At 40.5% G+C, this 144,179-nt stretch overlaps 2 protein-coding genes across 2 annotated transcripts; one reads left to right on the top strand and one right to left on the bottom strand.

The window, feature by feature from the left end:
* Nucleotides 1-44,988: 44,988 nt before the first annotated feature.
* Nucleotides 44,989-100,776, bottom strand: SEPTIN10 (septin 10). The gene is made up of 11 exons (XM_023733636.1): nucleotides 100,740-100,776; nucleotides 75,889-75,954; nucleotides 72,310-72,430; nucleotides 71,706-71,901; nucleotides 64,796-64,982; nucleotides 59,539-59,700; nucleotides 56,904-57,000; nucleotides 54,573-54,741; nucleotides 53,010-53,142; nucleotides 47,237-47,418; nucleotides 44,989-45,409 (listed from the first exon to the last, which is right to left on the bottom strand). The coding sequence occupies exons 1-11, from the start codon at nucleotides 100,767-100,769 to the stop codon at nucleotides 45,394-45,396; spliced, it is 1,359 nt and encodes a 452-aa protein (XP_023589404.1). The 5' UTR covers nucleotides 100,770-100,776; the 3' UTR covers nucleotides 44,989-45,393.
* Nucleotides 100,777-101,584: 808 nt separating this feature from the next.
* On the top strand, nucleotides 101,585-104,328 carry SOWAHC (sosondowah ankyrin repeat domain family member C). The gene is made up of 2 exons (XM_004369391.2): nucleotides 101,585-102,006; nucleotides 102,130-104,328. Exons 1-2 carry the CDS (start codon nucleotides 101,730-101,732, stop codon nucleotides 103,473-103,475), a joined length of 1,623 nt encoding a protein of 540 aa, XP_004369448.2. The 5' UTR covers nucleotides 101,585-101,729; the 3' UTR covers nucleotides 103,476-104,328.
* Nucleotides 104,329-144,179: the final 39,851 nt, after the last annotated feature.

Below are 144,179 nucleotides of genomic sequence, written 5' to 3'. Positions count from 1 at the left end.
GAGTCTCATTTTAGAAAATCAAAAAGGCAAACTTGAATAAAAATGGGATGTTGCCAGTGAGGTGAGCGTGGAGGATCAATATGCTAAAGTCTTCCTACCAATTAATGTCCTTTATTGACCTGCAAATCCCACTACCCTTGGTCTACAACTACATTCTCAGTTGAATGCTTTGTTTGGTTTTCTTTAATTGACCTCATTAGAATCCTTAAATGAAATACCTAACAAATAATCTTCAAGATGCAATAAATGAATAAATATATGGACATTTGTATTACTTTTCTAGTTTTGATCAATAGAGCATGAATCTGTTTCGAACCCTACAGAAGAACTATCTGCATATAAGTCTTGTTTCTTCTGCTGAACAGTAAGCCTCTCGAGGGAATGGAGCATTAGGCACACTTTCATTTGTAGCTTTACACATGATCTTCGCTGCCATTGAGCACTGTGCTAAGCACTTTACATGATTATCTCATTTAATTTTACAAGCTGCCTACACTTAACTACTATTAACACACCATTTTACCAATAGAAAAGCAGAGTTTAGGGAGGTTAGGAAACTTTCCCAAGGTTTCACAGCCAATAAGTGGCCAAACTAAGAGCCAAACCACCCCACTCCACCTTCTCCAGAGCCTATGCTATTAGGTCTCACACACACACACACACTTTGCATACCCTAAATTCTCAACAAATATACATTAAACTGATAATCTGCTAATCCTAACAAAGAAGTTATCTGCTTCAAGAATTATTGCCTTACAATTTCTGATGGACATTCTCTTGATTAACATTCTTGACGTTAGGTGCCTTCGAGTCAAATTTTGACTCAGAGTGATCCCATGTGACAGAGCATAGGGTTTTCTAGACTGTAATCTTCATGTGCCTCTTCAAGTCCTCTTCACTTGAAGCACTTACTGATGAAGATCAAAGACTACAGCCTCAGTATGGATTACGCTTCAACATAAAGAAAACAAAAACCCTCACATCTGGACCGATAAGCAACATCATGATAAACAGAGAAAATACTGAAGTTGTCAAGGATTTCATTTTACTTGGATCCACAATCAATGCCCACAGAAGCAGCAGTCAAGAAACCAAACAACATATTGCACTGGGCAAATAGGCTGCAAAAAGACCCCTTAGTATTGTCTTAGTCATCTAGTGCTGCTATAACAGAAATACCACAAGTGGATGGCTTTAACAAGAAAAATTTATTTTCTCACAGTCTAGTAGGCTACAAGTCCAAATTCAGGGCGTCAGCTCCAGGAGAAAGCTTTCTCTCTGTCAACTTTGGAGGAAAGTCCTTGTGACGCATCAGTCTTCCCTTGGTCTGGGAGCATCTCAGCACAGCAATCTCAGGTCCACAGAATGCGCTCTGTTCCTGACACTGTTTTCTTGGTGGTATGAGTTTCCCCTGTGTCTCTGCTCACTTCTTTATTTTATATCTCAGAACAGATTGGCTTAAGACACTATCCAATCTTGTATACCTCATCAGTATAACTGCCACCAATCCATCTTATTACATCATAGTGATAGAGTTTACAACACATAAGGAAATCACATCAGATTACAAAATGGTACACAATCATACAATACTGGGAATCATGACCCAGTCAAGTCAACATATATTTTTGGGGGACACAATTCTATTCATGACAAGTATTAAAAAGCAAAGATGTCTCTTTGAGGACTAAGGTGAGCCTCACCCAAGTCATGGTATTTTTAATCACCTCATACGCATGCAAAAGCTGGACGATGAATAAGAAAGACTGAAGAAGAATAAGGAAGACCCTTGAACTGTGGCATTGATGAAGAATATTAAATGTACCATGGACTGCCAGAAGAGTGAGCAAATCTGTCTTGGAAGAAGTGCAGCCAGAATACTCCTTAGAAGCGAGGATGGTGAGTCTTCATCTCACGTACTTTGGACATGTTAGCAGGAGGGACGAGTCCCTGGAGAAGGACATCATGCCATCATGCTTGGTAAAGTAGAGGGTCAGCAAAAAAGAAGACCCTCAATGAGATGGATTGACACAGTGGTTGCAACAGTGGGCTCAAACATAGCAATGATTGTGAGGATGGCCCAGGACTGGACAGAGTTTTGTTCTATTGTACATAGGGTCACTATGAGTCCGAATCGATTAGACAGCACCTAACAACAACAATAATAATCCTTATAGGAGCACGATCACCAGGTCTTTCTCCCTTGGAGTGGCTGGGTGGGTTCGAACCACCACTCTTTCAGTTAGCAACGGAACGCTTAAACATTGTACCACCAGGGCTCCTTATGATTAACATTAGCCAATGGAATTGTATGCAAAGCAAATATGCCTACACTGAATCAAATATTTCAACTGAACTTTGCTAGAGTTTCAAAAATGCTTTCTCCCAGAAAATGTTTTGGACTCCATACATATTTATTACTGCATGAGTCATCCAAACTTTTATTTCCGGAGCATTCACCCATATATTGTTCTCTACTAGACCCCTCAAGACCATCACCCATCTGTCAGTTTGTCCCACTGCGGTAGCCTATGTGTTGCTGTGATGCTGGCTAACCAAACTGCTGGCGATTCAAACACACCAGCAGCTTCCTGGGGGTAAAGACCTTGTGAACTGTTCCGGTAAAGATTACAGCCTAGAAAAAAACCCTATAGGACAGTTCTACTTGGTCCTATAAGGTTGCTATGAGTCAGAATTGACACGATGGCAGTGGGTTTGGTTTTTTTTTAATGGCTTAAGGAGGGGCCCTGGTGGCACAGTGGTTAAAGCATTTAGCTGCTAACTGAAGGGTCGGCAGTTTGAACATACCAGCTACTCCGCTTGGGAAAAAGATGTGGCAGTCTGCTTCTGTAAAGATTTACAGCCTTGGAAACCCTATGGGGCAGTTCTACTTTGTCCTATAGGGTCGTTGTCAGTTGGAGTCGACTCTACAGCAGTGAGTAATGGCTTAAAGCCCCTTTTGAAAAACCAGTTTCCACTGACCTGAAGGGACAGAGAAAGATAACTGGTATGTACGGAATTCCTCCCATGTGTCTGGGGCTTTTAATATATAATACTAATTATGTAACAAAACAGGAAATTTTGATTTCCAGACCCATTCCTCTCAGGAAGAATTCCTTATAAGTTTAGAAGAAATTCTTTGGTAAGTTGCTTGGAATGGGGGGGCACTGAGGTACAGAAACCCCAAAGGATATCATCATGTAACAGTAGTCAGTTGCCAGACTGCTCTCCCATTGACTGCACAGCATTTGTTTCAATAAGAACAGGACGAGTAGGATTTGCATGCTTGGGGCAGAGCTGAATTGCTTGCACAGGAAAGGAGTGGGGAGCTAGTTGGGAGAGAGCTGGTACTCGTATTATAAAGAAATAAGTATGGACTATCTTTATCTTCTTGCCTAAGATAGTCACAAATTATCCCTGCCGTATATTCAACATAGTCAAGGAAACATCTCTGCTTTTTTACTTCTTGTGGAGGATGAAATATTTCTAAACAAGATGAAAAAGGTCAGAAAAGAAATACCTTCCGAAGGGATAGGGGTTAATTAAAATCTGTATCAAATGGAAAAACATGGGCCAGGAAAAGACACATGCTTCCACCCTGGAAGTTATAAAGCCATTGGAGCCCTGGTGACACAGTGATTAAGAGCTCAGCTGCTAACCAAAAGGTCGGCAGTTTGCGTTCACCAGCTGCTCCTTGGAAACCCTATGGAGCAGTTCTACTCTGTCCTATAGGGTCCCTATGAATCAGAATCAACTCAATGACAACAGACTTGTTTTCTCATTTTTTTTTTTTTTTTTGGTATATAGCCATTGCCCTGAGAACCTGGCCCTCTGAGGCAGGGCAAGCACAGCCACCCACAACTTAGAATGCTTAGGCACCGGCAGGTTTGTGGAACCCAGCTGTTGACATCAGAGAGCTGACGTTGTGGGTCTCTTCTGTCTGCTGCAGATTCCAGGAAGTGAGGCAGGTGAGTTGGGTTCCTCTTTCCTCTGATGAGGTCCTGCCTTAGCCCAGCCTGTTTCCCAGCAATGAAGAAGGAGCTGTCTTGTCCATCAGATGCCTGCTGGACCCTTGCCTGGTTCATTCTGCTACCCAACTCCAGCCACCCTGGATACAGCTCTGAGGGGAAGCAGGTCCTGTCAGGACCCATCAAACCATCCCCCATGCCCACATGGGCTGACTGTCGCAGAGCGCTGTAATGGAGAAACCTGGAACCTATCGTGAAAGCCCTTCAAGTACTGTGCAGTAGGTAGCAGTGGAGGTAACTGCGGAGGGTGAAGGGTGTGTCATCCCTCCTTTCAGGCCGAATGGAGGCTATGTAAGAAGAGAAAAGGGTCGTGGAAAGTGAGCAGCTGGCCGGGCAGAAGGACAAAGAGTAGAGTTTGCTTTTCTGGACCAGGAGAGCAATGAGTCCCTGCAAGGAAGATACTGCAACTCATCCAGGCAAGGAAGAACATGCTTGGCAGTCCGCTTACTGACCCAATCAAGAAGCTTAAAGTTGAATTTTGAGAGGGAAACAGAGGCCTGGATGGAATTCATTACGAATTTCAGCATGGCAGGTTTGGAATCAGACGATCCCAGGTGCAAACCCTGACTCCATGCCTTCTAACCTGGACATTACATAATTTCTCTGAGTCTTACTTTTCTCATCTTTAAAAGAGGGAAAGCCATACCTACCATCCTTCCTTGTGAAGATGCTTGGAGAGAACGTGGGTAACGAGTCTTGCACCAGAGAGATGGCATCAAATACTACCATTCGTATAATCTCCCAGTGGACACGTACTGAGGACCAATTAGGATACGGACAGCGAGGAACCACTGCAGGCTTTTTGGCTGAGGAGGGAGCTGAACAGGTCTGGGTCTTACAGAACGTACTCTGGAGGCAAGCGCAGGACGGAATGAAGGAGGCAGAGATAAATGAGGAGGCTGCAGTGGTCTCCAGGGCAGGGGTATGAGGATCTGAAGGGGGCGGTAGGGCCAGGGCCAGCTCCTTGCTTGGTGTTCCCATCATTCTGAGAGGCTCCCAGCTGTCATTTTATTCACCCAGCATTTTTCCCCGCACCATTATCATTTCTGGGTCCGTATCTCCGTGGACCAAGAAGTCTCTAAGGGCAGGGCAGGGGTTGCGTTTATTCATCTTCCTTTCTCGGCACTGCCTTCATGCCTCTGCCTGTCACAGAGCAGGTATCAATAAAACTACACACTCTGGGAAAGGCCTGGTGTGGCCAGCTAACTTCAGGGCAGAGTAGCAGGCAGCCAGAGAGGAGAAAGCACTGGAATCAGACCCATCCACTGGGGACAGGGCAGCTGTGCCTGGGAGAAACCCATTCAGATACAAAGCATGATTTTCTAGAGGAGGGTACGGCAAGTGGAAACTCCCCAGGTGGTTGAGCACGGCTGGCAGGTGTGCTCCAGAGCTCAGGGGCAGCCTGTAGTCTTGGGGAGATCCAGGGCAAGTCCCAATTCTAGGGATTAATGCATAGGGCCTGGGACCCTGGAAACCACACAGGGATCCTGCTGGAAGTGCCGAATGGGGATCTTGTCTTTAGAAACAAGGCAAAGAATTGCTTGCTGCATGACTGGTGGTGGGAACAAGCACTGTTTATTGAACCCCTGCCACGTGCTCAGTCCTCGCAACAAGGCTGCAAGACATGGACCCAGGCCAGGCCAGAACATATGCATCATTCCTGCCTTCAGTCTGGATTGGGAATGCAGGACAGAGCAGGGTAGGCTAAGGAGGCTAGGAAAGAGAGAGGGTCTGATCCTGCTGATTCAGCTCTGTATACAGTGGTGGATGGAGCAGGCATAGTGGGCAGCCTACAGCCCAGAACCACCACAAAAGGGGACTAGGAGCAGTAGAAATAGGAGAAGACTAAAAGCTCCTCAAGGAAACACACTAAGTACAATTTTCAGGGTGGGGTGGGCACGTTTAACAGACTTGTATCTAGACTATATGAAGAATTCTCAAAATTCAACAGCAAGAAAACCCAAAACAATCCAATTAGAAAATGAGCAAAAGATATGAAGAGACGTTTTACTGAAGAGGACATATAGATGGCTAATAAACACATGAGAAGATGTTCAACATCATCACCCATCAGAGAAAGTCTGATTAAAACCACAGTATTACTGCATACTTACCAGAACAGCTAGAATAAAAAATAGTGATAACACCAAATGCTGGTGAGACACGAAGAAACTGGATCGCTCATACATTGCTGGTGGGAATGTCAAATGGCACATCAACTCTGGAAAACAATATGACAATTTCTTATGAAACTAAACCCAGACCACGTGTCCCAGTGACTGCACTCTCGGACATTTATCCCAGAGAAATGAAAACTTATGTTCACACAGAAACCAGTACACTATGTTCATGGCAGCTTTATTCATAATAGCCAAAAACTGCAAACAACCTATATTTCCTTCAATGGGTGAATGGTTAGGCAAACTGTGGTACGTCCTCACCGTGGAATACCACTTGGCAATAAGAAGGAACAAACTGTTGATACATACAACCTGAATGAATCTCCAGAGAATGGTGCTGAGTGATAAAAGTCAGTCCCAAAAAGTTACACATGGTAAGATTCTGTTATATAATGTTCTTGAGATGATGAAATTACAGAGATGGAGAACAGATCAGTAGCTGGATGGGAGAGTGGGGAAAGGAGGTAGGTGGCTATGGTTAAAAAGGGTAGCATGGAGGGTCCTTGTGATGGAACTGTGCTGCATCTTGACTGTAGTGATGGTCGCTGCCATGAGATGGATTGCTTTTGTGTGGCCTTTCTTGCCATGGTCTTGTAACTTCGCCCAAATGATGGGGTGGGACTATGCAAATAGGGTAATTGTGGCCCACCAAGGGGATTGGTCAGGTTTGCCATCCCACTGGGCTTGAAATGAGCCATCCAAAAGGCAGGAAAAGGAGAGAGGATCCCACCAACACCAAGGAAGGAGAAACCAGCAGCAGAGACCTGCAGGAGACAGCACAGTAGGCTTCCCATGGAGCAAAGAAAGCTGAGTGCCTTTGAGCAGGAGGCTTGCTAGTGGAGTAGGGTCCCTCCACGTACTTGGCGTTGCTAGGTTTGCCGACCGAAGGAGCTAGAGCTGAACACCTTCAGGCCGAGGCTTATTGGTAGAGTCGGGTACCTCCAGGCACTCATCGGCCAAGCTAAATAGTTTTGTAACTCTTGCCCAAGCAGGGCAGAGGCCGAGGGCCAGGGAAAGGCCTGCCTGCGAGCATGGCTGGGAAGAGGCTATCCTGATGGAAGACCTGTATCCTGAGCATTCCTCAACCTGAATTGTAACCTGCTTACTTCCCTAATAAACTGTATAATCATGAGTATTGTCTGTTAGTTCTGTGTAGCCATTGCAATGAATTATTGAACTCAGAAGAGAGGGATTGCTGGTGTCAGAATTGGTAAAGATGGTGGAGAGAGGAGGTATGTGTGATCTTCACCTCATAGGAATCTGCCTTGGGCTGTTGATCTCGATTCTCCTTCCCCCTTGAGAAATTAGAGGAGGTAAGATACTGCCCCCACACCATTTTTACAGTCAAGCAAATCTACATTTGTGATAAAATTGCAAAGAACTAACTGCACACATACACATTCATAAATAAATGCATGTAAACTGGTGTAATCTGAATAAAGTCGATGGATTGTATCAATATCAATTTCCTGGCTGAGATATTGTACTACAGTTTTGCAGGATGTTGCCATTGAGGAAAACTGGGTGAAGGATCTTTCTCTATTATTTCTTACAATTGCATGTGAATCTACAATTATCTCAAAGCAAAAACTTTAAAATGGCAGGGGATGGTTTAGCACAAAGTGATGAAAAAATGGGGGGATAAGAATTCTGCTTAAGAATTATGAATGATGTTAAAGATGACAGATAGGAGGTAGGTAGATGTTCTCAGCAACTCACCCCCAAGTTTGTCTTGTCTTCTCCATCCAGAAGAATGACCTTCAGATGAGAGGGGACAGTCAGAGAGGGGCAAGGGAGAGAGGTGCTGAGGCTTGTGGCTCCCGGGATGTGACCCCAGACCGGTGCTCCCCTTGTCAATGGGTCAACACAGACCAGGGTCTCCTCCTCATTCGGGCAGGGTTAGAAACTAAATTACAGCATCACACGCAGAGGAATTAGAGCTGCAGGGTCCTGAATTCAGGATTTCTCAGTCAATCAATTTATAACGAGAGATGTAACATCCAAGGGGAAAAGACTTCTCTTTCAGTCATTCAACATTCAAACATTTGTCTCTCCCCAACTGAAAAGCTTCAGAGGAAATGAAAATATAAGAAGTAAGTTTGCTTTGAGAGCAGATTAGAGCATCAGATGTTAGTGGATGATCTTCTGGCTAAGTCTTTCAAGGTCTTTGTGTCCACCACAGGCAAGGAACTCAGTCCGGTGGGCCAGAGCTCTCTGCTCAACCGCTCTCTGCTCAGCATTCTATGCTCCCTGCTGACTCTCTCAGGGAAACAGTCCCCTAGAGGTGTCCATATGAAATCTAGATTCTCAGGCCCCTCCCCCAGGGAGTCTGATCCCTATGTCTGGGGTAAAGGAGTCTATATTCTTAATAAGCACTCCCAGGGGATTCTTACGATCATACAAAGTTGGGAAACACGGATATGGTGGAACAAAACCAGACTTAGGAGCCAGGGAGGCTTACACCCATATAATAATCATAATAGTTAACACGTACGTAGTCCTCTGTTGTCCTGAGCACTATTGAGGGTGCTTTATGTATATTAACTCTTAATCCTCACAACAACTATCAGGAGTAGGTCCAGATAGTATTCTCATTGTATAGATGAGGACACTGAGACACGGAGTCACCTGATAGGAAAACGGCAGAGGTGGGATTCAAAACGTAGGCCATCTGACTTCACACCTCTATCATCACTGTGCCAGTGGTTCTCAAGGTGCCCCTAGACCAGCAGCATCACCCGGGATCATGTTAAGAAATGCAAAGTCTAGGGACCCACTCCAGACCTACCGCATCAGGAACTCTGGGAATGGGGCCCAGCAATCTGTTTCAACAAGCCCCCCAGATGGTTCTGATATCCACTAAAGTTTGAGGACCACTGTACTATACTGCACTGCCTCAGATGAGTTACTTGAGCCCTCGGAGCCTCAGTTTCCTGCTCCGAAAAATGGAGATACTAATGCCTGTGAATGCTGCTGTGAAGACTTTAAGTTGGTGCATGTAGAACACAGGGCACTGTGTTTACAGTAAATGTCCATTCCTGCATCTCTGCTTTTCTTCATATCTGATGCAAATCAGTAAATAAGTTTAAGGGCTCTTAGTTATCATAGTCACATTCTTTGCATGCCTCTTTGGTTAACCCTTCCTTCACCTCCTGGGAAACTTTTTCTGATGACCTCCATGCTCCTACCTGGCAGAGTTTGAGGTTCTCTCCTCTTTGTCCCTAATGTCCGGTGAGAATTATTGTATCATGTTTATTATTGTTCTTTTTTTTTTTTTCACAGCTGTCTTGTCCATTAGACTCAGCTCCTAGCAGGCAGGCTTTTCTATTTGTCATCGCAATGCTGGACATGGAGGAAGCATTATTCATGAAGCACCTTCCATATGTCAAGTACGGTTCTGGGGACATGACAGTCAAGTCACACCACACTCACCTGCTTTCTTATGGGCCAGCTATACTGTCTCAGTTTCCCCAGTATGACTGAGAACATGGCCTGGGAAGTACAAGATTTCCTTAGTCACTTTATTAGAAGCAGTCTAGCAAGGGAAATGAGAGCTGCCTTGTAAGGCTGTTGCCCACCGAAATAGATAATAATAATGAGTCAGCGTCTGTTGTGCTGAGTCAGCATTGGTTGCATGCTTACTGTATGTCAGGCATTGCTCTAATGATTTAACTCTTTTACTTAAGTCTAATCTATTCTACTTCATCACCCATGGAAGCAGCAGTCAAGAAGTCAGATGACGTATTGTGTTGGGCAAATCTGCTGCAAATGACCTCTTTAACGTGTTAAGAAAAAAAACAAGGATGTCACTTTGAGGACTGAGGTGCACCTGACCGAAGCCATGGTATTTTCAATCGCTTTATATGCATATGAAAGCTGGACAATGAATAAGGAAGACCGAAGAAGAATTGATGCCTTTGAATTATGGAGTTGTTGAAGAATATTGAATATACCATGGATTGCCAAGACAAATCTGTCTTGGAAGAAGTACAGCCAGAATGCTTCTTAGAAGCAAGGATGGCGAGAATTTGTCTCATATACTTTGGACGTGTAATTAGGAGGGACCAGTCCCTGGAGAAGGACATCATGCTTCATAAAGTGGAGGCTCAGGAAAAAAGAGGAAGACCCTCAACAAAATGGATTGACGCAGTAGCTGCAACAATAGGCTCAAGCATAGCCAAGATTGTGAGGATGGTGCAGGACCCGGCAGTGTTTCATTCTGTTGTACACAGAGTCTCTATGAGTTGGAATCCACTCAAAGGCATCTAATAACAACAACAATCTATGCTACAGAAGTTCCTGAGTGGCACAAACAGTTAAGCACTCGACTACCAGCTGAAAGGTTGGAGATTCCAATCTACCCAGAGGCACCTCAGAAGGCAGGCCTGGTGATCTGCTTCTGAAAGTTCACAGCCTTGAAAACCTTCTGGAGCAGTTCTACTCTACACACATGGGTTGACTAGAAGACAACTAACAACAACAACAGCAGCAATCCAATCTATTCCATTTGTTTCCATTCCTTCTATCTGGGACCTGATGTGTTTGGTAATCAGAACAAATCCCCAGCTGGAAGAGTCACTTAGAGACACCCTTTCAAACCGAAAGGAGACTTGCATTCAGAGGAACTATGGTGGTGTCCGCTTAAACGACCCACGCAGTCTATCTCCTTGGGGGCTCCTACTGTTGACACTTAAATTACAGATTTAATCAACTCATTAGCTAAGTACCTCTTATTAGTACCTGTTATAAGTGGGTGTTAATTGAAGCTGGGGTCTTTGAAGCTTACATTTCTGCAGGGACAGGGGAATGAGACATCCTTGCAGCTGCCACTTATGCCTGTTGATCAGCCTGGCCTCAAGATACACACATCTAACGACAGCCATTGACTTAGCAACTGCTTAGTGAGGGGACAGCCGTTACTCCGAGATGGCCGCATTTCACTTTGCAACGTTTAAAGTTTTGACGGAAATTTTCTTCAAACTGTAATTTAAAAAAAGAAACTGCTGAATGAACATATGCAAATTGAGGTGGAATCTCCTAACAGCTGAGATCAGTAAAAAGTTAGCAAAGGAAGTTTTGAGGGCGGTATTTTGTTTCACAGATGATTTGTATCCATGGTTCTCAACCCAGCTACATATCAGCATCCCTGCGGGAAAAAAGACCAGTGTCCAGCCCCATGCCAATTTCTGGCGCAATTGGCCTGGGATCAGGCCCAGGCATCAGTGTTTTCTAAAAGCTTCCCCAGTGACTCTAATGTTGTTGCTGTGCCGTCAAGATGATTCCAACTCACAGCGACCCTGTAGGACAGAGTAGAGCTGCCCCATAGGGTTTCCAAGGCTGTAATCTTATGGGAGCAGACTGCCACAGCTTTCTCCCACGGAGAGGCTGGTGGGTTCCAACAGCTAACCTTTCAGTTAGCAGCCAAGCAATTAACCATTGCACCAAACAGCAATTCGGCCGTTGCTGGTGCCTGACTTCCACTGAATGAGAAGGACTGAGAGAAGCAATACTTTAAAAATAAACGTTTATTTAGACAAAGCCGTATAAAGTCAAGTTCCAGTTATAAACTGTAGATTGCCTAATTTAGAGTAAGTGCTAAAAGGAAAAAATATAGACATATGTTTAAGTAGTCTGCCACTAAATTTACGGCGCTAATTGGCCTCTACCTCGAAAAACTTTTGCTTGTTTAACATTCTCCTACCTATGAACTTCCCTGGGTCATTGCCACGACTTCTGGTCCCATCTTCAGCTTCTATTTTTAACAAAGCTTTATTGGGCACCTCCTGTATTGCATAGCACTGGGGACACATTGCTATGGAAAATGCCATCTGTGCCTGTCTTAGTCAGCTAGTGCTGCTGTAACAGAAATACCACAAGTGAATGTCTTTAACAAACAGAAATTTATTCTCCCACAGTTTAGGAGGCTAGAAGTCCGAATTCAGAGTGCCAGCTCCTGGGGCAGGCTTTCTCTCTCTGTCGGCTCTGCGGGGAGGTCCTTGTCATCAATCTTCTCCTGGTCGAGGAGCTTCTCAGCACAGGGACCCCAGGTCCAAAGTGCACGCTCCCCTCCTTGTTCTTCATTCTTGATGGTAGGAGGTCCCTCTGTCTCTCTGCTCGCTTCTGTCTTTATTTCTCAAAAAAGATTGACTCAAGATACAACCTAATTTTGTAGATTGAGTACTGCCTCATTAACATAACTGCCTCTAATCCTGCCTTATTAACATCATAGAGGTAGGATTTACAACACATAGGAAAATCACATCAGATGACAAAATGGTGGACAATCACACAGTACTGGGAATCATGGCCTAGGCAACTTGACACACGTTTTTTGCGGACACAATTCAATCCCTGACAATGCCCTTACAGCACTTGGGATCTGGTACCCTCTCATCCTCTGAGCACTGTCTGCTAAGTTAGTGCTAAGTTAGATGATTCTTCTGCCATCTGGCGCTTCAAACCCCGCTCCTCCTCCAAGTGGCACACCTCGCCCCCTCTAAAAGGGGACAGATCCTTGTATGTTGTATATCGTGACCCTTCTGAAGGCACCCAGGGCAGCAAGCCACCCAGAGTCTTGTGACCTGCCTTCTGAAAGACTTAGTGCATGGATAGCACTACGGGCTGGGTTTCCAAAACACTAGATGGGGTCTTTGAGCAGAGACCTGAGACAGGGAGGCTCAGGGTGGTGACATGCTGTTACGGGTTGAATTGTGTCCCCAAAAAGATATGTTGAAGCCCTAACACCTAGTATCTGTGAATGTGACCTTGTTTGGAAATGGAGTCTTTGAAGATTTTACCAGTTAACGTGAGGTCATACTGGAGTATTGTGGGCCCTGATCCTATATGACTGGTATCCTCATAAAAGACTACACAGAGACAGACGGAAGACAGCCACGTGATGATGAAGTTATGCTGCAGCTGCAAGCCTAGGAACACCTGGCTGGGCCTACCAGAAGCTGAAAGACATGAGAAAGAATCTTCCCCTAGAGCCTACAGAGAAAGTATGACCTGGCTGACACCCTGAATTCGGACTTTGGTCTCCAGAACTGCAAAACAATAAATCTCTGTTCTTACAAGCCACCCAGTTTGTGGTATTTTGTTACAGCAGCCCTGGAAACTAATACACAAGCCAAGTTTGAGCCAACCAAGATGGCTGCCGTGTCACACAGGGAAGCCGCTGACGGGGTCTGCCAGTGAATCTCAGCAGTGTGACCTGTTAAGGAATGGCTTTGGAGTTTGGCAAAATGTACCGAGAGACTTGAGATTTCATACCCTTTGGTTCTTTAGTGACTCTGACCAAGAAAATACTAATCAGAGATGGGAACAAAACATTATGTCAAAGGAGATTTGCTGAAGCATTATTTAAAACGATGAAAAATTGATGAGGAACTAAATGGGCAACCACGGGAAATTGTTTAATTCGTCTATGATATGCCGGAGTATCAGGCAGCTGCTAAACACAGAGTCTATGGGACTATGCTCAAGAAATAATATTAATTGAACACGAAGGATGTAAAAGTGTAAACCCTGTGGTGTGTGTGTAGAAAACTTACGCTTATAGGAAAAACAACTGGAAGACATACATGAAAATATTTACTCTGAGTTAGGGGATTACACGTGATTTTCTTTCCTTTGCCAAATTTTCTACAGTGTATACTTATATAATTTAAAAACCCTTAATAATTTTAAAAAGAAAAGTCCTGTTTATCTAGTATGATGGTAATAAATACGGCTGGCTAGACTTGCCTAGGAGCCCTGGTGGCACAGTGGTTAAAGCGCTTGGCTGTGAACCAGAAGGTTGGTGGTTCAAACCCACCAGCCACTCCGCAGGAGAAAGACGTGGCAATCTGCTTCAGTAAACATTACGGCCGTGGAAACCCTATGGGGCAGTTCTCTGTCCTAGAGGGTCACTATGAGTCAGGATTGACTCAATGGCAGTGGGTTTAGACTTGCTCATTCAGAAATCCCAGCATTCTAGTCCCTGATGGTCAAATATTCAACACAGCATACAAAAATGCGACTGGAGTAGAGGTCACGCCTCTTGCTCTCCTCTGGACTGGACTTGCTGATAGTTTGCTAGCCAGTAATTCGCACTGGGAAACCCTTTTGGTAACTGCAGCAACGTGGCAATGTGATTTTATTTATTGATATACCGGAGCTGAGGTGCAAAGGAGTGTGGTAGATTATTACAGTAAACGGCTCCCAAAGAAACACACCCTGCTGTGTCCATGCCATTTTGTGGCCCCTCCCACCCCGACCCTGGGTTTGGTCATATAACTCACTTTGACTAACAGGACATCGGCAGATAGGTGGAAAAGTATTTGCAGTTTGGGGTTTGGCCTCTCTTGCTGCTGGGAACTCTGCTGCCACCTTGTGAGGAAGCCTGGCTAACCTGCTGGGGACACAGGCCCAGCCAACAGCCAGACCAACCGCCAGATGTGTGAGCGAGGCCATCTTAGGCCTCTGTCCTCAGTGGGGATGCCAGAGGACGACAGCCACCTGAGTGACCCCAGGTGCGACCAGCAGAACTGCCTAGCTGAGTCTAGCCCAAACTCCAGAATCATCCAAGCCAAAATAAATGGCTGTTTTAAGCCACGGAGTTTTGAGGTGGTTTGCTATGAACTACAGTGAAACCTGTGAGAGCCAGAACGCGACAGGACCACCTTGTTTTTCCGGGTCTCGCAGGTTTTCCGCCTTTGACAGGGTGCAGTCTTAACCACTTTTCTATTGCTTATTTTAGTGGAAAGTATCTGAGTTTTCCTTCCTTGACAGGCTTCCGTCTTACCCAGGTTTCAGCTTTCGTAGGCTTTACTGTAGTGGATAACTGAATTGGGGAGCTTGGTTTGGCCCCAAATTTTGCCAGTTATTGGTGTAGATATGAGGCTTGTCTTCACTGAGTCACATTTTCCTCAACCATATGGTGGGGACAACACTTCACAGGATGGGGACATGATGTATGTGAAAGTATTTTGTATGATGAGAAGCAGTAAACAGTGACTCGTGGTGTTGGTTTCTCATTATTCTCTGCCAAATGAGAGCTTCTCCTTTCCAGACACTTCTTCCAGCAAAGCTGCACTCATTTTTGGAATTCTTGGCTTGCCTTCATTGCCTCTAGCATTTTCTTTGAAATCTCTTCAATGTTGACTCTTCTCTGTCCTTTGAGGTTGGATTTATTTTTGGAAATGGCCGAAAGTCAGCAGGAGCTAAGTCTTGAAACCAAGATTACTGGTAAATCTGAATAAAATTATTCATAAACAAGGCAGAAACATAAATTAATGAGACCTATGCTGTGTTCTTTAACACTCTTTGAAGTGAATTCCCTGAGAAAATCCCAGAAATGTTTTAAGCCGTGGCTGCATCACTGGAATATTTGTATTGCTTCCTTTGAATCTATGAACTTAGAGACGTTCTGGTTGATTTCCTAAAATTATAGTGCTCTGCTGTACACACATAAAATCAATAACAAGAACTAATATTTATAGAGTGCTTATACGTTCCAGCCGTTGTGTTAATGTTTTGACACACATTACTTCATTTAATCCTTACAGCACAGGGGAAATAGGAACCCTGCCCAAGGACACACAGGTAGTTAAGGAGGGGAGCCAATCTGTGGATTCAGGCTTTGCTCAGTGAACCACGCGACCAGCAATATCGTAAGTATGCCATTGAAGGGTTGGGCCAGAAACAAAGAAACAACATTTTGGCAGGAGAGGCAGCGAGTGGTTACCAACGCCAAGTCTGGGCCAGACTGTCCCCACTAATTCCTGATGCCGCCACTTGCTAGCTGTGGGAGCTGGACAAGTACTTAACAGCTCAGTTCCACCGCTGCTCAGGTCTAGAATGGGCACCTACTGGCTTCGGCCTCATAGGGTAGGCAGTGGTGGTTGAGTGGTAGAATTCTCACCTTCCATGCAGGAGGAAAAAAACCAAACCCATTGCCGTCAAGTCGATTCCAACTCATAGCAACCCGATATATAGGACAGAGTAGAACTGCCCCATAGGCTTTCCAAGGAGCGGCTGGTGGATTCAAACTGCCAGCCTTTGGGTTAGCAGCTGTAGCTCTTAACCACTACACCACCAGGGCTCCATGTAGGAGACCCAGGTTCAATTCCTGGCCAATATAGCTCTTGCATAGCTACCACCCATCTGTCAGTGGAAGCTTGTGTGTTGCTGTGATGCCGAACAGGTTTCAATGGAGCTTCCAGACTAAGACTAACTAGGAAGGCCTGTTGATCTACTTCCAAAAATCAGCCAGTGAAAACCTTATGGATCACAACCATCTGATCATGGGGGTGTCACAGGATCAGGCAGCATTTTGTTCTGTTGTGGGGTCACCATGAGTCAGGGGCCAATTCAATGGCAGCTAAGAACAACAAACCTCATAGGATCATTCTAAAGATTTAATGAGTCAATAGTTGTAAGATGCCCGGCACATAGTAAACAGTATATAACCCCCCACAAAAAAAAAGTCAAACCTGCTTCTGTCAAATCAATTCTGACTCATAGCGACCCCATAGGACAGTGTAGAACTGCCCCAGAGAGTTTTCAAGGAGCAGCTGGTGGATTTGAACTGCTAACCTTTTGGTTAGCAGCCAAGCTCTTTAACCACTATGCCACCAGGGCTCCAGTATATACATAGTTGCTAAATAAATTAAGTACAAGTAACAGCTTGTATCTGCATAGCATATCCACCAGAGGAGAACCATCTGTGCACGGGGCCTCAGTTGGTACTGTCTGTGTCCCTGTAGGACTGAGGATATAGGGTGCCATGTCTGCCCAGGAGCAACAGGCAGTTCAGTGGACGAGGTCCCTTCCTAAGCCAAGCCCCCCACCCCACTTTGTAGTCTCACAAGACGATTAAGCTATACAGAGGGGCCCACACAGAGATGCTTGGGCTGCCCCTCACCTCTGTCCACATTCCGTTTGGTGAGTGGGCCCTTCTAGCTGGAGATCCCATTCTGTGCATTTTACCTTCAAGTTCTGCTATGGTGGCTACCCCACTTGTCCCCTGTTGTTCCTGCCACCTCCCAGGAGACATTTTCTACCAGGATATTGAAGAACCCTCAACTCTATAGAAGAGTGCAACAGTGCAATAGATGGTCCAAGTCCCTGCAAGCTTTTGTCAGGTGAAGCATTGCTGGCAAACTGCCACCTCCTCCTCCTGAGGGCCCTGGTACTCTTTGTGCCTCCTATGTCAGCAATACTCTGACCCAAACACTCACCATTGGAGGGCACTTCCCTTTGTTGTTGCTCCCAACATCTTGGGCCAACCAGACAAATCCCAGGTCTTCATCAAGCAGGCTTTCCAGGCACCCCACAGCCATTCTGAGTCTTCCAGCTGGGACAGTTCTCCCAGGGTCTTCCTGGTGAGGTCTATTATGGGCGTTGTCAGAGCAGACATGTGAAGGGCTAACTCCCAGAGAACCCCTAGAGTTGAAGGACTTCCGTGGATCTCCATGGGCTGCCTCCCACTCCAGTATCGTTGGTACCATTTTTCTTGCACCATGTGAATATCATGGCAAGATAGGATAGGGTCCAATGATTACCGGGAGACTGAATGTCCTTCTCTACTAACTTGTCACTGTCCACCTAGATGATGGCCTCAATTACTTACTGGATTTGGCATCTGTCCCGTCCCCACCCCTGCGTTGTCTTGGACTATTCAAAGAAATGCCTTCTTATGACTACAAAGTGAAATCATTGGACCTTATCCTATCCTGCCATGATATTCAAGAAAAATGGTACCAACGATACTGGAGTGGAAGGCAGCCCATGGAGATCCACGGAAGTCCTTCAACTCGAGAGGTTCTCTGGGAGTTAGCCCTTCACATGTCTGCTCTGACAACCCCCATAATAGACCTCCCAGGAAAATAAAGGAGTGTGTTAGGCTCCCAGGAAAAGTCAAAGCCTTCCAGCAGCCAAAAACGCTACTTGTCCATCCGAGTCTTTGCCTTCCTCCCTTAGCCCACCTCACCCAGCCCAGCCCTCCACTTTCAAAACTAAGTATTTTCAACGCCCAATTTTCTTTTCTGAAGGCAGTGCATTTGAACTATGTATTCATTTTCTAGGACAGCTGTAATAAAAGACCACAAACTGGATGACGAGAAAGAAACTTACTGTCTCATAGTTTCAGAGGCTGGAAGTCCAAATCAGGGTATCAACCACGTTGATTCCTTCTGTGGACTCTGAGAGAGGAACTATTGCATGCCACTCTCCAGGCCTCTTCTGGTGGCTCCTGGCAATCCTTGGCTTGCAGCTGCAGCTTCACGTAGCTTCTTTCATCTGTCTCTGTGTCTCCTCTCCTTTTGCATAAGACACCAGTCATACAGGATTAGGATCCACCCTACTCAGTATAACCTCACATTAACCCAAGTGATAACATCTTCAAAGATGCTATCTCCAAACAAGGTCACATTCATAGGTATCAGGGGTTAGGACTTCGACCTATCTTTTGGTGGGGGGGGCACAACTCAATTCTTAACAAGCTGGGCCTGGAAAAGCAACGAGTATATCGGGGTGAAGAAGCTGCAGCCCCAGAACCCGTTAAGATTACTAAAGGAGTACAGTCTTTGGATTTCGAGGGCACCTGGTCTTCGGCATTCCAAAGGATGAAAACGCCCCACGATGACTTCTTGGTCACTTGTCAAGGTAGCTCAGGACAACTTGCTTAGGGCCCATTAGTCATAACATGCCAGCGAGAAAGGTTATGGTGATTTATTGGCTATTACTCTTACCTTACTATGAAAAACGAATTCTGTTTTTAAAACATAAAAGCTTTTCCTACTCATCCATCTTACCCATTTGGTGTACCTGCTGGTGCCATGGATGGCAATTTGGATGTCCTGGTTGCTGGCTTCAGTTTCCCTTTTCTGCTCAGTTACTTGGGGTCTCGCGTTTCCTACCACCTGTCATCTGAAGCAGATGGAGGGATCATTTTCTTTTTGCTGCTATTGCTAATTCTCCTGCTTGAGGGCATTTTTCCAGCTTAATCAGAAGCCTCAGCATTAATAGCCTCTGAAATGAGCCGCACTCGGCAGCCGAGTGTGTGGGGAGGAGTCGCCACTGCCTGGGCCTCTCCTGGCGTTTCGGGACTCGGGCCTGGGGCTTGTCTCAAGACCCTTCTCACAGATATGTTGGGCGCGGGAGAACCCAGCAGTGATGAGCGCCCCCGAGCCCCAGCACCCAGGAGCCAGCATTGCCAATTAAGATCGGAGCCTCTGGCAGGCACCGAAAGTCCTCTGGAAAACTGAGCACAGTTAGTACTAAATTAAATTTTGTTACATCTTTTTACAGATTAGATTTCCCTTCTTTCCTTCCTCACAGGGCTTCATCTGTCATCCCGAGATTCAAATTCGCGGACAGTCTAGTTGCCATCACGTCGATTCTGACTCATGGTGCCCTCATGTGTGTCAAAGTAGAACTATGCTCCATAGGGATTTTAGTGGCTGATTTTTCAAAGTAACACACCAGGCCTTTCTTCTGAGGTGCCTCCAGGTGAACTTGAACCTCCAACCTTTCAGTTAGCAGCCGAGCTCTTAATTCTTTACATACCCAGGGACTTCAAATTTGAGGCACAGCCTTTCTTTTTCTTGAGCTGCTCCTACTGGCTTTGGGGCCTTGGCAAGCTATGCAGCCTCTTTGAACTGCTTTTATCTCGTCTTTAAATGAAATAATAATCCCTACTTTTGGAGTTGCAAGGATTACAGAAAATGCGAGGAGTGCGTCTGACATGGGAGCTGGCACAGAGCGACTCAATAGATGGGAGCTCTCATCGTTAGTCTTTTCTGCCTGCAGTTCCCCAAACGCATCCTTCTCTCTCACCTCTGCCTGGAACCCACATCTCAGCCCTCACTGCTCTCTGGCTTCTTAGCCTGGTGAATTCCTACTCAACCCTCTGGTCTCCATTAAGACGTCACTTCTTCTAGGAAGCCCTCCCTGAGGGCCTATGTGCTCCCAGAACCATTGCTGTCTGCCCCACCCTAGGGAGCATGCTCTGTGGTTTGCGCATTTGCTTTCTGTGAATGATTGGATGCTGTACAAGTAAAGCAACTGTGCCTCAGGATTCATTAGTTGTTTCTCCAGAACTTACTATAGTGTCTGTTACAGATTGACTTGTGTCCCCCCCAAAATATGTTTTGGAATCCTAACCCATCCACCTGCGGCTGCGATCCTGTCTGGAAATCAGGTGTTCTTTGTTATGTTAATGATGCCATAGCAGTATAGGGTGTGTCCTAAACCTAATCATGGCTGAGTTATGAAAAGCAAATCAGACACAGAGATGGGCACACACCGGGGAAGACAGACACCATGTGAGGATCACCAAGAACCGAGGAACATCCAGGGCTACTGACAAGGAAGGAATCAACAAGGCTGAGACCCTGAATTTGGACTTCTGGCTTCCTGAACTGCCTGTTCCTTGTGGTATTTGTGTTACAGCAGCATCACGAAGCTAAGACAGTGTCTAATCAGTATAGTGCTTGGCACAAAGTTGGCACTCAATAAATTCTAGCTGAATAATTAAATGGCTTAATTTGGCTTATAGAAATACCCAACTTTTATAACAACTGTCTATAGATGTTGGATCACCCTTGAAAAAGTGATCCAACCAAATGCGGAGATTATTGGACAATATTATTAATATCACCCTCAAGTAAAATTTTGCTGAAGATCATTCAAAGGTGGCTGCAGCAGTACATCAACAGGAAACTGCCAGAAATTCAAACTGGATTCAGAAGAGGACATGGAACCAAGGATACTATTGCAGATGTCAGATGGATCCTGGCTGAAAGCAGAGAATACCAGAAAGATGCTTACCTGTGTTTTGTTGACTATGCAAAGTCATTCGACTGTGTAGATCATAACAAATTACGAAGAATAGGAATTCCAGAACACTTGATTGTGCTCATGCAGAACCTGTACATTGATCAAGAGGCAGTTGTTCAAACAGAACAAGGGGATACTGTGTGGTGCAAAGTCAGGAAAGATGTGTGCAGGGTTGTATCCTTTCACCGTTCTTATTCAGTCTGTATGCTGAACAAATAATCTGAGAAGCTGGACTATATGAAGAAGAATGTGGCATCAGGATTGGAGGAAGACTCATTAACAACCTGCAACATGCAGACGATACAATCTTACTTGCTGAAAATGAAGAGGACTTGAAGCACTTACTGATGAAGTTCAAAGACTACAGCCTTCAGTATGGATTACACCTCAACATAAAGAAAATAAAAATCTTCATGACTGGACCAATAATCAGCTTCATGATAAATGGATAAAAGACTGAAGTTGTCAAGGATTTCATTTTACTTGGATCCACAATCAACACCCATGGAATAAGCAGTCAAGAAATCAAATGATGCATTGCATTGGGCAAATATGCTGTAAAAGACCTCTTTAAAGTGTTGAAATGCAAAGATGTCACCTTGAAGACTAAGGTGGACCTGACCCAAGCCATGGTGTTTTCAATCACTTTATACGCATACAAAAGCTAGACAATGAATAAGGAAGACTTAAGAAGAATTGATGCCCTTGAATTATGGTGTTGGCAAAGAATATTAAATATACCATGGACTGCCAAAAGAATGAACAAATCTGTCTTGGAAGAAGTACAGCCAGAATGCTCCTTAGAAGCAAAGATGGCGAGACTATGTCTCACATACTTTGGACATGTTATCAGGGGGGATCAGTCCCTGGAGAAGGACATCATGCTTGGTAAACTAGAGGGTCAGCAAAAATGAGGAAGACCCTCAATGAGATGAATTGACACAGTGGCTGCAACAATGGATTCAAGCATGACAAGGATTGTGAGCATGGCGCTGGACGGGGCCGTTTCATTCTGTTGTCCATAGGATAGCTATGAGTCGGAACCAACTCGACCGCACCTAACAACAACAATAACATCCATAGAGGGCACCCTGACACACACACGTGTATGTTTACATATACACGCAACACCACACACAGTCTCACATACATTAGGTTCACTTGAGTAACTTTAATACAGCTCATTGACATTTATTGATCAGCTTCCATGCTCCAGGCACTATGCCAGGTCCTGGAGATAAAAACTTGAAGACAGCATGTTCCTCCACTATGCTTCCACACATGGAAAATCAGACATGTGCACAAGTAAGGCTTACGCTAGGCAGAACTTATTAACTTTGTGGCAGGGTAGGGTGGGCTGCCTTCCTCCTGGATGTGGGGAAAGAGTTTGGGTAAGATAAAGAGATAGGCATGTTGAGTGCATTTCAACATATTCAACACATACTGTGACAAGATCATGAGAGAAAAATGGAGGAACCATCACCAATTGGAGGAGACTAAAGAGACATGACAACCAAGTGCAATGTGGTACCCTGAGTTGGATCCTAGCCAAGAAAAGGGGCATTAGTGAGATGATTGGCAAAATTTGAATAAAGTCTGCAGATTAGTCAATAGTATCGTATCGATGTTAATTTTCTGGTTTAGATCATTGTACCATGATCACATAAGATGTTCACATTAGGGGAACCTGGGTGAAAGGTATAGACACCTACTCCTCACTTATCGACTACCTCATTACCTGACATTTCACATTTATGACAACAGTAAAAAATCTACTATCTGGCTATTTTGCACATTAACAATGTACGTCGGGCAGTAACAAACGCTGAGGTGCGAGGCGAGAGTAACACTGTGATGGTTAGGGTAATGTGTCATCTTGGCTTGGCCATGATTCTCAGTGGTTTGGTAGTGATGTAATGATGTAATTTGGCAGTTATGGAATGATGTAATATGGCAGTCATGGAATGATGTGCTTATCCTCCATTTTTGCATAATGCTGATTTGCACATAATGACCTGGTCTTTGGAACCTAACCATGTCAACAAGTGAGGAGTGGGTGTAATAAGTCTGTACTATTGCAACTTTTTCATAAGACTAAAATTATCTCAAAGTAAAAAGTTGAAATAAAATTTAAAAAACACATCAACTTATTAAGTTTGCTTCATAGTGGATTCCCTTTGAAGGACCTCAAATAAGTAAGGTGTTCTTTGTTATGTTGATGACTTCACAGTCACCCAGGACTGAATCCCACTGTCTTAGTTTCTTTGTGTGGCTGTAACAGAAATACCACAAGTGGGTGGATTTAAAGAGCAGAGATTTATTTTCTCACAGTTCAGGAGGCTAAAATTCTGAATTTAGGACACCGGTTCTAGGGGAAGGCACTCTCTGTCAGCTTTGGGGGAAGATCTTTGTCTCCTTCAGCTTCTGTAGCCCTGGAGCTCCTTGGTTTCTTGCCGATTCCCATGCGGCATCTATCTTCTGTTTGTGCTTGCTTGTCGCTGTGTCTGTGCTGCTCTTTCTATCACTCAGAAGTGATTAGGTTTAGGACACACCCTACACTTATATGGCCTCATTAACATAACAAAAAACCCTATGTCCAAATAGGATTTTTGTCATTCTCCAAATCCACAGGTATAGGGGTCAGGACTCCAACACATATTTTGGGGGGACACAATCCACAACACCCACCTCTCCAGCCCCGTGAGGAGAACAGAGGAGGGGAGAGAGACCAAGGGGACAGTGGGGTGAGAACAAGGGAGGGAGAGCAGAGAGGGAGTCCTCCCTGAAGCCCACCCAACACAGCTCGGGCTGGACTGAAGGGCAGCTTGATGAGAAAAGCAAAGATGCGTTTGGGCCCCCTCTGGGCTCTGAGTGTAAGCAGCACCATCTCCATGCCTTCCAGCCAGTGGATGGCCAAGCACACTGTAGGGGTTCAAAGACTAATGGGGGAGCAGGGATGGAACTGAGTTGGGAACTGTGGGGGTATGGGGGTGTCAAGAGAGCCTTTGTAGAGGAGGTCACACTTGAGATGGAAGAAGAGGAGTTAGCGGGTGGAGCGGGGAGGGTAGAGGGAGTGACATGAGGCAAGCACAGAGGTGAGAAATCCATGGTGCCTTAGAGGAAAAGGAAGTCATCCCGTTAGTGGAGGTCCAGGTGTGTGCTAGAGGCATGGAGGGAGTTCAGGAAAGGCTGACAGGACCGGGATCAGGAGGCTCTGAATGCCACCAGGAGCATTCCGTCTTGGAGAAGCCATGGAAGATATTTAAACAAGGGAGAAGCTGATCACCACCCAGGAAAGTTCATCAGTCTCAGAGGGAAGGATGGAGCTGTGATTGGAGCATTGTCTGTGATCAGACTTGGTCGGGGCTGGGCCTCCGCAGGGCATCTGGAATTGTCAGCTTTGCTGACACTGTGTCATCAGCTAATATTTTTCGTTAAGCGGTACGTCAGACAGATGTCCTACCCCTCCCTCCATCCCTCCTTCCATCCCATATACACACTCCATCCTGAACTCCCCCTCTATCTCCCTCCCCAACCCCAACTGCCGAGCAAGAACCAGAGAAAGTGGGGATGTCTGGTTTGCAAACCACTCATGAAAAACATGAAGGCTGAGAGTTTAATAAATATGAACACCGAGAGTTGAAAAGTTTGACTTTCTTAGGTTATGTCAAAATGGCCATATGTCAAAGTGGTTATGTTAAGAGCCCAACCAGTATATCTAGTGTCCTCCTGGGAAGACAGGAGTCAGACTGGGAAGTCCTGGTTAGCCAAGCTAAGACTTGATCCTACCACCAACCAAGAGGTTTTTAGCCTGGAAGGGACAGGATTAAGTCTGTGGTTTAGGAAGGTAGTTCTGGCCACTCTGAGGAAGCTGGATAAGAAGGAGAAGAGAATAGGGCAGGGAGGCCTGTTAGGAAGCTGCTGCAATAGGCAGGACCAGAGATACAGGGAAGAAAGGTAAGGGGGTGATTGGGAGGATGCAGTGCTGACACACTGTGCAGACAGAACGGAGCTGAAAACTGAAAAAATGTCTTTCAGCTGGTGAATGGATAAACCGTGGTATATCCGTACAGTGGAATACTTCTCAGCAATTAAAAGGAACAAGCTAATGATACACACAACAGGAATGAATTTCAAAAGCATTATGTCAAATAAAAGAGTCCAGACATAAGGGTACATGCTGTATTATAGTCCATTTATATGAAACTCCAGAAAAGGCAAAACTACAGTGACCAGTGGTGGCGTGGGGCCTGGGGTGGGAGAAGAGGCTCATCTGCAAAGGAGCACCAGGGAAGTTTGGGCCTTGGCAATACTCTGTGTCATGACTGTGGTGGTAGTTACGCCACTTTTTACGTTTGTCAAAAATCACCAAATTGTATATTAAAATTGGGGAATTTTGTTGTATATAAATTATACTTTAATAAAGCTGAAAAAGGCGAGTCTTCTGAGTATAGAATTGGTAAAGGAACATGGGAGTTGGAGTAGCAGAGTGGTCAAGAGTTTGGGCTCAGAGGTGGCCACTTGGACTCAAAGCCCAGCTCTATCACCTTCTAGCTATATAAAAACCAAACCAAACTCACTGCTGTGGAGTCGATTGCGACTCATAACGACCCTATGGGACAGAGTAGAACTGCCCCATATGGCCTTGGGCAAGTTACTCAACTTCTCCAGCTTTAGTTTCCTCATCTAAATCATGGGGATAATAAGAATACTGATCTCACAGCGCAGCTGGAAGATTAAGGGACAACACATGTAAAGCTCTTGGCATAAGGACCAGTACATACAAAGCCCTCGACATTAAGAAATTCCAGAACCTCTTTGTCATTGTTTGCAGCTGTGTCATTTATAAACGTGCCCCAGCCTCTTTTTAATTCAGGTCTATCTGCTTCTAGTATCATCTTTTGGGGTGGCACCGAGGTCAAAATCCTCCCCTTTTCCCAATCCCCCACTACCTAGCTTAAGACATCCACATATTATTTTTCTCTGAGGCTCCAAGTCTTCTTTGATTATGGACATTCAGTTGCCTGCCTCATCACAAGGGCCCCTTCTTCTGTCAGAGTGACCTTTGTCACAGTGTCTTACCAGGGCAGGAGGTGTGGGTGCCCAGGAGGGGGAAGAAATGGAAAGGCAGTGATATCACCTCCAAGCAGGTGCAGAGTTGAATAAAGACTGGGAGCCTCAGGGCCCCTGTGGAGGGAGGTCCTTTCCAAGCACAGTTTGTCCAGCAGCTGGAGGGGCCCCAGCCACCAACTGGGAGCCAAGAGGCTCATTATAGGGGTTCAGGAAAGAGAGGGAGAGAGAGGGAAGAAGGGTGAGGGAGACCCGCCCCTCCCTGGAAGACATTTTATTCCTTTTAAAAATGAAGCTAAGTAAAAGCACAAAAACCTAAAACTACATGCTGTTAAAGTAATGGAGCAATTATCTCTGTCTCATCCAAGGTCCTTTTCAGGAACCCCCGACCCTGCTGCCACCCCATCTCCACTTCACAGAGAAAGTGGGAGCCTTACATGGGCACTCACTCCAAACTTCCAAAGTCTCCCGTTTCCCTTCTGTTTGCCCATTTTCCTGTCCACTTGCTCAACAAATATTCACTGACACTGTGCCAGTGAGCAAGACAGACGAGGTCCCTGCCCTCACGGAGCTTATATTCTAGAAAGACAACAACCAAGTAAACACAGACGCCCAAGGAAACTCCAAGAGCGCGAGCTGCCAAGAAGCACATGGAACCAGGAGAGAGGAGCCTGAGTAAGGCGTGGACACTTCCAGCTGAGTGTTCCTGAGAGGCCTCACTGCAGAAGGAGCTGGCGCTCCAGTTGAGACCAGAATGCAGCCTGTCACACTCACAGGAGGATGGGGGAGGGCAGGTGAGGCAGAGGCAGGAGCAATATCGCTGAAGGGGGGGAGAGGCGAACAAGGTCATAGAGGAAGGGGGGGGGTCACATTGTGCAGGGAGGCGTTGAGCAGAGGAATGTTGTGATCTGAATTATGTGCGTAAAAGGTCACTCTGGCTGCTGTGTGGAAAATGGATTATAGGAGGGCGGAAGTGGAAGAGATGCCAATGACATGGAAGAGATGTCCCTTTCCCTGGGCCCATTTTGCCTCCTGATCCTGGACTTGTCCTGCCTCTCCTCTCAGGGACTTTGACTTCTCCGTCATCCCCACTCTCTTCTCTGCCCTCTTCTCCGTATCTCCAAGTCCATCCCATTAACATCTTAAAAAACAGAAAAAGAACCCTCCCTCAATCTCTTTCTGTTCTCCCAGCCATTGCCTGTGGTAGACTGATTATAGACTGGCCACAGTCCCTTACTCCTCCCTGCCTGTGCCTGTGTCCCTTGCAATGTGACTTTCCAGCTCCTCCCATCAAGAGGTGGGATCTATTTCCTACTGCGTGAATCGGGGCTGCCTGTGACTTGCTTTGCAGAATGCACAGAATGCAGCAGAAGCGACGGTGTGCCATCCCAAGCCTGGGCCCGGAGAAGCCGTGCAAGTTCCATTTTCTCTCTTGGATGCCTGCCTCCACCCAGAGAAGGAGCTCAGGCTAACCTGGCAGAGGCTGAGACCACATGGGGCAGAGATCTGCCATCCAGCCAAGGCCTCGTATGTTAGCTAGCCCCCAGCTGAGGGCTGACCCACCCGCTGACTACAGACACGCGTGAGCCCAGCCAAGCTCCAGCAAGCCAGGCCTAGATCAGCAGAACTGCGTGGCCAAACTGCAATCTAGTAAGAAGTAATAAAATGTTGTTATTTTAAGCTACTATGTTTTGGAGTGATTTGTTATTCAGTAATAGCGATCTACAACTGCAATGCTCCTTAGAATAGAGGATGGTGAGACTTCGACTCACTTACTTTGGACTCGTCATCTGAAAGACCAATCTCTAGAAAAGGCTATCATGTTAAAGGATCAGTGAAAACAAGTGAAACCCTCAATGAGATGGATTGACATGGTGGCTGCAACAATGGGCTCAAACATATCAAAGATTATGCAGATAGCACAGGACCAGACTACTTTTTGTTCTGTTATACATGGGCTTGCCATGAGTCAGAGCCAATTCGAGGACAATTAACAACAAGAGTGAACTGGTAATACTGCCTGTCCCTCTCCTCCCCTTCATAGCCATCCTTCTTGGAAAACTTGCTTGGCTGTCCCCACCTCCCAATCTATCTTCAATCCACCACAATCTAACTTCTGCCCACCCCACCCTCCACTAAGACGTTCTTGCTGAAGTGACTAGTGACTTTATTGCTGAGAAGCAGAAGGTCTACTTAGCCTTCCTGCAGTCCTGGCAGCATTTCACACTGGGATGGTGTCATCCTTGCAAACACCCCCTTTTCTTCTCTGATCCTGCCCCTACCTCCAGGATGCCACACTCTCCTGATTTCCCACCACCTCTCTGGCCGTCCCTTCCCTGTCTCCTTTGCAGGCTCTTCTTCCCTGGCCTGTCCCTTAAATGTTGCTGCTCCTCTGGGTTCTGGGTGAGGCACTTTTCTTTTCTTTCTACATGTCTTACCTGGGGGACCTCAAACACTCCTAGGCCTCAAGTCCCACCTGCACACCTCTCTCTGTCTCCAACGTAGACCTCTCTCCTGAGATCCAGGCCCAGAGAGCTGGCTGCCTTCTAGACGTCTATGTGATTGGCCATGCATCTCCACCTCATTCCCCAAATCTGCTCCTTCTCCTGGCTTCCTTTTCTTAGCTCATGGCATCACTCTCTGCCCAGGTGACCAAGCCAGAAATCTAAGGAGTTGTCCTGGATGCCCTCCTATCCCTAACTCTCATATCCTACCAAATGAGTCCTACAAGTCCATCTTTCAATTCTCTCTAATATGTCTACTTCTTTCTCCCGCCTCTGGGCCTAGGCCATCGTCATTATCATCACAGGAGCGTGTCAGCAGCCCCAGCTGGTTCCCCATCTCTGGTCTTACTGCTTCCCCATCTACTCTTCGCACTGCAGCCAGGAGACTTTTTCCCTAAAATGCACATCTGGTTAAGTCACTCTCTTAATAAAACTCTTCAGTGGATTACCATTACCCTTAGGATAACATCCAAACCCTTAACATGACCTAAAAGGTCTTTTCTGACCCAGCCACTGCTTACATCCCCACCTCTTCCAGATCGAGCAATGGGGCCTTATTCTCTCTTGTGGCTCGTCCTTTGCACCCACTCTTGACTCTACCTGCAGCACATTCCCCTGTTCTCTTCTGGCTAATCCAGCATCCTTAAGGTCTCAACATAGATGTCAATTCCTCTGGAGACTCCTGTGATTCCTCCAACTCCAGATTGGCCATGCCATTTATATGCTTCAATAGCATCCTATACTCCCCTACCACAGCCCTCGTCATGAACTCTGATTGCGTATAGAGCTGTGTGCTCGTACAGCATACCACCGCTCACTGAATCGATAAATGAATTAGTAGGATAAGCTTTACAAAACATTCTTCAAAGCCTCATGGAGAAGGAAAAATAATTGCAAGACCCATATTCCTATGTGTGCCAGATTCTAAAAAACAAAAAAAAAATGAGGTATGATAAGCCTTTTACAACAAACACATACACACACGCATAAACATGGCAGTTCAATTTCTAGGCTATCAGAAACCACACAGGAGAAGTGGAGGGATAAATGTACTAGGAATTAAGGATGAGGTAATTACTGTTGTTGGGCATTAAATTTAACTCTGAGCTCCCCAGTAGCCAAAGCAAAAAATGAAAATGTAGGATGAGGGAAGCTATACAGTTCTCATTGGCTGAGAAGGCATAACTGATTATTAGCAGAAACAAGCTGCTTATGCAGATCAAATGACAGGAACAAGATTATTCAAGGAATACGATTGCCACGTGAACAATTACGAACTTCTTGGAAAGTAATATTACTACAAATCTATGCTTGCCAATAATCTGTAAATTTGACTGACTTCTCACCAAACATAACAAGACAGTTTGAGCTTCCTGCTTGTGGATGGTCAGAACTTGAGCCAGCTTAGTCATGCAGAACTTAGCCAATGCACTAAAATCAGAAGCAACTTAATGAGGAGAGATTTTATCTCAGTGTTTTGGATCTTGTTAAGGATTGCTCTGTGGCCTAAGATGTGGTCTATTCTGGACAACGTTCCGTGTGCATTGGAAAAGAATGTACACTTTGCAGCTGTTGGGTGTAGTGTTCTGTATATGTCTGTGAGGTCAAGTTGGCTGATAGTGACCTTTAGGTGTTGTGTATCTTTGTTGAGTTTCTTTCTAGATGTTTTGTCCTTTACTGAGAGTGGTGTGTTGAAGTCTCCTACTATTATTGTGGAACTGTCAATTTCTCTTTTCGGTGCTGTTAGAGTTTGTTTTATGTATCTTGGAGCCCTGTCATTGGGTGCAAATATATTTATTATGGTTATGTCTTCATGATGGATTGTCCCCTTAATCATTATATAGTGTCCTTCTTTGTCTTTTGTGGTGGATTTTGTTTTAAAGCCTATTTTATCTGAGATTAGTATTGTCATTCCTGCTCTTTTTTGGTAGCTGTTTGCTTAATATATTTTTTTCCATCCTTCGATTTTTAATAAATTTACATCTTTGTTTCTAAGGTGTGTCTCTTGTAGACAGCATATTGATGGGTCCTGTTTCTGTCACTGTCCGTCTCTTTATGGGTGCATTTAGGCCATTTACATTCAGTACAATTTCAGTGGGGAGAGATTTTAAAGAAAATAATCAAAAGTCATTCATGTCAGAGAGAGTGACTCCACTTCCTCACAAATAACATCCTATGCTTCTTTTGAGAGAAAGAGAGAGATGGACAGAGACTTAAACACAGCAAATACAGTACTTATCTCTTTTTCACAGGGGCATGGAGAGAGGTCTTGGTGGTAATCCTTACTTTAAAATGGAGATTTGGAGGCCCCTGGGAAAAAAGTGATTTGTGTGTCCATTCACAAGAGCCAGTTTTGTCTTTTAGGCTGTCCACTAACAGTGGATCCAGAACCTGGGCCAGGCAAGGTGGGGCTTGAGCTGCTGTCACCTTCCTCCAAGCAGCAGCAGGTAGCATGCCCTCCCTTGCCTTACCCAATAGGGTGTAACTCGATCAGCTCAGGGAGCAAGCAGGCTGAGAAGACCAAGGTGCAATGACGCTGGCTCCTTGAAGATCATGCCTCTTAAAGGAAAGAGCTCAGTTTGGCCACCTTATATCTGAAGACTATATAAAATAATTGAAAAACAATCAAATGCCCTGGCTATTTCATATCTTGTGTACTTATTGCTAAATAATAGATGTACTGTGCCAGCTATCAATTTATTGCCTCTCAACTTCAAATTCATCTTCATTGCCTGCTTTTCAACAATGGAGCTGGGCCTTTTAAATATATTTCCTTTGCCAGCTGGCACCTGTGACGTTTCATCAGTAGAGAGAGGTGGAGAAAGGGGTTTTCTTTCCAGGTTCCAGTGTCCTCTCAGCAGCTCCTCAGCACGAGCACATTTTTCCCAGCATCCTGCTCCTGCAGTGCATGGTGGTCAGCAGCGTCCAACGGCCAGCATCTTCCTCCGGTACTCTCCTCAGGCAGTTTCGTAGCGGAGCACCCTTGGTGAGACATCTACCTGTGAACAGCTTTCCCCAGAATCCTAGAGGGTAAATTTCTGGCAAGTTCCAGAGGGTGGATTTCCAGCAAGTTCCACTGGCACAGCATGACAGCAACATCTCTGCCATCCAGCGAGTGTGGCCACGCTCTCTCCAACCAGGTATGGATCTCAACTCTGCGGTCGGCACAGTGGTGGAGCTGTATCTCAGCCCAAAGGGCAGTGGCTGCTCCTTATATCTGCCGTTCCTATATTCTTTAGAGTTCTCTTTACTTCTTACTAGTCGATCTTCTTTACTTCAATCTGATTGTAGCTAATAATTTTATGTATTGAATTTTCCCTGTTTAAATTACTGTGTGGTTTCTTTCTCCTGCCTGGGCTCTGATTGATACATATAACACCTGCTAGAAACACTATTTTTCTCCAGTGATTAAAAATAAGCTTGTATAGAGCACATGAACACAAATTGTAGATACCAGTAGATTGTTTTCCGTTCATTCAGAAGACTTAGGTGAATAAGAACTGTGTGCTAGACCCTGGAACTACAGAGATAAATAAGATGTGGACCCTGACCTTAAGGGTTTTGTGGTTTAACGGGAAAACTAAGCACATAAACTGACAATAAGACATCTGAGCACTCTAATGTAGGAATAGATGTTGTGGGAGCTACAAGAAGGGAATCCTGAAAACATCGCAGGCCTTTTACTCCGCTAGCTTGGCTTTTCTGTACTCCCCTCCTCTCTTCCATCCCTACCCTCCCTCCTCAACCTTCCAAATTCTCAGCAGTACCATAGTTAGACCTCCAGCCCTAGGTGCCACACTCTATAGGGTCCTGCTCTGGGTCACTTCCAGCTGTACCCTCTGCACTGGGTGAGGAGATCTCATTTGCTCATCTAATTTAAAGGACAGAAGGAGTAGGCAATAATCTGACCATCTTAATGCAATAGAGAAAACTATCCAGATCAGTCATTTATCTAAATGTAGAGATTATTTTTATAATTACCCGTTGCTGTCAAGTCAATTCCAACTCATAGAGACCCTACCAGGCAGAGTAGAACTGTCCCATAGGGTTTCTTAGATTGTAATCTTTATGGAAGCAGACTGCCACATCTTTCTCCCGTGGAGCAACTGGTTGGTTTGAACTGCCGACCTTTTGGTTAGCAGTTGAGCACTTAACCACCGCACCACCAGGGCTCCATTTTTATTATTAGTATGTCATTACCACTCCTCTGTCAGTTTATCATACTGTGGTGGCTTGCATATTGCTATGGTGCTGGAGGCTATGCCACCAGTGTTTCAAATACCAGCAGGGTCATCCATGGTGGACAGGTTTCAGCAGAGCTTCCAGACTAAGAGAGACTAGGAAGGAAAAAAAAAAAAATCCCATTGCCATCTAGTTGATTCTGATTCATAGCGACCCTATAGAACAGAGTAGAACTGCCCCATAGGGTTTCCAAGGAGTGGCTGGTGGATTCGAACTGCTGATCTTTTGATTAGTGGCCATAGCTCTTAACCACTGCGCCACCAGGGCTACACTAGGAGGAAAGGCCTGGTGATCTACTTCTGAAAATTAGCCAACAAAAACCCTGAGGATCACAACAGAATATCATAGTGCTCGAAGATGAGCCCCCTAGGTTGAAAGGCACGCAAAATACAGTGGCCGCAACAATGGACTCAAGCGTACCAGTGACTGTGAAGATGGCCCAGGACCAGGCAATTTCCGTTCTGCTGTACATGGGGTGGCCATGATTTGAAGCCAACTCAACGGCAACTAACAACATGTCAATATTTTTGCTTATGAAAATTAGGCACCACTTAAGGTCCTACGCGGTACTTAGATGTAAAGAAAGTAACCAAGCATCTAATCTTTATCTAAACGATACATTTATGAACAAGACCAAAGGTTTTCCTTAAGTCAGTCATCTCTGGGAATATTCCACTATGCTGTATAACACTCTTCAAGTATTTTCTGGGCAGTTTGAAATGATCCTCACCCGCCTTTAACTGACATTACCTTCTTTGATGCTGGGTAAGCCTTACATTTGTTCACAAATTTGCACAAAAGCATCGATGCTCATCAAGGAAACAGCTATCTTAGTAACATAAGACGTACAGCCACGTATGATTTAATGTGATTACTTAGCAGCATCTGCTGGTGGAAATCATAAACACCCTGGATTTGAAAAGGAAATCACTTTGGTTGTGGCAAACTATGTATTTTCATTAGGAAAAGTCTAGCTCCACAGAAAGGTTCTATTTTTTGTTTGTTTTGTTTTATTAAATAGGAAGAAAAAATATTAAAATGATTCATTTTTCAAGAAGTAACCATTTTTAAAATCAATATACCAATTTACACCAACATATATGCTTCTGCAAACATCACAAAAGTTGAAGAAACATTTTATTTTGCTGTGGGATGTAAGCCTAAAATGCATACACATGTGTATGAATTTAAAACTGTTAAAACTGATATCAAGACATTGATTTATCCTTTTTTGTTACTGTGCTATTCTTTGTATTTTTATAATAAATATTAGAGACTTTTTTTCCCTGTTGGAAAAGACAGTTAAGTTTTCTTTGCATCTGTTAGTCAAGAACAGCGAGACACCTGTGTTCTACGGAAGAAACGTGTATGTGGAGCTCCACGGGATGTAACAATAAAGTAGGAGGAGCCTGAGGAGGTTGTCCGTGGGGAAAGATCATCAACGTGATAACATGGGTGTGAGGTAATGTCTGTATTCCAATAATATTCTCCACTCAATGTCCCATTCATATATGAATTTTCTTCACAGAATAATTTTTAAAACATTAAAAAAAGAAAATGAGCTCTTAGCAAATATCAACAAGTGAGAACTAGATGACACAGCATTATATGAACAGTGAATTCACTTAACTCATGCCTAACCTGTACGGAAAAACAGCCTTAACCATGATCAAATTAGATGACTTGCAAGGCTCTGGGAGGTGCCTGCAACATTTCCCCTGCCTTCTGATATTCCTGAACTCCCACCATTCAAACTCGTTTGAGTCTTGAAGATTTTTCATTCTTTAAACATCTTTTTTTTTTTTTAATTTTGTTTTGTTGTTGAGAATATACACAGCAAGACATACACCAATTCAACAGTTTTTATATAGACCATTTAGTGACATTAATTACATTCTTGGAGCTGTGCAACCATTCTCACCCTCCTTTTCTGAGTTATTCCTCCCCCATTAACATAAATTCACGGCCCGATAAGGTTCCTATCTAAACTTTCCAGTTGCTGTTGTCAGTTTGAACCCATACAGGTAGTTCTGAAATGAGCATAATGCTCAAGGAAGACGTTTTTTTACTAGTTAAGCTAAACTATTGTTTGGTTTTAAGAAGATTTCAGGGGATATCGTTGGTTTAAGGTTTAAAGACTATCTGAGGGCAATAGTTTCAGGGGTTCATCTAGCGTCCTTGCTCCAGGAGGTCTGGAATCCATGATAATTGAAATTCTGTTCTGCATTTTCCCCCTTTTGATCAAGATTCTTCTATAGAATCTCTGATCAAAATGTTCAGTAATGGTGGCCAGGCACCATCTAGTACTTCTGGTCTCATGGCAAACGAGGCAGTTGTTCACGGAGGCAATTAGCCACACATTCCATATCCTCCTTGTATTCCTGACTTGCCTTCTTCCTCTGTTGCTCCAGGCAAGTAGACCAACTGTTGTGCCTTGGATGGCCACTTGCAAGCTTTTAAGACCCGAGCCACTACACAATGAACTAGGAAGTAGAACAGAAGCACTAAACATGTTATTAAGCCAATAACTGGGATGTCTTGTATCTATCAATTCAACTTTTTACAGGTTTACAACTTATTGATGGCAATTACAATAACTGGCTGTGCAACCTCACCCTTAATCAACGCAATTTTTTCATCACCATTAACCCCGTTTACCCCCTCTCTTCCACTCCTGGTAACCACTAATAAACTTTGTGCTCTATAGATTTTCCTTTTCTTGTCATTATGTATAAGTGAGGCTATACAATATTTGTGCTTTTGTGACTGACTTATTTACTCAACGTGTCTTCCAGCTCCATCCATATTGTAGCATGTACCAAGACTTCATTTTTCCTACTGGCTGAGTAGTATTCCATTGTATGTACGTACCATTCATCTGTTGATAGGCATTTAGATTGTTTCCACCTTTTGGCTATTGTGAATAATTCTGCAATGAACATTGTTATACAAGTCTCTTTTGAGTCTCTGCTTTCAAATCTTTTGGGTATATACCTATGAGTGGAATTGCTGGGTCATATGATAGTTCTAGTTTTAGTTTTTTGAGGAACTGCCACACTATTTTCCAAAATAGCTGTACCGTTTTACATTCCCACCAGCAATGGGTAAGCGTTGCAATTTCTCCACATCCTTGCTAACATTTGTTGTTTTCTGGTTTTTTTTCTTACCCATCCTAGTGGGAGTGCTAAGCATCTCTTTTTAAAGCTAATATCTTTTCCTATGTGGGGTAATACCTTACACTGAAATTAACAACTCCTCAATGAGAAATTGGGAATGAGGTATACAGGGACAAGCCCTGGGGGAAAATACACAGAACTGGTAAGGGGAAGACAGGTTGCCCTCTGTCTCTTATTTTGTCCAACCTAAAGGACATTATAACCTCTGTTTCCAGATGCCTAAAGAAGAGGCGGGAGGGCAGTGGTGGTTCAGTGGTAGAATCTTGCCTTCCATGTGGAAGACCCAGGTTCGATTCCTGGCCAATGCACTTCATGTTCAGCCATCAGTCATGTCAGTGGAGTCTTGCGTGTTGCTATGATGCTGAACAGGTTTCAGCGGAGCTTCCAGACTAAGATAGACTAGGAAGGTCTGGTGATCTGCTTCTGAATACCAGCCAGTGAAAACCATATGGATCACAATGGTCCAATCCACAACCAATCATGGGGATGGTGCAGGACCAGGCAGCATGTTGCTCCATTGTGCATGGGGTTGCCATGAGTCAGAGGCCAACTCTACGGCAGCTAACAATGACTAAGAGGATTTCCCCTCAGCTCACTTCTTCCTTGAAACATTTGACGAACAGGTCTGTGTCAATATGTAAAACCGGCAAAGCCAAGTTTTATGTACAGTCACCTACACTGTTCACTTGGAAAAACTTAGAAGAGTCTAGACAAGCAGCAGAAATGCCTGGTTTCCTTGGCCTGGCATGGGTAGCATTACAGTAGGAGACAGGCAAGTCCAGATTCCAGTTTCAGCTCTGCCACTGTCACTTCAGTTCATTCACTTCTCTAGGCCTCCACTTCCTGACCTGTGCAATGGTGATGCTGCCTGCCCATCTACTTCCTTGGGTTCAAATAAGAACATAGGTATTAGAGTAGTCAGAAAATAACACAATACTTTAAAAGCAACTGAAAAATGTGGTGTACCAGAAGAAAGAACCATATTTAACCTAATGCTATTGAAATGGTTAGGACCAGCAGCTACTTTTTTCTTAACTGACTGAAGCTGGGTAATATAGGTGCGTCAGTAGTGGATACAATTAGCAAAGACAACTAGAGATTAACTAGTTTTTCTGGTAGTGCCAATGAATTAGCGTTAAAACCAAACCCTCTGCCGTCAAGTCTATTCTGACTCATAGCAACCCTATAGGACAGACTAGTACTGCCCCATAGGGTTTCCGAGGAGCGGCTGGTGGATTCAAATTGTTGACCTTCTGGTTAGCAACTAATCACCTAACCACTGTGCCACCAAGGCTCCTGAATTAGCCAAATGCATGTATTTCTTGTTATCTTTGTGCTTTCCTATTTCTTTAAATTCCTTGTGATATTAATAGCCAACATCCTTTGAGCACTTAAATATGAACTCTGCCGTGTGCTCGCATTAAATCAGGTCATGTGCAAATAAGATACTGTTGGGGGGTAGGATTACTTCTCCTCCATTTCTGATGTTCCTTTTATGACATCAGAGTTAATTAGTATACCTCCTGGAGTCTCTCCATCCCCTTCCTTAATATTTCCCAGGGGAGGTGTTATGGATTGTCTACCAAAACTGTGTTGTAAATCCTAACCTCTGTGCCTATGGCTATAATCCCATTTGGGAATGGGTTGCCTTTGTTATGTTAATGAGGCATGATTAATGTAGGGTGTATCTTGAGTCAATCTCTTTTGAGATATAAAAGATATTAAACAAGTGAGCAGAGCACAGATGGGGGAATAGAGATGCTGAGGCACATGGAGACCTCCAAGGAACCACGAAGCAGAAGCTGAAGAGACAAGGACCTTCTTCCAGAGCCAACAAGAAAGCCTTCCCCTAGAGCCGATGCTCTGAATCCACACTTCCAGCTTCCCAAACTGACAAAATAAATTTCTGTGGCAACTTTGGGAAGAATGATCTGGACATGGTCAGCTAAGCAAGATACTGCTTTGTCTTGGATGTAAGTTGCCTATAATGAGCAGGTTTCTGCTCCTGGGGCAGGTCCTGCCCCCCTTTTACTGGGGTAGGGGTTGTCCTGTGGGAGAGGCCTGTACCCACCTAGCATTGCCTGTGAGCTTGGCTTCAGTTAACAAGTTCATTTGGCTCTCATACTAAGCTATGCTCTAAAGCTTAGCCTTTATTAGCAACAAAGATACTATTTTGGCCTCCAGCTGATCCTTTCATTTTTCAGTTCTTTCAGAAGTCCTTTCTGTTGGATAGATTTCTAGGAATGGGATTGTTGGGTTGTATGGCATGGTAGGCAGTTGAGAGGTCCCTAAAGATGTCTACATCCTAGTCTCCAGAACAGTGAATATATTAGGTTACATGGCAAAGTGGAATTAAGATTGCAGATGGAATTAAAGTGCTAATCAGCAAATAAGGGGCCCTGGTGGCACAGTGGTTAAGTGCTCAGCTGCTAACTGAAATGCCATCGGTTAGAACCCACCAGATGCTCCACAGGAGAAAGATGTGGCAGTCGGCTTCCTTAAAGATTACAGCCTTGGAAACCCTATGGGGGTAGTTCTACTCTGTCCTATAGCATCACTGTGAGTCGGAATAGACTCGACAGCAACGGGTCATCAGCAAATAGGGAAATTATTCTGGATTATACAAGTGACTCCAATGTTATCACAAGTGTCCTTAAAAGTTGAAGAAGGAGGTAGAGAGGGGTTAGAATGTGATGTGACAGGATTCAACCCACCATTACTGGCTTTGAAGATTAAGGAAGAGGGCCACAAGCCAGGAACACAGGCAGCCTCCAGAAGCTGGAAAAAGCAAGGAAATGGATTCTCCCCCAGAGCTCCAGAAAAGAATGCAGCTCTGCCAACACTATGATTTTAGCCCAGTGAGACCCATGTTGGACTTGACTTCCAAAAGTGTAAGATAACGGTGTTGTTTTAAGTCATTTGTTGTTGTTAGCTGCCGTTCAATCAGCCCTGACTCAGCGACCCCACGCCCAATGGAACACAACGCTGCCCAGCCCTGCACCATCCCCAGAATAGGTTTCGGATCGGACCATTGGGGTCCATAGACTTTTCATTGGTTGATTTTCAAAAGTTGATCACCAGGCCCTTAAGTCTGTAGTAATTTGTTACAGCAGTCACAGAGAATTAATATATGGAGTACAAGATACTGCCAAGCTGTTTTCCAAAGTGGTTGCATGGTTTTACCTTCCCACCAGCAATGTAGTGGTCTAGTCGCTCCACATGCTTGCCAGCACTTGGTACTGTCAGTTTGTTGACTTTGGTTTTTTAATTCAGCCATTCTATGTCTTTTCTTGGTCATTCTTCCCATGGGTTCACCAACCTTAATAATCTTTTAATAATATAAAAACCTCCTGGATTTTTTTTTTTTCCCCGATATCTCTAATTCCTGCTCTCATCTTAATTAGTTTTCTTTGGTTTAGTCTGCTCTTTCCCCGACTCCCTCAGATGGATGTGTAGAGCAATGGTCTTCAGCCTTTTCTGTTCTAATAAACACACTGAAACTAAAAATGGCTTTGGCTGCCTCCCACGAATTATGATGTGTAATATGTTCATTAACACTCAGTTCAGAATATGTTCTAATTTTCTTTTTTATTTCTTCTTTGACCCATGGGTTATTTAGAAACGTATTTTGTAATTTCCAGACACACAAGTTTTTTAGTTATCTTTTTATTATTGATTTCTATCTTAATTGTATTACAGAGAACATAATCTACAGGATTTAATTCCTTTATAATGTTGAGATTGCTTTACAGTCAAAAGTATAATCAGTTTTTGTAAATGTTCTAAATGTACTTGAAAACAACCTGTGTTCTGCGGTTCTTGGGTGCATTGTTGTTTATATGTTCACAAAGTAAAGGTTGTTACATGTTTCTTCAAGTCTTCCATATCTGCACTCGTGTTTGTTTTCCTTGTTCTATCATTTACGAGGTGTGTTAAAAATCTCCCACTGAATGTGAATTTGCATATTTCTCTATGTATTCCTGCCAGTTGTTGCTTTAAATATGTTGAAGCTATTATTAGGTTCATATTAACTTAGAGTCGTTATTTCTTCCTGGTGAGTAGGATCTTATTTAACATGTCCCTCCTCATCTCGAGCAATGCTTTTTGTCTTAGTTTTCTCAACATAGAGGAAATACAACGACACATTAGCTTTCTTCTGGTTAGTGTTCACATGATGTAACTTTTCCTATCTTCTTTTAGCCTTTCTCTTGTAAGCTGCATATAGCTGATTTTTTAAAATTTTTATCCTTTAATTAGAGCATGTAATCTGTGTAACTGCTGATATATTTGGGTATAAATCTAGCATATTATTAAGTGCTTTCTGTTTGCCATACCTGTTTTATTTTCTCTACTTTTTTGCTTTCTTTTTGATTATCATTTACTAGTCCATTTTTCCCTCTACTAGCTTGGAAGTTACACATTTTGTCATACTTTTCATGGTTACCCTAAAGATTACAACACGCACCCTTGGCTTACAAAGTCTAATGTTAACTGGCTGACTGGTACCCTCACCCTCATTCCAGATAATGCCAGAACCTCAGATCACTTGATTTACCCCATCGTCCCAACTTATGTGCCTCTATTGTCTTATATTTTAATTCTCTATGTATTTTTAACCTATCGAGACATTATAATTGTTTTATACAGTCATTATTCATTTAGCTACCATGTTCATTGCTATACATTCCCTCCTGCATCAGTGTTTTTAAAATATTCCTTAGATGATTCTGTTGTGTATCCAGTGGTAAGAACTATTGGTAGGCCAAGAGTTTTCCTAAAAAAACTGCCTTCCCCTGGTCTAGTTCCCCTCCACATCTTTCCCATAAACACTGGAGGAATATCTGACCACTTGATTTCCCCCAAAACCTCAGTGGCTCACACTGACTGCTGGATTGAGTAAAATACTCTTTAGCATGATTTATAAACTTTCTTAATGTGGCCCCTACTTAACTCTAAAACCTAACCCCTTTTCTCATGTTCCATTCCTCCCCTTATACTCTCTAATGGTATTTAGCTATGTTACCCACAGTACACAAAATTTTATCAAAAACATGCTATTTCTTGTAACTGAATTGCCCTTTTCCTTTTATATATCTGACAAATTGCTCCTAGTACTTTAAGACCCAGTCACTTCCACTGGCAAGCTTTCTTGTGCTCTGTGGATAGAGCTGGGTACCCTTTTTAGAGTATCCTATGCAGAAATCTGCAGGAATGTTTTCCGTACTGGTCTAGTTGCTCCATAAGGGCATGGATAGCTTAATTATGTTTGTGTCCCAATTTCCTAGTCCAGTAGGAAAATGAGGAATGAGAAATTCTGGGCCTAAATTTAGTCCATCTGTAAAAATGGGATAATAATAATCCCTGTAAATTTTTTTTTTTTTGGTGTTGTTTTGAATCTCAAATGAGAGTCTTTGTGAAAGAGCTTTAAAAATCAGAGGAATATATACAAAGATGTGACGGTTAAGGTTGTGTGTCAACTTGGCTGGGCCGTGATTCTCAGTGGTTTGGCAGTTATGATATACTTTGGCAGTCTATGATGCTGTGATCACGTCCATGATGAGATTTGCTATAATGTGATCACCTCCATGATGGGATCTGCTGTGAGTAGCCAACTAGTTGAAATGGAAGTTTCCTTGGGTGTGTGGCCTGTATTGAATGTAAGTGGACATTCTGGCAAGGCTCATAGGCTTTTGCTCACTCTGGATCCTTCAGCTGGCTCCTATTCATCCGATCTCTGGTTCTTGGGACTTGAGCTAACAGCTTACCTGCAGTCTTGCCTGCTGGTCTTGGGATTCGTCGCAGCCTGTGAGCAAGAGCCCTGCTCTCTGACCTGCTGATCTTGAGTTCACCAGCCCCTGCGGCTACGTGAATCAGAAGAAGCCTCTATCTTGACCCACAGACTTGGGACATTCCAGCCTCTACAACTGCGTGAGCCATTTCCTTGATATAAATCTCTCTGTGTACATATTTACACACTTTACTGGTTTTGCTTCTCTAGAGAACCCAGCCTAAGATATTTGGTACTGGGAGTGCAGTGCTGCTCTAACAGATACCTAAAACGTGGAAGCAGTTGTCTTGAAGAGACTGTTGGTGAAATTATGGGTGTCAGACAATTCTGAAGTGAGGAGAGCTGTTATAGTGGAGACAGTGCAGACAGCAAGCAGCAGCAGCAGAGAAATGGCACCAGCAGAACCAGGAGACCAATGTGAGACAGTGCTGTAGCCGACCCACAAAGCGAGAGGGGTGCTTTTGGCAGGAGGCTTCCAGGTGGAGTGGGGTGCCTCCAGATACTTATCAGTGGAGCTAGGCTTGCTGATCCACTGATCAAGAGAGCTGAGTGCCTTCTGGCTGAAGTTTACTGGAGGAGTGGGGTGCCTCCAGGCACTCATCGGTGGAGCTAAAGAGCTTTGGAACACTTGGCCCAGCAGGGCAGATGTGGGCGGTGAGGCCCGAGGGGCTGAGAAGCCAAGAAACCAGGAAGCAGAAGCTGAAGAGACAAGGAACACAGAAAGCAGAGCTGCCTCAGTCTCAAAAGGGTAGGGCCACAACTTCTGGGGTCTCAAAGGGTGGAGATGCCACTCAGATGGACTTGCAGAATGGGGCCACCCAAATCCAAGGGAGCAGAGTTGCTGTCCCAGTGGGCCTGGAAGGCAGAGCTGAAGCCCAGGATCGAGAGGCCTCCACTCAGAATCCGGAGAGTGTGGCCACTTATCTAGAGTCTGGAGGGCAGGGCCACTGTGTAAACGGTCTCAGAACAGAGTATTATTTTCAAGCCTTGAGAGCTAATGTAATGTGTTCTGCTGACTTGCTCGATGCCTGTTACCCTTTCCTTCCCTCCAATTTCTCCTATTTGTAATGGAAATGTCTAGCTTCTGCCTGTTGCAGCACTGTACTTTGGAAGCTGATAACTTGTATTCTAGATTTCACAAATGAAGAGGAATTTTTGGATTTTGGACTTGGAGTTGATTTAAGACTTTTGCAATGATATGATGGGGTGAATGCGTTTTACATGTGGCAAGGACATGAATTTTGGGGGCCAAAGGGTGAAATGTGATTGAATTGTGTCCTCCACCCCCAAATGTGTCAACCTGGCTAGTCCATGATTCCCAATATTGTGTGATTGTCCACCATTTTATTATCTGATGTGATTTTTCTGTGTTGTAAATCTTACCTCTATGATGTTAAGGAGGTAGGATTAGCAGCAGTTATGTTAATGAGGCAGGATTCAATCTACAAGCTTAGTCTCTGTCTCAAGTCAATCTCTTTTGAGATATAAAAGAGAGAAGGCAGCAGAGACATGGGGACCTCATACCACCAAGAAAGCAGTGCCAGGAGCAGAGTGCATAATTTGGACCAAGGTTCCTGCAATGGGAAGCTCCTAGACTAGGTGAAGATTGATGACAAGGGCCTTCCCCTAGAACTGACAGAGAGAAAGCCTTCACCCAGAGCTGGTGCCCAAAATTTGGACTTCTAGCCTCCCAGACTGTGAGAGAATAAACTTCTCCTTGTTAAAGCCGTCCACTAGTGGTATTTCTGTTATAGCAGCACTAAATAACTAAGACAGCTGTGCAACCCTTTTAAAATGCAATCTAACATGGAATCCTAAATTCATGGAATTAAAGAGTCACATTGTAGTTGAAGCAGGAGTGAGGCTTTCTCATAGCAAAGTACTGCAAAGTGATTACCCTCTTGCTTAGTCCAGAGTCTTAGGTAGGTTTCCATTAAGTTCTTTTCAACTAGAAACTTTAATAACTTTGCTTTGACATGCCAATAATCAATACGGCATTTCAAGGTAAATTTATTAAAGCTTAGGACAGCTGTTTTATATAGTCTGTATAATATGGCCACCAAATAACAATCACTCGTTGAATGTTACCGAACCGTATGAGGAGCCCTTCTCTCTGCTAAGGCCAGCATTGCGGTGCTGACCCCCTTTATAAAACAGACTACCTGCCTGCAGGTACGTCACCTATCAGAACTCAAGTATCCAGAGAAGAAAGTTTAGAGCTTTTTCTGACACTCAGAATTTACCACAGTTTTAAAAGGATAAGAGGTATTTGTGAATTTCAAATGCAAAAATGGAATTAAAGTGTTTGTAAAGATAAACTGTCCTATAAAATGAAAAGTATTGTTTGCAACTTATACAACCTTCATGAAAAAGTACACTGCTTAGAATCTGACATAAAACTAAGTAAAACATTTTGTTAGTAAAATGCCTCTGCTTTTTAAAACAGCTCAAACCTGCAACTAAATGACCTAATTTTGATCAAATGTTTTAAGACGATAGTTTACAAAAAGAAAAGTTAAAGTAATTTAAACACATTTCAATCAATATGTAGGCATATTTTATTTTTCAAGAGTAAAATGTCAGTTTTATTTAGAAGTATTCAAGTACAAAAAATGAGAAATGATATACCTGTTAAGTATACATATATATATGTATATAGAGAGACTGTTAAGAAAAGGCTAGAAACAAATTGTTCAGAGAATACTACTAAGGCCCTCTGAATTCAAATATCCCTTGAGATGTGAATTACCTGGATTTTTTAACATCTTTAATATTCAGATGTTCATAGTTATTTTCTTAAAAAAATAGTTTTTAATAGGATGATTCAACCTCATTATTTTTTCCCTAGAAGATGAAGACTTTTAAACAATAAGTATGAAATACATCTTAATGAAAATCATGTGATACACCCAGTTTCAAAAGGTATTTAGACTAGGAAAAAGTTTATATACCTGGATGGTTTAACCTTTAAACATATTTTCTTTCAATATGTCAACCACTATAAGTCACACTGAAGCCCAGAAGGTCATCATGTTATATAATTTGATACAAAAGCTTAGTATCATGTTACCAACTAGGTAATCATATCAAAAATTAAGAATTTCTATAAAACTAGTCAAAAGTTAGACAGTTTCAGCCGTATAATAAATTTTAAAACATATTCCCAAAATTTTACGTTTAGTATGTACAAAAAAAAAAAATTTCGTCTTGGGACATAAATGTAATCAGGTAGCCATAATATGAAGTTGTGTATTTTAAATGGCACTGAAACTTATCTCTTTGGTATAATGAACTGCAAAGTTACAATAAGTTGGCAACAAGGAGAAACAATCTAGATTCATCTCAAACTAACAACTTAAACATTTCTAACAACAGTGAATATGTAAGTAATATCATCCACCCTCGCATACGCATTAACCTTATATTCATAAATGGCAGTTACTGTGTACACTCGCCAGATATAGAACTAATAAGTAAAACAGCAAAGAAAAAACAGCAAAGAAAATCAAAGTATATTTCTAACTTTTTAATAACTTTTACTTGTAGTGATCTTCTGTGATATGTAGTTCTAGAATGACTGTCTTATATAAAATTGGAGCTGAAAAGAGAAAAAAATCCTTTTGATTGGTACAATAGAAAAAAATATACAGGAAATGAAAATTACTAGAATCATTAGTTTTACAAAGCTTTTATAGAAAGAGCAACTGCACACCTAATATACTGTAGAATACTTAGCTATGGGACTTTGAGGGAAAAAACAAAAACCACCAAATCATATCTTCTGGAGGATAATTCCTTTCGAGCTCTCAAAAAAGTATAAGTTTGGCTATTATTTAGTTAAAAAAAAAAAAAAAAAGAATAGCACACACCAGTGGTTCTCAAGTGGAGCAGGGTGCTAATTCTTACAAGGTAAATGTATCACCTTTCATATATGGAACAAAATTGGGGAATCCAATTTTAGTAACATTGAATTAGGATACAAGGATAAGAAGGTAAGAGGTCCCTTAGCTTTTTAATTCAAAGCGTGACAAAAAGCAGTAATAAATCATACTAATAGTTTGAAATGCAAGTTTTTAGCTAAACAATACATGAGTGAAACATACCTATTATACTATCATATTCATTCTTTCAGCAAACAATTGCATACCTCCTATGTGCCAGGCACTGTTCCAGGCTCGAGGGATGAATACATCAATAAACAAAACAAAGATCCATGCCCTTGTAGAGCTGTCATTAGAAGACCATAAATGAGAACTTCTTTACTCTTTCCGAAAAAAACTATAAAATCCACAGGCTGAGTAAATCCACCCAGACCTTGTGGATTTACTTTTCTTCTCCACATTTCAAAACTGGAAAGCCACCATAGGCCAAGATCATGTTTTCCTAACTATTTTGAAATTGAGTTAAAATATTCCAGAAACACTAGGTTTGAAATGGATGTGGTGATAAAATTAAAACAGAAGTGTTGCTCTGTGAGGAACGTGAGGAGAACTTGAGGCCACTAAAGCAGAGGTAGCTGGAGTGGACGGAGGCAAAGACCCTGTTTAGCATGGCATGCTAAACAGAGTGAGCCATAATGAAGTTCAACAATAGTCAAACAGGGAAACTGACAAGGACATTCATTTTAAGTGGGAGAAATGAAATGAGAGACACAAAGTACAGAAGGAAATTATCAGAAAGAGAAAACAAAAAAACACTTATTTTCTAAAACTTTGATAACTGATTTTAACACATACCCCAAACCTATCAGCCTTGAGATTATCATCCAAATGCTACTCATGGCCGCCCCATTGTACTGGAGCCCTCTCTCCCTTCCTCTGCATCTTTACGTCCACCAATGGTTTCACAAGCTCTGACATCAAAGCACAGGAGTTCGAATCGATAGCCTTGTACCCTTATTAAAATAAAAATTCTCACAGAATCAATATCAGTAGAATTTGTTAAAAGAAAAAAAAATTGAGCCTAAGAATTAGTTGTTTTTTATATAACTACAATTCCCCAACAAAGCGCATAGCTTCCATTTAAACATGAAATTCAGCAGAACCATTGGTAGCTCAGTAGTCACTAGCTGTGTAGGAGAGCCACAGGTTAGGCTACAAAATAAGAGCTGCCAATTTGTTGTTCGTTTGTTTTCCCCCAGCTAACTGACGCTTTTTACACTATGATGTATTTTTATTTTGTTCATTCATTCACTTTGGAAAATATTTACTGGGCACCTACGGTGTGCCAGGCACTGTTCTAAATGCTGGGGAAACAGCCGTGAACAAGACAGACAAGGTCTCTGCTGTTGAGGAGCTGACATTTTAGCTGCAGGAGGCAGACAAGGAATAAGTAAACAGCCAGTGAGAGAGGTGCTCTGAAGAAAATCAAACAGGGCAACGAGACAGAAAGTCACAGGTGGGTGCGGGGGTCAAGGATTACTTACTTCTTTCGATCCTTGTCCTTCTTGCTACCAGACGGAAGAAAGGACTGGTTCTGGAATATTTCACAGGAAGCTTTCTTTTTAGAAAATGCAGCTATTTCTTCTTCCAAAAGTCTTCTCTTCTCCTCAAGCTTCTGTCTCTCTTCTTGGTGAACTCTTTTAAGGTGTTCAAATTTGGCCTGGAGCTGTGAAACAAGGATGCAGTTCTCACTAATGACACCGTGTGGCAGCACATTCACAGGAATGTGCCCTGGCTCAGGAAAACAAAGGAGAACCTTTATCCTCACAAGGTCTCCATCCTGCTAACGTCTCAAAAGTTCATCCTCAAGGTAAAAGTTTACACATGGAATTGCCTTGGTGACTAATTTGAAAAGACTCGCCATGCCAAGGATGCTTGAACCAAAGGTAATAAAATTACAGCCATGAGCAAAACTCAATTTTTAAAACATCTGACCTTTTCCTACTGAGGTTTTTTTTTTTTCTAGCTCTACATTTTCCCCACATAACTTTTTCATATAAAGTTTCTCAAATCCAAGCACGATAAAAACACATTAACTAAAAGACACTATGAGTCGTCAAACAGCTGTTGGGAGTTATTCTGGTAAAGTCACTAGAACCAAAAAAAAAAAAAAAAAAAAGGCCGTTGTTGTCGAGTCAATTCTGACTCATAGTGACCATACAGGGCAGAGCAGAACTGCCCTCACAGGGCTGCCGAGGAGCTGCTGGTGGATTTGAACTGCTGACCTTTTGGTTAGCAGCTGTAGCTCTTAATCACTGTGCCACCAGGGCTCCAAAGTCCTCTAGGAAGCAACTGTCAATTTATGTCAAGAACCTTAAAAATCTATATTTTTCTACAGTCATTCTACTTCTTGAAATGTAAACTGAATAAGGAAATCGTAAATTCAGAGAAAGCTTTATACATAAAAACTCACTGTAGTAGAATTTACACCATAATGAAAAAAAACTAAGTGTCCAAGAGATAAAAAAAAAAAAAAAAATTATGCAAAATACTCAGTGAAGCCATTAAAATGAGTTCTACAAAAGGTGATAACATTACAATATGAGATTTCCCTTGTTAAGTGAAAACAGCAGAAATGCAGAAGAAAAAATATTTAAAGGACATCATTCAGTACATTTTCATTTACTTGGGGCTCAAAATCATCTTGACAAACCAAAAGAAGGGAACAACGTCACCTTAATTGCCATCACAGAGACAGGCCTCTGTTTGACTTTATTTTTTTCCCACATTTTAAAGAACATCTTCTATGGATCATGAGAGCAGACTTATCAAAGATATGAACGGCATAAAGCTCAGAAATTACTAACAGATAAAACCTCAAAAGCCACTGCCGTCAATTCCGACTCCTAGAGACCCCATAGGGTTTCCAACGCTGTGAATCTCTACAGGAGCCGACTGCCACATCTTTCTCCCACAGAACTGTTGGTGGTTTCGAACTGCTGACCTTCCGGTTAGCAGCTGATCGCTTTAACCACTGCGCCACCAGGGGTCTTTAATAGATAAAAAGGAAGCTTAAAAAATAGATTTAAAAAAAAAAAGATAACCTACGTTACATCTTTACCATGATGTCTGGTATACAGTGGCACCCAATAAATACTAGTCATTGTTATTTTTTAAAAAAAGCCCACCTTTCTCCAACCCCTGCCCTGGGCTAAGGACTCCCTCCCCTGTGCTCCATTAGGACCATGAAAGAAGCCCTAAGAACACCAGGTCGTGGGGTGACTGTTCACATGACCACTGCTCCCCCAGCACAGGAGCTACGCCTTTTTCTTCTTTATATCCCCAACACCAACCACAGTCCCCATATGTTGCTCAGGAAAAGATCCTAAAAGATGCTGAAGGACTGGTAACAAGATGAAATCTATGTGAAGCCCTGCATTTAAATTCAAAGAATCGACCGTACAAGAAAGAATGTTAAACTATGGCCTACCTAAGAAAAACTAGGGGCTTCAGCTGACTCGGTGTGGATCAGCTGAGTGATACGCCTGCCAAGAGCATGAGCACAGTGTCTAGGAACTAGATCAAGAAAGTTATTTATTTATTTATTTTCCTTTTGGTCTTCTGGCATGGTCAGATGAATTTGAGATTAGTGATTTCAGTTCTGGGCAGCAAGCTAGCATTCATGCAAAACGTGGGGCCTGGTGTCTAGAAAAGACGGCATCTAATAGTTGAAATATTCCACCATAATAAGAGGCTGAGGGTAGAAATCAGAGAGAGCTAAACCTCAGCGTAATAAAAATCAAATGTTCAAAACATACAATAGGTGTCCCATGAGTCAGTGCACCCCTGAGAGAAGAAGTATTCAAATGGAAACCAGACAGGGTTGAAATAGTTGATAAAGGAAGGCCCTTCCAATCTAAGATCCCAGAGGATGAGGATGTCTTTCCAGAGAAACATCACTGCCTTAGTATTTGTTTATTCAAATGGTTCCTGCTTTTAACAAAGACAGATAATGAAAATGTCTGTGTGTGTTTAAAGGGTAAGCCTCACCTCGCTGTCACGCAGACCAGCGATATAAATACAAAGAGGTGAACACGTGTGCACTTTTGAGCATGCGTGCACCCCTATAAATTTGGGAGAGGGGCAGACAAAAGGGTAAAGCTTGGAAAAGGAGGACATGGGGGCAGATTTATATTATGTGAACAGATATACCTCCAGCTACTTAAATGGAAGTTCATACTTAAGTATCTTGAAAAGATATAGAGTATTTCATGTATCATTCATGAAGTTGACTACAAATTCCAGGAAAACTGTAAAGAGAAAAACTAAAAAAAAAGGAGGTTGGATGTGACTATTATTCCCATTACATGGATTTCACAGCTTTGACAGTAACAACCTAGTCCATGTATGTGAAGCATATTACCACCCACTCATGGTTCCGTTAAGCAGCCCTAGTGGCGCAGTGGTTAAGCATTCAGCTGCTAACCCAAAGGTCAGTGGTTTGAACCCATCAGCCGCTCCCTGGGAGAAAAGATCTGGTGATCTGCTCCCATACAGATTACAGTCTAGGAAACCCTATGGAACAGTTCTACTCTGTCCTATCGGGTCACAATGAGTCAGAATCAACTCGACGGCACATAACAACAACATGGTTCTGTTATCCACTATGACAGGCATAAATTCAAACATATTTCCAAATACTCAAAAAATTAAAAAGCAAGGGATCTTTTGTGCTGTTGATAACTAATCAATGCTCTTAAGCTTGTATCATGGATAGGGTACCCCACTGGGTCTTTAGTATATCATTTAATGATCCTTCTAAAAATACTCATTCTTAGAAATCAGAAATGAATGTCGGAGAAAACATTTCCTCTTGTTGAACTCGCAGGCATCTTTAATCCGACTGTCTAAAAGTCGGAGCAAAGTCTGTGTGTACACTGAAGAAGTTACTGATCAGGCCCCTCAGCTGTACTTAACGTGTGCAGCCTCCTCCTCCTTGCCTGTATTATGAGGCTCCTGTTCTCTTCTTATTTTCATGGTTATAATATATCTGAGGATTTTTTTTTTTAATTTTAAGTTGTCTACAATATTTTTTGGACACATGAGGGGCATAAATATTAAGTTAACATACAATACTAAGAAATAGACTTACATATAAAATGGGGAACTTTTAATATTTCAAAGATGGTTATGTACTTTATTTGAGGGATAAATACACACTGTACGTTTTCCTGTAGTAGGGAGAGGGAGTGTGGGAAATCTGTGTGTCACTGATAACATACCTCCCTAGTTCATTCAGAATGATGTTAATAAAGATGTCGAGAAGGTAAGCAATATTTTCCGTTAAGATACCATTTGTCCTGTGCTTCTCGCTACTGTAGTCACCTCATGTTCACATAGTATTACCTAAGTGCGTGTCACTTTAAGCAAAAACTATCTATGAAAATTTAGATTTACACAAAAGATAAATAAGGGGTATTTGTTTCATAAAGAACAAGGTCCTCTAATACACACTTTAACAATGTTTTGGATTACCAAAAATTATTTCATTAGCTGCTGCCAGTTTTTTACTGATATAAATAGCTGTAAAATGCTAACAGTCAAGTATCGGGTAACAAAATGTCCAAGTATGCCCACAAGAGACCTGGTTTACACCTACCTGTTACCCTAGTATAATTATTAATAAGCCCCCGTCTTAGTTATCTAGTGCTGCTATAACAGAAATACCACAAGTGGATGGCTTTTAACAAACAATTTATTTTCTCACAGTTTAGGAGGCTACAAGTCCAAACTCAGGGTACCAGCTCTAGGGGAAGGCTTTCTCTCTCTGTCAGCTCTGGGGGAAGGTCTTTGTCTGTTCTGAGCTTCCACTCCTGGGCAATCTTCTTCATGTGTCTTGGCTTCTCTCTTCCCCCATCTCTGCTCTGCTCGCTTGTTTAATCTCTTATATCTCAAAGAGACTGTCTCAAGATACACCCTACACGTAAATTATACAGTCCCCTTAGTTCTTACTTCAGTGATTCTTGGTCTCACAGGAGGGATGATTATTGACTGGATGCCCTTCTACACAGACTGGCTCTGGTTGCACGTATTACTAATACTGGCTATAAACTATGGAAACTGGTCATGAAGTGCCTTGTAGTATTAATAAAATGGAACACTGAAGTCTATGTCTCTAGAGCGATACAGTTAAAAGCTTAGAAAGCTTGTGACAACTTTTGACTTTGGTACCTTAGGTTTAAATAATCTTCATCTTTTGTTAAATATATACTCAACACAAAACGGCACTTGAACCAAAAATCCAAAACAACAAATAAACAAAAATCCACAAACCACCTGCTGACAAATAGTTTTTCTCTTTTCTTTCAACAATTTGGTCTCACTGAATTTTCAATTCTCCTTTTAAATAGTACATACACATTTAAATAAAATATTTTTCTATGGGATTTTAAAAATTAAAAATGGACAATAAACCACTTTTACATCGGTTTCTTCTCACTGGTGAAACAAGAATCAGGATAATACCGTATTTTTACGCAAGTAATGTGCACCTTTTACGTTGGTTTGCCGACCTCGCCCTCTCCATGCGAAGTACTTTTGTAAGCACACTATGCTTTTTTTACAGTAACATGTAAAAAAAATGGCATAACGGTGCTTATGAAAATACCTCATGGGAGGAGGGTATAGGTAGCATACAAACATAGAAGGCACATGTTATCTGTGTAGAATACAATAAACTCTTACACGTTTTACCCTGATACCACATTAAGATCAATCTACTAATATAAGAAGAAAAAAAAAATCATCATCCTTATTTCCATTACAACTTCCTTCCCAAGATACACATTTAAAAATAACTTCACATTAGGGACATTCTCGAATAAGAAAGACTAAAGAAACATAGCATCCAAATGCAACATATGATCTGGGATTGAACCCTGGCTCAAAAACTGTAACAGAAAGGGCAGGCCCATGCTCACTCGTGACATCAGACTGAAGATGCTATAAAACAAATGAGAGTTTTTAAATAGATGCCATGTTCATCTTTAAGATACTTAAAACATGGCATAGTAACCCAGTCCATCACAAGTCCTTGGTAAACCACTTCTAGTGGAAACATAATTGCTTAAGAGGCCCAAATTTTAATTTTGATTTCAGACTATGATTTTTTTTAAGTCTATATTCAAAGACTGTGTGTTAAAATAGCTAATTTTGAAAGAACAGTTAGCATCTCAACTAAATTCTTGAGGTAAAGCGTCCGAATTAATAGGACAACTAAAAAACACATGCAAATCACATCAAACCAACAGTACTTGCCTCTCTTTCAGCTTCTTTCAATATGGCTTCTTTCTCCTTCACTCGCTGTACAAACATCTGCTTCATTTCTTCTTCCTTCCTCTGACGTTCACCATAGAATTCATGTCTTTTGGCTTCGTAGGTCTCTTGAAGACTAAAAAGTTATTTGTGGTACTCTCATGTTAAAAAGATGATGTAACAAACTTGCAAAAACTCATACCTTTCATGTTAGGCCTCGTATATACAGTGAAACCTGTGAGAGCCGAACCTCGACAGGACAGCCTTGCTTCTCCGGGTCTTGCGAGTTTCCAGCCTTTGACAAGGCGCACTCTTACCACTTTTCTATTGCTCTTTACTAGTGCAAAATATTTGGGTTTTTCTTTTCTAACAGGTTTCTGTCTTACGGAGGTTCTGGCTTTCGCAGGTTTTACTGTATAACAACATGTACTGATATTCCAAGACATGGAATATTCTATAGATATAAAAAGCCACTAATGGTACATCTAATATAAAGAGCACAGTTCTACTCTGACACATATGGGGTCACTATGAGTTGGAATCGATTCAACAGCAACTGGTAAACTGATAGAATTTTAAAGTCTCTATTTTATCAATTCTTTCACAGAAAAGTACCCTCATTTCACCCCAAACATATTCTTCCTTTGGTCTTTGCTACTGTCATTACTATGTCTGGAAACCTTGAAGTCATCTTTGACTCTTAAACTCTTACCCTTATCCCCATATCTGATCACCAAGGTCTGTTAGCTCTGCCTGTAACACTGATGTCACTTAAATCCAGTCTTCTTCAGCTGCTAACCAAAAGGTCGGCAGTTTGAATCCCCCAGCCGCTCCTACGGGGCAGTTTTACTCTGTCCTATAGTGTCGCTATGAGTCAGAATCAACTCGACAGTAGCGGGCTTGGTTTTACAGGTACTTTCTTTCTTTACAATATATTTTGCTAAGCTTAAGTCATTCTAAAACTTTCATCAGGATGAAAATCAACAGAAAATGTCTTAAACTCGCTTAATAGGGTTCAAATCCACCCAGCGGTGTCTTAGAAGAAAGGTCTGGCTATTTGTTTCCAAAAAGTCACAGCTATGAAACCCCTATGAAGCACAGCTATACTCTCAAGTACATGAGGTCGCCATGAGTTGGAATCGACTCAAAAGCAACTGGTAATATGATTCGTGTTCCAACTTTCTTTTGTGATAACAGTTAAATGTACTTTCATCTACTTCATATAACCACAAAAATAAAATCAAATAATGAGGTTTTTACTCCTTCAGATATTCACTTCAGCATTTACTGACATAAAGTGAGCTTTTCCATGTGTTGTTCTTTCTATCTAACTCCATCTACGTGAGAAGAGTATTTAAAGAGCCTCCAAAAGTCAAGAAGGCTTCAAATAAGTCAAGAAGCACAATAACTAATCATTATCAAGTGACTTTATTTCATGATTTTGAGAAATTTCTAATAAACTCATTCTCCATTATCCTGGATATGTAAAAGGGTACAATTCTTTCTAACTTCCACTTTGCTGGCTTCCTCTCCACGACAGCTTGTCCAGGGGGAATCCCCACTTACCTGACTGGCTTGTTCTCTGGGCCCACATCTTTAAAGCCCAGCTCCTCCAGTTTGCAACGTCTGTAAAGTTCATAGTGTCGAGTGTGCGTTTGTTCTCGCAGATCTTCCATATTTGTACAAATCAGCATTTCCCGGAGCTTTACAAAGTCACAATGGTTTTCATTTTCCACTACCCAGAAAAAAAAGAGCAACATTAGTTTTTAATTTCTGACACAGAACTGGTATTTGCTGAATGCATGAATAAATGAAAACACATTTAAAATAACAAACAGCCAAATGATCAGTCTGATTGACAGTTAAGATTATTTTATACAGGTAACCAAGGAAGAAACTCTTGCGTTATACATACCACATCATAAACAAAGTTAACTAACAGACCAGGAAGTTTGTCTTAAATTTAGTAGCCAATGGATAAAGAGGAAATAGCAAAGAAATACTTTATATTACCACATGCTCTAGTTATTTCACTAACATTTTGTTAGCAGTTTACAAACCATCCTCTGGATATTTCACATAGTGCTTAAAAAGAGTATGTAATAGCATTTCACTAAAACTTCAATGCTGTAAATTTTGCAAACTCAAAAGTACTGCCTGTGCATGCCACAATTATCAAATTCTTTTGATACAAGACTACATTAATGATCCTGTGTTAGGCGCTGTTCAGAATTAATGAGTAAACTTACACGGCCCTTCTTCTATTTTATGGTGACCAAAGGGAAAAAAAAACAAATCTGTTACCGTCGAGTCGACTGCCACTCATAGTGACCCTACAGGACAGAGCAGAACTGCCCCATAAGGTTTCCAAGGAGCCGCTGGGGGATTCAAACTCCTGACCTTATGGTCATCAGCTGTAGCTCACTGTAGTTCTTAACCACTGTGCCACCAGGGGCCCTGTGATGGTTAAGATTGTGTGTCAACTTGGCTGGGCCATGATTCTCCGTGTTTTAATGTAATCACTCCCATGATTGAATATACTGGGAGTAGCCAATCAGATGAAAGGGAGTCTCCTTGGGGGTGTGGCCCGCATCTGTATATAAGCAGACGTTCTGGCTTTTTGCTCTCTCTGGATCCTACAGCTGCTTCCTGTCGTCTCATCTCCGTTCTTGGGACTTGAGCTGTCAGCTTATCTGCCAAACCTGGGATTCGTCAATCTGCACAGCCTGTGAGTGGGAGCCCTGCTCTCCGACCTGCTGATCTTGGGCTTGCCAGCTTCTGCAGCTGTGTGACTTGGGAGAGGCCTCTACCCTGATCCACGGACTTGCGACATTCTAGCCTCTACAATCACGTGAGCTGTTTCCTTGATATAATCTCTCTCTCTATATATATATATATTTATACACTTTACTGGTTTTGCTTCTCTGGAGAACCCAGCCTAAGACAGGCTCTTATGGTGACCAGGAGTCTATAAATAGAATATGCGTTTCTGTGGCCAGTAGTTTTAAGTACAATTATTACTTTTTTATTTTTTACACATTAAATATGTGAAGTTTTCTCAATATTTTTCATTATTTACAAAATTTGTTGATTTTTAAAAAGGAGCATTTGGAAACCAGTGCTGGCAGGGGTAATCCATTCCCCATTAGTCAGCGTCACAAGTAAATAAACCAGTACTAAATAAGTACTAACTACTTACTCATTATAATGCTAGATAAATAATCTAAATGTCAAGTGGATTTAGTTTTTTAGTTGACTGATTTATTTTGGGAATAGGTGGCAATACTTTGTTCTGCTGATCAGTGAAAATACATAAATTTACAAGATGGCTTACCATGCCCTAAATTAAGTAGTTTGTGTATCATGTTTAAACGCTACTTTGTTGTTATTGTTACGTGCCATAGAGTCGATTTTGACTCACAGCAACCCTACAGGAAAGAGTAGAAATGTCCCATAGGGTTTCCAAGGCTGTATGTAATCTTTATGGGAGCAGCTCACCAGGCCTTTTCTCCCATGGGGTGGCTAGGTGGGTTTGAACCACCAACCTCTCAGTTAGCATATGAGCACTTAACCACTGTGCCACCAGGGTACCTTTTAAACACTGTTATTTACACCCATATTTTGTTCAAAGTGCCCCACCAGTGCTTGCCACCTGCTGAGTGTCCTGGCACACCCGGAGAGATGGTATGTATATGACACAATGTAGCAAATGAGGCAGCTCTGTCTGGCCTTTACAGAAGGTTCTGGCCGAAACAGTACACAGCAAACTCCTGTGACAACTAGTCACAATCCAAAATAAGCGTCACCTTAAGGAATGCATTAAATGCAATTTTGAGACTATTAGGTGACATGTATTTCTAATAATCATTCCAAACAGTTCACATTTATCTTATTTACCTTGTACAACACCCCAAGGATACTGACGAGCTTTGACCATCTTATTTCCGACCTTTACCTCATCCATACTTCCTACAACAGCAAATGGTAAATGTGCCTGGAAAGGAACCATAACATCAATCACATCTTCTCATACCAATGTGATAATCAACTAAGAAAGTTTTATGAACACAACACAGAATAATACAATAACTAATGAATTTTTTAAAATCAAGTGATTTGCTATGCCTTAGGTTTTAAAACTGGGCAGTGAGTATGGGCTAATTTTTCTACAAGAGTGATGTTCAGACCCTATAAAAAATTAAAAATTATTTATTGAGCATCACCTAATGCAAGGCATCATGCTATTTGGAATACAAAACAAGGAAAGAACTCTAGCACACATATCACTTCCCTTAATATTACCATTGCCCTAAAAGACAAAGACAATGTTGAGGAAATTATATACACATGCACGTAAACACAGGCACGCTCACTCATACAGTAGGTATAGTTAAAATGTATGTCTGTATTTAGTGTGCATACAGCTATCTGATACTAATACAAAGTAATATATAAGCCCCAAAATAATGGTAAAGATAGCAAATGCTATAAAAATTTAGAGGAGTGAGAGATGACTGTGAGCAGGAAGAATGTACTTGAAGAAGAAAGTACAACTCAAGCAATCATCTAAAATACATCTATTGGTACCATCCCATCCAGGGCAAAGGAGAATGAAGAAAACCAAGGACACAAGGAAAATATTAGTCCAAAGGACTAACGGACACGAACCACAGCATCCACCAGCCTGAGCCCAGAAGAACTAGATGGTGTCCCACTACCACAACCGACTGCTCTGACAGGGATCACAGTAGAAGGTCCCGGACACAGCAGGAGAAAATGTAGAACAAAATTCAAATTCACCAAAAAAGACCAGACTTGCCGGTCTGACAGAGACTGGAGGAGCCCCTGAGACTATGGCCCCAGGACACCGTGCTAACACAGAACCGAAGCCACTCTCGAAGTCCACCTTTCAGCCAAAGGTGAGACATGCCTATAAAACAAACAATAACACACGTGAGGAATGTGCTTCTTTGTTCAATCAAGTACTTGAGACCAAATGGGCAAAAACAGCCCAAAAGCAAAGACAAGAAGGTAGGAAGGGACAAGAAAACTGGACAAATGGACACTGGGTACTCAGAGTAGAAAGGGAAAGGGGAAGGATGCTGACACAATGTGGGGATTGCAACCAATGTCACAAAACAGTTTGTGTATAAATTTTTGAATGAGAAACTAATTTGTGCTGTAAACTTTCACTAAAACACAATAAAATTAAAAAAAAAAAGTACAACCCAAGCTGGATCAGAAAGGATTAGATTTAGATGGATCAAGAACAGTAGGAGGGACAAACTTAGGTAAGGAGAAGATTCTGAACAACGATATACAAACAGGGACATGCAAAAGACAGACTCAGGGGCAGTGGGTAGATCACTTGTCTGAAGTTGAGGATTAATACAGGCGAAAAGCCTAATGTACAAAGCTTTAAGTACTATGTTTAATATTTAATAATTAACAGTATTTACTCTCTTAATTGCTTCTTTCTGAGAAATTCTTCCAGGCGAGCACAAGAAATAACATTAGATCTAAAGACAATTTAACACATAGGAATCACGATCACTTTGTTTACATTAGTCAGCTTTTTATATGCTTAGTTTAGGTACCTTAATATAAATGGAGTATGAAAAAATCATAAAAGGAAAAATAAGAAAAAATGGAATTAACATTTTTTGAATGGCACTGTCAGGCACTTAACAAAGGCTGCATCACTTAATCCTCACAACATTTGAGATAGGAATTGTTAACCCCGTTTCATAGATAAATTCATAGTCTCAAAGAGGTTAATAACTCCCATAATAGATGGTCAAGTCTGTCTGACTCTAAAACTCCTGATTCTTCAAAATATAATCAGATATTTAAGAAATTTATTAGCCTGAGGAAAGTAAAACAAAGAACTTAGTCATCTGCAATTATATTAATAAACTAAAAAAACAAACAAACCCAAATTCCTTGCCATCGAGTCGATTCTGACTCATAGAGACCCTATAGGACAGAGCAAAACTGCCCCATAGTGTTTCCAAGGAGCAGCTGGTAGATTTGAACTGCTGACCTTTTGGCTAGCAGCCGAGCTCTTAACCACTGCACCACCAGGACTCCCATAAATTAAAAGTTATGTGAATATTTAATATTTAATAGGCATGTGTAACACTATAAGAGAATGAGCTTAAATTCCAGATTAGAAAAATCCCCTTGACTTAAAGATTTTAAGATTCTAAAGCATTCCAAATGAGGCTGTAAAGACAGGACAGAAAGCCTCTTTCTGAGGCAATTAAGTATGGTCCCACAAAAGGTGTATCCCATTCTCAGAAATGTACCACTTTATTTAGGTCAAAGAAGGGAGGAAGGAAATATGCTTAAGAATATACTTTTTCCAACTCAAGAAAATTAAATATTTTTCTACATTAGACTTTTTGAAAATTCACCTTGTTTGAGGTCTTTCTGGAAGATACAAGTGAAAATACATTAGTAGCAAGGTTACTTACAAATAGTCTTTTTATTTTCACATGTAAAACAGAATTAATTGTCAACAGGAGCTTACATTCATTGAAGAATTGATTTTAGCAATAGTTTCATCATCTGTTGGGAACTGGTATATCTGGACGCCATTGCTAACCAATTCACTCATGAGCTTGATCTTAAACTTCTGTAATTCACTTTTAGAAATTGCATCTGCTTTGGCAATCACTGGTATAATGTTCACCTGTTAAGAATAAAGAAACACAAAATCTCATCACTGAAGATTTCTTTTTAATCCTGGTAACTTTCACATTTAAAGCCACTGGTCTCTAACAATCTCCTCAACCTAGATCAGGAGGTCAGCAAAGGTTTGTTTCACTGTCTATTTTATTAAGTTTTACTGGAATACAGTCATGTCCATTCATTTACGTATTATCTACGGCTGCTTTCATGCTACAAACGGCAGAGTTGAGTGCTATAACAGAGACCACATGCCCTGCAAAGCCTAAAGTATTTACTACCTGGCCCTTTACAGGAAAGCCTGCCAACCCCTGACCTAGATAATCGCTGGCTGTCATTCTTATAACATGTCCTATATACAATCATTCCTATAAATGCTGGCTTTATGGTGATTGCTTTTAAAAAGCAGACTTTGTGTAAGATTAGTCTTCCATCTGATTTATGCTTAGAAATCTCACCTTTTCTTCTCTCTCCCTCAAAGCCTCTTACAATTCCATCGCATATAAAATAACTAAAATTATGCAGTAAACTAAAATAGTCTTCTTAATTCACTAAGAATTTTTACTTCTTAATAATCTAAGTAGAAATCCGTGGGTGGTGCCAACAGTTAACAAACTTGGCTGCCAACTAAAAGGTTGGAGGTTGGAGTCCACCCAGAAGCACGTCAGAAGAAAGGCCTGATGATCTAATCCTGAAAAATCAGCCATTGAAAACTCTACAGACACAGTTCTACTCTGACACACATGAGGTCGCCGTGAGTCAAAATCAACACAACAGCAACTGGTTTAATAATCTGAGTACAAAATAATCAGGGTGACTGACCTCTCAGCAAAACTAAGAAATAGATTAAATTTGTCCTTCTGTCTCTCATTTCAGCAGGTCCCTTCCCTCACCCCAGTGAATGCATCTCTGTGTCCCATTGTCAGTCTCTCACCTAGATGTCATAGGAAGGAAAGCATTCATGATGCAAAGGAGTAACTTTCTCAGCATTATTTAAAGTCTTATCACTGGCCAGGGAGGAAGAGGTCTGAGGCCATGAAGACCAACTAACGTGTAAGTCTAGTCCTAAAAAGATTAACGTCTCTACAAGAGACTGATGTCTCCACAACTTTGGGGGTTGGTTGGTTGTTTTCTTTTTCTATCTCCTTGTTTGTTTTTAGAGATATATTTCAGGCTAACCAGTGACATGCGTCAAGGGAGCGAGATCACAACGTAATTTTTAGAATAAAAGTGAAAAGTAAAAATTATAATTCCTATTCCATTTTTTCTCTTCTCCAATGTTCCTCTGATTGACTGTGTACATTTGAATTTATTAGTTTCCCATATGCTTCAAAGAAGGTAAAGATTTTTCCAACTATTCATGAAATTAATGGTGGAAAATTTCCCAACAATTGTGGGTAAACAATTTTCATGTTGAATTAGTCAAAGTACATAAAAAATTTGATGCTAAGTTCACGTTTTCAATATCATACTTAGCTATTCAATAAATTATGCCAAGTTAATAACTTATAATTGCCTCTACAATAAATACAAGTAGAATATTAAACATAAATGTTCCTGTATGTGTCAGGGAGAGGGAAAGTAACACGTTTCCCAGTGAAGGAAATTCATCACTGTTTCCATAAGACAAGGTAACTTTCCGTGTCAATAACTTCTCAAGTGTTCTGCTTTTAGGAACAAAAGATAACGATCCCCAAGGAGGCCAGGGAAACTAGGCGAAGTCAGCACAGTCATCTCCCATTTGATATAATTAAAGAAAACCAAACCAGGTGCCAGGAAGTAGATTCTGACTCATGGAGACCCCACACGTGTGGAGTAGAACTTCACTCTATAGGGTTTTCAAGGCTGTGACCTTTCAGACGCAGATCGCTAGGACTTTCTTCTGAGGTGCTTCTGGGTGAGTTCAAACTGCCAACCTTTCAGTTAGTAGTGTAAATTAGGACCTTCCTGTATCTGCCAGGTGGCTGTGGGGTAACAGGTGTTTCCACAAGAAAACCTGTGTATACCTATATACATCTAATCGAGTAATCAAGAAATATCTTCATTTTACTTAGAAATCTCAATATCATTAAAAAGGTAATGAAGCTTACATATAACATTTCTTTCTAGTTTGTAAAACTGAAAGCTGAAGACAAGAATTCTTTGATGAAGGAGTCCCATCAATTGAATAAAGCAGAAGAGGGTGGTGACAATCTTTAAATAAGTGCACAATACTCACGATCTTTTACTGTTACCATGAAACATTTCAGTTTGAATGAAGTGAGAAAATACTGTAATACTATTCCAAGTCTTGCGGTAGTGTATAATCTCCATCTCAGGCTAGTTGCTAGTAGAGTTGGTAGCGTATGTGGTTTACTGCTGGTCCAAAGATGAGCACTGAACAAGTGCTCAATCTCTCTTCTATTAATTCCCGAAAATCTACTTTTATCAATGTAAATTACTCCTAGCTAGCTCTGCTCAAAGACTGACTACTCCTAGGCTGGCTACAAAGGCCAATAACTAAAATATCAATATGTAAATATTTAGAATAAGACTGTGCCTATTAATTAAAAAACAATTTTAAAATAACAAAATAAGTTACACTTACTAGGTGCTTCCTGTGCCAAGTATTGTACTAAGTGCTTTGTAATTTATCTCAGTTAATCTTCACAAAAGTCTTAAAACTTTACTCATTGTCCCCATTTTACAGATGAAGAAAGTGCAGTTTAGGTAATCTGCCCAGGTCACAACAGCCAGTGAGTGGTAGGGCCAGAATTTGAACCCAGGCAGTCTGACACACAGCCATGCTTTTAACCCTCTTTTCTGCTTATTTTATTCTATTCTAGAGAATTGAGCCGGGAGGCCTCAACTAACTCTGAAACATTCTTACACAAAATAAGAGAGGCAAAATGCTTCTTTCTACTGGGTAGTTTACATTTATCATAAAAAATAAAGAATATCTTTAAATCGCCAATTCAGGAGAAGACTAGAGAATATATATTTACACACTGTACTAACCAAACTTTTGCTCTATGTCGTGTACAGGTAGTTCCTGACTTACGAAGTAGCCGAGTTACAAGGAACTGCACTTTAAGACCGTCTGTTGGTTTGTTTTGGTACATCTTACAGTTACTAATACATACTACATACAGTGTTGCAGCATGTAATGTTCTGATGTTATCATTCTCAGATGCTCACTCACAGATGTTCAAACACAAATATAGATTGGATTTATAAAGATACTGATAACAAAAGGCAATAATAATGAAAACTAAAAAAAAAAAAGATGTATCTGACTTACATCAGAACCAACTTAGAATAGAGTCATCGGGACAGAACCTCGTCGTAAGTCAGCGACTACCTGTAGTTATATTCTGGCTACTGAAAAGAGGGGCTGTGCATGTTTACACTTTTCGCATATCACATGTATAACGTGATAAAGGCTTTAAACACATTATCTCATTTAATCCTCACAAGACAGTGATAATAGCTATCTTTGACTGGACAGGTCTATTTGTCAGGCACTGTACTAAACCCTGGAGCCCTGGTGGCACAGTGGTTAAGTGATATGGCTGCTAACCAAAAAGCTCGGCAGTTTGAATCCACCAGTTGCTCCCTGGAAACCCTATGGGGCGGTTTTACTCTATGCTATAGGGTCACTATGGGTTGGAATCGACTTGACAAAAACAGGTTTTGGTACTAAACCCTTTACATGGATCAACTTAATTAATCCTCACATCTACCCTTTAGGTAGGTCTCTCCCGAGTTTTTATTTTAGAGGTAAGGAGACTGAGGCTCAGAGGGCTAAAGCAACCTGCCCGAGATCACATAGCTAATAAGTGACAGTGCCGATATTTAAAACCAGCCTCTACTGATGGCAAATTCTATCATCTTTATACGTACCATATCGTGTTATTTCTGTCTGGCTAAGACTACTTTCATTTTCATGTTCCTTTAATAAATATGAATTTTCATATAGCTAAACTATGGAAACAACTGGCTAGATGGTTAGAACATCAATCAGATGAACAGACTATCACATAAGCTCCAGCATGATTTTGCTAAAGCCAGGGGACTGTGAAGCTAGTCAAAAGTCAATCTACCTATGTGCCAAGGCTTCCCTAGAACGCCTTCATGCTTTCCATATCTATTTCTACAGATAGTAGCAGCAGCCGGAATGCTCTTGCATTCTGAATCCTACCTTATGTAATTAATTAGTAGCCAGGAGGTTAAAGGAAAATTTAAGAGATTTTTTTTTTTTAGTATGAGTAGTTTTTAACTATCTTTAGAAAAATAAACAAATAAAAACTTCTGAAATCAGTTAATTTGTAGACACTTTTTATAGCTCTTTGAATTTATATATAGTTTCTTGGCTTAAAAATTCAAAAGTAGATTTTCTTGGTATGGTCTAAATTAAAATATTTTATTATAATATGAAACATTAGATACACTTTCTCAATGAAGTTTTTCTTACTTATTAGTGCCATAAAGTGAAATTAGTGCCAATTAAATTCTATTCAAAAAAGTAGATGAATACTCATGTTCTGGCATATAATTTAATCACTAAAAAAGGAACTAAGATTTTATTTTAATGTTCCTTCTTTACATCTGATCTTCCAAACTGAATTTCTCTGGAAAATAAGCTGAGATTGAAACCTCAAATGTTTTAAAATGCACAGAAAAAAACAGTCTCCAGATTATGAAAGAGTTCCGTTCCTAAACTTGTCTAAGTCAAATTTGTACTTAAATTGGAACACTTAGGTACAGTTCGTATCTAACGTCAGTTAGTCAAACGTTTGTCTTGGTGTATAGTATATAGTTTACCTCTCTATGAATAAAAAACATTAAAGAAACACTTCCAGATACACTAAAATATCTTTACCATAATAATACAGTAATAATAATGTTTTCATGCACATCACAAACTAGCACCCGTTTGTTATTACGAACTATTGTATGTACCCCAAATTTTTAATATAATAGGCTTTACAGGGGTTGGTTCGTAATTACAAGGATGTTGGCAATCAGGGGACTGCCTGAATATACACATACCGTAAATGTGTGTTAATAGTTCCAAATAAAACTAAAGCATGATGAGTTGATTTCTTTCCCAAACCCACCTTACTGTCAAGGTGCTTCATGGTTAAGAGATCAAGTGTCTTCAGAGAGTGGCCAGTAGGTGAAATGAAGTAAAGGCACACGTGGATGCGAGAATCATGGTAGCTAAAGAGACACCGTTTAATCTTCAGTTCTTCTTGGAGATAGGCCTCAAACTGAGCATCTATGTAGTCAACTATTGGTTGATAGCTGAAAAAGTAATTCAAATATTTAATACAACATACTCATGCTACCTTAAGATATCTGTGCAACTTTATAAGGTTTGAAGTCTACATTTTCACTAATAAATAGCTAATATCTATGCTCAACATATAACCTTAGTGATAAAACATTTTTTAACGTACAGAAACTGCACATACGAAGATATTACTTCAAAATGATCAGAACTATCTGTGCTTTAAATTGTTTTATAGAAATGGTATTGGATTGACACTGACTCATTCCTACATTCATCTACACACTACATCCTGGGTCTCTTTCTGACAAAGTTTCCCACTTGCCAGACTGCTGAATGAGGTAAGAAGTCTAATTTGTAACCAAATTAGTATACGGCATATTTTTCAACTAATTGAAAAAAGGCATGGGTATCAATAATTTAAAAAGATATTTAAGTCAAATTCCATGACTTCTTGCGTCTTAAATCAGATTCATAAGACATGAAAGGATTTAATACGATAAAGAGGAAAGGCATACATCAACTGAAAGGATCTAACTAGTAATGCTGCCTTGATTTTATTTTTAATTATAAGCAAAGGAAAGGTGCATCACATCCTGTGCTGCGTGTCATTTCTCCTCCCTGGAATACTTTCTTCCCTCTGGCTATCTAACTCAATTCATCCTTCAAGATGCAAATCAAATCACAGTGTATATGCAGAGCACCATGCTAATATTGTTTCTAAACATTTCACTTCATTTTGATATGCTAAATTACTACCTATGCAACTTGCCTTTCTACTCATAACTATTCTTATTACTTAACTCTAGGTTACCAAGTGAAAATAATAGCAAACAGTTCTGATGTCAAATTCCATAAATACCTTCGTAATTATCCTTAAGCTCCAAAATGGAGCAGCACTTTGTGCTTACGAGGCACTCAATAAATGTGTGCAGAATTGAATTCTTATATAAAGTTGTCTGACCCTTCTAGTCCTTGGGTAGCATCACCTCTTTTAAACTCATAGAATACCTTGTCTCGCTACCCAGATGATACGCAATTTGAGGACAGAGACAGTATCTTAAACTTCTTTTTCCCAAAACAGCATAATACCTTGAACATTATAAGAACTCAACTGATTATCAGAGTGGTATTACGAATACCAGTAAACGATTCTTGGGAAACAGGTCTAAACGTGAGACAATATGATTGCCTCCTTAAAATGATAAAACAAAGTTAATGTGTAAGAACATATGTGACATAAAAAGACCAAAGAAGCATCTTATTAATGACTTAAATAGGTTAGCAATATGATTCTCTTTTCCCAGAAAGTAAAGCAACATCCTAATAAGACATTCTAAATGCTACTAGTCACTCAGACTCTACCAAGATATTAAATATAAATAATTTAAAAATAAAAAGCCATAAATGTTCCTCTGTCTGAATGCTTTGTCTCATGCTTTTCAAAAATAAAAGCCATTAACACTTCCTGCCAAATAAATAATATACCATAGGAATTCCTCCATACAAATTTGCCAAGTTTTCCATTTCTAGTAAATAAGAGACTTTCCTTTCCAGTAAAAATAAAGACACTGGCTTAAAATATAAAAATTGCCTCCTTAAAATCATCAAAGACCCCAGAAGGTGTTAAGGAATTAACCAGGCCAAAATTGGAGAAGTGGAAACCCAGAAATGTAAGCAGAGGACTAGGGCAGGGGTCAACAAACTATGGACCACAGGCCAAATCCAAGACACTGTCTGTTTTTATAAATATAAACAATGTTTAACTGCTACACAGCCACTTCATTCATTTATGTATTGTATACAGCTATTTTCGTGCCACAGTGGCAAAGATGAGTACAGGCAGTCCCTGGATTACAAATGAGTTCCGTTCCTAAGTATGTCTTTAAGCTAAATTTGTACGTAAGTTGGAACAGTTAGGTACAGCTGGTATCTAACATCAGTTATTCAAATGTTTGTCTTAGTATACAGTATATAGTGCACCTTTCTATGCATTAAAAAAAATTAAACACTTCCAGATACACTAAAACACCTTTAACCATACAGTAATAATAATAATGTTTTGATGCATATCACAAAGTAGCACTCATTCGTTATTACAAACCATTGTATGTACTTGAATTTTTAATACTATAGGCTTTACGGGGGTTGGTTTGTAAGTACAGGTTGTACATAAATTGGATGATCATAACTCAGGGACTGCCTGTAGCTGGAACAGAGATCATTATGTCCCACAAAGCTTAAGTTATTTACTATCTGCCTCTTAACAGAAATAGTTTGCCAGCCCTTACATTAAACCATTAAGGCGGCTTTCATCCTGACAGCATCTGGCAATGTAGTTCTGAGGCTCTGCTTTTGAAGGACACACAAGGTAAGGATGAAGAAATCTAAGCCAATGCCCACACAACATGGGAAATCTAATGAGACCCTCCTATATTGAGCTGATATCCTGAAAGCCTATACCTCCAGGGTAAGAGTAAACCAGAAGTAAACCTACAACTCCTCCCTAACCCCTAAGGACCTGCAGGGAAGGTTTTCTTGACACTGACTGGAGAGAATAAAAGGGGGTGGGGGATCATTCTTGACAACTTGTGGCCACAGAGCCAGCCCTTGCACGTATCTGTAGCCCAGGTTCATATACTGCCTTTTTGATTCTGGGAACCTCAATTCATGGAACAGGTTTAGGGACCTCCAGGCTATTAATGTCCAGAAGGGCCTAGCATAAGCAAATATGTCCAAAGGAAGACCTTCATATTAGACCTCAAAATATCTTCAAAAATAATTTTTCAAAGACTATGAGAACTATAATAAAAAATAACTAAGCACACAAGAAAAAAATGCACTATGAATGAGAACCAAGAGAAAAAACAAACATCAGTGAGACAGCTGCAAAAATTTTATGTACTTAATTATAAGATGTAATTATAAAACAGTAAGTTTACCATACATAAAAAAATAAAAGGCAAACTTTAATGTATGTTCAGGGAATAGGGAAATAATAAAAAGTGATACTGCAGATTGGAGTATGAAGTACCACAGAATATAAAGATTTGAAAGATATAGTAAGTGAATTGAAAAACTCAATGGATATATTTAACAGTAGATTAGATAATACTGAAAGGAGATTAGTATACGAGAAGATAGACTAAAAATAATTACCCAGAATGCAACAGAGGAAAAAAAACTGAAACATATGGAAGAGATTAAAAGCAACATGGAAAATATAATGAGATGATCTATATTTAATCAGTTTCAGAAGGAAAAGAGACAGAAAAACAGGCAGAGGCAATATTTAAAGGGACAATGTCTGAGATTTTTTAAAAGAACTAATGAAGGATACTGTATTCAGATTCAAGAAGCCAAGCAAATCACAAGCAGGATAAACTAAAAGTAAATAAAAATCCAGGTATATCACCAGAAAACAACAAAAAGAAAGATCTCAACAGAACTGAAGAAGAAAAGAAAAAGACTGACAGCTGACCTCAACAGCAACAATGGAAGCCAGGAGACTGCAGAATGGTATCTCCAATGGGAAGAAAAAAAACCTGCCAACCCAAAATTGTATGCCAAACTAAAATTTCAAGTATGAGAGCAAAATAAAGAAATTTTGGATTAACAGAGAGTGACAACAAATATTACCCACATAATATAATGATTACAGCTTGTATGGGTAACAAAGACAAAATATGCGATAACAGTAAGTTAGGAGGGGTGGTTAATGGAGTTCAACTGTTCTAAGCTCCATTTTATTGACAATTTATAATTGGGGAGAAATACAATTAATCTTAAAATCTGATTAAGTTAAATACATTATGTTACAATTTCTAGGGTAACAACTAAAAGAATAGAAAACAAGCAAGAAAGGAAAAAGAAACATGAAGCTAGCAGGACAAACAGAAAACACAATATAAGACAGTAGATTTAAAATTAAACCCAAATATATCAGTAACTACATGAACTGTGAACAGACTAAATGTTGAGTTAAAAGACAAGCATTATCAGACTGGATTTTAAAAAAGAAAATAATACGTTCTTAATAAGAAATATATCTAAAGCATAAGGTACAGAAAGGCTGAAAGTAAAGGGATAGAAAAAAATATTCATACATACAAAAGCTGATGTACCTATACTAATGTCAGACAACAAAGCCACAAATACAAGAAACTTTATAAGAAAAAAATTATATAGATCACTAAATAATAATAAAATGTTAATTCTTCAGGATGAAATAAAAATGAATTTCAGAAATTAATTGAAATTGAATGAAAATGAAAATACTATATATCAAACCTGTAGGATGTAACTAAAGCTGTGCTTAGAGGAAAATTTATACTCTAAAATGCATAAGGCTAAAAATCAATAAAAAATTAGAGCTAATTAATCCCAAAGAAAATAAAAGAAAGGAAATTATATATACGAAAACAGAAATTAAGGAAATAGAAAAAAACAAAAAACATAAAATCAGGATGATAGGTAAAGCGAAACTTTGGTATCTGAAAAGACCAATAAATTGACAACCCTTTGTCAAGGCTGATCAAAGAGAAAAAAAACAAGCACAAAATAACCAATATGAGAAAAGGCAGATGTTAAAATAAAAAATAATAATTAACAGATGAGGTACACAATAAAGATATTAAAATACTATGAATATGGTTATTACAGATTGAATTTTAGCCCCTAAAAATGTGTATCAACTTGGCTAGGTCATCATTCCCAATATTGTGTGGCTGTCCACCATTTTGTGATCTGATGCGGATTTTCCTCTGTGTTGTAAATCCTACCTCTATCATGTTAATGAGGCAGGATTAGAGGCAGTTATGTTAATGAGGCAGGACTCAATTTACAGGATTAGGTTGTATATTGAGTCAATCTCTTTTGAGATATAAAAGAGAGAAGCAAGCAGAGAGGACAGGGACCTCATGCCACCAAGAATGAAGAACGGGTGTGTGTGTGTGTGCGTGTGCATGTGCGTGTGCGTGCATCCTTTGGACCGGGGTCCCTGTGCTGAGAAGCTCCTAGACCAAGAGAAGATTGGTGATAAGGACCTTCCCCCAGAGCCAACAGAGAGAAAAAGCCTTCCCCTGGAGCTGGCACCCTGAATTTGGACTTCTACCCTACTAGACTGTGAGAGAATAAATTTTTCTTTGTTAAAGCCATCCACTTGTGGTATTTCTATTATAGCAGCACTAGATAACTAAGACAATCCGGTTAAGCCAATAAATTTGAAAATGTGGATGAAATGGACAGATTCCTAGAAAATTATAACTTATCAAAATTGTCTAAAAAAACAAAACAAAAAAAAAACCTTTCTGAACCATCCTAAAACCATTAAAGAAAATTAATTAATAATCCAAAATCTACTCAGAAGGAAAACTCCAGGCCCAAATGGTTTTATTGGTGAGTTCCACCAAACATTCCAGGGAAAAGTATCTGTAATAGGTGTAATCTTATGCAAATTTTTCTAGAGACTAGAAAGACAGTCCTATAGTGTCATCATGAGTCAGAATGGACTCAATGGCAATGGGTGTTTTTTGGTTTTTGTTTTCTAAGAAAGACAGTAAAAGATACCCAAACTCATCCAAAGGGATGGCTAAAGTGGGTTTTCAATTTCTGTGTATTATTTGATATTTTCACAGAGACATATAATAAAACATATGTATTATTTTGGTAACTGATAGAAAACAAACAAATGGGAAAATTTGTTATAATTTATTCAGGGACAAAATTACATAGAAAGTTATACCTACTGTGAGTCCTAATCTGCAATATAAAGAAATTTATTCAGCAGGTCAAGCATATTCACCCTATGTTTAAGTTCATTCAAAATTACTTTCATTTATATATACTGATTAGTTATAAGTTGGTATCTATCTTGTAAGTATTAATCACTTTTAAATCAATGTGTCACAGGCTTTGCCTCTGCCATTCATCATCAACTTCTTTCATATGGTCTACACAAATCATTTCTTCATATTTAAAGTAGAACAAATGGATTGAAAAGGCTATACTCTAACATAAGTCACACAGAGTCATTTTTGCAAAATACTTTCCTTCTAAAGAATACTTTAAGAATCTAGAAAAATTTTACTTATGATAAAAGTATATACATTTTGATAAGGAAAAAACTAAGTTACTGCTTTGCCCCTATCTATTTCCACCTCTCATAGCTGATACCTGAGAATCTATAATCAGTCTTTATAATACCATAGGAGAAATAATAACATAAGATAAAATATAAATAAAAATTTCATTATCAAACCTCTTCTGCAATGCTTAATTGCTTAATAATAACGTAACTGGCTATTTTGGTTAGAACTTCATGCACACACACAAAAAAAGCGCACGCACCATGTATTTGGTCACTGCATATGTTACCCTTGTGTGTTTTTTTTTTCTTTACTCAGCAAGATAAGGTCCTGCCTGAAAATCAGTATAAATCACTTAGTATAGACTGACATGGCATACTGGGAAAGAATTAAAACTATTTTTGCGGAAGTACATGTTTTAATAATGTGATTCAAATTATTCTAAAGAAATTAGACAACTGGATAGAAAAAAATGTCAATTTTCTAATAAGAACTGAACATTACTTAATTATCAAAAAAATAATAATAATAAAGTCTGGGAATAAAAGTATGCATTACCATAGTAGAAAATCAAATCACAGCCCATGGAGCAAGAAAGGAAATTTCTTGATATAACAAAAACTTGTTTTAATAAAAAAAGAAAACACAAACCTCTCTTCTTTGTTTATTTGGTCCCCAAATCCTACTGTATTCACGATGGTCAACTTCAAACGAACGTTACTTTCCTGGAGCTCATATGTCTGAGCCTTAAGTCTAACATGTGGGTAAAAATGTGGGGCTTCATGGTCTTCAAAATTAGTATTAAACAATGTGTCAATCAGCGTTGATTTTCCAATTCCAGTTTCCCCTGAAATAAACAAAGAGATATCTTCACAGGCGCATTTTATGGCTAAGAAGAAATGTAACTCTAAACTTCCATCATCATTTCAAGGATCACAAATATTCCAAAGGCTGGATTATCTGTGAAAGAATAGATGCTAAGGCTGGTCCACTGAATCACGAGCAGAGCATAGAAATGAGTATGTATGCTAAGTTACTCAGAACTCTGGAGAAAGCCCTGAATTGTTTGTAAAAAGAAAAAAAAGTTTAAAGCAGTATAGCCAAGAAAGCCAAAACTGATAGAATTTAATTAACTGAAAAAAACTTGGGGTCATGATCTCAAACTGATAACATCAGCATCATACTGCTTATGGCAAGTGGGAAGTGAGCACAAGAAATAGGAAGGAACAATACAGAGGAAGAGTGTGGCACTTACCAACACAGAGAATATTAAAACAGAAGCCTTGCTGAATGGATCTATTGACCAGCTGATCAGGCAAACTCTCAAAACCAACATGGCCAGACATAGTTAAGGGACGAATATTTTCTTTTTTCTGCTGAAGGAAAACAAAAACAACAGCAACAACAACAAAAAAAAGATTAAAGTAGGCTATAGGCACATTTGAAAGGATGAATATAATTTACCAAAAAAACTAAAGATTTCATAACAATCATTACTGTCACCCAAGACCCAAGTAAAGTGAATAAGTAATAAAAGAATTCTGTGTCCAGACACTCCAAATGTGTATTTCTTATTTCTAACAGTGCAGTACGATTTATAACATCAAAACATTTGATTTCCAAAAGTAAAAAATATCCAAGTAAGCTATGGCATACTCATTCATAAAATGGAGCATGTAAAATCATAACAGATGTTTATTATGATAAATTTTTAATAACTTGGAAAATTTTTACATTAAATGTCAAGTGAAAAAAAATACACTACAAAATTACACATACAGTTCCAACTGCCAGGAACAGTAAAGTTAACTTATGTCAAACTAACCTTCCTAACTAACTAACAATTATAAGCACCCCTTTCAAGTCACCAAAGGCAGGTAGGCTCTGGAGGGAACAAGACTTGTGAAAGAAGGGAGCCACACTGGGTGGGATGCACATTTATCTAGCTTTTTCCCTAAGGGAACTTCTGCGTCAGTGCAGCACAAGAAAAATGATGTTCAAGAAGAAAGTGGTAGTCTTACCGGGTTGAGAAGTCAGTTAGAGACTGGGGCAGACAGATCAGCTAGAAATTTGAGAGAGAAAATTCCAGAAAGGAGGGAATCTACAGTCTGCAAACACACTTCCCTCAAATATTTGACTGACTGCTGAACTGCACACGTAGAGAGGGAATACAGAGAGCCCAGCAGGAGGGAAATGGGAAGTGGAAGGAGCCAACCAGAGCTTTCAACAGTGCATCCTGGGGAGACAGAGTTTGAATTTTAAGTTTTGTAAGTAAAAGGGGATTGGTAAACACCATAGGCTTTCCACTGAAAACCTGTATGAGCCACATTTTAGGAGAAAGGACCACATACCAGGAATTAGGAATGTTCTCTAGCATTGAAGGCACAGCTGAAATAGACCTACACAACAAAGCCTAAAACCAAAGCATAACATGAACAACAGGACAATTTAACTGCCTGCTAGAATAAAATTCAACACTATTCCAAAAAAGAAAACAATCCAGAATCTCTCCAATGTACCATCCACAATACCTACTGTACAATCAAAAATTACTAGATAGGAAGAAGCAAAAACTGTGATTCACCACCAAAAAAAAAGTCAACACAAAGAAATCCACAAATGAACCAGATGTTGAATTAGTTGATAAGGACTTTAAAATAATTATGACAAATATGCTAAAGAATCTATAGGATAAAGATGGATATAATAGATGAGATGACAGGGAATTATAAGAGATACATAAAGCTCTTTTCAACAAGCAACAATGGAATTCTAGAGTGGAATAAAAAAAATTGGATTAAATTAACAGCAGATCAGATAACGGAAGAAAGACGTGTCCGATAGTTATTATCTAAGTGAAAGCGTAGGGAGAAAGAAAGAAAACGACGGCAGAGCTTCAATGACCTGTAGGGCAATATCAAATGGTGTAACATCCCTGCAACTGGAATCCCAGAAGGAAAAAAGAGTAGGACAGAAAATATATCTAAGTAATAATGACTGAAAATGTTCCAATTTTCCAAGTATCATCATCTCTTCTATTCACTTTAGCTACTGTGTAATTAAGAACAAGTTTCAAAGTATGAGAGAGATTCAGATGGAAGAAGTTTTCTTTGCTGGGCTTTGAAGACGGAGGGCGCCACATGGCAAGGACCTGAGAAGGGCCTCTAGGAGTTGACAGCAACCCCCAGTCAACCCCCAGTAAGACACTTAATTCTGCCAACAACCTGAAAGAGTTTGAAACAGCCTCCAGATAAGAACCCAGCCTGGCTGATAACTTGAGTGTGAAGACTGAGCAGAGAAAGCCAATTACACTGTGCCTGGCTTTCCGGCCTACAGAAAGAAAAATGGTGGTTGTTTTAAGCAGCTAAATTTGTGGTAAAGCATTAAGCAGCAATAGAAAACTAGTACACTGTGTTCTCTTTCGTGCCCTTTGAGTCCCTTTTAGTCATGTAAGCATGCTATTTTTACGATTAATGAAAAAGAGATAGTGAAGAAACCAGGGCTTTGAACCAGTTCCTTTCCCCTGCTGAGAATTTGCATTTCTAACAATTTCCCAGGCAACGCTAATGCTGCTGGTTAGGGACCAATTCTGAGAATTACTAGTACAGCAGTGGTTCTCGAAATGTATTATACATAAGAATCACCTGGGGATCAAGTTAAAATGTAGATTCTGATGTAGCATATCTGGGGTAGAAATGCAAGTTCTCAGCAGGGGTTCGAACTGGGATGAACCAGTTCGAAGCCCTGGGAGAAACAGTGTGTTTTCATGTCATGAAAATGTTCAAGAAAGGTTGAGAAAAATATTTAAGAGTTTTTGTAGAAAGCACTGCTTATTAGATAAAAGTTGAACTAAATGGCCTCTAGGATCCCTTCTGGTTCTACAACTGTAAGATGTTAATGTCATGGGAACAAAGAAAGCATTTTTAAAAAGAAGGTGTGGTCACCATGACTTAATGCAGAAGAAAGGCCAGAGAAAATGAGGAATGAGCAACAGCTTAGTCTTTCAGTAAAGATTTCTGTGACTTTGCCAGTAGTTTCAGCAAAGCAATGAGTTAGGAAGCAGATTAAGAGTAATTCAAAAAGTCTGGATGGTGATAAAATAAAGATGCAATAGACTGTTCACTTAAAGGAATTACCAAAGAGAGAAAGAAACAAAAAAGATGATAGTTTGGTGGTAAAATTAAGGCTTACCAAAACTGCAGGGAACCCTGCATGTACGGAGGTAGAGGAAAAAACAAGAAGAGGCTATAACTACTGGAGCACAGAACTAAGGGACATTATTTAATCTTATTGAATTCCCTATGCTTGTATCTGAATTTTCTTTTTAAAAAATCTACAATTCATCTCTTTCAAAGTTAAATTTGCTCCTTCATTTTAAATATAAATTTTAATGTGAATTACCAAAAACCTTCCCTCACATACAGAAACTTTTTAGAAGGGACCTTATGAACATAAAAATCTCCCACTCACTAACACCTAACAGCTGCTTCCTTAAACTCTGTCAGTAAGAGTTTTCTGTAATCCACAAACTTCTACAAATATGTCCATCAACAGCACTGGTCATCTTCCTACCATATGTTGTTGAGGTACTTGGGAGTTTTCATTTATTTTTCTTGAATGTCAAGTAGGACAGACATGTGGACACTCCACAATTAATTAATCCACCACTGATTTGTTATAAATTGAGTCAATATAAAAGTTGATTCATATTCAAGATAAGCACAAACATAAACCTCTATCACAGAAGTTTCTGTCAGTTCTCTGAGTAGTTATTCTGAAATCACAGAAGCATTCAGAGAACAATATGCAGTCTTCTATCTGAATATATACTTACCTTCTGTTCATCATCAGACACTTGAGAGGACATACAAGATTTCGTTGTCATGTGAGTTTGAAAAAGCTGAAAAAGAAAGAAAGAAAAACTTAAAATAAAGCATACCTGGTTTTATTGCACTTCACTTTATTGCACTTTGCAGATACTGCATTTTTTACAAATTGAAGGTTTGTCGCAACCCTGCGTCAAGAAAGTCTATCAGCGCCATTTTTCCAACAGCATGTGCTCACTTCATGTCTCTGTGTCACATTTTGGTAATTCTCGCAATATTTCAAACTTTTTCATTATTATTATATCTGTTATGGTGATCTGTGATCAGTGATCTTTGATGTTAATACTGTAATTGTTTTGGGCTACCACTATCCACGCCCATATAAGACAATTAACTTAATCGATAAATGTGTGTGTTCTGACTGCTCCACCGACGGCCCTTACCCTCTCTCCCTCTCCCTGGCACTCTCTATCCCCTGAGACGCCAATTAATTGAAATTAGGCCAATTAATAACCCTACAATGGCCTCTAAGTGTTCAAGTGAGAGGAAGAATTGCACGTCTCTCACTTTAAATCAAAAGCTAGAAATGATTAAGCTTAGTGAGGAAGGCATGTCGAAAGCTGAGATAGACCGAAAGCTCGGTCTCTTGAGCCAGTTAGCCAAGTTGTGAATGCTGAGAAAAAGCTGTTGAAGAAATTAAAAGTGCTACTCTAGCGAACACAGAAATGATAAGAAAGCGAAACAGTCTTATTGCCAATATGAAGAAAGTTATAGTGGGTCTGGATAGAAGATCAAACCAGCCACAACAGCTCCTTAAGCCAAAACCTAATCCACAGCAAGGCCCTAACTCTCTTCAATTCTATGAAGGCTGAGAGAGGTGAGGAAGCTGCAGAAGAAAGGCTTGAAACTAGCAGAGGCTGGTTCATGAGGTTTAAGGAAACAGGCCATCTCTGTATCATAAAAGTGCAAGGTGAAGCAGCAAGTGCTGATGTAGAAGCTGCAGCAAGTTATCCAGAAGATCTAACTAAGATAATTGATGAAGGCGGCTACACTAAACAACAGATTTTCAATGTAGATGAAACAGCCTCACACTGGAAGAAGATGTCATCTAGGCTTTTCATAGCTAGAGAGGAGAAGTCAATGCCTGGCTTCAAAGGACAGGCTGACTCTTGTTAGGGGCTAATGTAGCTGGTGACTTTAACCCTTTGATGACCCCATTATTTTCACCTTTGAATTTTTTGTTTGTACCATGTGTTTTCACTAATGGAAGGCATGTTGATTAAGGGACCAATTCAGAATTTTTGTTATGAGTTACAGGTTTTGATACCCATTATCTGGGATTACATACATCCCAGTGGATGCCAGGATGTAGTAAATCCTACTGATATAAGTCAATGAATGCAGGGTAAGAATAACTTACAGGAGTTCAAGTCTCTTAAAAAGTACCACTGCAATGTGTTAGTCCTTATTGGAAAGGCATTATTTACTGTTCAGAGGGCAAAAAAGAAGGGAGCCAGTAACACCTGGAAACAACGAATGGCATAAAGGAGAAAATGGCCACTATGACTGAATGAAGACTGGCAATAGCTTATTCTAGCAGTAAATACATTCTCACCAGAACACAGTAACTAGGAAATACAGTGAGGAGGTTTATCTCACAGAAATAAAAGTAAACCTGTCAAAAGTTTATAAAATTCACATATCCAAGAGACATCACCTAAGACAATGCTCAATCTACACAAAAATGAGACTCCCAACAAGGATTTTTGAGTTTCATGCATTTCAAAAGGCTCCAGCCTTGACATTAAATGCATTAAAATTGTGTTACCTCCTTCCCAAAGAACTCTAGAGGCATAAAAAGTGTTGGGAAGTATGTCTCACGAATCCTCAGAGGGTTAAGTTGAAGCCAATGCTCATTTACCATTCTGCAAATCCTAGGGCCCTTAAGAATTATGCTAAATCTACTCTGCCTGTGCTCTATAAATGGAACAACAAAACCTGGATGACAGCATATTTGTTTACAACATGGTCTACTGAATATTTTAACATCACTGTTGAGACCTACTGCTCAGAAAAAAAAGATTCCTCTCAAAATATTACTGCTCATTGACAATGCACCTGGTCACCCAAGAGCTCTGACGGAGATGTACAAGGAGATTAATGTTGTTTTCATGCCTGCTAACACAACACCCATTCTGTAGCCCATAGATCAAGGAGTAATTTTGACTTTCTAGTCTTATTATTTAAGAAATACACTTCGTAAGGCTATAGCTGCCATAGTAATGATTCCTCTGATGGATCTGGGCAAAGTAAATTGAAAACCTTCTGGAAAGGATTCACTACTTTAGATGCCATTAAGAACATTCACGATTCATGGGAGGTCAAAACAGCAACATTAGCAGGAGTTTGGAAGAAGTTGATCCCAACCCTCATGGATGACTTTGAGGGGTTCAAGACTTCAGTGGAGGAAGTAACTGCAGATGTGGTGGAAATAGCAAGAGAAGTAGAAATTAAAAGTGGAGCCTGAAGATGTGACTGAATTGCTGCAATCTCAGAATAAAACTTCAAAGGATGAGGAGTTGCTTCTTATGGATGAGCAAAGAAAGTTGGTTTCTTGAGATAGAATCTACTCCTGGTGAAGATGCTGTGAACACTGTTGAAATGACAACAAAGGATTCAGAATGTTACATAAACTTAGTTGATAAAGCAGCAGCAGGGTTTGAGAAAACTGAATTTCAATTTTGAACGAAACTCTACTGTGGGGAAAATGCTATGAAACAGCGTTGCATGTTACAGAGAAATCTTTCGTGAGAAGAAGGGGCAAGCGATGCAGCAAACTTCATTGGTGTCTTATTCTAAGAAATTGACACAGCCACCGCAACCTTCAGCAACCACCACCCTGATCAGTCAGCAGCCATCAACATTGAGGCAAGACCCTCCACCAGCAAAAAGATTACCATTCGCTGAAGGCAATAAATATTGCAATAAAATATTTTTTTTAATTAAGGTATGTATTTTTTTTTTTTTTTGAGAGAGAATGCTATTGCACACTTAATAGCCTACAGTATAAACCTAATTTTTATATGAACTGGAAAACAAAAAAATTTGTGTGACTTTGTTTATTGCAATATTCTCTTTATTGCGGTGGTCTGGAACCAAACCTGCAATATCTTCAAGGTATGCCTGCACAAGCGTTACCTGAAAAAGCCTAAATCTAAATAATATATTTACATTAATAAAAGATTCTAATACTGTCATTATCATCAAATTTTGACTTATAGTCCACACTACTGACTCATGTCTAAAATTGTGGTTTCCTTGCTGGATAGGTATCTTCATAAATAACTAATATGGACTATTCAACATATACAGTGAAACCCGTGAGAGTCAGAACTTGATGAGACCGCCTTGTTGTTCCAGGTCTTGCAAGTTTTCCGCCTCTGACAGACTGCAGTCACCACTTTCCTATCGCTCTCTATTAGTGGAAAATATTTGAGTTTTCCTTCTCTGACAGGTTTCTGCCTTACAGAGGTTCCAGATTTTGCAGTTTTTACTGTACTACAGTAAAAAACCAAAAACCAAACCCGTTACCGTCGAATAGATTCTGACTCATAGTGACCCTATAGGACAGAGCAGAACTGCCCGATAGGGTTTCCAAGGAGCTGCTGGTGGATTCAAACTGCCAACCTTTTGGTTAGCAGTTGAGCTATACTGTAGAGTATACATATATATATGGATGCACCAGGTTGGTAACCAAAAGGTCAGCGGTTTGTAACCCACCAGCAGCTCCATGGGAGAAAAGTGCTAGCAATCTGCTACCATGAAGATTATAGCCTTGGAAAGCCTATGGGGCAGTTCTACTCTGTCCTACAGGGTTGCTATGAGTCGGAATCAACTCAACAGCACAAAACAACAACAGTAATAGTTAAGCACTTCCCTAGTTTTTTAATTACAATCAATGAACTATGTGGCGATGAATAGTTTTGTCCATACATATGATGACAGGAGAATCTTACTGCTGCAGTGCAGGGTGTGATGTTCCTGGCATTCCCCCTCCCCACGCGCTGGAACTATGAAACAATCCCACACAGATAACCTGTTATATGTCATGACTGGATTTTACAGAATGCAACAACATTCTTCCTCAGGTACATTATGGGTAAAATAAGCTTTTGCTGGCTGGCCTTGTGACTTAACCACTACGTGTAACATCATTTCCAAATACTGAGAAGTTACCAACACATTTTCTAACATGATGCTTGTTAGTTGAAAGATACTCAACTGAATAAGAGAATAGAACAATCCATGTTTAAGTCACCATTTATCCTTCCCACAGACCTGGCCTAGCAGTGTTATTTCCTGATATAACATTCTACACCCAGTCCTCACTTATGGACACAGTTAGGTTCCAAACACCAGGTCGTTACGCAAAAATCGGTATTATGCGAAAATAAAGGAAAATCACATCAGATCACAAAATAGAAAATGACTACATCATTACATTACGACCAAATTACATCACTGCATAACTGCCAAACCCCTGAGAATCAGGGCCCAGCCAAGCCGACACACAGCCTTAACTATCACAGCCACTGATACTCTCGCCTCGCACCTCGGCGTTCGTTACTGCCAGACGTACGTCGTCAATGAGCAAAACAGTCAGATAGTAGATTTTTTACTATTGTCATTAATGTAAAATGTCAGATAACAGGATAGTTAATAAGTGAGAAGTAGGTGTATTTACTCACATCAGAGTATCTGAGTACTGTAAGTGATATATATGCCACACAAATAATTAACTGAAGGTTGTATTATCTGGGGAGTCCCTGGGTAGTACAAACATTTAGCATACTCAGCTGCTAACTAAAAGGTTGAAGGTTCACGTCTACCCAGCCACGCCTAGGAAGAAAGGCCTGTAATCTACTTCCAAAAAACCAGCCATTGAAAATCCGATGCAGCACAGTTCTACTCTGACGCGCGTGAAGCTGCCATGAGTTGCAGTCAACTCGACAGCAACTGGTTTTTATTTTATTCGGACTGATCAACTACAGAACTTTAATGAAAATTAAACTTTTTAAAAATTACTTGTAAGAAAATAGTTTTGGGTTCTTACTATAATGGACAGAATTTGATTAAATTTTCTGAAATGCTCCTTAATAAGCAGTTTGGTTGATAAGTAAAACTTGCTTAGAAAAAATATAAGATAGATTTTGTGCTCATTTGTCATTGAAGTTTCACTAATAAAGTGTAGGCTAAGTTTCTGACAATTATGTAAGCTCATATCAAACATGGCTTTTGTTTACTCACTTCCTATGTTTCTGAATACCTGCCAAAAAGCCTATTTAAATCTCTGTGGATAAATGTTTTGATCAGGAAGCCTGAATGAGTCATATAAAAGTAATATAAATAGATGTTTTTAGTATCTTCCACTGGTAGTACCTGACTGGTCAAATTTCCAAAACAAGTTTTAGAACGAAAACAATTTTCAATAAATCAACAGGACAGTATTTAAGGTAAAATAACACACAGATAAGAGTTGATCAAGTCCCTCTAGCAGCCAAAAGAGCCCGGTGTAGGGTTAAGAAACCCTACATTTAAAAAGAGAAAAAATCTACAAGGGAAATTCAAGTTCACTCCATCAGTAACTATCTACTTAGTATAAGCAAATGACTATTCTGGGGCACTGGGGTCTCGAGCAGTAAGACATGACCCTCGACTTTAAGACCTAATCAAAGAGAAACACTAACTCAAAACAGGTAATCACAATCTCATTCCAAAGTAAAAGGCGACCGAGAAAATCAACATTCAAAATGAGTCAATTTTCTATTTCTGTTTATATTTTAAATACATATATACATCATACATATGGAAAACAGATATGTATTTACATCTACATACCTACTATCTAGAAGGGAGAAACTAATACAATGCCTTTAACTCCTAATCAAAGCCTAACACATACTTACGAATTCTGAAAAACAAAGAGTTGTAGTATTTAATGAATCATTGAAAAAAATATGAAAAATAGAAAAATCATATCCATACGTCTACAAGGAAGACCAGTTAATGCAACTATTATTCAAATTTATGCAAAAACCACTAAGGCCAAAGATGAAGAAACTGAAGATTTGTACCAACTTCTGCAGTCTGAAATTGATCAAGCATATAATCAAAATGCATTAGTAATTCCTGGTGACTGAAATGTGAAAGTTGGAAACAAAGAAGAAAGATCAGTAGATGGAAAATATGACCTTGGTGATAGAAATGATGCTGGAGATTCCACGATAAAATTTTGCAAGATCAATGACCTATTCATTGGAAATACCTTTTTTCCATAACATAAACAGTGACATACACATGGACCTCATCAGATGGAAAACACAGGAATCAAATCGACTACATCTGTGGAAAGAGATGATGAAGAAACTCAAAACAGTCAGAACAAGGCTAGGGGCCCACTCCAGAACAGACCATTAATTGCTCATATGCAAGTTCAAGGTGAAGCTGAAGAAAATTAAAACAAGTCAATGAGAGCCAAAGTACAACCTCAAATATATCCCATCTGAATTTAGAGACCATCTCAAGAATATATTAGATGCATTGAACACTAATGACCGAAGACCAGACAAGCTGTGGGATGACATCAAGGACATCATATATGAAGAAAGCAAAGTCATTAAAAAGATAGGAAAGAAAGAAAAGACCAAAATGGATGTCAAAGAGACTCTGAAACTTGCTCATGAATGTAGGATAGCTAAAGCAAATGAAAGAAATAATGAAGTAAAAGAGCTGAACAGAAGATTTCAAAGGACAGCCCGAGAAGACAAAGTATAAAATGTTATAAAGAAATGTACAAAGACCTGGAGTTAGAAAACCAGAAAGGAAGAACACACTTAGCATTTCTCAAGCTGAAAGAACTGAAGAAAACATTCAAAACTTGAGTTTCAATACTGAAGCATTTTATGGGCAAAATATTGAATGACACAGGAAGCATCAAAAGAAGGTGGAAGGAAAACGGAGTCACTGTACCAAAAAGAATTGGTCAACGGTCAACCATTTCGGCAGGCAGCATATGATCAAGAACCGACGGTATTGAAGGAAAAAGTCCAAGATGCACTGAAGGCATTGGCAAAAAACAAGACTCCAGGAATTGACGGAATACCAACTGACATGTTTCAATGGATACAACTCTGGAAGCACTCACCAGTCTATGCCAAGAAATCTGGAAGACAGCTGCCTGGCCAATCGACTAGAAGAGATCCATATTTGTGCCCATTTCAAAGAAAGGTGATCCAACAGAATACGGAAATTATCCAACAATATCTTTAACCTCACATGCAAGTAAAATTTTGCTGAAGATAACTCAAAAACGGATACAGCAGGGAACTGCCAGAAATTCAAGACAAATTCAGAAGAGGACAGATGGATCTTGGCTAAAATCAGAAGAGTACCAGAAAGATGTTTACCTGTGTTTTATTGACTATGCAAAGGCATTCAACTGTGTGGGTCACGACAAATTACGGATAACACTGAAAGAATGGAGATTCCAGAACACCTGATTGTGCTCACGTGGAACATGTACATAGACCAAGGGGCAGTCGTTCAAACAGAACAAGGGGATACTGTGTGGTTTAAAATCAGGAAAGGCATGTGTCTGGGTTGTATCCTTTCACCATACTTAGTCAATTTGTACACTGAGCAAATAATCTGAGAAGTTGGACTATATGAAGAACAGGGCATTAGGATTGGAGGAAGACTCATTAACAACCTGTGATATGCAGATGACACAACCTTGCTTCCTGAAAATTAAGAGGACTTGAAGTATTTACTGATGAAGATCAAAGACCACAGCCTTCAGTATGGATTATACCTCAACATAAAGAAAACAAAAAATCCTCACAACTGAACCAATAAGCAACATTATAATAAACAGAGAAAATATTGAAGTTGTCAAGGATTTCATTTGACTTGGATCCACAATCAAAGCCCATGGCAGCAGCAGTAAAGAGATCAAATAATGTATTGCACTGGGCAAATCTGCTGCAAAAGACTTCTTTAAAATGTTAAAAAGCAAAGATGACACCTTGAGGACTAAGGTGCCTCTGAGCCAAGTCATGGTATTTTCAATCACCTCATATACATGTGAAAGATGGACAATGAATAAGGAAGACCAAAGAAGAATTAATGGCTTTGAATTATGGTGTTGGCAAAGAATACTGAATTTACTATGGACTGCCAGAAGAACGAACAAATCTGTACTGGAAGAAGAATGATCCTTAGAAGCAAGGATATCAAGACTTTGTCTCACCTACTTTGGACACGTTATCAGAAGGGACTAGTCCCTGGAGAAGGACATCATGCTTGGTAGAGGGTCAGTGAAAAAGAGGAAGACCCTCAACAAAATGGACTGACACAGTGGCTGCAACAATAGGCTTAAACATAGCAACAATTGTGAGAATGGTGCAGGACCAGACAGTGTTTCATTCTGTTGTACACAGGGTCGCTATCAGTCGTAACTGACTAGACCATACCTAACAACGACAGAAAAAATTTTGAGAGCACTCTGGGATAGAGCTGGAGCAATATCAAGTTCTCTACTGTCTTCAAAATCTCAGTATGGGGGGCATGGAAAGTGCAATAGACACTTTTGAAACCATCTTATACCCTCTCTTTAGATATAACAATGAGCTTCAGAAACAGAATTCTGATTTGACTTTACAATAGCTTCAACTTAACTTCACTTTCTGCAGTTTTTATCTTTATATAAAGCAGGACTTAGAGCTGGTTCACTCCATTTGGAACCTTGCTGAGAATTTGCGTTTTTAACAAGTTCCCTGCTGAGAATTTGCATTTCCACCCCAGATATACTGAATCAGAATCTACATTTTAACTAGATCCTCAGTTGATTCTTACGTATAACTTCCTGGGAACTTGTTAGAAATTTGCAGCCCTAATCAAGGACTAAGCGTAATGCAGTTGTTAGAGCCTGGCCCTTTCTGCCCAATGCAGGACTCTTCTAACAGGCAATCTTTGCCCCAGAGCTCTCCACTAGGTTGGGTAAGACCATCAGATCGGTATTGCTGAGGCTCTCTCCACCCAGTTCTGCTTCCTCCTCCTCTTCACAGACTTAAGTACCTGCATCATGCCCTGAAGGCTTTCCCTACCCAATCCTGTTTCCTTTCCCTTCATCTTTCACAGGCATTAGCTCTCCTTCCCCCGTCCCTCAATAGATCTCTTGTACTAATAAATCCTTTTCAGTATCTGCTTCCCAAACTGACACACCTGTGTAAGCATGAATCATTTCGTACATCTGATAATTTCCTTATGACAAATTCCTAGAAGTGTAATAACCGGTCAAAGCTATAAGCATATTGCCAAACTGTCCCTCAAAAAAACTGTTGTTGTTAGCTGCCCACGGGTCAGCCTGCAACTCATGTAACGCCATGCACAATGAAACAAAATGCTGCCTAGTCCTGTGACAGCACCACAACTGGTTGCAGATAAGACCGTAGTGATTCACAGGGTTTTCACTGGCTGATTTTCAGACATAGTTTGCCAGGCCTTTCTTCCTAGTCTGCCTTAGTCTGGAAGCTCCACTGAAACCCGTTCAGCATCATAGCAACATACACGCTTTCATCGACAAACAGGTGGTGGCTGTGCATAATGCGTATTGGCTGGCAATCAAATCCAGGTCTCCTGCATGGAAGACATGAATTCTACCACTGAACCATCACCGCCCTCCAATAAAGCTGTACCTGCTTACATTTCCAATATTAGTCTATAGAAGTGCCCATTTTATTACATAGTCATCAACATAGGGTGTTAACAACTTTTAAGTTTTTGTCAATTTGATAGGCAAAACCGTCATCTTAATTTGACTTTTGGTATTCTGAACATTTTTTTCAGGTTACTGGCCATTTCTAATACATTTTCATAAATCACCAATTTATGTGTCAGGGTATCTTTGTTGTTGTTTCTTTATTAACAAGAGCTGCTGGATATAACTTTGTCATGTGTACTGCAAATATATTTTCCTAATATTGCAAATGTATTTTCCTAATTTGTCACTAATCTTTTCAATTTTTACATAGTCCAATCTATCTTTTCCTTTATGGCTTCTTTCTTAATTTTAAAGCTTACAAAATCTTTCAACACCCTGAGGTTAAAAAAAAAAAAAAAAGTATCCTCCTCCAAGTTCTTTTATGGCTTCATGTCTTACGTATACATCTCTAAACCTTCTGGAAGTTATTTTCTAATACTCTTATGAGTTAAAGAAATTTGACTTTTTTCCCCAACACTGTTAGCCTATTGCATGATCAGAGGGTCAAGGGACAGCAAAGTATATTCAAACATCTGTAGTCTGTCTTAAGGATATAAATCTCCATAGAAAAAAATCAGGACCAATGAATGTAATACAGAGACATATTTTGACAGAATTAAGGGAAATTATTTCAGGATTAGCGCTATCCAACAAAAACTGAATGGCAGCCTTGTGAAGAGGTGAGATCCCCATCAGGGAAATATTCAAGCAGAGAAGCACAGTAACCACCGTTGGTATGCTATAGAGCTGATTCCGGCACTGAGTGGGAAGCTAGAATAATGATCTTCTAAAGTCCCTTTCAAGTCAGATTTTATGACTGTATACCTTTGGGCAAGCAAAGAGGAAAAAGTATGCGATGTGGTGCAGGCTAAAGAATGAGTAATGGAAACTGCATGTACCGACAGGCTGGAAGAAGGAAAGGCACAACAAAACTGTACCTAGTTTTTATGGGAAGACTTCATGAAATTGAAATCTCGGGGCTTAGTTATATGAAAAGTAGATGGCTTAAACTCCTGGAAGAGGGAGCAAATTCCAAGAGGACTAGGTGGTAGAAAAGCCAATCAAATCTGAGGTCATTTATTATACACAGGAAAAGCAAATATAAGAGGAACTGAAGAAAAGGGGAAGGCAGAAGACATGATTACTCATTAAAAAGACTTAAAAAACTGACAATGAGCATTTGGAAAAGGAAGAATACTGAGGAATTTCTTTGAAGTCTAACATTAAACACTGTTTTTCATTTATTCCACAAATATACACTCTATTTACTAAAAGGCATTACGTTTTAAGAGCAGAATAACAGACTGCAGGCACTGAGGATCAAAGATGAATAAGTCAATCTCCCTACAATGTAAATTTTAGTACAGGTGGGAGATATGCATACAACTCAAAATACGCAGAAGACACAGTAGTAGCTCAGGGTATGATGAACTCTGGTAGGAAGCCAGAGAGGGCTTTGCCAAGGAAAGCCTTGAGCTGAGACTTGAAAGAGAACTAGAAATTCTCCTAGCAGGTAAAGAAAGAAAGGAAGAGGAATCAATGCGTACAAAAGCATGTAAGTATGCTCTCTGTGGTTGGAAAACTGCAGTAAATTCACCAACATTTAAGCCCAAGGTGCAAGGACAGCCGAAGAAGCTGATCATACATCATCATGCTTTAGTGTGATGTCATGATAGCCTTCACAAGTCTTAAACTGCAGAACATCTTAAACTGAGATGGCTTAAGACATGGTACTATGAAACCAGAGAAAATATCGATGAGTCAGCATAGGTTTGGCTCAATTTTGCAAACACTGAGTTTAACTTTCCTGTGGACACCCTGGATACCTCAAGGAGCCTCCATCTAACCCTCTAAAAGTTTAGTCAAATGTGTAATTAATCTAGGGTAATTTTTTGTGATTATTAAATATAAATATATGTATCCCAGTGATGATTTCCATTTTTCGTGAAGTTTCCACTTATTCCCTAAGACTTGAATTCTTTCACATTAATAAGAGCACTAAAAGTCCAGCCCAACTCACTTGAGCCAGGCAGGCTTACTTTTTAAATTGAACATAGTTTTACTATATTTTACTAGTACCAGGTTGCAGTTTAAAAGTTATTATTTCATTTTTATAACTCAAAAAAAAAAACTTCAAAAGGAAGAAAAAACTTGCATATATGAAGAGTCTATACTGAAATACTGGGAACAGGGAATATTATTACAAGGATTAGAAGCAATTATTATTAAAATTAAGAGAAACACGTACGATGTGCTGTTAAGTAGCAAAAAGGAGGATTTAAGACTGTCTCAACACCATGGTTACAGGTAAAAAAAAATTTATGCATATGTACAAGCCCTAGAAGACAATATAGACAATGTAGAGTCTCATTCATTGTAGTGAGAGAATAAATAAATATTTGCCTTTCTTTTTGATATCCATTAATATTATCGGAAACCCTGGTGGCACAGTGGTTAAGAGTATGGCTGCAAACCAAAAGGTCAGCAGGCACTCCAGCTCTGCTCTGTCCTATAGCGTTTCGTAGTCGGAACCAACTTGACAGCAATGGGTTTGGTTTTTTTTTTAATTAATATTATCACTTACGTGAATTTAAACAAACACTAAAGTAGAAAAAAGAATATGAGTCTTCCTCAAATTTCTACAAAAATACATGTATTCAACAAATATTTACTGAGTGACTACTGTATTCCAGGGACTGTTCTAGGCACTGGGGATACACAATTTAACAAAATAGAAAAAAATCCCTGTCCTTATGGCGCATACATTCCAGTTAGGGGGAATGAGACAAAAATCTAAGTGAAGCCTATGCTATGTTAGAGAATAATTAATACAACAAAAAAGAAGAAGGCAGGGAAGGGAGAACAGGAAATGTGAAGGTGGCATGAGCAAGGGGGTTGCCATTTTGAATAGGGTGGTTAAGGAAGGCCTCACTAAAAAGGTAATGTGAGTTGATTCCAATAAAAAAACCAAACCAGTTGTCATCAAGTTGATTCTGACTCACAGCAACCCCATGTACGTCAGAGAAGAACTGTGCCCCATAGGGTTTTCAATGGCTGCTTTTTCAGAAGTGGATTACTGGGCCTTTCTTCCGAGGTACCTATCGGTAAACTAGACTCTCCAGCCTGTCAGTTAGCAGCTGAGCTCTTAATTGTTTACGCCACCCAGGGACTCCTACACGTTCCGTACCACCCAGGAAGCCCACTCCTGGGTATCCACCCAAGTGAAATTGAAAACATATAATCACACAAAAACCTGTACATGAATGTGTATAGCAGCTTTATTCATAATCATCAAAAAACTGGAAACCCAAATGTCCTTCAATAGGAAAAGGATAAACTAAATTGTGGTGCATCCATGCAAGGGAACAGTATACAGCAATAAAGAGGAACACATACAACATGAATGAATCTCAAAAGCATTATACTTAGTCAAAGAAGTAAGCTCAAAGGCTATGTATAATTCCATTTATATGACACTCTGGAAAAGGTAAAACAATAGGAACAGACAATTGATCAGTGGCTGGGAGAGACTGAGGGTGAGAGGAGGGGTTAAATACAAAGAAACAGAAGGGAACTGGGGGGGAGGGTGATAGAATACTTCTATATCTTGATTGCAGTTGCATTTACACAATTATATGTGTTCATCAAAACCCACAGAATTTTATACTAAAAAGTAAATTTTACTATATGTAAAATAAAAAAGTTAATCCATAAAGATGTAACATAAGATTTTCTGACTAGAAGGTAAGTAATCAATATATGAGAAAGCAATAGCTAACAAAAACTTAACAGAACATCTGAGGATTAACTAAATGATTAATACATGTGTAACTATTTATAAAATAAAATAAAATATACAAATAAAAAACAAGATTAAGTTATTTTCTCCAACTGTTCAAACTGCAATGCAGTATTGGGTTCTTTACGCCCTCTGTCATATGAAAACTGTTAACTCTAATTCTTTTCTATACAACAGGATCTCTGTTACTATATGACAAGCAGCCTATCTTCTCCCAAAACAGAGAGGCCCTAGAAATTATCTCAATGACCCATATCACAATGCAGAAGAATTAACATGACATCAGTATAAATGTATGGCTTAAGGAGGCTGTTAGAATTAACTGCTCATGGTAGCAACAGATGCAAACTACTGCAGCGCTAAGTAACTGCCAAAGCCATGTGTGAGGGCCTGGGGCAAGGCGGTACAACGACAACGTGAACAAAACAAGGGCTATTTTGTTCAACAAAATTTGGGAAAGTTGACCCTCATCCAACAAAATGGAGATGACAGTACCCATCAGCCCATGGGGTTAGGAGAACAAACGTGACAAAGCAAGTAAAGCACTTGCCATAGTGTGTGCACTTAGCATCTAAACCAAAAACCAAACCCCTTTCTGTCGAGTCTATTCCAACTCACAGCAACATCACAGAATAAAGAAGAACCGCCCCCCAGGGTCTCCAAGGCTGTAAATCTAGAAGCATTCCATTAGAGCTGTGGATATTTTTAAAGCTTCAAAGGATAAATCCATATAAAAATGTATCTTGAATATTTTAACATTTGCAAAGATCTTTAGAGATTACTAGACCACTAAAAAAGTAAAAATATGTCCAAAGAAGTTTAATATAATGGCTAAAGTTCACTTTCCTTAAAATATGTGTTAAAGACAAATTTTAAGCTGTGTTTTCATGACTGGTAAATACAATTAAAAGGTTTCTGATGTTATTTTAAGGCTGGGTGTATAGACAGAGACTGAGATGATGAATTCTCTTCCTGCCTAAAATATTCAGCCAACTCTTCTCTGCTAATCCAGGTTCACCTCTTCAATATTTAGCTTAATATTGAGCTTTTGGAAAAAGCTTTCTTTACATATTTAAAGCTGGTATTAACCATACTCTCCCAAATATGTTATATTCCAAAAGTTCATTTATTAGGCTGCTTAGATTCAGAATGCATTCTTCATAGAAACAACACTATAAATAAAATTAAGGTACTAAGTAGGTTCACAAATGCCTTATTTAACCCATAACTTACAGAGTACAGGTACCCCCACTTTTCGAAAGTTTGCTTTACGCCACTTTGCTTTTATCAAAGACCTACATTAGTACCTGTTTTCGCTAACCGAAAGAAATCTGAAGAGGATTATTCACTTTTACAAAAAAAGGCGGGAAGTGGAAATAACATTCAGTGTTTGTATTTGCAGCAAGCCCTTAAAGAGGCAGCATGCACCCCGAGCACCGAGAGTGGCGTTGCCAAGCTCCTTCCCCAGGTACTACACTCTGCATGTCGGCATCAAGTCGCCATGGCTTGAACTGTGTCTGTGAGCATTTATGCTTTGATCTCCATTTATTTTGTGCATGTTAGCAACATGTGTCCTAAGGTGTCAAAAAAGCCTAAGAGAGCTCGTAAGGGTTTTATGTGTTATTTGGTATGCTTTGGTAGCTTGTTTTTTGAGTATGGGAATGCTCAAAAAATTTTCCCACGTAAGTTAACGGTAATTGCTTCTTTGCTTTATGTCATTTCAGCTTATGAAAGGCTTCACAGGAACTCTCTACTTTCAGGTAGCAGGGAAAATCGATACTTGCAAACTTGGACTAAGTTTTCAAGTCTAGAAGAAGAATAAGAAGAAAGCACATTTCCTGCTCTATTCCTAGAAACGCTAACTCTAGACCACGCAATCTCAATGGCAGCAATATTATCCCCCAAGGGGACAAAAACTGATTCTTGGGGAACAAAAGAAATCAGACATTACAATGGTTTGTGGCCCTTAAAGCTCAACTCTGTCAGATAAAATCTTACTCTTCTTAATGGATTTCTCTCATTAGGGAGAACTGAAAGTTAAACTGGGTTAATTAATTTAACTTAATTAATCATATGTATTAATTAAATTTTACTTAAATTTACTTTTTCTCCTGGGACAATAATGAAGAAAATGTTGAGAAACACTGTTCTAGATAAACCTTGAAACAGTCAGAGTTTGTATTTAGTATTTTCCCACCTCCCTTTTTGAAGTCCTTTCTCATGCTGCCCTAATAACCCTCACCCCCACCAGCCATCTCACTCAGTCTTGCCCTAAATCAAATCTACCCACCGGTGTTCGCCCCTAAAAAACTCCTACTTTCTTGGTTCCCAAGATCTCACTAGTTGCTAGAAAAGTGACCCACTGACTAACCTCCCCTGGGGAATCTCTACTTTTTGCCGTTGAGTCGATTCTGATTCATAGCGACCCTATAGGACAGAGTAGAACTGCCCCATAGGATTTCCCAGGAGCAGCTGGTGAATTCCAGCTGTCAACCTTTTGGTTAGCAGATAGCTCTTAACCACTGTGCGACCAGGGCTCCTCTCTACAAGAGGGGTAAAGACTTTCTAGTAAAAGGATTTTATGCGGTATAAGTGGGAAAATGCTGAAAATGATACTGGAGGTGGGAGGATAATACTCAACTCAGCAAAAATATCACTGTACACAACTTCTATTCATCCACGAAGAAACTGGAGCACAGACCACTCCCAGAACGCTTAAGGTATCCACCAGTATACTCTGTACCTATATTTCACTACGTATGACCTCTTCCTACACATACTATGCTCTCAAATTAGAACAGGACTTCCCACTGTTCCCATAAATATGTCCCAGAGAGGAGAGAATAAACTTGACCTGGTTCTTAAGGGAAGAAGGTAAAAGAGATCAGACAAGATGTCCCCCTCCCCCACAGTTCTCCTACCTCATCTTTGGTAAGCCCCCTTGGTCGTCTAGGCTAAGGTGCCTGAAACTAGCATGGAGTGACTGGGGAACGCACACCTGGCACAGACTTGCAGGGCCAGCTAGTTTACCTGTCCTCCTGGTCCCTTCCTACTCTCCACCTCCAGCATCAAACAAAAATTAAGTCTCTTCTCCCATCCCACTAGCCATAATCCCTTGTACTCCTGAAGATGTATATTTTATTTTTTCAACATATGGCATAACTTCAATTTGTATTTCAATTATACTACTCAGATCTGACATCCCAGAAGATCACCTATGCCTCCCATATAATTTCTCCTTCTGGTAATAAACATTTCTAGAACACATCCTTTGTTAGCTAACTGATTACTATACAATCTCTACTAAACTGTCATATACTTACTCTTAACATCTATCTGTTGTCTCAGGGCTATGTATCAGAGTAATTAGGATTCTTCAAACGGAAAAAAGATTTGGTTAACTTTACACAGATTATGGCTGAGAGGGTGTATCTCGCTCCCCCTCCTTTAGCAAGTGTTTTATAGTCAGACAAGGCACAATCTATCCGTTCCTCTTACTTGAGTCTCTAGGCGTCCTTCCCTCAAACAGAAGCAGGAGTGAAGCTGTGGTTTCACCTTCTCTCCGTTTCCTTTCTCTAAGGTTGTACTTAAACATCTGTCCCCTGCTCTGAGTTTCTCTTCCTTTTCTTGTTTCAATACCCAGTTCACTTTTTAAAATTCTCTCCAACAAGCTATTTATTCCATAATTTAAAATCTTCTAATGTCTGAAAAGGAGCAACTAGGTGACATAAACTGTTAAGCGTTCAAGTACTAGCCGAGAGTCTGGCGGTTCAAACCCACCCGGAGGCACTTGGGAAGGCAGTCCTGGCGCTCTGCTTCCGAAAGGTCACAGCCTTGAAAACCCTATGGAGCAGTTCTACTCTGCACACATGGGGTCACTATGAGTCAAAACTGGCTCAACAGCAACTAACAACAATGATGTCTGAAAAAGCAGCCTGAAGGAAATCTGCAAATTCTAGAATTGTCAACTCATGGTTACTAAGAGATTACTGTGACCTTGTATCCCAAAATGGTCTAAAAGAATCATGGTACTTGGAAAGACAACTAGCTGTTCCAGAAAATCAAGGACTCAGGACTGCTTTAACTAGGTAAAAATCTAATCATGCACCTTCATTTGGTGGTGATAGTAAGGGTTTTAGGTAGCCAAAAAGGAAACCCATACATTTGATGTGGCATTGTTTAAATAAATCAAAACAAACAAACAAGCAAGCAAAAACACACTGCCCATATAATTCGGAACAACTTTAAGACCAGCAAACAAAAATGCACCTAGGAGATGTTCTGTAATTAATCACATGATATAAATGAACTTTGAGTTTCATTTTATCTGAACTGCTACATTAAAAGTCACTGAATTTTCTGAAAAACAGAAAGCAAACAGTTAATTTTAAATATGTGTAACTGCCACATACAGGAGCCCCAGTGTCACAGTGGTTAAGTTCTCAGCTGCTAACCAAAATGTCAGCAGTTATAACCCACCAGCGGGAGAAAGAAGTGGCAGTCTGCTTCCAGAAAGATTACAGCCTTGGAAACCCTACAGGGCACTTCTACTCTGTCCTATAGGGTCGCTGTAGGTCGGAATCTACCCAACGACACACAACGACAACAACAACTGCCAGGTACAAAATTTCCAAGTTGGGAAGACTATAGAGCAGAATATGCGCATTTATAAAAAGTAACACTAACGGAGTGCTACGTTCTAGTCTAGTAAATCATATTTGATTTAAATAGATTTAAATGAGAGTTTTTCATCTTTCAGATACGTTTCGTGACCATGAGAGATGTGATTCCTACCTCCACGATCTTCACGTCAGCCTTAGATACAAATCCTACAAAGCATTAAATAAACTTTTAAAATAAAGTATCATCTAAATCAAATGTTCTCCCAAATATAATCAGAAAAAAAAGGGTAAGAATTAAGTTTCAGAATGAAAAAGCTTTTAGAACCAGGTATTTTTTTTTTTATTAGGAATACTCAAAATCTTAAGCAGAAAAAATTAGATATAATACAATTGAAAATGATGATACAATAAATACAATTGAAAATGATGATCCAATACGTATTCCTGAAGAAAGGAAATCTATCCTGTCTGTAGTTAAGACCCTTCTCTTCTTCTCCCAAACACACCAAAATTATAAATAAATATAGATACAAATAGTTACAGTCTGGGGGAAGGTAGAGCTTCATTAGAATATAAATGTATACTGAAAAATAGCTCCGGGCTGCCTATGAGAATTTATAATTTATTCATTTAACATTCAACAAGAATAAAACCATTTAAAGTGAGTATTTTCTGTACTAAAAAAAATCAATACCTGTCTTCAAAGATACAAGGTCATGGTTATGAAGGATACAAAGAATAATACAAGTTACCCTTCCTGAAGACAAATCATTTAATTGAGGGGAAAAAATGCAAGCCTCATTAAAAGTTAATTGACTCAAAATGTTAAGTAACAATACAAAGCATAAATTAAAAGGTCTTGCAAGGTAGCATATGACTAATTGCCAAATGGGCAGTATGAGAGACTACCCAGGGTTGAGATTCTCTGGGAAAGCTTCAGAAGAGATGGCACAGGGAGTTGGGTCTTTCGTTATACTGTAATGATTACAGGATCTGGATCAGTGGTGAAAAAGGGTGTCTCTCCAGATGGAGAGATGGGAATATCCAAAGGCACTGAGGTGGTAATTAACTCCAGGACACAAAAGGAAAGAATTAAGAATAACACCTTCAGGAAAGAAAGTAAAACAAATGATGGAAGCCTCTAAGATTTTCAGATCTTCACTTAAGGGTAACTAAAAAGGAAAGAGGAAAAGAGTTCAAAAGTATCACAGCTGAAACAGGAAATGACAAATATGGATAGGAATTGAAAAGATTTAGATACCATTTAAAAAGAGTTTTGGTAAGGACAATCTGAACAAGTGGAAAATTATGGGTGTGTTTCTCAGGGCACAGGAAGAGGGAGTCGGTGGAACGTACTCAACCTTACAAACCACTATTGCAGTCAACGATGAGTAATTATATGTTAAGATCTTCTGAATCATAAAACTGTTGTAATTACTAATAAGGGACATACCAGAGACAACGGCTGAGACAGTATAGTATAGCAAGTCTCACCTTTACTAGCTGTGCTTCCTTGAGCAAGACACTAAACTCATTGAGTCTCAATTTGCTCTTCTATTAAAGAAGAAAAAAAAGTTTAAAAATCTGTTATGAGTATCAAACGACATTTAACGTAAGAACTTTAAAAAAATAAAGGTAGAATGAAAATGAAAATATACAACATATCAGAATTTATGGGAGAGCTAAAGCAGTGCCGAAAGGGAAATTCACAGCCCTAAATGCATACATTACAAAAGAGGACGAGTCTCAAATCTAAGCGCACACCTCAAGAACCAAGAAAAAGAAAAGCAAAAGGAAGGAAATAACAAAGATCAGAACATATACCAGTTAAGTTAAAAACAGAAAATCAATGAAACAAAGAGCTGGATCTTTTAAAAGATCAATATAATTGACAGTCTTTAGCAGAACTGACAAAGAGAAAAAGGTAGAAAACACAAATTACAGTATCAGGGATGAAACAGGAGATACCCCTACAGACCCTGAAACATCAAAAGGATAAAGGAATACTACAAACAACTCTACACGCATAAATTTGATAACTTGCAAAGAATGGATCAATTACTCAAAAACAATTAACTACCACAACTCACCCAGTATGAAATAATATGAACAGCCTCATAATTATTAAGGAAATTGAATTTGTCATCTTAAAACTCCCATAAAGAAACATCCAGTCCCAGACGGTTTCATCAGAGAATTCTACCAAACATTTAAAGAATGAACACCAATTCTATGCAAGCTCTTCCAGAAAATAAAAGACGAGGGAACATTTCCCAATTCATTCTATGAATCTCACGTTACTCTGATACCAAAACCAGAAAAAGACAGTACGAGAACTCTACAGACTAATATTCCTTATGAATACATACACAAGAATCCTTAACCAAATATTAGCAAAACATAACTTAGCAATATATAAAAAGAATTATACACCATGACAAGAAGGCCTTATTCCAGGGATACAAGGTTGGTTCAACACTCAGAAATCAATCAGTATATTCTACCATATCGATAGGCTAAAGAAGAAAAATCATATTACCATATCAATAGATACAGAAAAAGCATTTGACAAAATTCAACAGCCATTTGTGAAAAAAACTCAGAAACATAGGGTTCAAGGGGAACTTCCTCAACTTGATAAAGAGCATCTACAAAAAAACTTACAGCTAACATAATACTTAATGGTGAAACACTGAATGCTTTCCCCCAGGATCATAAACTACGCAAAGATGTGGTGCTTTGATTCCTCTTATTCAATATAGTAAATGAGCCCTGGAGGTACAGTGGTTAAGCGCTCGGCTGCTAACCAAAAGGTCAGCCCGGTTGGAACCCACCAGCCACAATGCGGAAGAAAGATATGAGAGTCTGCTTACATAAAGATTACAGCCTAGAAAACTCTATGGGGCAGCTCTACTCTGACACACATGGCATCGCCATGAGTTGAAACTGACTGATGGCAACTGTTTATTTTCTGTTGTTGTTTGTTTGTTTTTTTTTTTTCTATGTTAAGGTTTATTATATAGCTACAGTAATTAAGACTGTGCGGTACTGGAGGAATAACACAGACACACAGACCAATAAACCAGAATAGAGAAACCAGAACTAGACCCACACAAATACTGCTCAACTGATTTTAGAAAAAGTGCGAAAGCCATTCAGTGGACAGCCTCTTCAAAAAATGGTGCTGAAACAAGTGGTCATTCGTAGGCCAAGAAATGAACCTAAGTCTCACGTCTTACACAAAATTAACTCAAAATGAATCAGACTTATGTGTAAAACGTACAACTACAAAACTTTTAGAAAGGAAAAAAGGAGAAAGTCTTTGGAATCTAAAGTTAGGCAAAGCATGAACCATAAAAGGAAAAACTAATAAAATGGAATAAAATGGACTACATTTTGCACTGCAAAAGACCCTGTAATGACCCTGAAAAGACATCCATCTGACAAAAGACTATTATCGTGAATATACAAAGAACTCAAAACTCAACAGTTAAAAGAAAATAGTACAGCTTTGCTCAGTGACAGTTTCGTAGCCAGTGAGGTTTATCCAAGACTTGAGCATTGCTGATTGAAAAAAAAAATCCGATTAGACAACGGGCAAAAGACATGAAGAGATAGTTCACCGAAAAGGACATACAGACGTCAAGCACGTGAAAAGATATTCAACATTAGTCATTAGAGAAATACAAATTAAAGCCTCAATGATATATCACTACACACCCATCAGAATGGCTAAAATAAAAAATAGTGACAACACCAAATGCCAGTAAGGATGTGGAGAAATTGGATCACTCATACATTGCTAGTGGCCATGTTAAATGGCAGTTACTCTGGAAAACAGTTTGGCAGTTTCCTATGAAACTAAACACGAAACTACCACCCAACCCAGCGATTGCATTCCTGGGCATTTCTCCAGAGAAATGAACACTTACGTTCACCCAAAAACCTCTACATGAATGTTTATAGCTCCTTCATTCATAATAGCCAAAACTCATAATAGCCAAAACAACCCAGATGTCCTTCAAACAAACTGTGGTACATCCATACCATGAAATACTACTCAGCAATTAAAAGTAACAAACAACATGGATGAACCTCCAGAGAATGATTGTTGTTATTGTTAGCTGCTGTCAAGTCAGCCCCCGACTCATGGTAACCCCATATACAATAGTTTTCACTGCCTGATTTTTCGGAAGTAAACTGCCAGGCCTCTTCCTAGTCTGTCTTAGTCTGGAAGCTCCACTGAAACCTGTTCAGCATCATAGCAACACGCAAGCCTCCACAGACAGACAAATGGTGGCTGTGCTTGAGGTGCACTGGTCAGGCACCCAGAAAATGATGCCGAGTGAAAAAACCCAATCCCAAAAGGTTACATATTGTATGATTCCATTACGTAACATTCTTGAAATGACAGAATTAGACAAACGGAGAACAGTTAGTGGTTGTCAGGAGTTGAGGAGGAGGTGGGGGCAGGAGGGAAGTGGGTATGCCTGTAAAAGGGCAACATGAGGGGTCCTCGTGGTGATGGAAACCTTCGCAATTTGACTGTATAAATGTCAATAACCTGGTTGTGCTGTTGTACTATAGTTTTGCAAGATGTTTCCAAGGGGAAGCTGTGTAAAGAGTATAGGGGGTCTCTCTATTATTTATTACAACTGCGTGTGAAACTACACCAATTATCTCAAAATAAAAAGTTTTAAAAACAAAAGTAGCCTCTAAACAAATGAAGAAATCTAACAGTGAATAAATGAAGTGTCCTCTTCTGCCCAAGTTTGATTAATACTGAAGAGTACTCTGTGAATCAATAAGTATATGACATACTCTGCCTCTCTCACACATACACACAAATACAGCACGTTTAACAAGGCAGTTCAGACAGAACAAGTGAGACTTCGCTAAGTACCTGGCACATACTTCTGAATACTATCAGAACCAGAGAAGTAAAATACTTGTCCAGGCTCTACAAAACTAATGAGCTGTGTAAGTTTAGGCAGATCACCTTACCTCTTAGCCTGTTCTTACAACCTGAATTAACAAGGTTGCTTAGACCAGCAGTTCTCAAACTTTTTGGTTTCAGGCCCCCAAAGAGATTTTGTTTATATGGATTATACCAAAAAAACCAAACCTGTTGCCATCAAGTCGATTCCGACTCATAGCGACCCTATAGGACAGAGCAGAACTGCCCTATAGAGTTTCCAAGGAGCGCCTGGTGGATTTGCACTGCCGATCTTTTGGTTAGTAGCCTTAGCTTTTAACCACTACCCCACCAGAGTTTCCATATAGATGACAATCATTGATAATTATAGTATCAGGAATTAAAACAAATTTTTTAAAACACGAGAATACATAAGGACATATTCCATTCGCCTTAAGCATGATGATGTCATTACATATCACGCAGCCTCTGGTTAACCGCTCAGCTACTAACTGAAAGGTGCTAGTTCGAATCCACAAAGGTGCCTCAGAAGAAAGGCCTGGCGATCTACCTCTGGAAGTCACTGCTACTGAAAACCCTATGGAGCACAGGTCTACCATGAAACGCATGGAGTCACCCTGAGGCAGAATCTACTCAACAGCAACTGGTTTGGTTTTATTATTATGTAAATAGTTGTGACCACACTTCGAAAACCACTGGTTAACTATCAAAAGAATACATATCTATATGTATATGAAATAGGTATATGAAAAGGATTTGAAAAGTATAAAAAACACCGGAGAAATATATCACATGTATTTTTTTTTTAATGTACCAGGGCGCCAAGGGAAAAACAAAAAAAAAGGAGGAAGGGGGCAACTTGGACAATCAACAACACAGCTGGGTAAAAAGGGGAGAGCTTTTGAAAGGCCAAGGAAGCTGGACTTTATCCAGTGAGTCAAGAGTCACGGAAGTGTAATACAGCTGTAAGATTACTACTATTGTATTAAACTGCACGAGGTGTACAAGACCGTTATAAAAATAATGAACACACATCACTTTTAAGTTTAACTTTTGGCAATGACCAAAAATCATGCAAAAGAAAACTTCCCCGAAGTCCCGGCCTCCCAGCCTCCACCTCCACAGCTCGCTCCCCAAGCTGCGAGGGTCCGCCTTCGCGCTCCAAGTTTGGGGTCCAGGGGCGACGTGGAGGGAACCGACGAGGAGAAAACCGCGCGTTTTTCGCGCGGGAGCGGGACTGACACACGCCTCCTCCCACTTGAGAGGGAGAAAACCGACTCCTCTTCTCGGCTGGGTATCGAGGACCCCCGGTCCGGGAACAAGGCTTCCTCCGCCTCGGGGATGGGGCTGAAGGGAGGGGTCCAGGGTAGGGAGGGGCGCCGCGGACGGGGCGCGGGTCACAATGAGAGCCTTCCACAAATGCGGGCCGAGGAAGAAGGGAAGGGTCGGGGTGGGGGGAGCTCGCGTTGGGGGTGGGGGCTAGAGCGGGCAGCGAGCAGCGGTTTCCCGAGTTAAGGAAGTTACGTTTGGAAGCCGGGAAAGCGCACCAGGGAGGGGGTCCGCGCTTTTCGGGCCCTTGGGGGAGGGGACAGTGCTGGGCAACGGCATCTGAGGGCCTCTCTGCGGGGGCGAGAGGGAGATTTTGGAGGGGGAATGGGTGCAGGAGGTGGTCTGGGACTCACCAGGTGCCGCGACACTTCGGAGGAGGCCATGGCCCCGAGCTGGAATGGAGCGAAGGGCGGGGTGGGGGCCAGGCGGAGCCGTGGTCTCAGTGCCGGCACCCCGCAAGCGGCCGGTCCGGGCGGGAGAGGTGGAGCCCGGCCGGAGAGAGTGGAAAGGGAGGGGGAAAGGGCGGGGCCGGGAGAGAGGGAGGGACGGGATATAACCGGCGGCGCGAGGGCGGACACCGAGCGCGTGGGGGCTGGCCCGGGCGCGGCGGGGAGGCGGCCAGTGGAGCCATGCGGCCCGGGGGCGGTCACCCGAGGAGCCGAGGCCTGGATTCGAAACCTCTGCCTGGGGTCAGAAGCGGAGCGGTGGGATGTAGGGTCGGGCCCCTCTCTCCGGTACGGAGTATGGGAGGGGTCAAACCTCGCGGCCTCGGTGACAAAGCGGTGCAGAACCCGGAGGGGACAGGCCCCGTACGTCGGGGTCGCGACCCATTAACCGCACCAAGTTATTTACCGCGCGTGTCGAGCGAGCCCCTCACGGGGTGGAGGTGTGACCTCTATGTTTTAAAGAATGAGTAATAAGTACAAGGGGAGAGTGAATGGAGGAAATCTGTGCTGTGAAAAAGACACGAGAAGGGCCAGCCCGACATCCTCAACCGCCCGCCTCTGACGAGAGGGAGCTGCGATTGCGGACCGGCCGCAGAGACCGGAAGTGGGGCGGGGCAGGGGCGGGGCCTGGGCGACGCGGGCTGTGGGGTAGGGGCGTGACCACCGCAGCAGCTGCCTCAGTGAGGTGCTGGCGGCATCCTCCAGCTGCAGACGCTCGGGCGAGCGAGGCGGGCGGAGGAGATCCTGAGCAGAGGCGCCGCCGGCAGAAGCCCATCATCTCCGAGCCGGGCCGCCGCTCCTCTGCCGCACCGGGGCCGCGGGGTGCTCTGCGCCGCTCTCCGCGCCCGCCATGGGGCCGGGCTGAGCCGCCCGCCAGCCACAGAAGTAGGACCCAGGATGGAGGGGATGGCGGAGCTCAGCCAGGAGGCGGTGCTGCGCTTCCTTGGCCAGCACGGGGGCCGAGTCCGCAACGCCGAGCTGGTGGAGCACTTCAGGGGCGCCCTGGGCGGCGAGCCCGAGCAGCGGGCCCGCGCCCGCGAGCACTTCAAGCAGCTAGTGAACGCCGTGGCCACCGTCCGCACCGACCCCGCCGACGGCGCCAAGTATGTGCACCTCAAGAAGAAGTTCAGCGCGGGACTCACGCCGCCCGAGGCGGCCCCGGCCCCCGCCGCCGGTCGGGGGCGCCCTCCCAGCCTCCAGGAGGCTAGGGGCGCTGGGGAGCCCCAGGCCAGGCCGGAGCAGCCCCCGCCACCGCCCCCCGACGACGGCGTCGCCGCTCTCCTCGCACCCGCTCGAGATCTGCCCCGCATCTCGGTGACCGCGGAGCCCTGCGATAACGTTCCGGGGACCCCCGAGGATTTGGCCCAGCCTGGGGAGAGCGAGCTGCTCCCCGCGGCGGCGGCCGAGTCCGCTGAGCACCCCCCGGAGGAGGGCCGGGAATCCGGCGACGGGGAGCGCCCGGCCGGGGACAGCCGGAGTGAGCCACCCAGGTCCGGGCAGGTACCAGCCCTGAGCATCGGGGTCCGGAGGAAAAACTCGGGGCGCAACGTGCAGCCCCTGCCCCGGGCACCGCCCCCGGGGTCCAGCCAGGAGCTGGAGCTCCCGCCCCACGCCTGGGAGGACGCGGATGGGAGCAGCTCCCCCGGGGGAGCCACCACCCCGAGGTCTACCCGCAAGAACTTCCGAGAGCTGGTGATGGGCAACTCCCCGCAACTGAAGAGGAGCTTCTTTCCGGGGGGCAGCAGCCCGGGGAGCTCCTCCGGGGGAGGCCGCGGCAGAGGTGGAGGGGACTCGGACAGCGCCTCCCTGGCTTCGTCGTCGGCGGAGGAGGAGGGCAGCGGCGGGGGCTCCGTGACGCTGGACCCTCTGGAGCACGCCTGGATGCTCTCGGCCTCGGACGGTAAGTGGGACAGCCTGGAAGGGCTGCTGACCTGCGAGCCCGGCCTGCTGGCCAAGCGCGACTTCATCACCGGCTTCACCTGCCTGCACTGGGCCGCCAAGCACGGCAGGCAGGAGCTGCTGGCCATGCTGGTCAACTTCGCCAACAAACACCAGCTCCCGGTGAACATCAACGCCAGGACGAGCGGGGGCTATACCGCCTTGCACTTGGCGGCCATGCACGGGCACGTGGAGGTGGTGAAGCTGCTGGTGGGGGCCTACGACGCCGATGTGGACATCAGGGACTACAGCGGGAAAAAGGCCTCTCAGTATCTTAATCAGAGCGTCGCCGAGGAGGTCAAGAACCTGGTGGGAGCCTTGGACGAGGGTGACGCGGAGAGCGCTGCCGGCAGTGGAGGTGGGCGCTGGAGGCTTTCCAAGGTGCTCCCCTCGCATATCATCACCCACAAACTCGCACACGCCCTGGAGGACGGAGGGGATCACCACCATCACCATCACCACTTGGCCGAGGCTTGGGCTGGAGGCAAAGCAAAGGATTCGGGTCGCAAAGCCTCAGTCAGCTCTAGTGGGCGGTTAAAACCCAGACTCAACAAAATCCGTTTTCGAACCCAGATCATCCACACCACACCCTCTTTCAGAGACGTGGAGCAACCGCTAGAGGAGGAGGAGGAGGAGGAACGGTCTCTTAAAAGCCACGCAGCCTCCTCATTCAAACTGAGACCGAAGTCCAACGTATTTGGGTAAAAGTAACTTCTTTTAGAAAATTATAAGGTTCGTTTGCCTTCAGGAATAGAATATTGGGCATGGGCAAGGAAGTGAAACCAGAAAATTCTGAATTCTGTATTCTGTACTTACAGGGTTGGAGCGGGTGGGAAGGAAGTAGTAACAGGTACCTCTGGCTCTGTGTACCTGTGCAGATCTGCAGGCTAGCATTCCGGGGGAAGTGGATTTCTTTTTAATTGGTTTCTCAAACCCTGACCTGCGCCTCTTTTCCCCACTCTTCTCTTCTCCCCTGGAGTCCCTGTTTCTATGGACTAGAAACGTGTCTAAATTGGGGGGACCATTCAGTGGTCTTTGCTTTAAACATTGTCTGATGCCATGCAAAGGAAGGAATTTTTTTTAAATGTATTTGTTTTTAAAAGTTGGTTACTTTTCCAAAAGTAACAAGAAATGCAAATTGTAACTGGTAGTCTTTGTAAGTGTGAACAAAACCACATGCTGCCCTGTTTATTTACTAATTGCGTTTGATTATTAAGGTACTACTGAAGGTCAGGTCAAAGTTGAAATGCAGAAGTACAAAGAATAATGTGAATAAAAGTGGGAATCCTGTTTGTATTATAAGTAACAGTGGAACTTGTTTTAAAAAAAGCAATTTCAGTTTTAATCGCTGGTCTGAAGAAAGGCAACATTCACTTTTGAGTTAATCTGTAGTTTGGTTTCTGTTTAACTATCTCTCACACCACTACACTTGGTATTAAGTTTTTTTTATTAAAAGATAAGAACACTCTGCATCCTGCAGTACATTTAAATAAAATAATTGCCTCTTGTTCTGATTTGCATTACTTATTTTGCTGTTCTGAAAGTTTAAATTTGCCAGAGTTTTATTCCGGGGGCCATATAACCATTGGTTTTATTTGGCATGACCCTATTTAATGGTGCTTAGAGTTGACTTAAGGAGCCCTGGTGGCACAGTGGTTAAGCACTTGGCTGCTAACGGAAAGGTCGGTGGTTCAAACCCACCAGCCGTTCCGTGGGAGAAAGATGTGGCAGTCTGCTTCCATGAAGTTAGATTACAGCCTTGGAAATCCTATGGGTCAGCTCTGCTCTGTCGTATAGGGTCGCCATGAGTGGGAATTGATGGCAGTGGGCTAGAGTTGAATTTCTTCCAAAACCATTTCTGGTTTAGACTACTAGCAAAATTGGCATAAATGTTAGTAAGCCTATGCATCTGTGAAGTAAGTATTAATTCAATTTAATGACTTTCACTTAAGGTACACTTTTTATTTTACTAATAAAATACATTCATAGTCTATACTTTGTAGCAATATTTGCAAATGTTTAAAATTATAAATCCTTTAAATTTTCCAACATTTCTTTGCATCTATTAGAGACCTACGATAAAGTTACTGAAAACCTGGGTAGTAAACCCACCCAGTTAAAGATAGCACTTTATAAACAAGTGAAGAGAAAGAGATGGGACTAATTCTATACTCACATGCTGCTGACTATTGACTCCCTTCGTATATAAATGAAAAGTACCGCCCATTATTAATGAAAGACTTAAGTGTGACTCTTAATTACATTTCATTCAAATATGTCAGGGTAAATGGCTTTGTAATTGCTTTAATATTTAACTCACAAACATATTAAATCTGCTTATAACAAGATTACAAACAACTTTTGTGGGGGCCTGGTTTGAACAAGTCCTTATCCCCAAGCCTTTTTGGTCTCATCGTTGCTGAAACATAATCACCTGTAGCCTACAGAGGTAAACCAGGTGAGGTAACAGCCTGCAGAGTGAATGAACCCAGCTACGTGCACAGGGCTGCAGCATTTAAAGTTCAGAGATTTTTAATGTCCCAGGTCAGAAATCTGTGATGTTTGTCCTGTCTTTCTCTAGGTGACAACTGAATTTGTTTAAAAATTAATGAAAAAATCACATAAAATATATAAACTTATACATTTGTGTGCCTTTACATTTGTTTTAGGATTATAGAAATGGGGCATGAACAGTTGAGAAGCACTTTTGTCCACGTACGTGGGTGAAAAACCAGTCTAATTTTGTATAAAAAATGGGTTCCTTGAAGGTGAGAAGTAGTCATTTGTCCTGAAATTATGTACATATTACATGCATCTAGTGCAGAATAAGCTATAACTTCCCAGGGAGGAGTCTTAAGTTGTATTGACATGTAAAGCTAAGGTGAACTATAAAGAGTAGAAGCTTTAGAACCATCTAAATGCTCTATTGAACAGTCAGTATGAATCACTTAAATGTGTATATTAGTAACTAATTGCACAAAATCTATAATTTCCTAGATCTTTATCAGTTGAGTCAATACTTCGTTTATTTGCTTTTCACATGAAAAGCTTTAACTTTTCCATTAAAATATATTTTAAATTTTTAAAAAATCATTCCTGAGGGAAACTACTTGTAACCTTCATTGTTATGTTGTGGTTGTGTACTGTGAAGTGTAGCATTTTCAGCTATCCAACTCTGTATTCCTCTTATTTTTTCAATTTCAAAAGCAAGAGATTATAAAAAGCAAATGATTTGTGTAATTTGATATTTATAGAGTTGTGCCTACCATTTATGGAAATGTGTACGTCAGCTACTTAGATGTTTGTTGATATAAAACTGGTTAAAAAACTCAAGTATGTCAATGTTTCTTACCGGTGCACTTGAAACTCGTAAATGTTTATCACAGTTTTGTTCAATTTTATGGTATATAAAATGCAGCTAGCTTACATAACTTGAAAATTTGGTACTATTTTATTGTCATGCCTGAAAACTTGGAGTCCAGGATGTCTTGTCTTATTTTTTAAATAAGTGAAACTTCACGAGTTTGAGAATGTAAACTTTGTTTATAAAGTTAGTTTTATCAAAATGAAAGAAGCCACTAGAATTTTTCTGTCTGTAGTTCTTTATATTTTTCCTTTGTAGTTCTTTATACTTTTCACTTTTTTGTATAGTGTTTTACAGTTCACAAAATGCTTTTTGAAGTGTCAATTTCCGGATCCTTTCACTTTCCTTTAGGGTTACTGGCCATTTAGCCCTAATTTACAGATGAGGCAATGAAGCAGAAGGTTGATGGCTGTTCAGGGTCAGAAGTAAATGGCTATTAGTAAGGTCTTATGATTCAGTGCTTTTCCATGTTATGTCTTCTATACTACAAATTAACCAAGTTTTGGCAGAACTGCTATAGTTCGGCCTCAACAATGGAGGAATCAGATAGGGGAGAAGGTAGTACTTCCACCACTCCCTTTAAAAAAACAAAAACCCAACTCCATGGCTCATGCACACACCAACTGTCATAAACCCTCCCCGCCCAGACCTGATCTTAGGTGTAGGAGTACCTTTTTCCGTTTTCTACAGCATCCATCAAGCTTTAGATGTCAATGAATTCATTTCCTCATCAAGACTACTTTGGATTTATATTTTAACAAAATTCCCCTCTATAAGAGGCGCAGGGATGTGGCAATCCTTGGTGTAGCTTTCCACCATTGCGCTCTCTTAGGGAGGGTGCTTTGTGATTGCTGCTGGGTTTTGGTTGTTTTATGACAACCATTCAACGTGTTTTAGTGTAACTGAAGGTCTAGGTAAGTCTACTTTGTTTGTAGAATGGCTTCTTTCCCTAGAAGTATATATCTTAAAAGGATTCACTGATGATATCTTTGACATTTTTCCTAGTGAAAGATTTTGATTTTGTTAAATAAATGACATTATTTGGGATTCCTTGTAAGGTTAACTCCAAAAGTAAATACTCTAGGAATTTGCTGCAAACCGGTGTTCCTTCAGTGGTGAGTCATAAATTTTCAGAAAATACTTAATATCAGAGAGCTGGAAGATGGCACTATATGTGAACTTGCTTCTCTAAATACAGCAGTAGAGTTGTTTACATTCCTGTTTGCTTTTTTTCCCCAACATTATGAAGAACATAACTTTCATGTCATCATACTCTTTTCCCCGTAACCCTCTCTTTAAATGTCAGTTTCCACTAGGAAGCAGCTTCCCCATTCTGTTAAAAATTACCTATTTGATGTACTGATGAGGAATGTGTGACAAATGCCCCTTGGCACAATGCCTGGCATGTTGAAGGTCCTCAATAATTTTTTTTTTTAGTGGAAAATGCTGAAGAAATATTTAGCAGCAATACATCATACACTTAACACGGATAAATTCAACAGCTTGCATTCATGCCAAATGAGTAAAGTTATTTTTCATACAACATGACTCCTAACTGCCAGTCACCCACTTCATCTGCAGCTCAAACAAAAGAACAGCAATCAATTCCAATTCGGGAAGTAAAATTGCCTTTATTGAGATTTTAGTTTATAAACGATAGAAATTTCCAAGAGTAAATTTGATTATATCAGCCTTTGGAAATAATGTCAGAGATTACATGAGCACATGAAAGATTAAAATAGATCATTTTAAACACCCTTGTGACCAATTCTGTCTTAGGAACCACTGCTGTAGGCCATATCCATTCGGACCAAAGGTTTAGCCAAAAATGATGCTAACACACAAGAGAATGAAGTGATTTAATCAGTCTTCATCAGTGGAGTAAAGTAGGATCATGTAAAAAAAATTTTTTTTAACCCAACATTATGCTGTCCTGACCAAAAAACCCAGAAGCGCCTGTTAGAATACTCTTCTGGGTCTCTAAGAAGCTTTGAATTTAATAATCTAGAAATATAATTGAACATCCCTGAGATTTGCCCAGAAGTTTCTGATATTGATCAATGTGATCCTCAAGTTTGTAGCATTGAAGAGGAAATCAGTTTGGTTCTTAGCAGCAGTTCAGTGCTATGGTTGTATACCAAGGAGATTGTAAACCTGGCTAAGGATTTTCTTTGGCAGTAGAAAAGCACACTTTACAAAAAGTAAGCCTTTTAATACTTATAACCCTCATCTACTCGTTCGATTTTGGTATCTCCATTTTATTGATAGGAAACTGAGGTACAGTGGCTCAGCTATTTGCTGAATTCACAGAGCTACTTGCTTACGAGTTCACATTGCCAGTTAATAGCAGAGCCTGGCCCCAGGGTTTGTGTGCTTGACCACCATGCTATGCCACTTCTCTGGGAATGTCTCTTAAAACAGTCAACTGGCCCGAAGCTTACAGAGCTACCACCTAATGATGTAGAAAACTGTTGCCCATACTACCTGTAAAAGAGATCAAACTAAAACCCACTAATGGTTAAAGCAAAACAAAAAACCTAACGGCTGAAGCAAATAATGAGTTCAGCATGCTAATATTATTGCTGAGTATGAATAGGATTAGAGCTGGATTTTGAGGTGCTTGTTTTTTAGTCTTATGGAAGATAAAATGCGTTTGGATTGGAAAAGAGTATGTACCTTGGCAGTAGTGGTGGAGCTGCTACAATGTGTCGAGTGTGGTTATGTTTCTTTTTTTAGGCTCTCCTACACTCTCCCCAGGCCCTTGTCTGAGCACCTAAGCACTGACGGAGGGGCCCAGGCCGACTTCCACATAATCATGAGATTAAAGACAGGCCAGGAAGAAAAGCACCATTTTCCATACTATCTAATTTAAAAATGTATACCCCAGTAAATCTGAATTTTGATAATTCATGTCAGAATAGGCAGAAGCTTTACTTTGTTTCAAAGGGTGCTATTTGAATGTTTTAAAATACAGAATTGCTAAGAATATTAGCTCACTGTTTACTAACTGCTCTTAAAAATGAGTCACTTACTACAACTTTGATGCCCAGTTAACTATGTACGTACTTCAAATGAATAAAAATGCCTTGCTTTTTATTAAGAAATTTTTATATTAGAAAAGTAATATATGCCCATGGTTTTAAACAAATGACAATGTCGAAGCAGATAGGGTGAAAAGTAAGTTACTCATTCCCCCCCCCCCCCATTTCCACTCAACAGTATAACTCCCACACTTTTAGGCATTATACTTTTCTCTAATTCAGGCTGGCTTCTCCCTTTGAGTTAATTTATTCAGTTTATACTGGATTATACCTAATGTAGATATTGAATAAGTGAAAAAAAAAAACCAAAAAACTAAAATTTAGATTCCCATCTAAGGACACTTGAATCTAAAACTTCAGAGATAAGAGTATAATTTGTTACAGGTTCGATTCCCCTGGAAGCTTAATTCAGGTCCTCATTTCGTCTCAATGTGTCCATTGCAACAGCCTCTGAACTGGTATATATGCCACTCCCAGAGGGAGTTTTCCAAAATGAAAATCTGATCATGCCATCCAGATTCCTTGAACTACCAAAAAAACCGTACCCTGCCTTTTTTCTTTTTCTTTTTAATAATCTTTTTCTTTTAAATTGTACATTAGATGAAGGTTTACAGAGCAAATTAGTTTCTCATTAAACAATTAATACACGTATTGTTTTGTGACATTGGTTGCCAACCCCATGACATGTCAACACTCTCCCTTCTCGACCTTGGGTTCCCCATTCCCAGCTTTCCTGTCCCCTCCTGCCTTCTCGTCCTTGCCCCTGGGCTGGTGTGCCCTAGTCTCGTTTTGTTTTAGGGCCTGTCTCATCTTTGGCTGAAGGGTGAACCTCAGGAGAGACTTCAGTACTGAGTTAAAAGGGTGTCCACGGGCCATATTCTTGGGGCCCTTGCCTTTTTTCTGACCTCACTTCTTGCCACTTGCCCCCGCACACCTTAGACTTCACATATCCCCAGCTACCTGCAGTTCTTAGCGCACACACACGCTCTTTGACGCCTCTGTGCCCTTTTTCAAACTATTCCAATGGCTGGAACTCCCTCTTTCACTTGGCTGCCTTGAAAGTCCTGGTTCCGTTTTCTCTGACATCCCCCTCGCCCCACTAATGCAAAAGAGTTGAGGGTGCTCTCCTTTGTGTTCCCGGCTCAGCCGTCTCGCGTGACCGCTGGTTTTCTTGCCCACAGTTAGACTGTTCTTCAGAGCAGATGCCATGCCTTAGTCATCTCTGCAGCCAGTACTCAGCCATTCCTGACACATGTTTGCACTCAGTGGTTGTTTATGGCCTAAAGGAATGAACAAATCTTCTTGCCAACTGTCCTCCCACGGTTTATAATTTGCCCGACAACTTTTGGATCTCTAAGAGAAGGCTATTTGGAGCTTTTTTTCTTTTTAAACTAAAATCTAGAGTAACCCCAGTAGATGGCTTTTGTCAGGTGAGTCTGCCAGCCAGGTAAACCTCATGGGTATGCATCTGTATGGTATGACATTATTCATTTAGAAGTTATCTTACCTTGATTATCTTCCCCAATGTCTTACCCTAAAGCCAACATGTTCATGGATTAAGGAGTCCCATGCAGGGACGCTGTAGGAAAACTCCTTCCAGGAGAAGTAAAGTTTTAACTCATTATCAACCACTGAAAAATCATGGATTCCTTTATCAAAAGCTGCACATTCTTTTATCAAAAGCTGCAAATCTATCTCCTAAAGGAACTCTGAAAACAAGGTTGATGATTTCGGGGTGGAGGAAGAGCAGTAGGAGAGAGAAGAAGAGCTCTGAATATCAGGATAACCTGAGGTGGGGTCAGGACCAGATGGGATGCTCACAAGAGTCCTGGGTAAAACTGCCAAGGGAGGAGCTGGACAGGGGTCCTCACCTATTCCATCTTTGTGCCAACTTAATTCTACAAGAAGGTGATGGTTGCTTTTCTGTGTGCTTCTAGGCATGCCCTGTTAGTGTCTGGGTTACGTGAGGGAAGGGGCTGGGTCTGTCTTGTTCACCACTCTATACCCAGTGCTTTGCACACGGTAGGTGCTTCTTAATGTGCGTTCAAAGCATGCATGGGATGGTGGTTTGAGGCTAAGACGATAATGAATGCTCTGGTTCAGCCCATCACACGTAATGGCTTTGAGATAACCTCTACTCTGGGGGTGCTCTGGGAGGGTTAATAGGAGATAAGCATACGAGAGCAGATAGGGGGTCATCTGGTAGAACCCTTTGAATGCCAGACTGGGGAGTTTGTCCATAAAGAGACTTTGGAAGGTTTTTTGAGCAGGAAAGTTACATGACACATATTTTAAGAAAGTTAATCTGGCAAATGACTTGCTTTCGTTCAGTGAACATTCAGGACCATGATATATTCATATACTTTCAACCCAGCTTGTCCTATTTCATGAACATTATTTCACTCTGTTTTCTTTGGATTTTCACTTTGAAAGCTTCTTCAAATTGCCTGCAGAACTTTACCTGAAGTCTGCTCTTCTTCTTCTTCCCTTATGAAGAGATAGTGAGTCTAGTCTAGGCACATGTGAATTCTATCCGATTGCTACAGATTCTCTCTCTTGTGCCCTTTCCCTGATCTCTCACTGTCTCTTAGTTAAACACAGAAAATACATTCATTCAGTCTTGGGCTAAATTGAAATAAATGTCTTCACCTATCATAAACAGAGATTTTGATAGGCAAATGAACAGAATAAAGGAGTATTTAAGGGAAATGTTTGCTAGATAAATAAATTATTTTTGAGGGCTTTAAACCACAATCATATGCCTTTCATTGATGTGTAAATAGAGGGTAAGACTATCATTAGTGTAGGGTATGGAAGAGAAAATTCCTGAACCAAGTGAGAAGTTGCATAGGATGACCTTTGAGGGTCTTTTAGCTAGAAAATTCTGTGATATAGATGCTTATTCTTATGTCCCAGAACCCTGGCTACAGATCACTCTTAGCATTCATTAATGCTGGGACCCGTGTTGAAGCAAAGATTTGTTAGCCTGGTTTGAGTTTACCTTATAGAAACGAACTGCATTTATAACATCTTATAATTCATGTTTTTCACCAGTTCATGTGACCTGACACCCAATCAGTACTGATCATAATGTTTTTAAAAATTTGCTTAGATATAATTGCCTCATGCAAAAAGTAGATTCTTTATTTTCTCCCTGAAAGTGATCACTATCTATATCTTGATCTTCCATTTGCATGCCATCTAAACTTAGGCAAGCTATTTTATGAATTTTGAGTCTCAGTAATCTATCTATAAATTGGAAATGATATATCCTGCATAGCCGATCACACATAGTTATTTTGAGATTCACAGAATATACTATGTGGATGGTTAAAAATAATATGAACAGTTTTAGAGAACAAAAAAAGAGATACTCACTTTATGAGTTAGCGTAATCTTGATACCAAAATTAGACTGGGGGGACAGTAAAAAACAAAGGAAAATTATAGACCAATCTCACCTAAGAACATAGATGTAAAAATCCTTAATTAATAGCATATCAAATTCAGTAAATTCAAGCAACATCCTTCCCTCAGCAATGGAAGGCTGGTTCTAAATCAGAAAACATGTTTAGCATAATACACCACATTTAGGTATGGAGAAAGAGTATATAATCAAGGGTTAGTGAAGATATGAAGCAAAGGGAACACTCATCTACATTGAGGGTATGAATTATTACTACTGTGGAGAGTAATTTGGAAAAATATAATAAAGTCGAAGATACACAGACCCTTTAACCCAACAATTCTACTTCTAGCTATATACCCTACCTGAAATGTGGCCTTTAGACCGTCAGCATCAGCATCATTTGGGAGATTTTTAGAATGCAGAATCTCAGGCCACATCCCAGACCTGCTGAATCTATATTTCAACGAGATCCCCCAGGAATTTGCAACCACTGGCCCTAGAGGGGAGCCCTGGTGGTGTAGTAGTTAAGAGCTTGGCTGCTAACCAAAAGGGAGACAGTTCAAATCCACCAGCCGCTCCTTGGAAACTCTGTGGAGCAGTTCTACTCTGTCCTACAAGATTGCTAGGAGCCGGAATTAACTCTCCGGCAGCAGGTGTTTCTTTCAGCGGCGCGAGAGGACTCACACACTGGTACACGAGGACACGTGTGCACATACGTTTGTTGCAGCATTATTTCCAATAATAAAAAAAATGAAAACAACCCAAATTTAAGCGGTGGAGTACAGAGCAGGAGGTTCTGCCACTATTTCTGTGTTTCTGCCAGCAAGCTCGGTGACGGGGTGGGGGGTTCCTTGGCAGCGCTGGCCTTAGTTTGGCCCTTAGCTTCATAGATGCCTCAAGCCAGCCTGCAGCCATCCAATTTGCTGTGCGGACCGTGGCTGGGGCAGTGTGGTCCTAGATCCAGTAGTCGAGGCAGTGACAAAAAAAAAAAAAAAAATTATGGAGGTATAGAATATACATACTGAAAAGTACACATATTGCAAGCGTATAATGATTTATACTTTCATAAGCTGAACACATCTCTGTTCCAGCGCCCAGCACAAGAAACAGAACATTTCCAGCACCCCAGAAGTTCCTCTCATGCCCCCTTCCAGTCAAGGGTAACTCCCCACAAGGGTAACACTATCCTGACTTGTAATATCACAGATTAATTTTGACTGTTTTTCACAGTATTTGAGTGAAACCATCTAATATGTACTCCTTAGGTCTGGCTCTTTTGCTCCACATTATTTGTAAGAGTCATCCATGTTTTAGCTTACAGTTGTAGGTTGTTTACTCTCATTGCTCGAGTTGCATGACAACCAGACCACTAACCAGTTGCTGTGGAGTCAAGGAGATGCCCATGTGTTTCAGAGGAGAACTGCACTCCATAAAGTTTTCAATGGCTGATTTTCTGGAAATCCATCACCAGGCCTTTCTTCCAAGGTGCCTCTGGGTGGACTTGAACGTCTAAACTTTTGGCAGTCTAGCACATTAAATGTTTGTACCACCCAGGGACTATGTGACACCATAGGTTATTTACCCCTTCTAGTGCTCATGAGAATTGGAGTAGATTTATTTTGGGGCTGTTATGAATAGTACTGCTAAGAGCATTCTAATGGATGGCTTTTGGTGAGTGTAGGTACGATATTGCTGTGTGATCGAGTATGCATATTTTAACTTTGGTAGATACGAGCGCAGTGACTTCTTGATTCTCCATTTCCAGATTGTTACGGATGTGGCAGTTCCAGTGGTCCACCACCATGGAATTGTTCCGGAAGCAATTCCTAAAAGCTCAGCCTAAAGCCCGCTCCTCCAAAACTTCCAAAGGTGCTCTAAGGACCTAAGGGACTTTAGTAAAACTGTTTCTCCTGGTTTCTGTTACATGCAACTGGTCACAAACCATTAAAAAAGATTTTTGCCGTTTTTTTCCAGTGTGTAACCACATTCAGTTCACTAATTTAAGCTCCCCTCATTTATAGTCTCAGGGGTTCCTATTCTAGACTCTCTCTCTAGGTGGATGCATTTTTCTGCTACACTGATCCTTTCTCCAAAGTCGTCTGCTGGTTTTACGTCTTTTTCAACCAGTCCCTGTTTTGTTTCAAGGCATTTTACCGATATGATGGCATGCTACATTTTCAAAGCAACACAACTCAAGTAACATATTTAATCTACTTTTAAACAGTAGCTTTTTTTTTTTTAACTTTACAAAAAAAATGCTGCTTAAGTGAATTCTGGTTGTTATTCCTTTCCCTTTATAGAAGAAGCTCAAGTCTTGGCAAGCAGGCTGGCAATCATTTAATTGTCAGTGTCTGACTAACATAAAATACTTTTTGGATGGATAACCACCAGCAAGTACAAACATTACTTGGCCTAAAGTGTTTTGTTTTGTTTTTTTAAATAAATAATATTGAATTTTCATTTTTCTAGACCTCATTTCCACCAGCTTGAAAAATTATAACTATCCACCTGAATATAAAAATTATAGCTTTACATATGTTTACTAAATTAAGAATTTATTTTTAAATCTCAGTACCATTCTGTACTAATTTGAATGGTAAGTATGAAAATATATGTATGAGTATACTTTTATATATGTACATGCACTTTGCAGTACCTGATATTTATTCATTAAAAAATAATTCTAGAGTCCAGACAAGAACATCAGTATGCTTCACCCTGTAGAGAAAACAATGATATAGATGCCCCAGCTTCTCCCCTCAAGGAGCTGCTAGTCAAAAGTAAAACAGAACATGCCCACAAACAGCTGCAGTGAAAGAAAGAATAAGAGAAAATCCATGTGGCATTGGTTTGGGGATTTAGAGTCATAGTTTAGTGGCCTGACATCCAGTTAATTGGCTTAATATCGTGTTTAGTGCTTCTGTTCTACCTCCTACTTCGTTGTGTAGTGCCTGGGGTCTTAAAAGTTTGCAAGTGGCCATCCAATGTACAACAAGTGGTTTTTGTTCACCTGGAGCAACAGAGGAAGAAGGAGAGTCAGGAATAGGAGGAGGAAATGGAATGAGTGGATAATTGCCTCCATAAACTACTGCCTCCTTTGCTATGAGACCAGAAGAACTTGATTGTGCCTGACTACCATTACTGAATTTTTGATCAAAGATTCTATGGAAGAATCCTGATCAAAAGGGGGAAAATGCAGAACAGAATTTAAAATTCTCATGGAATTCAGACTTTCTGGAGCCATGGAGGTGGGATGAACCCCCTAAACTATTGCTCTGAGATAATCTTTAAACCTTAAACCAAAAAATATTCCCTGAAATCTTTTAAAACCAAACAATAGCATAGCTTAACTAGTAAAGACTGTCTGCCTTGAGCACTGTGCTCTTTTAAGAGCTATCTGTGTGAGATCAAATTGACAATAGCAACTCAAAAGATTAGATAGGAACCTTAGGGGGCAGTGAATTTATGTTAATAGGGGAGGAACAATTTGGAAAAGGAGAGTGAGAATGGTTGCACAACTTGAAGAATATAATCAGTATCACTAAATTGTACATGTAGAAATTGTTGAATCACATATGTTCTGCTGCGTATATTCTCAACCAAAACAGTAAAAATAAAATAACATAGAAAAAAGAAAAAGAAAAAATCCATGCAGGTTATACAGACAAGGTAATATTACCGTTTAGGAAATGAGAGAAAACTTCCAGCTGGAGTTCTTTGTGGAGGAAACACTGAAGGACGTATAGAATAAGGATGGAAATTTTCCAAGATGAAAATTTTGAAAAATAAATATTGAAGGTATTTTCCATTACAAAAGAGTGCTAGTCATGTGATACTTAAACAGACATTATGTCACTGTTGTGTAAACTGAACGTTGACTTGTGAGAGTCATAAGATTGTAGATGTCATCTAGTCCAACCCCTGGTGTTATAGATGAAGCAGCAGAGATAAGGGCTGAATCTAAGGTCACACTGTGGCACATCTAGGGCTTGGATCTAAGTCTGCAGACTCTCAGCCCAACACTATCTCCCCCACACACGCTAGCTTCTGTGACTTGGACCAATTTTACTTTCTTATAATGGAATATTTTGAAAAGATTCATTATTCACAATCCCAAATCATTTAGAAAGTGGGTTAAATATATAGATATCAATTCATAGGTCTAACAATGACATCTATCATAACTTGTCAAGTTCTTAACTTCTGCAAACTTAATTGCAAGTACTGTCTGATGCTAAGTTATATACTGATTTGTGTCCTAAGTCCCCCCGCCACTGCCCTCCACAGTACCAGGTTTAAAAATCAAGTTCTCCTGAGAGAAGCTACACTTTCATTAAGGCATCTCATAATCATGTTATCTATTCAATACTTGATGTCCAAGATGAAATACATGATTGTCATTTTAGATTTCTTTCCCTTCAAATTCCTTTCAGCTCCAAAATCCTACAAGCTATCTTAAGTGTTGTTACTCCCTTCTTATTACATTCATGCTCTTTGGAGAACAGCATGGTTTGGGCAACTGTTTCAGGTGGAGTCCTGTCAGGAAATAGAAACACTCAGCTGGCTTTTTAAAAAAGACTTTTGAATGACTGAGTTATTTTTAAAAGAATAGGGAGAATTCAGGGAACCAACAGGGAATGTTGAGGCACCCCAGAATCAGCAACAGGAGGAAACAGTTACCACCCTTAAGCCTGAGGTGTTACCAAAGCCTGGTTGATAGAGAGATGTGAAAAGGGGCCGCCTGACAAGACCTGCAGTCACAGAAGAATGCAGCCACTGCAGAGCCAAAGTCAAGCAGGAAACGAGCATCCCTAATTTCTCTCTAGAGCCCTGGTGGCACAATGGGCAAGAGTTCCGCTGCTCACCAAAAGCTCGGCAGTTCGAATCCACCAGCCGCTCCTTGGAAACCCTGTGTGGCAACTCTACTCTGTCCTATAGGGTCTCTATGAATTGGAATCGACTCCATGGCAAAGGGTTTGGGTTTTTTTTTTTTTTTGCTTAACCTCTCTCTGTAGCCCTGGTGGTGCAGTGGTTAAGAGCTCAGCTGCTAACCAAAAGTTCAGCAATTTGAATCCACCAGCTGCTCCTTGGAAACCCTATGGGGCAGTTCTACTCTGTCACTAAGAGTTGGAATCAACTTGACGGCAATGGGTTTGGTTGTTCTTTTTTTTCGCAACCTCTCTCTCCTCCTATCATCCCATCTACAGGTGAATGGAACTGTCAGCAAAATGAAAAGGAAGCCCAGATCAGTCGGTCCATAAACGTCATCCTCCCAGGTTGAAAAAAGTCCTAGGGGCATATAGAAATCAGCCTAGGGTTCAAAATAAGAGACTACTGGATTCCAGGAGTGTCACAGATGTGTTGATTTTCAAAAACTCCATTGACCTTTGTATTCTCATGTAGCATAAATTCTATTTAGTTCTATCAGAAATTTAGCGTGTAGAACAGCTGGTTTCACATGAATACTATTGCATGAGAGAGATTTGGATTAACTGTTGATATGTATAATCTGTAACTAGTCATCTTCTCTACAAGTGATTTACTCCTTCCACTAGGCTACATTCAAGCATTCCATGTTCTCTGATGCATTTTCTTCATGACATTATTATTTAGTTTTTCCATCAGCCTATTTTCTCTACTATGCATGAGCTCTTCTAGGGCATGGACTTTTTCTTATTCTTTTCTGAACATCCAGCAACTAGAAGAGAGAGCTAACCAGTAAGTATGTATCAGACTATAACTTACAGAACATATTGGCTAATAGATGCTTAATATTATTAGAGATTTCATTGATAATATAAATAGAATTAGATTTTTTGAATTTCCATTACATTTTACTCCCAATATTTCTGTTGTCATATTTTAGAAATAGATATATTCATTTATAATTTATCAAAGGACAAATAAAAATCAATCAAGTATTATCTTCATACAGGGTTTTTCATTTTTGCTATTATGTGAAAGGTATGATATCAGTTGGGGAAACATTTTGACCAATATAAACATTAGGGGACTAAATATTGAAATAAAGCATGGTAAATAATTTAATGATACACCAAAGGTCCTAGACATATGAGAAAGAGAAATATATAAAGCTTAATAAAGAGGAAATCAAATTATTATTACTCATAAATGATACAATTATGTATGTAGAAAGTATAAAAGAATGCACAAATAGATTATTTGAATTAATATGGAAATTTAGCAAGCTTGTTGGATACAAAATCAATACTAAAGTATCATTTGTATTTTACATACCAGAAATAATCACTTAGAAAATGATATTTAAAAGGAAGATATTATATATAAAATCAAAATTATAAATGAAATAAGAATAAATCTAACAAAAAATGTATGAAAGCTTTATGGAGAAAATTATAAAATATTATGGAGTTTAAGAATACCTACTAAATTATATATACACCATGTTCATTAATCGAAAGACCCAATATTATAAAAATTCTCAATTCTTCTCAAATTAATCTATGGATTCAAATAATGCAATTGGATTTTTTTTCTTGTTTTGGTGTGAAGCTTGACAATATGATTCTAAAATTTATACTGAAGTGTGAAAGTCTAAGAAAAGCCAAGACTTCTTAAAGTAAAAGAAAAAGATGAGGGCCTTCCCCGACTAGATATCAAAACTTAATATAAAGCTATAGGAATTAAGACGATGTTGTGTTGAGTCAGGGAAAGACAAAAAGATGAATGGAATAGATTAGACAGCCCAGTAACAGACCTATTCATATATCTACACTTAATATATGACAGAAGGAGAATGCAGAGCAGTGAGGAAATAATCAGTGAAGAAACTTTTAATGAATGGTGTTTAACAATTGGATAGTCATAATGAAAAAAATTTTTTAATTGAATCTTTACCTCATGCTGTTCATAAAAATCAATTCCAACTAAACTGAAGACTTAAATATATAAAGCAAAACTGAAGCTTTTTAGAAGATTACTAACTTCATGACCTTGGGTAGGGAAACATTTTTTAAACAAGATCCCCCCAAAAAGCACTATTTATAAAGGCAAAGGCTAATACATTTGACTGTATCAAAATTAATATTCTGTTTCTAAAATTGTGTTTGCTAAAACATAACACAAAGAGAATGAAAAGACTATTTTTTAGAGAGAATGGGAGAGAATATCTGCAATACATATAAATGATAAAGGATTAGTACACTGACTAAAGAACTCTGAAGAAACAATATGAAAAAGACAAATAACATTATAGAAAAATGGGGAAAGGACTTGGAAAGGGATTTCTCAATAGAGGAAATCCAAATGGACTATAACCAAAAAACCCATTGCCATCAAGTCGATTCCAACTCATAGCAACCCTATAGAACAAGTAGAACTGCCCCATAGGGTTTCCAAGAAGAGGCTGGTGGATTCAAACTCTTGCTTAGCAGCCGTAGCTCTTACTCACTGTGCCACCAGAGCTCCAAAAGGAAAATACGCATATGAAAATGTGTACAACATCATTACTATTCAGGAAAATGCAAATTAAAATCCCAGTGATATATATCATTGCACACCCAACAGATTAGCAAAATATAAAAAATCTAACAACACTGTTATTGATTGAATTGTGTCCCCAGAAATATGTGTTGAAGTCCTAACCTGTAAATATGACCCTATTTGGAAATAGAGATTTTCTTTTGTTAAGAAGGTCATACCAGAATACTGTGGGCCCTAAATCTAATCATTTCTAAGTGGTATCTTATAAAAAGAGCAGAATAGACACAGAGACACACACAGGGAGAAGACAGATGCCAAGTAAGGACCTGTCCACAAGCAAAGGAATGCCAAGGATTGCCAGCAGACACCAGAAACCAGGAGAGAGGCCCACAGAAGGAACTGACACAGCTGAGTACCTGATTTGGACTTCTAGCCTCCAGAACTGTGAGAAAATAAATTGCTGTTCTTTAAAGCCACCCACCCTATGGTATTTTGTTACGGCAATCTCAGGAAACTAAGACAAAACCAAGTGCTAGCAAGGACGTGAAGGAAAGATAATTCTAATATACTGCTTTGTGGGGGGGTAAATTGACTCAACCTCTTTGGGAAACCATTTAGCAATGGTTAATAAAGTTGAATGTAGGTATAACATGTATGATACAGCAGGGGTTCTTAAAAAGTGAGGTCTGCACACTCCTGGACATCTCTAGGACCTCTTTAGGAGGTCTACAAGGTCAAAACTACTTTCACAACAATATTAAGATGTTATTTGCCTTTTTCACTGTGCATACGTTTGCACTGATTTGGTGCAGAAGCAATGGTGGAGAAAATGGTGCCTAGCATGAGTTAAACTGTAATAGAGGCCATTGAGGAGTTTCTGGGTGTCGCAAACAGTTAACAGTTCAACCACCAACTGAAAAGCTGGCGGTTGGAACCCACCCAGAGGCACTTCAGCAGACCCTATGGAACAGCTCTACTCTGCACACATGGGGTCTCCATGAGCCAGGATTGACTGAGGGCAACTAACAACAGCAGCAGAGGCCATTGTATTCTTCACGGTCAAGCACTCACAGTAAACTTAAAACTAAAAGCTAGGTTTGTTTTAAAATGTCCTTGACAAAATAGTCAATATTAATTTTATTAAATCTCAATCCTTAAGTACACGCCTTTTTAATATTCCGTGTGACAAAGTGGGAAGTACACATAAAGCATGTCTGTTGCACCTTGAAGAATGGTGGTTGTCTCAGAGAAAAGCACTTGTGAGCCTGAGTCACCACAGGAACTGCCACTGTTTTTCATGGAATGCCATTTTTACTCGAATGACTGACAGACAAGTATGGTTAATCAGACTTGGCCTTTTGGCAGACATTTTCTTGAAAACGAATGGTGTGAGCTTGCCAAGAAAAACATCTGACAGTATTTGTTGGCAGTATTTGATAATAGTCTATCTTAAAAATGAAAATTAGTTTTGGGAAACTTCTATCAGCTACTGTGAGTGTGAGGGTTTCCCAACACTTAGACTTTTCTGATGAACTCAGTAGTGATTTAAATAACTGTAATTTTTAAAAATATCATATAATGAAATGTGTTCACATTTGGAAGATCTGCATAACTCAGTGAACTAATAGTTTACAAATGACCAAGGCATGATGGTACAAAATCATGCATGAGCGAAAGACATGCATAAAGTAAAAGACAAATGGATATTAATATAGCAAAGTACAAAAAGTTCATTGATGTGGTTTTGGCTTCCACATTGCAACAAACCTTTAAGAAACTACCTCTTACCAAGTTTTGGTGCAGTATCAAAGAAGAGTATCCGTAATTAACTGAAAAGGCTATTAAAATACTCCTTTTTCACCACTGTGCCACCAGGGCTCCTTTTTCCAACTGCACATCTGAGTGAGGCTGAGTTTTCTTCATATACTTCAGTCAAAACAAAGTATCGCAAATAGATTAAATGCAGAAACAGATATAAGAATCCACTCATCTTCATTAAAATACAAAAAATGGAAAACAATGTAATACTTCTCATTATTTTGTTTTGTTTTGAAATTGTACCTTTTTTTGGAAACATATGCATTTTAATATAAAATGAGTTTACAATTGTTATTTTTAATAAATTAAATACATATTTAAATTTTTCTGTTTTAATTTATAATATGATAAATATATTCCACATAAACGAAAGCTCTTTGAGGTCCTCAGTAATTTTTAAGAATGTTAAAAGGATCCTGAAGCCAAAAACTTTGAGAACCACTACATATGTGCACCAGGAAACCTGTGCAGGAATATTCATAGCAGCATTGTTTATGATTGTCAGAAGCTAGAAACACACCTTTATAGCTCAGTAATGAAGTCACTCCTGAGGTTCACCCTTCAGCCAAAGATTAGACAGGCCCATAAAACAAAACGAGACTAAATGGGCACACCAGCCCAGGGGCAAGGACAAGATGGCAGGAGTGGACAGGAAAGCTGGTAGTGGGGAACCCAAGGTCAAGAAGGGGGGAGTGTTGACATGTTGTGGGGTTGGTAACCAATGTCACAAAACAGTGTATTTATTAATTGTTTAATGAGAAACTAGCTTGCTCTGTAAAGCTTCACCTAAAGTACAATTAAAAAAATAAAAGAAGAAGCTAGAAACAATCCAACTTGCCAAATAGTAGAATGGGTAAATAAATTTGAATGTATTCATACAATGAAATATTATTCAGCAATGAAATTTAACAAACTAAAGTAACATAAAATATGAATAAATCTTAAAAAGCATAATACTGATCAAAAGGACAGACACAAAAGAACACATACAGTACAATTCAATTTTTATAAAGTTTACAACCTGGTAAAACTAAATTACGTGGCTTGAGGATACAAATATAGGTAGTCAAGCTAAAAACAAAAGGCAAGGAATTATTATCAAAAGTCAGGAGAGTTGTTACCTCCTGGAAGAGAGGAGGGATGATGAGCCAATGGGGGAAAACACAGGTCTTCTAACATATTGGCAGTGTTCTAACTACCTAGAGTAAGAGGTTGGCTGCTAACCAAAAGGTCAGCAGTTCAAATCCATCCGTTGCTCCTTGGAAACCCTATGAGACAGTTCTACTCTGTCCTATAGGGTTGCTATAAGATGGAATCAACTCGAGGGCAATGGGTTTTTAGTTTGACAGATGGTAGTTAGATAGATTTTAACTTCAAAAATATTCTTTATGCTCTTACACATGTTTAATACACACTTTTGAAGCACGAAATATTTCACAATAATTTTAAAATACAGGTAGACTTTAATTTCTGGGAGTGTAGTGGTCTAGTTACTCTGACCTAAATTATTCTCCGTTGAAAACAGAGATAAAATACATAAAACCTATCATTCTAAACACATCAATGAACTGGCAAGAAAAGGCATAGTGGTTAAGAGCTATGGCTGCTAACCAAAAGATCAGCAGTTCAAATGCACCAGACAGACACTCCTTGGAAACACTGTGGGGCAGTTCTACTCTGTCCTATAGGGTTGCTATGAGTTGGAACTGACTGGACGGCAAAGGGTTTGGATTTTTGTTATGAAACTAAAGACTAAATGAAAGCAGAAATCTTGAGAGACAAGTAGATCCTTGAACCCAGCTTTCACCCTGAGGGCGATTGCTGAACCCAGGTAACCTTGAGCGACAGTTTTCATGGCCTGGAAGGACAGAGGGGGCAGAAGACAAAGCCTCAGGCACATCTTAGGTGGCAAGTCTAATCGGAGGCCCTTCCCATAAGCTGGAAAGCCAACGGGCTATCCTTTTTAGGGAGGGTCAACTAGAAATAAACCTGCTGCCCAAAGGACAGCAAGGAATATTGTTTTTCTCAGATCTTGACACTGGGTTCAGGGGAAGGACATCTGCTCCAGCCACCCTTGCCTCATAAGCCAGCCCCTCACAGCGAGTTGCAGCCCAAACTCATAACTATCTTTTTGGTCCAAAAACCTTAAACCAAGAATTGAGTTTAAAATGGTCCTGGATAATAATGACTCCACATGCTCAGAGAATCGGATGGAAATCCTTTCTGAAGGAACTCATCTTTACCCCATTTCCAAGTAACTGGGCTCACAGTCTTTCAATAAAACATGAGAAACGAGACACCAAGCCAGCAGAAATATAGAGAGTACAATCAGACCCTAACTTCAGATACTGAAATTATCTGACACAGAAGATTAAAAAAATATGTTTAATAGTTTTAGAAATGTAAAAGAAGAAATTAAACATATGAACAAGGAGCAAGAAACATAAGCTGGCTAGGCTGTTTTGAAAAAGAATTGAACAAAACTTTTATAAATGAAATGTATGATAATTAAAACTTTAAAAACTAGCTTAACCAGAAGAGGGAAAAGAAGAGGGGGAAACGAACTGGAAGATACATTTGAAGAAATTGTCTAGAATGCAGCTCAGACAGACAAAGATCTTTCAATGTTAAAATGAGGTTAGGAGAAAAGAACACCAAATAAGGGCAAAGTGTGCACAGCTTGACGAAGATAAACAATGTCACTAAGATGTACACGAGAAAAAAGGACCTTTTGGTAATTGCCATGGTATATATCATTTTGCAACAATAATTAAAAAAACTATGTGAGGGTATGTCTTAGGCTGGGTTCTCTAGAGAAGCAAAACCAGTAAAGTGTATAAGTATACATATATAGAGAGAGATTATATCAAGGAAACAGCTCACGTGGTTGTAGAGGCTAGAATGTCCCAAGTCCGTGGATCAGTGTAGAGGCCTCTCCCAAGCCACACAGCTGCAGAAGCTGGCAAGCCCAAGATCAGCAGGTCGGAGGGCAGGGCTCCCGCTCACAGGCTGTGGAGATCGATGAATCCCAGGTTCAGCAGATAAGCTGACAGCTCAAGTCCCAAGAACAGGAGATGAGATGACAGGAAGCAGCCGCAGGATCCAGAGAGAGCAAAAAGCCAGAACGTCTGCTTATATACAGATGCGGGCCACACCCCCAAGGAGACTCCCTTTCATCAGATTGGCTACTCACAGTATGTTCAATCATGGGAGTGATTACATTAAAACACGGAGAATCATGGCCCAGCCAACCTGACACACAGTCTTAACCATCACAGAGTATATATGTATGTGTATATATATGTGCATGACTAGGAATGTTTATAGGTATATGCATGTAAATATGCATGTATGTTACTGCACGTACATATATTCATATAGATAATAAAGCACATAGGGGACACAGTTATGGCTACTTCTTAGACTTAGCCAAACCCCTCACAGGATTAGTTTTCTGGGTTTGAAGACATAGGATCTTAGTTTCATGGTACAAATCAATCAATTGGCATAATATAGTTCATAAAAAGGTTGAGTTGTATCTTAGATGGCCGCTCACATGCTTTTAAGAGCCCAGACACTACTCACCAAACTAAGATGTAGAACATAAACTTTAAGAGTCTTTTCAGTTCATTACGGATACTCTTCTTTGATACTGCGCCAAAACTTGGTAAGAGGTAGCTTCTTAAAGGTTTGTTGTAATGTGGAAGCCAAAACCACATCACTGAACTTCTTGTGCTTTGCTGTATTTTTTTTTTTTTTTTAATGAAGAGAAGTTTATTTCCTTATAGTCAGAGTAGGCTAAATGTCCAAATTCAAGGCGTCAGCTCCAGGGGAAGGCTTTTTCTCTCTGTCGGCCTTCTTCTCTTTGGTGTTCCCCCAGACTAGGAGCTTCTCTGTGCAGGGACCCCAAAGGACGCGCTCTGCTCCCAGCACTGCTTTCTTGATGGTATGAGGTCCCCAACTCTCTGCTTGCTTCCCTTTCCTTTTATCTCTTGAGAGATAAAAGGTGGTACAGGCCACACCCCAGGGAAACCCCCTTTTATTTGATCAGGGATGTGACCTGGGTAAAGGTGGTGTTACAATCCCACCCTAATTCTCTTTAACATATAATTACAATCACAAAATGGAGGCCAACCACACAATTCTGACAATCATGGGACAGCCAAATTGATACACACATTTTTGGGGGACATAATTCAAACCATGACATTCTACCCTTTGGCCCCCAAAAAAATCACATCCTTGCAACATGGAGAACATATTCACCCCATTATATCATAGCAAAAGTCTTAACTCCAAGTCCAAAATCCAAAAATTCCTCTTCATCTGTGAAATCTAGAATACAAGTTATCTGCTTCCAAAGATACAATGGCAGAACAGGCACAAGCTAGACATTTCCATTACAAATGGGAGAAACTGGAGGGAAAGAAGGGATAACAGGCACCAAGCAAGTCACAGAACACGTTGCATTAGCCCTCAAGGCTTTGAAAATAATCTTCTGTTCTCGGAGACAAATTATACAATAGCCCTGCCCTCCAGACTCTAGGTATTGGGTACAGTCTCCGGATTTTGAGTGGAGGCCCCTCGGCCCCAGGCTTCAGCTCCGCCTTTCAGGCCCACTTGGACAGCAACTCTCCTCTCTTGGCTTTAGGCGCACCATTCTCCTACTTCATCGGAGTGACAACTCCACCCTTAGAAACACCAGAGGCTGTGGCTCCACCCTTTGAAACCCCTGAGGTCATGGCCATACCTTTTGAGACTGAGGCATCTTGGCTTCTTGTGTTCCTTGTCTCTTCAGCTTCTGCTTCCTGTGGCCTCTCCGCCCTCGGCCCTCGGGCCTCACCCTCGCATCTGCCCTGCTAGGGCAAGTGTTCCAAAGCTCGGTAGCTCTACCAATAAGTGCCCGGAGGCACCCCACTCCACCAGAAAGCCTCGTGCTCACAGGCACTCAGCTTTCTCGCTCCGTGGGTCGGCTCCAGTGCCGTCTGGCACTGGTCTCCTGGTTCTGCTGCTGTAGGTTCTCTGCCACTGCTGCTCCTCTGCCATTGCAGGTTCTCTGCCACCGCCACTTCTCTGCTGTTGCAGGTTCTCTGCTGCTGCTGGTCCTTTGTTGCTGCCACTGCTCTATCCATTGACAGTGTCAAAACTGATTCCACATTTTAGGTATCTGTTAGAGCAGCACCCCACTCTCTCGGTACCAAATTCTGTCTCAGTTATCTAGTGCTGCTATAACAGAAATATCACAAGCGGATGGTTTTAATGAAGAGACATGGATTTCCTCACAGTCAAAGTAGGCTAACAGTCCAAATTCAAGGCGTCAGCTCCAGGGGAAGGCTTTTTCTCTCTGTCGGCCTTCTTCTCTTTGGTGTTCCCCTGGACTAGGCGCTTCTCTGCGCAGGGACCCCGGTCCAAAGGACGCGCTCTGCTCCCAGCACTGCTTTCTTGATGGTATGAGGTCCCCCACTTTGCTGTATTAATATCCATTTGTCTTTCACTTTAAATGGATCTTCTACCCATGCATGATTTTGTACCATCATGCCTTGGTCATTTGTAAACTATTGGTTCACTGAGTTATGCAGATCTTCCAAATGTGGACCCATTTCTTTATATGATTTTTAAAAAATTACCGTTATTAAAATCACTACTGAGTTCACCAAAAAAAGTCTAAGTGTTGGGAAACCCTCACGCTCACAGTAGCTGATAGAAGTTTCCCAAAATTCTAATTTTCACTTGCAAGATAGAATATTATCAAACACTGTCAGACGTTTTTCTTGGCAAGCTCACATCATTCCTTTTCAAGAAAATGTCTCCCAAAAGGCCAAGTCTGATTTTAAAGAATCCAGACTTACTGGATTGGTTGAGACTGGAGGACTCCCTGAGACTATTGCTCTGAGATACGCTTTAAACCTTTAACTGAAACTAATCCCTGAGGTCACCTGGTAACTAAATAACAAATTGGCGCACAGAATAAAAAATATCACCCGTGAGCACTGTATTCCTTTCAAAAATCATCTATATGAGACCAAACAGTCGACGATTACTTTAAAACAAAGATGAGAAAGTAAGGGGGTTGGGAGACGAGATTAATGGAAACAGAACAACCAGAATGGAAATAATGTGAATGTTCACACATTGTGAAGAATGTAACCAATGTCACCAAACAATTTGCATAGAAATTGTTGAATGGGAACCTAAACTGCTGTGTAAACCTTCATTGAAAACACAATAAAATAATATTTAAAATAATAAATAAATAAAACACATTATATATATAATGTGTCCCACAAAAGTATATGTTGGAATCCTAATCCCTATACTTGTGGAAAGGAGCCCTGGTGGCAAAATGGTTAAGCGCTCAGCTGATAACCGGAAGGTTGGCAGGTCAAACCCACCAGAGGCTCCTCGTGAAAAAAGACCTGGAGATCCGCTCCTGTAAAGATTCCAAAAACCAAACCAAACCAAACGCCGTCGAGTTGAGTCAGACTCATAGTGAGTCTATAAGACAGAGTAGAACTGCCCCACAGGATTTCCGAGGAGCAGCTGGTAGATTCGAACTGCCAACATATATATATATGAGGTTAAGTGATATGAAAGATAGAATGAGATCAAACATACATCTATCTGGAGTTCCAGTCGGTGAAAATAGAGAAAAGGGAAGAGCCAATATTTAAAGAAATAATGGCTGGGAATTTTCCTGAACTGAGGAAAAACACTAATCATCCATCAGGAAATCCAGCAAATCTCAAGCCGAGGAGATAAATAGAAACCCACAGCCAGATGCATCAGAGTAAAACTGCACAACATCAAATACAAAGAGAAGATAGTAAAATAAGCCATAGAGAAAAGACAGATGATCCCTTTAGAAAAGGACAATTAGGCTGATAGCTGATCTCTTAACACTAATAATAAGAACCAGAAGGCAGTGGGATGATAGCTTCAACGTGCTCACAAAAATAACTGTCAGCTAAAATTATAAACGAAACTAAGATGTCTTTCAAGAATAAGTGCAAAATAAAGATATTTTCAGACAAATAAAAACTGAGTTTGCCTCCGACACAGTTGCTCATTAAAGTAAACACTAGTACTCAGAAAGAACTAAGGTAACTCCAGGCAGAAGGTCTGAGATGCCAAGTGGTGATGTGTATGTTGACATGTATATGTGGGCAAGTCAAAAGAATACTGTGTTGACTGCATAATGCAGTAACAATGACTTGTGATGTTAAAAACTAAGAGAGAACTAACATAGGAAGGAGACTGTCATGGATTGAACCGTGTCCCCCCAAAATATATGTTGGAATCCTAATCCCTATACTTGCAGAAAGAAGCCCTGGTGACGAAATGGTTAAGCGCTCGGCTGATAACCGGAAGGTTGGCAGTTCAAACCCACCAGAGGCTCCTCATGAAAAAAGACCTGGAAATTCCAAAAACCATACCAAACTTGCTGCTGTCCAGTTGAGTCTGACTCATAGTGAGTCTATGGGACAGAGTAGAACTGTCCCATAGGGTTTCCAAGAAGCAGCTTGTAGATTCAAACTGCCAACCTTTTGGTTAGCAGCTGAGCTCTTAATCACTGTACCACCAGGGCGCTCCCATAAAGATTACAGCCTAAGAAACCCTATGAGGCAGTTCTACTCTGTCATATAGGGTTGCTGTGAGTAGGAATCAACTCAATGGCAGACGACAGGAACAACTTACCTGTGGATATAATTCTGTTTTTAAGTAAGGTTTTCTTTGTTATGTTAGTGAGGCCATATCAGGGTAGGGTTGGTTCTAAACCTAATCACTTCCGGGTTATGAAAAGAGCAGATCAGACACAGGAAGCAAGCAAAAGCGGAGAGAAGATAGATGCCATGTGGGAATCGTTAAGGAAGTGAGGAACACCAGGGCTACAGAAGCTGAGAAAATCCTTCCTACAGAGCTGACAGAGACAGCCTTCACCTAAAGGCGGTGCCCGGAATTCGGACTTCTAGCCTCCTAAACTGTGAGAAAATAACTTCTGTCCTTTAAAGCCACTCACTTGTGGCATTTTTGTTATGACAGCACTCGGGAACTAAGGCATTAAACTAAGATGATCGTTAAAAAATGACCAATGTTACTATAATAATTAGTATTATTATAAGTTGCAAAAAGAATAATTTTTGAATGTTAGCAATCTAAGCCTTTAACCTGCTTTATGAAACTCCAGTATTTAGCAGAAGTGGGAGAAATACTGGCAAACTGCATTTTCATCATTCATTCATCCAATGATCCAACATTCCTTGAGCACTGGAGTGACTGGCAGGGCCGCATATTCAGGATATCTTACCCATTATTCAAAAGTAGAGTCAGATAAAGACAATGCTCTACATTCTACGTTGGTGAGTAGTGTCTGGGGTCTTAAAAGCCTGTGAGCGGCCATCTAAGATACTCCACTGTCTCATCCCTTCGGGAGCAAGGGAGAATCAAGAGAACAGGATACAAGGAAAAGATTAGTCCGAAGGACTAATTGTCCGCAGCTACCTAGGCCTCCACCGGACTGAGTCCAGTACAGCTAGATGGTGCCCAGCTACCACCACTGACTGCTCTGACCAGGATCACAACAGAGGGTTCTGGACAGAGCTGGAGAAGGATGTAGAGCATAATTGTAACTCACAAAAAAAAGACCAGATTTACTGGCCTGAAGGAGACTGGAGAAACCCTGAGAGTATGGCCCGCAGACACCCTTTTAGCTCAGTGGTGAAGCTACCTCCGAGGTTCACTGTTCAGCCTGGGAGTGGACAGCCCCGTGAAACCAAATGAGACTAACGAGGTACAGTAGTCCAGTGACAAGGGCCAGAAGGCAGAAGGGGACAAGGAAGCTGGTGATAGGGAACCCAAGGTTGAGTAAGGATATTGTTGATGTGTTGTGAGATTGTTAACCATTGTCATAGGGCAACATTTGTAGTAACTGTTAAATGAGAAACTATTTTGTTCTGTAAGCCTTCATCTTAAGTGAGAATAACAGCACAATTGGAAGAGCGTAGTCAATGTCACTGAACTGTGTATGTAGAAATTTTTGAAACGGTGTATCTTTGGCTATGTGTAGTTTTACCAAAAAAAAAAGGTTGAGAAGTTAGAGGGTTGATATGTTGTGGGGTTGTTAATCAATGTCATAAAACAACATGTGTACTTCTGTTTCATGAGAAACTATTTGTTCTGTAAGCCTTCACCTGAAGTACAATAAAATATAAAAATAAATAAATAAAAACAAAAAAAGTAGAGTCAGATGTCAAGTCTTAAAAGGGTGCTGAGGTCAAAGCCAAACTGGGTTGTCCAACCCTGCCTAAGCTGGGAAAGAAGCCAAGATGGAGGGGAAACAGGCAGAAGTCAGTAAAGATGATTTGTGAAGATGAAGTGAAAGTGCTCTCCTTTAAAATAATAATGTATTCAATAAATATTTATTGAGTGCCAATTAGATGTCATGCACTTTGCTCAGTGCTAAGTTATAAACCAGAATAAGACATGCTTCTCATTCCAACATACTTCCAGGCTGGCCCTGGGATGTAGTACGTAAACATAGAATTTTGGTACAGTATCATCGAGAATCTGATGACGGTTTAGCATTTTTTTTCCACTGAAAAGAGCGTGTCAAGATATATTTTTTCCTTTGAAAAAATATCATGCATCTATATATATCATATCTCCTGATCCAATGCACTGAAAAGAACACATTGCTTCTAAGGATTCTATGCCAAAAGTGCATAACCTGAGCATAATGACGAGGAAACACTTGATAAACCCAAACTGAGGGGCATTCTACCACATGCAGAGCCCTGGTGGCGCAGTGGTTAAGAACTCGGCTACTAACCAAAAAGGTCGGCAGTTCGAATCCACCAGCTGCTGCTTGGAAACCCTATGCGGCAGTTCTACGCTGTCCTATAGGGTTGCTGTGAGTCGGAATCCACTCAACTGCAACAGGTTCTACAACATACTGGCATGTTGTCTTCAAAAGCTGTCAATATCATAAAAGACAAAGAAAGACCGAGGAACTACTCCCGATTAAAGGACACTCAAGAAACGTGACAGCTGAATACACCCACATCCAGACTGTTTTTTTTGTTACAAAGGACATTATTGAGACAATTGGTCTGAATAAGTTCAGTAGATTATAACAGCACTGTGTCAAAGCTAATTTTGACCATTGTTATGTGGTTACGTAAGAGAATGTCCTTGCTTTTAGGAAATACACGCTCAACTACTTGGGCTAAGGGGCATAGTGTCTGCGACCGACTGTCAAATGATCCAGAAAAAAAAAAAGAATAGAAAAGGATAAAGCAAATGTGGGAAAATGTTAACGTTTGAGGAATCTGGATGATTTTATTCCTTAAAAATTAAAAGGTAAAAGAACAAAAGCAATAATTAAGATACAGACTTTTCAAGTAGGTACTCCCAGCACTCACTAAGAGCAAATTCAGTTCGGTTAAAGAAAAGGGTGAGCACTAGTGTGGCTCTCTGAAACGTTTCCAAATGAGGTTTAACTTTCTCTTGAAGCTTTCATTTTGATTCTCTTCCATAAAAGCTAGGTCAAGTCCAAATACATACAGGTGTGCAACTGTATGTATTTGGACTGTTTTCTGTTTTGTTTTTCCTGAACCTGGTTTTGATGGTGACCTCCAGAGTGTGGCTGAGCCATCAGAGGATAACAGTGATGCAATTGCCAGCTGTCTGTGATCTCTTTTAACTGACTAGTTTAAAAATTAATCCAATTACATTATAACTTTCAAACATTTGTCTGTACAATCAATTCCTGATTGCCCATATGTCTTAGTCAGGGTTCTCTAGAGAAACAAAACCAGTGGTATATATCCCGTTGCCATTGAGTCAGTTTCGACTCATTGTGATCCTATATGCTACAGAGTAGAACTGCTCCATAGGGTTTTCTTGGCTGTAATCTTTACAGAAGCAGATTGCTAGGACTTTCTTCTGCAGCACCACAGGGGAGTTCATACTGCCAACCTTTAGGTTAGTAGCCGATTGTAAACCCCTTGGGTCACCCAAGGACCTTCATAGATGGATGGACAGATGGACGGATGGACGGATGGATGGATAGACGGATAGACGGATGGATGGATGGATGGAGAGATAGTTAGACAGACAGACAGATAGATAGAGATTTGCCTCACAGAATTGGCTCACAGGATTGTCTGGGGGACTGCTGCAAGCCTGAAATCTGTAGGCCAGGTGGTAGGCTGGAGACTCCTATAGGCTTTCGTTCCAAAATCTCTAGATCAAGCAATGGGAAGAGTGCAATGATCTTAGTAAGTGCTTCAAGTCATCTTCACTTTCAGCAAGCAAGGTTGTGTCATCTGCATAACGCAGATTGTTAATGAGTCTTCCTCCAATCCTGATGCCATGTTCTTCTTCATATAGTCCAGCTTCTTGGATTATTTACTCAGCATACAGATTGAATAGGTATGGTGAAAGGATACAATCCTGACACACACCTTTCCTGACTTTAAATCACGCAGTATCCCTTGTCCTGTCCAAACAACTGCCTCTTGATCTATGTATAGGTTCTTCATGAGCACAATTAAGTGTTCTGGAATTGCATTCTTTGCAATGTTATCCATAATTTGTTATGATCTACACAGTCAAATGCCTTTGCATAGTCAATAAAACACAGGTAAACATCTTTCTGGTATTCTCCTTTCAGCCAGGATCCATCTAACATCAGCAATGATATCCCTGGTTCGACATCTTCTTCTGAATTCGGCCTGAATTTTTGGCAGTTCCCTGTCGATTTACTGCTGCAGCCGCTTTTGAATGATCTTCAGCAAAATTTTACTTGCGTGTGATATTAATGAGATTATTCGTCAATTTCTGCACTCAGTTGGATCACCTTTCTTGGAAATAGACATAAATATGGATCTCTTCCAGTCAGTTGGCCAGGCAGCTGTCTTCCAAATTTCTCGGCACAGATGAGTGAGCCCTTCCAGTGCCACATTCATTTGTTGAAACATCTCGATTAGTATTCCGTCAATTCCTGGAGCCTTATTTTTCACCAATGCCTTCAGTGCAGCTTGGACTTCTTCGTTCAGTACCATAGGTTCCTGATCATATGCTACCTCTTGAAATGGTTGAATGTAAACCAATTCTTTTTGGTATAATGACTCTGTGCATTCCTTCCATCTTCTTTTGATGCTTCCTGGGTCGTTTCATATTTTCCCCTATAGAATCCTTCACTACTGCAACTCGAGGCTTGCATTTTTAGTTCAGTTCTTTCAGCTTGAGAAATGCTGAGCGTGTTCTTCCCTTTTGGTTTTCTATCTCCAGCTCTTTGCACATGTCATTATAATACCATGTCTTCTTGAGCTGCCCTTTGAAATCTTCTGTTCAGTTCTTTTACTTCAACATTTCTTCCTTTTGTTTTATCTGCTCAATGTTCAAGAGCAAGTTTCAGAGTCTCTTCTGACATCCATTTTGGTCTTTTCTTTCTTTCCTGTCTTCTCAATGACCTCTTGCTTTCTTCATGTATGATGTCCTTAATGTCATTCCACAACTTGTCTGGTGTTCAGTCATTAGTGTTCAATGCATCAAATCTATTCTTGAGATGGTCTCTAAATTCAGGTGGGATATACTCAAGGTCGTACTTTGGCTTTCATCGACTTGTTCTAATTTTCTTCAGTTTCAACTTGAACTTGCAGATGAGCAATTGATGGTCTGTTCTGCCTTTGGCCCCTGGCCTTGTTCTGACTGATGATATTGAACTTTTCCATCATTTCTTTCCACAGATGTAGTCAATTTGATTCCTGTGTATTCTATCTGGTGAGGTCCACCTGTATAGTTGCCGTTTATGTTGGTGAAAAAAGGTACTTGCAATGAAGAAGCTGGTCTTGCAAAATTCTACCATGTGATCTCCAGCATCATTTCTGTCACCAAGGCCATATTTTCCAACTATCAATCCTTCTTCTTTGTTTCCAACATTCACATTTCAATCACTAGTAATTATCAATACATCCTGATTACATGTTTGATCAATTTCATACTGCAGAAGCTGGTAAAAATCTTCAATTTCTTCATCTTTGGCCTTAGTGGTTGGTGTATAAATTTGAAAAGTAGTCGTATTAACTGGTCTTCCTTGTAGGCGTATGGACATTATCCTATCACTGACAGCATTGTACTTCAGGATAGATCTTGAAATGTTCTTTTTGACGATGAATGCAAAGCTTTTTCTCTTCAATTTGTCATTCCTGGCATAGTAGACCATATGATTTTCTGATTCAGAATGGCCAACACCAGTTCATTTCAGCTCACTAATGTGTAGGATATAGATGTTTATGCGTTCCATTTAATTTTTGACGATTTCCAATTTTCCTAGATTCATACTTCATACATTCCATGTTCCAATTATTAATGGATGTTTGCAGCTGTTTCTTCACATTTTGAGTCTTGCCACATCAGCAAATGAAGGTCCCAAAAGCTTGACTCTTTCCATGTCATGAAGGTCGTCTCTACTTTGAGGAGGCAGCTCTTCCCTAGTCGTTTTTTGAGTGCCTTCCAACCAGGGGTGGGGCTCATCTTCCAGCACTATATCAGACAGTGTTCCACTGCTATTCATAAGGTTTTCACTGGCTAATTCTTTTCAGAAGTAGACTGCCAGGTCCTTCTTCCTAGTCTTAGTCTGGAAGCTCAGCTGAAACCTGTCCTCCATGGGTGACGCTGCTGGTATCTGAATACCGGTGGCATAGCTTCCAGCATCACAGCAACACTCAGGCCCCTACACTACGACAAACCGACAGACACATGGGGGCCAGGTTTGTATGGTGATACCAAAAAATATATATATTTTTTTAATGGAACATCAGCAATAGCGCTCCCATTATTCGATTAGCTTCTTAATTCTCTTAATGGCTCATTCATAAGGGCTTGATCGCCACTGTTAGGACTGGGGAAAGAAAAACAGTTTAAATGCCTAGAAAATTGTATTTCTGGGATGATCTTCTTGCAACATTTCCTGGTTCTTCTGCCAAGTCCCTGAGATGTTTCATGGAGAAGTTAATGGAGATTGGAGACCTTTCCTGCCTCTAGTAGTGGCCTGGCCATGCTCCAAAATAACGCCTGCACCCAGGAGAAGTTGCTACTGGCCAAATTCCATTAGGGGGACATAAGGGCAATGTAAAAGAGGTGTTGCCTGGATTTTCTATTGAATATTATTTGAAAGAAGAGGCTAGTTGCCTAATGCTTACAATTCTTATTGATGTTAAATACAGGTTTCATATGTCAAGGTATTTTGATCAGCAGCAGCCACTCATTTGCTGAGAATCATTTAGAGTTTTTCAATTTCTTTCATTCTCCTCTATTTTCTGAAATGAGAAATTAATACTAGTCAGTGATGGATTTAAGTGTTAGGCCGAATCTATGTTAAAAATAAACCAGCTGTTTCTCTCAGGCACACTGGACATCATGATAGATAGAATGCTTTCAAAATCTTCTGCAGGTGTCAGTTACGTAGTTATTTGTCTGTGGAAATCATGTTAGGGGTCTCAATCTTGAGACTTTGACCTGCTTTTTACGAAAGGTGACTACCAGGGTCATTCATGTTTTTTAACAGTACAGGAGGGACCAGTCTCTGGAGATGACATCATGCTTGGTAAAGCAGAGATTCAGAGAAAAAGAGGAAGACCTTCAACGAGATGGATTGACACAGTGGCTGCAACAATGGGCTCAAGCATAACAACGATTGTGAGGATGGCACAGGAGCGGGCAGTGTTTCATCCTGCTGTACACAGGGTCACTATGAGTTGGAACTGACTCGACGGCACCTAACAACAACAACACAGATTAAAAGTAAAACAGAACCAGACGAACTACTTTCTCAGAAAGGCTTAGGGACTTCTCTTTCCTTCTCCTGCCATCTTTTTTTTTTTTTTAATTTCTGAAAGAATACACTAAGCAGAATGGAAGATTCACTTGAATGCTTAGAAATTATGTTTTCAAAGCTCTGAATCTCCTTTAATATTTCACCTTTCCTCACAACAGCTCTGAACAGTGAGCATGTATCACAGGATCGCTTTCCTAAAAACAGGTGAACTCAAGCACAAGCAGAGTGAATTACTTACCGAGGGCCACTGCGACACGGCACTAATGCGGTGTGTTACTGTAATATTCCACTCAGGATTGCCTGCCTTTCAACTGGTCTATATGAATCACTGTCATACTCAGCCTTTCGGAACGGAGGCTCAGATTCTTGGGCTGTGTTTTCATCCTGTCTGATTCTTGTTTACCGAACAGTCATTCCAAATCCACCAGCCTGGAGACTGAAGCAATGTGTTGTTCGCAACCAAGCCCAGGTGTAGCAGGAAGGAGTGAATCAGATGGCTGAGTGCCCATCCACACTCACCGCCCCACCGTCTGATAGATCCTGCCACTTAGAGGCTGCTGCTTTGATGGTGGGTCTTGCCAATGACGGGAAATTGAGGGCACTTCCCCTAGAATTACTTAAAAAAAATAAGGTGGGGAAAGAAAAAATTGAGATGCCTAAGAAGCATAACTGCAAACAATGGCTTCCAAACAGATGATTTGGAGAACAAAGGGACCATATCCTAGCCAGTCATGTAAGTGGCAGAGATGGGCTTTTCACTTCTCTGATAATCTTTCCTTTTCTTCCTTTGGCCCCTTGAAATGTATGAGAAGAGAACTGAGTAATGGCCATTTGATAAGTAGTTCAGAATATTTGGGCCAGTTGGTGTGCTGCTGAACATTTGGAACAGGCAGAAGTGTTATGCTGCAAGGAGGAAATAAAAACCCCTTGCACGTGCACAAAATAACACTTTACGTAGAGTCCAGGGGGAAATCTAATATCATCTGCTTAGGTCATAAGTCAAAATCTTCCCACACTAAGCCCAAAATACTCAGAAAGCTATCACCAGATGGAAGACAGGCCTCGCAATCTGCTTCCAAAAGGTCACAGCCTTGAAAACCCTATGGAGCCGCTCTCCTCTGCACACGTGGGGCTGCCGTGAGTCGGAGATGACTCGGTGGCAGCTAACAAGAGCAACATCACCAGGTAATTTTTCTTCTAGGCAGATTGCTTCCCTTTCAACTTCTCTGTCCTAACTTTACTTCCAGCTGTCAACATTTTTTTCCTCCCAAGCTTTCAGGGCTCTACCACTGGCATTTAACGGAGTAATTATGGCCATTCGACTCAATCATATTTATTGACCACTTACCATGGTGCTAGGACCTCTGTGTGTACTAAAAAGTACAAGATAAGGTTCTTGCTCTCAAGTATTTATAATGTAGATAAAGTCACATGTACAGAAAAAGGTACAGCTAGCTGAAGGTGAGATACACATAATAACATGAAGAGAGATTATCCTAAAATGGGAAGGATTAAAGTAGATGAGACTTAGGCGAAATTATCTGTGATACATGGAAATCATATACTTGGAATGATAACGGAAGAATTGGTTCTAGCAACAGGACAGTAAAATGCACGTACTCAAAGTCTGGAATAAGCATGTCATATTGGGAGACAAGAATAGACAAGAGAGTATACTGCAGAGGAACAGAAGATAAGGATGGAAATATAGATTGTTGGCACAGGAGTATGGGCTTTGAAAACTAAAGACCTTGTTTTTTATATGGTTAGCTATTGATGGTTTTACTGTTGTTGTTACTGTGAACTTTTCATTATGAAAATTTTCAAAAGCATAGAAAAGTATTTAGAACAGCATATGAACTCCATTGCAGCCACAATTATCAACATTTTGATCAAATCTTCTTTCACCTATTTCCCCACCCACTTTTCCCTATTCCACGGTATTTTGAAGCAAATTGCAGACATTAACAAATTTCATCTGTAAATGTTTGTGTCTCTAAAGGATAAACATGCTTTCAAAAACACACAACCACAATATCATTATCACACTTAAAAAATTATGGTAATTCCTTAATATCATCAAGTGTTCAGAGTGTTCACGTTTCCCCATATTTTAAAATAAGTAGTTTTCAAAGTAGAATACAAATCAGGTTCATGCACTGTAATTGTAGAATGCTCTTAAGTCTCTTTTAATTGATAGGTCCCTCTCCCCATCCCACCACCATCTTTCTTTTTTTTTTTAATTCCATTTATTTGTTGAAAAAACTGAGTCATTTTTGCAGTAGTTTCCCACAGTCTAGATTTTGCTGACTGCATCCACATGGTATCATTTAACATAGTCTTCTGTGTCCTGTATTTCCTGTGATTTGGTATTCACATCTACAATCTTGATCATATTCAGGTTCCATTTTTGGTAAGCATATTCCACAAGTGGTATTGTATATTTTAATCAGGAGACACTGTAATATCTGTAGTTGTTTGTGTTTCTGTGCATGATATTGTCGGGTACTGAAGACCATTGCCCAGATCCATTATTTTATTTACTTGTTAAAACCCGATGCCATCGAGTTGATTCCAACTCATGAGGATCCCATGTGTGTCAGAGCAGAACTGTGCTCCATAGGGTTTTCAAGGCTGTAAGCTTTCAGAAGCAGATTGCCAGCCCTTTCTTCTGAAGCACCTCTGGATGGGTTTGAACCACCAACGTTTCAGTTAGTTGTCGAGTGCTTAACCGTTCGCACCACTCATTTCACTCCCATTGCCATCCATTCCATTTCGACGCATATGGACCCTACAGGACACAGTAGAACTGCTCCATAGGGTTTCCAAGGAGCAGCTGGTGGATTCGAACTGCCGACCTTTTGGTTAACAGCCAAGCTTTTCATCACTGCGCCACCAGAGCCGTTATTTCATTAGGAGTTGCAAAATAGCAATATTCTAATTCTATTATTTTCTCCAATTATTAGCTAGAATACTTTTTTAAAGAGAGCCTTCTCATCAACTACTTGGTTACCCTGAGGTATAGTTTATATTGTGTCAGTTCCTGGAGCTTGGTTTTGTGCCAGTGTCTTAAGTGCAGCTTGAACTTCTTCCTTAAGTACCAGCAGTTCTTGATCATACACTGCCTCTGAAATGGTTGAACGTCAACCAATTCTTTTTAGTACAGTAACTGTGTATTCCTTCCATCTTCTTTTGATGCTTCCTGCGTCATTCAATTTTTTGCCCATAGAGTCCTTCAGTAATGCAACTCAAGGCTTGAATCTTCTCTTCAGTTCTTTCAGCTGGAGGAATGCCAATCATGTTCTTCTCCCTTCGGTTTTCTAACCCCAGGTTGTTGCACATTTACCTTGTCTTCTCCACCCACCCAGCTTTTTTACTTGATCATTTCTTCCATTAGCTTTCACATTCTGTGTTTAAGAGCAAGTTTCAGAGTTTCTTCTGACATCTGTTTTGGTCTTGTATTTTTAATGATCTTTCACTTTCTTCATGGATGATGTCCTTGATATCTTGCCACAACTCTTCTGGTCTTTGGTCATTGGTGTTCAGTGCATCAAATCTGTTCTTGAGATAGTCTCTAAATTCAGGCAGGATGTATTAAAGGTCCTACTTTGGCCCTTATGGACTTGCTTTGATCCTCTTCAGCTTCAGCTTGAACTTACGCATGAACAATTGGATGATGTGTTCTGCAGTCAACTCCTAGTTTTGTCTTGATTGATGATATTGAGTGTCTCTATCATCTCTTTTCACAAATTTGATTCCTGTGCAGTCTATCTGACCAGGACCACGTGAATAGTTATTGATTGTGTTGTTGAAAAAAATTAAGATGCTTCATTAAATAGACAATAAATAAGTGGTATCTTGGGTGAAGGGTGAGACAGTACACAATACAGGAGAAACTAGCACAACTTGTACAAGGAAAGGTCATGGAAGCCCCAAAGACACATCCAAACTCCCTGAGGGACTGAATTGCTGGGCGGAGGGCTCTGGGGACCATGGTCTTGGGGAACATCTAGCTCAATTGGCATGACACAGTTTATAAAGACAATGCTCTACATTCTACCTTGGTGAGTAGTGTCTGGGGTCTTAAAAGCCTGTGAGCGGCCATCTAAGATACTCCACTGGTCTCATCCCTTCGGGAGCAAGGGAGAATGAAGAGAACAGGATACAAGGAAAAGATTTGTCTGAAGGATTAATTGTCCACAGCTACCAAGGCCTCCACTGGACTGAGTCCAGTACAGCTCGATGGTGCCTGGCTACCACCACTGACTGCTCTGACCAGGATCACAACAGAGGGTTCTGGACAGAGCTGGAGAAGGATGTAGAGCATAATTCTAACCCACAAAAAAAAGACCAGATTTACTGGCCTAAAGGAGACTGGAGAAACCCTGAGAGTACGGCCCCCAGACACCCTTTTAGCTCAGTGGTGAAGTTACCTCTGAGGTTCACTGTTCAGCCTGGGAGTGGACAGCCCCGTAAAACCAAATGAGACTAACGAGGTACAGGAGTCCAGTGACAAGGGCCAGAAGGCAGAAGGGGACAAGGAAGCTGGTGATAGGGAACCCAAGGTTGAGTAAGGATATTGTTGATGTGTTGTGAGATTGTTAACCATTGTCATAGGGCAACATTTGTAGTAACTTTAAATGAGAAACTATTTTGTTCTGTAAGCCTTCATCTTAAGTGAGAATAACAACACAATTGGAAGAGCGTAGTCAATGTCACTGAACTGTGCATGTAGAAATTTTTGAAATGGTGTATCTTTGGCTTTGTGTATTTTCACCAAAAAAAAAAAGGTTGAGAAGTTAGAGGGTTAATATGTTGTGGGGTTGTTAACCAATGTCATAAAACAACATGTGTACTTCTGTTTCATGAGAAACTATTTGTTCTGTAAGCCTTCACCTGAAGTACAATTAAAAAAAAATTTAAAAAATTTAAAATTAAACTAAAAAAAAAAAATTAAGATGCTTCAACAAACAGATGTAATACTGGAAGCACTTACCCATCTATGTTAAGAAATTTGGAAGATAGCTATCTAGCCAACCATCTGGAAGACAGCCATATTTGTGCCCATTCCAAAGAAAGGTGATCAAATGGAATGCAAAAATTATTGAACAATATCATGAATATCACATGCTAGCAAAATTTTACTGAAGATAATTCAAAAATGGCTGCAGCTATACATTAACAAGTAATTGCCAGAAGTCCAAACTGGATTCCTAAGAGGACATGGAACAAGGGATATCATTGCTGATGTCAGATGGATCATGGCTTAAAGCAGAGAATACCAGAAGGATGTTTACCTGTGTTTTATCAACTACATGAAGGCATTCAACTGTGTGGATCATAACAAATTATGGATAACATTATGAAGAACGGGAATTCTAGAACACTTAATTGTGTTCATGGATCAAGAGGCAGTCTTTTGAACAGAACAAGGCGATACCGTGTGGAAAAGGTACAGCAGGGTTGTATCCTCTCAACTTACTTATTCAATCTGTATGATGAACAAATAATCTGAGAAGCTGGACTTTATGAAAAAGAACATGGCATCAGGAATGGAGGAAGATACATTAACCGTCTACGATATGCAGATGACAAAATCTTCCTTGCTGAAAATGAAGACTACTTGAAGATTAAATGAAGACTACTAATGAGGGTCAAAGACTAGACTTCAGTATAAATTACATCTGAACATAAAGAAAATGAAAATCCTCACAATATCATGATAAATGGAGAAAAATTGAAATTGTCAGCAATTTTATTCTTCTTGGATTAACAACGTACGTGGAAGCAGCAGTCAAGAAGTCAAATGAAGTATTGCATTGGGCAAATCTACTGCAAAAGACCTCTCTAAAGTTTTAAAAAGCAAAGATGTCACTTTGATGACTGAGGTGCGCCCCACTCAAGCTGTGGTCTTTCAATTGCCTCATATGCGTGTGCAAGCTGGACAATAAAAAAGGAAGACAGAAGAATAGATGCATTCGAATTGTAGTGTTGGTGAAGAATATTGAATATACTGTGGACTACCAAAAGAATGAACGAATCATTCTTAGAAGAAATACAACCAGGATGCTACTTAGAAGCAAGGATGGAGAGACTTCTTCTGCTCGCTTACTTTGGACAGACCATCAGGAAAGACTACTTGAAGCACTTACTAATGAAGGTCAAAGACTAGACTTCGGACTAGACTTCCTTTTTCATTTTCCAGCTTGCACACGCGTATGAGGCAATTGAAAGACCACAGCTTGAGTGGGGTGCACCTTAGTCATCAAAGTGACATCTTTGACTTTTAAAACTTTAGAGAGGTCTTTTGCAGTAGATTTGCTAGAAAACGACATTATGTTTGGTGAAGCAGAGGTCAGCAAAAATGAGGGAAACCCTCAGTGAGATAGATGGACACGACAGCCACAACAATGGACTCAAACATACCAATGGCCTTAAAGATGGTGTGATATAATAGGAAGTTTTCAATACCATCTATGGAGTATTCTTGCCATAAAAATGGAACCCAAATCTAATCAGCTCTATAGAACTAGCTACCAGCTTTTAGAAAATTCAGGGAATAGCAAAACAATTTAAATGACACCATGAAGATGTCATCAGTCCAATCCAGATGTGGAAAACTCTATAGGACAAATGATCAGGTCTACAACAAATCAATGGCATAAAAGGAAGGAGTATGATTATAGAATAAAAGATTCTTAAGGGACACATTAACCAAATGCAATGTGTGGAACTTATTTGGATCCTGATTCCAATAAAGCAATTGTAAAAATCCATTTTTAAGACAATGTGTACAATATGAAGTAATTATTATTAATTTTGTTAGCCATGAAAACAGTATGGTGGTTATGTTTCTTTAAAATTCCTTATCAGTTAGAGGTGCATAGTGCAGTCTTTACAGGTAAAAATGGCATGATATTTTTTAAATATTTCAAAACAAAACAAAATACCAGTGTATGTGGTAAAACAGATAAAATACTGTGGACCAAGTGTTAATAAGCTAGGTGGTGGGTACACGTAGGCTTATTATATTATTCTCTCTTCTTTTTATATGTTTGGAATTTTCCACAATAAAAAGTTTTTAAAACATAAAAAAGTAAAAATAAATAAATGAGAGAGCGAAGTGGGAGGGAGGGAGAGAGAGAGGCTTTTGCTATAATCTAGGTGAGAGAAAATGTCTTGTTTCCCAGCTTTATCAGTGAGATGGTGAGAACTGGATGAATTCAGAATATATTTGGGAAATAGAGACATTTCCTTGTGGAGTTAGGAAAAGGAGAAACAAATTATGGTTCCTAGATCTTTGGCTTTGAGTGACTATGAGGATGGTCATGGACTTATTGAGAAGAAGAAACCTGGGGGCAGGGAGGGTGGGCAGAAACTGGGGAGAGGTAGATAGAACTCAGAAATTCAGTTCTGATCATACTAAGTTTGAAATGGCTACTAGAAAGCCAAGTGGAAATGTCAAGTCCACAGCT

Source organism: Trichechus manatus, unplaced genomic scaffold (assembly GCF_000243295.1).
Source record: "Trichechus manatus latirostris isolate Lorelei unplaced genomic scaffold, TriManLat1.0 scaffold00004, whole genome shotgun sequence".
NCBI classification, from domain to species: Eukaryota; Metazoa; Chordata; class Mammalia; order Sirenia; family Trichechidae; genus Trichechus; species Trichechus manatus.
The sequence above is the reverse complement of the archived record's forward strand: the minus strand, read 5'-3'. Positions and strand labels throughout refer to the sequence as shown.

What these genes read in the sequence shown, in the direction of transcription:
- SOWAHC (XM_004369391.2), top strand. Translation starts at nt 101,730, where the DNA reads ATGGAGGGGATGGCGGAGCTCAGCCAGGAGGCGGTGCTGCGCTTCCTT. An exon ending in GGCCCCGGCCCCCGCCGCCG is followed by an intron (nt 102,007 to 102,129) that starts GTCGGGGGCGCC and finishes CACCCGCTCGAG; the next exon opens with ATCTGCCCCGCATCTCGGTG.
- SEPTIN10 (XM_023733636.1), bottom strand. Translation starts at nt 100,769, where the DNA reads ATGGCCTCCTCCGAAGTGTCGCGGCACCTG. An exon ending in CAAATAAACAAAGAAGAGAG is followed by an intron (nt 64,983 to 71,705) that starts GTTTGTGTTTTC and finishes TTACTTTTTCAG; the next exon opens with CTATCAACCAATAGTTGACT. An exon ending in TGAAGCACCTTGACAGTAAG is followed by an intron (nt 59,701 to 64,795) that starts GTGGGTTTGGGA and finishes TATTCTTAACAG; the next exon opens with GTGAACATTATACCAGTGAT.